Source organism: Ylistrum balloti, unplaced genomic scaffold, assembly GCF_031769215.1.
Source record: "Ylistrum balloti isolate Yb309-2 unplaced genomic scaffold, AGI_CSIRO_Ybal_v1 Utg370398, whole genome shotgun sequence".
Lineage (NCBI taxonomy): Eukaryota > Metazoa > Mollusca > Bivalvia > Pectinida > Pectinidae > Ylistrum > Ylistrum balloti.
The window spans coordinates 495,815-639,993 of record NW_026782274.1 but is presented as its reverse complement, the minus strand read 5'-3'; the positions used below and the strand labels follow the sequence as shown (position 1 = coordinate 639,993).

The 144,179-nt window shown below is 35.0% G+C and overlaps 14 protein-coding genes across 14 annotated transcripts in view; 8 read left to right on the top strand and 6 right to left on the bottom strand.

Moving 5' to 3' along the window:
- LOC132554360 (synaptojanin-2-binding protein-like) overlaps nt 1-6,487 on the top strand; it is a 6,594-nt gene extending 107 nt beyond the window's left edge. Inside the window, exons 2-4 of the mRNA XM_060218665.1 lie at nt 1,052-1,188; nt 1,676-1,789; nt 2,238-6,487. Of these exons, the coding sequence (XP_060074648.1) occupies nt 1,052-1,188; nt 1,676-1,789; nt 2,238-2,384 (398 nt within the window). The 3' untranslated portion in view covers nt 2,385-6,487. The remainder of the gene's footprint in view (nt 1-1,051; nt 1,189-1,675; nt 1,790-2,237) is intronic.
- A 1,343-nt stretch (nt 6,488-7,830) lies between these two features.
- On the bottom strand, nt 7,831-20,096 carry LOC132554377 (uncharacterized protein C19orf47-like). Its single transcript, XM_060218684.1, has 9 exons — nt 20,084-20,096; nt 19,110-19,312; nt 18,072-18,132; nt 17,759-17,890; nt 17,234-17,416; nt 16,577-16,689; nt 15,724-15,916; nt 14,628-14,786; nt 7,831-14,397 (listed from the first exon to the last, which is right to left on the bottom strand). The coding sequence occupies exons 1-9, from the start codon at nt 20,094-20,096 to the stop codon at nt 14,258-14,260; spliced, it is 1,197 nt and encodes a 398-aa protein (XP_060074667.1). The 3' UTR covers nt 7,831-14,257.
- Nucleotides 20,097-20,230: 134 nt separating this feature from the next.
- Nucleotides 20,231-23,487, top strand: LOC132554380 (uncharacterized). The gene is made up of 4 exons (XM_060218687.1): nt 20,231-20,301; nt 20,815-20,915; nt 21,536-21,669; nt 22,265-23,487. The coding sequence occupies exons 1-4, from the start codon at nt 20,265-20,267 to the stop codon at nt 22,410-22,412; spliced, it is 420 nt and encodes a 139-aa protein (XP_060074670.1). The 5' UTR covers nt 20,231-20,264; the 3' UTR covers nt 22,413-23,487.
- Nucleotides 23,488-25,940: 2,453 nt separating this feature from the next.
- On the top strand, nt 25,941-34,129 carry LOC132554368 (RNA polymerase II-associated factor 1 homolog). Its single transcript, XM_060218673.1, has 13 exons — nt 25,941-26,047; nt 26,560-26,652; nt 26,937-27,058; nt 29,056-29,122; nt 29,308-29,409; nt 29,717-29,822; nt 30,364-30,432; nt 30,618-30,721; nt 31,642-31,758; nt 32,002-32,127; nt 32,560-32,662; nt 33,052-33,127; nt 33,547-34,129. The coding sequence occupies exons 1-13, from the start codon at nt 25,983-25,985 to the stop codon at nt 33,843-33,845; spliced, it is 1,449 nt and encodes a 482-aa protein (XP_060074656.1). The 5' UTR covers nt 25,941-25,982; the 3' UTR covers nt 33,846-34,129.
- A 2,505-nt stretch (nt 34,130-36,634) lies between these two features.
- Nucleotides 36,635-46,727, top strand: LOC132554388 (protein STPG4-like). Its single transcript, XM_060218695.1, has 8 exons — nt 36,635-36,781; nt 38,837-38,911; nt 39,170-39,339; nt 39,712-39,793; nt 40,020-40,093; nt 41,343-41,397; nt 41,765-41,872; nt 46,504-46,727. The coding sequence occupies exons 1-8, from the start codon at nt 36,635-36,637 to the stop codon at nt 46,615-46,617; spliced, it is 825 nt and encodes a 274-aa protein (XP_060074678.1). The 3' UTR covers nt 46,618-46,727.
- Nucleotides 46,728-51,800: 5,073 nt separating this feature from the next.
- On the top strand, nt 51,801-65,473 carry LOC132554378 (uncharacterized). Its single transcript, XM_060218685.1, has 9 exons — nt 51,801-52,041; nt 55,742-55,921; nt 56,325-56,386; nt 56,969-57,114; nt 59,409-59,503; nt 60,131-60,176; nt 61,413-63,166; nt 63,555-63,650; nt 64,247-65,473. Exons 1-9 carry the CDS (start codon nt 51,846-51,848, stop codon nt 65,017-65,019), a joined length of 3,348 nt encoding a protein of 1,115 aa, XP_060074668.1. The 5' UTR covers nt 51,801-51,845; the 3' UTR covers nt 65,020-65,473.
- A 3,307-nt stretch (nt 65,474-68,780) lies between these two features.
- LOC132554365 (uncharacterized) lies at nt 68,781-72,753 on the bottom strand. Its single transcript, XM_060218669.1, has 6 exons — nt 72,661-72,753; nt 71,776-72,176; nt 71,026-71,144; nt 69,895-70,052; nt 69,431-69,592; nt 68,781-68,819 (listed from the first exon to the last, which is right to left on the bottom strand). Exons 1-6 carry the CDS (start codon nt 72,751-72,753, stop codon nt 68,781-68,783), a joined length of 972 nt encoding a protein of 323 aa, XP_060074652.1.
- Nucleotides 72,754-74,368: 1,615 nt separating this feature from the next.
- On the top strand, nt 74,369-84,463 carry LOC132554387 (transmembrane protein 260-like). The gene is made up of 19 exons (XM_060218694.1): nt 74,369-74,466; nt 74,755-74,864; nt 75,482-75,513; nt 76,558-76,709; nt 77,029-77,203; nt 77,486-77,599; nt 77,945-78,124; nt 78,512-78,552; nt 78,859-78,942; nt 79,264-79,381; nt 80,474-80,547; nt 80,757-80,850; nt 81,478-81,608; nt 82,034-82,088; nt 82,294-82,445; nt 82,885-83,064; nt 83,376-83,429; nt 83,693-83,780; nt 83,985-84,463. The coding sequence occupies exons 1-19, from the start codon at nt 74,369-74,371 to the stop codon at nt 84,213-84,215; spliced, it is 2,163 nt and encodes a 720-aa protein (XP_060074677.1). The 3' UTR covers nt 84,216-84,463.
- A 6,382-nt stretch (nt 84,464-90,845) lies between these two features.
- Nucleotides 90,846-98,838, bottom strand: LOC132554395 (uncharacterized). The gene is made up of 5 exons (XM_060218702.1): nt 98,686-98,838; nt 95,751-95,884; nt 94,264-94,342; nt 93,263-93,461; nt 90,846-91,645 (listed from the first exon to the last, which is right to left on the bottom strand). The coding sequence occupies exons 1-5, from the start codon at nt 98,836-98,838 to the stop codon at nt 90,846-90,848; spliced, it is 1,365 nt and encodes a 454-aa protein (XP_060074685.1).
- A 1,946-nt stretch (nt 98,839-100,784) lies between these two features.
- LOC132554379 (protein ZNRD2-like) lies at nt 100,785-105,284 on the top strand. The gene is made up of 4 exons (XM_060218686.1): nt 100,785-100,839; nt 101,764-101,903; nt 102,373-102,457; nt 103,107-105,284. Exons 1-4 carry the CDS (start codon nt 100,785-100,787, stop codon nt 103,511-103,513), a joined length of 687 nt encoding a protein of 228 aa, XP_060074669.1. The 3' UTR covers nt 103,514-105,284.
- A 2,441-nt stretch (nt 105,285-107,725) lies between these two features.
- LOC132554358 (linear gramicidin synthase subunit D-like) lies at nt 107,726-112,735 on the bottom strand. Its single transcript, XM_060218663.1, has one exon. It carries the CDS (start codon nt 112,733-112,735, stop codon nt 107,726-107,728), a length of 5,010 nt encoding a protein of 1,669 aa, XP_060074646.1.
- Nucleotides 112,736-120,759: 8,024 nt separating this feature from the next.
- LOC132554386 (cytochrome P450 3A9-like) lies at nt 120,760-125,363 on the bottom strand. Its single transcript, XM_060218692.1, has 6 exons — nt 125,295-125,363; nt 124,112-124,632; nt 123,670-123,838; nt 123,272-123,373; nt 121,592-121,771; nt 120,760-121,104 (listed from the first exon to the last, which is right to left on the bottom strand). The coding sequence occupies exons 1-6, from the start codon at nt 125,361-125,363 to the stop codon at nt 120,760-120,762; spliced, it is 1,386 nt and encodes a 461-aa protein (XP_060074675.1).
- Nucleotides 125,364-135,767: 10,404 nt separating this feature from the next.
- On the top strand, nt 135,768-137,625 carry LOC132554390 (dimethylaniline monooxygenase [N-oxide-forming] 2-like). Its single transcript, XM_060218697.1, has 2 exons — nt 135,768-136,394; nt 136,615-137,625. The coding sequence occupies exons 1-2, from the start codon at nt 135,768-135,770 to the stop codon at nt 137,623-137,625; spliced, it is 1,638 nt and encodes a 545-aa protein (XP_060074680.1).
- A 1,164-nt stretch (nt 137,626-138,789) lies between these two features.
- The window catches only part of LOC132554392 (cytochrome P450 4F12-like), a 9,702-nt gene continuing 4,312 nt past the window's right edge, over nt 138,790-144,179 (bottom strand). The window contains exons 5-12 of the mRNA XM_060218700.1: nt 143,686-143,801; nt 143,360-143,470; nt 141,525-141,660; nt 140,994-141,184; nt 140,622-140,755; nt 139,968-140,032; nt 139,256-139,341; nt 138,790-138,955 (exon numbers count right to left, since the gene is read on the bottom strand). Of these exons, the coding sequence (XP_060074683.1) occupies nt 138,790-138,955; nt 139,256-139,341; nt 139,968-140,032; nt 140,622-140,755; nt 140,994-141,184; nt 141,525-141,660; nt 143,360-143,470; nt 143,686-143,801 (1,005 nt within the window). The remainder of the gene's footprint in view (nt 138,956-139,255; nt 139,342-139,967; nt 140,033-140,621; nt 140,756-140,993; nt 141,185-141,524; nt 141,661-143,359; nt 143,471-143,685; nt 143,802-144,179) is intronic.

Here is a 144,179-nt window from a genome sequence, read left to right as displayed (position 1 = left end):
CGCAATACAAGATTATGTAAACGATGATTGAAAGATTTGTGTCCCAAAGTTTTTGTCTTTCTTTGACACATCACAAAACAAACAACCGGCCGGCTTCCCATGTTGATCGATTCTGTCTGTGAAGTATGAAAGCTCTTTCTATACTAAACCTGTAAAATTCAGTACAGAGCACGAGTTCCGGCAGCCTACCTTTATTACTTTTATGGGACTGTTCTTATAGTGACGAATTGATTTTTTCCGCATGACAAGATAACAATCATTTATTTACTAGTGTATTGAAAATCAGTTTGTAGGAAATCTGATTCCGGCAACCGGGGACGTCCCTGCGGCAACTTAATTAGTCATGTAAATTAGGGTTTCTTACCATAACTGGATATTGTTGTAATGTATATTTTCTGAGTCATTATTAGCAATAATGTCCATGCCAGGTTACAAAAACGCTATAGACTTATAATTATACATGCAAGTCCATATTAGCAACAGGTGTCAACTTAGGGTTTAGAAAATCACGCCGTAAATATTATGTTTTGATATTTACAATTATTTATAGTGTCTTGACATTTAGCCGGCTTTGCTACTGACATTACGACCATTCAGCAATCCACCTTAGCAACAACAACCACAGGAATTGGACTATTTATATGTGTATATATAAATAATGTCGTACTACTAAATTAGCTGGATTCAGGTAAAACAATAGGTATATATTTCATATATGAAACATTCAATTTCTAGCTTTTATATCACTTATAAAACATTCTATTCCTGTGTAACATGTTAAAGTTGTGTGAAGATACAGGTAGAATCTTCAGTTCTGAAGTTAAGGGGCCATGGGCCATGTCTGACTCTCTTTATCACTAGCCCTCCACCAGTGAGTCTACGTTTGACAGTCAATAGGTACTTGATACACATCAGTTTTTTTCGTCAAAATAAATACAGCTTATATTTTAAGCGCCGACCATATGTACGCTATATCTCTCTAATGAACCAGATTTATATAGTTTCTTGTTTAAATGTATCTTTATAATTGTTTTTTATTTACTATCTGTAGGTCTTGGTTTCAACATTCGTGGAGGAGTAGATGCTCCACATATTCAGGGAGATTCTGGGATTTTCGTCACCAAGATTAGAGAAGATGGATCTGCATTTAAAGATGGACAGTTAAAGGAAGGAGACAAAGTGTTAGAGGTAGTATTTAACCCAGGGTCTTAAATATACACACACACACACACACACACACACACACACACACACACATACACACACACACACACACACACAGAACAAGTTAAAGATCATCACATGAACTCTGGAAGAAAAGATACTTTTCATGAAACAACTGTCTTAAGACTATCCATTCCAAAGTAAGATATGTCCAATATTTTACCAAACATGAAGATAGCCTATCAGATTTCTTATGAAATTATATTGGCAGAACCATTATATGTTAAAAAAGAATTTAAACCACATATGCTGTTAGAATATAAAGTAATTTTCCATTTGAAGAATGGGGTAGTGGTTAAAGTTGATGGAGTATATTTTACCAGCTTCTAGCTGTTTGTCAATGTAAATGGTTTAGGAGGATATCTTCACAGCTATTAGTATGTGTTTGAAACCCCAGAGTGTTCCTAAACTGTCTTGAATATTCAATTTGGACATTTTCTATTATTACCAGGTGAATGGATTAGACTTGTCCCAAGTCACACACCAGGAAGCTGTGTCTTGTTTTGTTAATGCGGGAGAAGATGTCAGGATGAAGGTTCAGCAGGGAGCTGAAGCTTTAATCACGGTAAGAACTGATTTAATTTCTATTTGGCTCAATTATGTGTGATAGATTTACACTTCAAACATCTATCTTTACAAAACCCGAAAAAGTAAAATTGCAGGAAATCTTGTCATATTTTGGCATTGGTATTAACTGCATTGTGAAATTTATGGAAGTTATTTCAATTATTGCAAAGAATCTGGTTTGTAACACCTTTTCAATTTGAATTTTGGGTTTTGATATAAGTACTCAGCATTGTCCCACAGACATCGCTGTATCCTTCTTGAAACTCGACAAGTTTTCTACTGGAGGGGAGATGGTAACCCTGTTAAATACTAGCTGCAATATACAGCTCGGCTAGAGAGAACTTGTCTTTAGCTAGATCAGTTGAGCATCAGACTAGTTAGCCAGGGGTCCTGTGTTTGAGTCCTCAGTTACAGTTGTATATTCAACAATATATTTTTTATGACAGAAACGACTAGAAGACTCAATGGCAAAGCAAAGCAAGGGAAAAACTCCAGACGATAAAAGTGGATCGTGGAAACTTCCACTAATGCTCCTCCTTGTTGGTGTAGCTGGTGCAGGCGCCTTCGTGTATTGGAGGAAAGCATTTCGATGATATAAAAACTGTGATACCTTTCAAATGTATTATAAGTTAATGACAGTGGTGTTTAAGTGATAAGACCGTAAGACAATATCCTTTTATGATATATTTCCCATTGGTGGAGAACAGAAAATCTTTTATAAGATGCTTCTGGTTTTGAATAAAATTACCTGAATGTGAAGTAAAATCTCAGTTGTACAGTAATTATATACCTATAAAAGTGTTTGCAAAGATTAAAGTTTGTTACAGAGTACATGGGTAAAATCCACATTATCAGGCATGTAGAGATGATACGCTATGTCTTGTTACAACCAATTGGGGCATATTTAACCCTGGTCACCTTAGTGAAAGTGAATTTTTATGTGATTTGCTGTGCAGCTCAACCATCTGACTTTCCATGTAGTGGTTCAGTACGCATTGCATGTGCAAGTATAATTTTTTCATTTTTTGTTTTATTGTAAGAAAATTGAACAGCTCTGAAATATTTTTTCGCTATTTCAAATACTTGATATATAATATCAGAAAAATGAATTTTAGAAGGAAGTTAGTACTAACCTGTACTCCACCAATGGGGAATAATGCATTGTAAAATGTACAGTTTTGGGCACATGATTATATAATCTTAACAATTCACAACAAGTGTTACCTGTGTGTCTTACATAGTCATATAAGATGTGTATAAAACAACAATGCCTGTCAGAATTTTGTTGGTGCCTTCCATTTCTTATCTTCTGTATTTTAGCAACTAAGTATCTAATATTGATTGGAGCACAATAGGAACATTATTTTTTTTTTGTTTTTTTTTGTTCCACAAAGGTTTGAGAAATGTCAATGATCAAATATACAAAATATTGGGTTGGCAATCGTTTGATGAAACTTAGATTAGAATTTAAATGTTTTCATTTGAAAATTTTTGAAGTATAGAAAAGTACAGTTTTTATTGGCATTTGTTTTCATAGCTCATATTGCTTAAATTAAGGCTTGCTTTTATCTTTTTCTCCGACCTAAAATTAATAATAGTAGTATGAATATTTTCTCAAAATATTTTTTTCTTCAGAACTGTCATCTCATTTGGTGAATCAATATTTTATAAGAAAAAAACTGTTAGTTCTGGTATGGAAAGATTTAAATAAGAACTTTTTAAAAATACAGATTTATAATCAAGTTGTGTTAATTGTGGTTCTAGAACTTGGGGTCTGAATGAGATCTATATATATGTTATTTGAGAATTGTGTTTCGTACAAATAGAATTGAGGATTAAGGGTGCTTCTTTGTAAATCTCCCTTATAATAGGAGATGGATATATACCTTTCCATATTGTTCCAATGGAAAATAATTATGAAATGCAATGTTACCAATATATATATCAATGTGTGCTTGTATTTTGAGATTTTCCTACAGAGAAAAAACTTAAAAACTTCATTTTGGAGACAAATGAAAGTAGGGGAAATGTTTCATCACTAGATTCTATTTTGTTTATCACTAAATTTTGTTTGTGTTGCTGAACGTTATTTTGTTGCTTTCTTTTGCACAGATTAAAGACGGAATGTAAGTGTGTGAGGAAATGGGTACTCAAATGATACTCTTAGCAATGAGAATAATCACTTGGTCACTTTCTATACAGACTTGAGATTTCTCTGTAGTTTCGAATGTTTTGTACCAAGTTATGTGTCAGACAGTGGATAGAAAGTGACTCAAATTAATAGTGAATTTGTTTAATATTGATTAAAAATGTTTATACATTTTTAGATTAAAAGACATTTAAAAGATGCACATCAAAATGGTTAATATAAATTTGTTTGAATTAAAAGGAAGTGATACGTAGTGAAAAAATCTACAGATAATAACCAGATTATCTTAAATTAAGAAAAAATGTTTATGTGAAAACTCTTACAAAATGAATCATATAATTTCTTTGGCTGTGAACATTATTTGGTTTGACCAGATTGTTGAGAGTTGTTTGGTTATAAGTATGGACCTACAGGTCTTATTTTGCTCTCTGATGGTCTTGACAAAGCTTTTTGAGATCTGCATTAACACAGGCAGGTCTGTTGTATCTTATGCCAGAAATGCTACATTTGAAGTGATGACAAACCTGATTGTAGGCAAAGAAATCCACAGTGGTGTTTGGAGATATATTTGCTCTCCATTATGACGTTACCAGGTGACTTTCTTGGATTAGTACTACTAGATAATGTAGAGTATTGTGTGCCATATTTCACAACAAATTGATCTCACCTATTCATTATTCTGGGTAATGAATATATGTGTGCATTTTTTTAATATAAGATGCATAAAAACCATGAAGCACTGTAGCTGTAGGTCATAGTTAATGTGGTACAGGTACAGGCCTGGGACACATTTCAAATGAATAATCTGTACAGGGATTTCACAAGAAAACCATACATTTCTTAATTGAGACCAAAGTTGTTATCTCTTTGTAAAATTGTGATTAACTACAATGTGAATATAAGACGGGATATGTCCAGAGCCTGTCAAATCGTGACAGAATAATGGAGGTTTAACATTGAAGGATGTTATGTGTAATGGACTGGTGTCCACGGCCTGTTGAACTACCATAACCTATGTAATATGTCAAAGTCTACTTAACTTGTGTTGGAGTGAAGTTTCATCGTTTAAAAGCTCAAATGTTTATACATAACAGCAAAAGAGATTTTAATGAATGTTTTCAAATCTTGTTGAAATTTCAGAGAGGTGTACATGTTTTAGCCTGTTCATGAATATAGTGGTAATATGAGGTGATGTAAAATTCCAGTTAAAGAATAAATCAGATTAAGTGAGATTGAATGAGATATTTAGTTAAGGGAATATAACTGAGGTATTATCAGAGCAAATGTGATTTTATGCATACGGTCATTCTGACATGAAATGCAGGCAAGAAATTTCAGCTGTGTATTGAATTTACATGTTTGTCAAAAAAACCTATCTGATATATATTAGTGGAATAGAAGATAGCATGCATTTATACCATACATGTAGCTGTGGTGATACCAACATTTTTTCAGTGTAATGATTTGTAATCCTACATGGGTTTGTGGTGACTGTTTCCTCAACTCGGGAGTGGTGCAGAACTATATTTACAAAAAGACCTTTCATACTCATTTCAACTTTCACTAGATTTTATGTACAGCCTTGATTATTTATGTTGAATGTCTTGACTCGAAAACATATACATACCTGGTAGTCACATTTTCATCATTCCATATCACACACCTTAGTGTAACCTTTTGTCGATCAGAAAAGTATTCTCAACAATAGCTTTGTATGCTGCATTCCCATGTAGCTTTGAATTCAATCATATAGCTTAGGTATTTGACAAGGTCACCAGTGTGCTTATCTAATTTCTTACTTTATATCTTGCTATCCAACATATCCGTATGCAAAATTAAAAAAAAACCAAATCGCTTTTGTTAAAAATTCTAGCAAGCCATCATTGCTTTTAAAATGTGACAGAATTCTGAAAAAAAACCTCTGGATCATTTAAAAAAAAAAAAAAAATATGTATATTTACCACAATGTCTGTAAAAATGTCTGTCTTGATGGAATGTTTGTTTTTTCTGAGGTACTAATTTTGTATGTTTTAAAGTGGTAATTTGTGTTTAGAAAGTATGCATCGAAAACCAGTGTTAACTCCTACACTCTTGTCAGTTGATATTTGTAAGAATGATGAAACCACTAGTTAAGCATGTTTACTTTTAAAGCATTGAGAGTAAAAACTAAAACAGTATTTTAAGTATATGTATGTTTTTCAACTAAAATCGTGTGCAAATACAAATTTACAATATTTCAAATGGGTAAAGTTTGAGTGCTTTGCTTTTTGAAGGAAAGTTTTTATTAACTCTACAGAGTTTGACTGATAGATGTGTCGCACAATTTAAGAGACCCTTCTATACTGAATTTATTTTAGTATGAATACAAAACATGAATTTATGACTTTGATGTATAAATGTGTGTAGTAAATGACACTTTGTAGCGATGAATGTTTTGAATTTTGTCTTCAGTTTGTCTTTGATGTTTTTTTTGTAGTCTGTTTATATGAAATATAACAACAATTTTGTTTTAATATGATTCTGTGTTTAATAAAACCTATCCTGTTACATTACTATTGTTCTAATTATGTAGCATGAATGTTCACAGCTGTGACTAGAATTCTTGAATATCATCTATTTCATATTGAAAACAGAAAATATCTCTAAAAATTATAGACAAGAAAGAGAAGTAATGAGCGTTCATAGCTGAGTAAGGTAATCTTGTGGTAGAAATAATCCCTTCAAGATGATAGCCACAAACTGTTGTTGATGTTAGCGAGATGGTGATCACTGCAAGAGGTGCTGCGTTAGTGAGGCGCACCATCCATCAGGCTGAAATGAAACACTAGGGAAGGAGATTTCTGTACACAATTAAAATGCCAAAAAGCATAGGGCAATAACTTCTGAATCTAACTGCAGGAAAAAAACACTTGATGTTGTGGAGATTATGCCTACAAAATTTGAAAGAACTCAGTTGAAATCAGATTTCCAGACAAAATTAACATCAGGAAAACAAGGGGCAGCAACTCTTCTAAATACAGTAAAATCTAACTGATGTTCAGGATAGCATAACTTGTAAAGTGATAAAGCCTACAAAGGTTAAAGAAATAAGTTGAAACTGAGAGATCTACAGACAAAAGTATATGACAGATACACGGATGATGTTATACTGTAATATGCCCCACCAATGGGTGGTAAGTCAAAATGGCGATAACTTTTTTAATAAACAGGTAATAAGCTACTATGTAGTTATTTGCTGCATTAATGATCATAACTAAAAATTGCACAGAAGCCAATTTCACCTCTGAAGAGAAAACATTCCAGCACCTCTGAAGAGAAGACACTTCAGCTTCTCTTCATACCTTTGAAGAGAAGACACTTCAGCACCTCTGAAGAGAAGACACTTCAGCTTCTCTTCATACCTTTGAAGAGAAGACACTTCAGCACCTCTGAGAAGAGTTGTTGAAGGATGGATTAAAGAAGGTTAATTTGAAAAGTCCATCTTGATAGTGAGCTACAAATGGCAGAAATATGTACCCACATACTAAGATATTTCTATCTTTTTAAGTGTCTTGTACCATTTTTGACCTCGTAAGTGCACTGTGGTCTTAACATATAGGGGTATGCTTTATAAAACTATTTACTGGCAAACATTTCAACATGAAATGAGTTGAAAAAAAACTGTGGTTAAAGAAATCACAATTCAAATTTAAAATGACATTTATTTCAAACATGTATTCCTTTATGGCTGGTATATAAGAGGCCAAGTGCTGAAAGACTGAATATTGTGTAGGCAATTCAGTTCAGTAAGCAATTCTTTAATGGGTGAAGTAAGTGCACCTATCTTCTTTCAAAGAAAAAATGTGAAGTGCATTGAGACAATTTAAACAATGAAAACATAACTAGAGACATCGGAAATAGTTTTTATTTAGAGATTTACTGTACTACACTTTCCACTTTCTCAAAATCATATCACCAATTAGACAAGCACACTATGACATGGGAGGTAAAAATAACACAAATTTCTGATATTCACAAAATAATGTCACTGCAGACTAGAAATTCTTGATGAACAAAATATTGCAGACAATACTTTATTGTTAGCTTAAAAACGACAAAGTAAAAGGGATGTATCGTAAAAAGACTTTCGACTACACCTATGTTGGCAAGTTCTTTCGAATGTAGCCTGAAAAGCAAATGCAAAGTGAGCTGGTAGTAAATTGGATTAAATGTAAAACTTTGGTGCTTGTAAACTAAACACTGACAATGTAACAGAGAAAATATAGAAATCATCTGCAAAGTCTCAATAGTCTTCTCCGGGGGGAAGATCTGCCGATATACTCCAACGGATAAAAAAAAAATCTAACCACATTAGTGTCAAAGCCTTCAGTAATCCAGGAGGCCACTGATCAGCTCATCTATCATTGTAATGATCGTTTAAACAAGATTTCTGTCAAAACTGTATTGTGTAAACATTGTTAAAGCATTTTAAAACATACAAGGAAATAACATCACCATTTTTACTAATTTCCATACAAATTAAGTCTGCAAAATATTGAAAACTTGTTACTTTTAAGAAACGATTTACTTGTAGTGACAAGAAGTGATAGGACTTTATCATCCATTTTGATAACAGAAAACCTAATATTCAACACTTTTGTTCTCTATACAAAATGAAGTGTTCGTGCATCCAACTGTTACAATCACAAAGGTAAACACTTAAATGTCAATAGATGTACAATACATGTACAAAAATATATACTTTGTTAATGCCCAATAAAAGGATCTGTTATCTGACAACTCCTGGTTGTAGTTCTGACAGCTTTCAAGCAGCAATGTTGTAAACATAAATTCCATGCTATCAAAATATGTAGACCATGTTATATACACAGCTGAGCTTCATAAATCCAGTGAAAATAAAATAGTTATATAGCAAATCTAGATGGAAATCCAGGGTCTATATTTACTGTAATTAATTTCCCTCCAGCTGTCACTAATCAAAACCTCTGCAGAACACATTATCTATGTATTGTGAAATGAAATAACATTTATCTCATCTTATATTTCCTTTCCAGTCACCAGAAAGCTGGCTGCTTCAGTTCAGCCACCAATAACCTAGCTACTTCATTATTCTGCCACAACTACCAAACCTGATTGTATAGGCAATTCAGTTCAGTAAGCAATTCTTTAATGGGTGAAGTAAGTGCACCTATCTTCTTTACTGTACTGACCCTTTATCCATTCACTGTGGTTGTCCCAATATACCAGCCACCACTAAACTGGGCGTCCCAATAAACCAGCTACCACTAAACAGGGAATCCCAATAAACCAGATACCACTAAACTGGGAGTCCCAATATACCAGCCACCACTAAACTGGGAATCCCAATAAACCAGCCACCACTAAACTGGGAATCCCAATAAACCAGCCACCACTAAACTGGGAATCCCAATAAACCAGCCACCACTAAACTGGGAATCCCAATATACCAGCCACCACTAAACTGGGAATCCCAATAAACCAGCCACCACTAAACTGGGAATCCCAATAAACCAGCCACCACTAAACTGGGAATCCCAATAAACCAGATACCACTAAACTGAGAATCCCAATAAACCAGATACCACTAAACAGGGAATCCCAATAAACCAGCCACCACTAAACTGGGAATCCCAATAAACCAGCTACCACTAAACAGGGAATCCCAATATACCAGCCACCACTAAACTGGGAATCCCAATAAACCAGCCACCACTAAACTGGGAATCCCAATATAACAGCCACCACTAAACTGGGAATCCCAATATACCAGCCACCACTAAACTGGGAATCCCAATATACCAGCCACCACTAAACTGGGAATCCCAATAAACCAGATACAACTAAACTGAGAATCCCAATAAACCAGCTACCACTAAACAGGGAATCCCAATAAACCAGCCACCACTAAACAGGGAATCCCAATAAACCAGCCACCACTAAACTGGGAATCCCAATAAACCAGCCACCACTAAACAGGGAATCCCAATAAACCAGCCACCACTAAACAGGGAATCCCAATAAACCAGCCACCACTAAACTGGGAATCCCAATATACCAGCCACCACTAAACTGGGAATCCCAATATACCAGCCACCACTAAACTGGGAATCCCAATATAACAGCCACCACTAAACTGGGAATCCCAATATAACAGCCACCACTAAACTGGGAATCCCAATATACCAGCCACCACTAAACTGGGAATCCCAATATACCAGCCACCACTAAACTGGGAATCCCAATATACCAGCCACCACTAAACTGGGAATCCCAATATACCAGCCACCACTAAACTGGGAATCCCAATATACCAGCCACCACTAAACTGGGAATCCCAATATAACAGCCACCACTAAACTGGGAATCCCAATATACCAGCCACCACTAAACTGGGAATCCCAATATACCAGCCACCACTAAACTGGGAATCCCAATATACCAGCCACCACTAAACTGGGAATCCCAATATAACAGCCACCACTAAACTGGGAATCCCAATATACCAGCCACCACTAAACTGGGAATCCCAATATACCAGCCACCACTAAACTGGGAATCCCAATATAACAGCCACCACTAAACTGGGAGTCCCAATATACCAGCCACCACTAAACTGGGAGTCCCAATATACCAGCCACCACTAAACTGGGAATCCCAATATAACAGCTACCACTAAACTGGGAATCCCAATATACCAGCCACCACTAAACTGGGAATCCCAATATAACAGCCACCACTAAACTGGGAATCCCAATAAACCAGCCACCACTAAACTGGGAATCCCAATATACCAGCCACCACTAAACTGGGAATCCCAATATAACAGCCACCACTAAACAGGGAATCCCAATATAACAGCCACCACTAAACTGGGAATCCCAATATAACAGCCACCACTAAACTGGGAATCCCAATATACCAGCCACCACTAAACTGGGAATCCCAATATAACAGCTACCACTAAACTGGGAGTCCCAATATACCAGCCACCACTAAACTGGGAATCCCAATATAACAGCCACCACTAAACTGGGAGTCCAATATAACAGCCACCACTAAACTGGGAGTCCCAATATACCAGCTACCACTAAACTGGGAGTCCAAGTATCCAGTCATCACTAGTTTGGTCATCACAATATACCAGCCACCACTAAACTGGGAATCCCAATATAACAGCCACCACTAAACTGGGAATCCCAATATAACAGCCACCACTAAACTGGGAATCCCAATAAACCAGCTACCACTAAACTGGGAATCCCAATATAACAGCCACCACTAAACTGGGAATCCCAATAAACCAGCTACCACTAAACTGGGAATCCCAATATACCAGCCACCACTAAACTGGGAATCCCAATATAACAGCTACCACTAAACTGGGAATCCCAATATAACAGCCACCACTAAACTGGGAATCCCAATATACCAGCTACCACTAAACTGGGAGTCCAAGTATCCAGTCATCACTAGTTTGGTCATCACAATATACCAGCCACCACTAAACTGGGCATTCCAATATGCAGCCACCACTAAACTGGGCATTCCAATATCTAGATGCCACTTAACTGGGAGTCCCAATATACCAGCCACCACTAAACTGGGAGTCCCAATATACCAGCCACCACTTAACTAGGCGTCCAAGTATCCAGTCATCACTAGTTTGGTCATCCCAATATACCAGCCACCACTAAACTGGGAGTCCCAATATACCAGCCACTACTTAACTAGGCGTCCAAGTATCCAGTCATCACTAGTTTGGTCATCCCAATATACCAGCCACCACTAAACTGGGAGTCCCAATATACCAGCCACTACTTAACTAGGCGTCCAAGTATCCAGTCATCACTAGTTTGATTGTCCCAATATACCAGCCACCACTAAACTGGGAGTCCAAGTATCCAGTCATCACTAGTTTGGTCGTCCCAATATACCAGCCACCACTAAACTGGGCATTCCAATATCTAGATGCCACTTAACTGGGAGTCCCAATATACCAGCCACCACTAAACTGGGTGTCCAAGTATCCAGTCATCACTAATTTGGTTAGCCCTAATATCTAAAATGCCACTTATTTGGTCATCCCAGTATCAACACACCACTAATCTGGTTGCCCACTTTCTTGTCATTCTTTGTCAAGATAGACCTTTTTCCAAGGGAATCATGATAGCTGGATTATTTACTGGGAAGAAAGGTTAATAGCTGGATTATTTATTTCGAACAAAGGTAAGTAGCTGGATTATTTACTGGGAATAAAGGTAAGTAGCTGGATTATTTACCGGGCATAAAGGTAAGTAGCTGGATTATTTACTGAGAATAATGGTAAGTAGCTGGATTATTTACTGGGAATAAAGGTTAATAGCTGGATTATTTACTGAGAATAATGGTAAGTAGCTGGATTATTTACTGAGAATAAAGGTAAGTAGCTGGATTATTTACTGAGAATAAAGGTAAGTAGCTGGATTATTTACTGAGAATAATGGTAAGTAGCTGGATTATTTACCGGGAATAAAGGTAAGTAGCTGGATTATTTACTGGGAATAAAGGTAAGTAGCTGGATTATTTACCGGGAATAAAGGTAAGTAGCTGGATTATTTACCGGGAATAAAGGTAAGTAGCTGGATTATTTACCGGGCATAAAGGTAAGTAACTGGATTGTCTACCAGGCAGTGCTGTTTCTGTAATTTGGGATTTATCTTTCAACATATATGTACCAGTATTTACTTCAACTGAATGAGTCTGAATCAATGACTGGAAAGTACGAAGGCTGCATATCTATAATTATATGACAACCAGGAACACAAAGATGACTGAATTATTTAGTAGGGATGATCTGTTAAGACTGAATAGCTGTACGGTTTCCTGAGAAAGAGATTTGACTGTTTACTGCTAGGAATAAAAGCTACTGACAACTTTGTACTGTTTCCGGGGAATAGAAATGATTATGGAAACTTTAATATCAAATCCAACAACAAACGATAATCAGTTCACAAAGTGTCAGATCTTAAAAATACTTAATATCTCTCTGGCATCAACAGGTTTTCCACTTATAGAAACTGATGATCATGGAATTCTATAACGTAAATATTACATTTACTTCACATTGTATATAAAATATCATTACAACTGATGTTTGTAATCCTCGAGTTAATGCAACTTTCATCCTTCCATACTGTATGATAGTCCTTGTCACAAATTATACCACTAACAATCACACATATATACGTCTAATCCACTATGTTAGTGTGAAATACAATGTATTGAGTATGATGATCTACTTTCATGCTCAAACTTTACCTAACAATGGTACTCCATGACATCTACCTTGATATATATCAAAATCCTAATGAACTTTACCTAATCATACAATCAGTGTAGTACTAAACGACCTTCACCCTCATTCAATTTACCTCCTCATTCTCGTCAAACCTGTCTGACAAGTTGGGTAAAAATCTTAATAGGTCTGCTAAAGGAATCCTATTACAATTGTTCTCCGGTCACATAATAGTTAATTCCATTTCACATAAGCAGAACATAAAACCTGAACTTGCACATAAAACCAGAATATCTAATGGCAATACAGTGAACAAAGTCAACAGCTTTTATCTTTATAATTTAAGAATTGAGCATTACCTTGCTAGCAGTACATCTGTAGGTGAAATGTACAATACCTTTACCTTTATAAGCCAGAAAACTACAAATAATATAGGTACATACATTTATATGTACTTCTTCTGCTCCGTTTTCCATACTTTTTCTGGGAACAAGTACAGAAGTATGCACACTTGTGACCACTTTGATAAAAATAAAAAGAACCACTTGGCAGCATAAAGGTCAAAGTTGACTTTTCAAAGAATAGGTATAAGCCTAACAATTGGTCAGGAATATCTTCTGGGACCAACAAGCTTGCTGTAAGATACTCAAAGGATGAACAGAAGATAGGTGTATTGACATGGCAGTTCTTTGATTTCAAAGATGATCTACTGACTCATAACTCATGTAAACATTACACTGATCAGACACTGACTGGCTCTTTTTTTTTTTACGTAAGATGACCTTGACTTTTATGAACTGGGTGACCCTGATTTTATAAGATGTTATGTATAGATCCTACATCTGTACATTTCATATAGTATGTGTGTTAAGTGATATACATCATACTACCATAGTAAAGAGATCAAAATTCCTAACTGAACCTTTCAACTATGTCAAAGGTCATAAGATCACCTTCTACTTCAAACATGTGTTGCTGAATACTGAAGCACCTATACAACAAATCCACTGGTGTTAGGGTTGTCATGAAGTGGCCTTCTTTCCTAGTCGGCTGAATACACCTGATCCTTTCTTTTCTGCTCCTGTTGCTTTGAGGTTGGTGATCTTAGGAGCAGGCTTTGTACTGGAGGTAACTTTCTGTTCGCCTAGACGTTTCTGAATCCCTGCAATTTCGATAAATATTGACAATGGTATGGCATGGCATTACAAACAACTTTTGTAGCTGAATCGCAAAAAAAAAAAAAAAGAGAGAAAAGAAACCCAAGAAAATAACTGATTATAACAAGAAATACATCTGTATAGAATTTAAAAAAACAATTACAATCACAGCTAATGTACAAGAAAGGACAAAATATTTCTTATTTGAATACTTTACAGCTTTATAACTACCAACCTGATTTCTTTCGGACAGGCTTATCTCCTTCCTCAGATGTCGTACTGGACACAGCACAGCTAACTCCCACCTTCTTACCTAATCGGTCCTGTAGACTCCTTGATGCAACTGCCCCAAAGATTCCCTCAGTTGTGGGAGATTTTACAGCTGTAGGACCAGCTAGGGAGGAAGTAGTATAAATTATTCCAAATCATCAAATACTGGAACTGAAAGACTTACTTTCAAAACAGATACTTTTTCTAGTCTCAAATTATAAATACAGATAAGCAGAGATACTGTGAGGATCTGGTATACTAACACTTGTATGGATTTGAATTATTTGATATTCCAGATTTGTGGTTTTTGATAACACACTTATTATTTTGTAGACACACATTTTAATTATAGCAGCATTCTCTTTCACATAAATGTTTGCCTACCAAGTCAACTTAATATAAGCCATCAATTAAAATTTTTTAAATGCTGTCCCTTACAATGCAATTTGTGCTTCTGACTGGTCAAAAATTACAGAGTATGTAATTATTATATTCATAATACATGTTTGGATTCTGCCTGTTTCAGAGTAACATCATAATATATTTAGAGGTGTTTCAACTAATCAAGAATTTGCTATCTTATGTATTGTTGACCTTTAAATCTCAGATCTGATTACGAATTCCCACCTGAAAACAAAGCCATGCATGAAATCTGAGTTTGCTCTGTACAAGAGAAACTGAATTTCTATTCCTAGCAATAAAGTATCTGACTTTGAAGCCAAGTTTGTCTAAGTAACTATTGGAGTTAAATAGCAGAATCACATTTCCTTTCAACAATTACGAAGAATTTGACCTTTAGATCTGTAATATGTAATGCTGAGACAGAGATCAAATGGAGAGACCTGCATAATTACAATATCCTTTTTTCTTGTCTGGAGAATTAATTTTATAAAGGTTAATTCTGGGAAATACTTCTATACTTTTGGTCACTTTCCATTACTAATAAGTCCTTTACTTCAATATAAAGACGATTAAATCACCAAAAACCAAGATTAATATCATAATACAATATTTATCAAATTCTTGGACCTAACTCAAATCAATTCTCTAAAGATTTGTACCTGTTTTTGTAACGGAGACAGTAGATGTTGTGAGGACAACCTTATTACGTTTAACTGGGGAGGGAGTAGACTTGAGGACTCCAGCGTATCCTAGTGGCTCTCCATCTTCGTCATCGTCCTCCTCATCCATAGATGTTGATGTGGCAGCTCGCTTTACTGCCTTCTTGCCTCCAAGTCGACTGAACACTGAGGACTGCGGTGATAGTATTAACTTATATAGTGTTGAACAAATAATTTTTCAAAAAGTCAAATTGAATATCTGACAGTTGTAAAATAAGGTCGAATTTAAAATCTGACAGTTGTAAAATAAGGTCAAATTAAAAATCTGACAGTTGTAAGATAAGATCAAATTGAAAATCTGACACTTTTAAAATAAGGTCATCTTTCAATGATATAATTGCTTCTATATGTAATTGCTCACATAAAAAACATTTTCTTTTGAATGAAATTGGCTTTTTCACAGAATAAGCTGAATATAGAAAAGGAGGACGAAACGCTACTGACATCTGGCACCTAAGTATAAATACCGGGTTCAGGGATAGCAAGGCTAAACCACAGAAGGACGCAACAGGCCAGTTTAAAACTTAAAGATAAATGCAGAAATTTAGATTTCAAGGCTATAACATCTATCGACCTTGTTTGACCATGAAGATGTTATCTAAATGACAAGTATGACTGACGACATGAGAAAATACTTCTTAAGTACACTGGTAGTGTTTACACCAGAATAAGGGAATCAATAAAGGCATGTAGCAAAAGACAAAAACATGAAATACATAAAAATGCATTACTCAAAAATAACTTTAACACATGTTTTTTCTGTTATCACTATCAGTTTGGTGCAGTTCTTTACCTCAGCACTGGCAGACTTAATGATCATCCCTCCACCTTCTGTAAATGTGGTTGATCTGCCTTTGTTGTCTGCCCCTAGTCTATTGAACACAGAATTTCCCTTGACACTTGACCCTGTTTAAAACAAACATCAATCAGATCACATGACATTTTCTCTTTGTTGACTTTACCGCTGAAAAAAACCCCATATTCATATATTTACTGTAGAAATTATTAGGGTGTTTATTCGACAATAAGCTCATGCCTTGTTGTAAATCCATCAATATCTATCTCAGCAGAATTATCCAGAATCACAAATAAATGTTACTCCATTGTCCTGAGGATAAGTCCATCACTGACTTTGAGGTGATAATGTGTTGACCTTGTAACTATTGCAAGAACTAGGAAATGTCAAATTACATTGCAATGTCTTCATTACCTGGGAAATGTTACGGCCTCTCCTTAAAGGTAAGAATCTAATTACCATTATTATTTAACAGTCAAAGAAAAGATCACTTTATTCAAGAAAATTTTCTCTGAAATCAAAACTGATACAACATGATAATGTTGTTCATATTGAGAATTTAGAGCATATCAACATTTTTTTCTTCATAATTTATGTAATTATACAGCTTTCACTTTTTTTTTAAAATAATGACAAAATTTAGATGAAACTGACCTGATTTCGCTTTTAATATTTTTTGTGTCTTTGCCGTGGTTCCAGCAGGCATAGTAATCTTGTACTTTCCTTCATGTTCAGGGAACACTCGTCGAGATTTTGGCACAGGTACAACTTCCTCAAGTTTTTTAGGGTTCAGCTTAATTTTACTGATATTTCTTGATGTTGGAACTGGAGAGGACCCTGTGTCAAATATCAAAAATTAGCATCATTTCAACATAAAAATTTATCTCCAAGCTTGGAATTATAACAACCATCTTTCAAAGAAATTCTGCTAAAAAAAAACATGTATTTAATAAAGTCTCTTTAAGCAAAGATAGTTTCAGCAAATGTAATTCATTTTGCTCTAAATATATCTTTAGAAATTTTTTCTTGGTATATTTTTTTTTCATTCTTAATTTGACAAATGTATTTTGAATTTAGTGCCTAGATGTTGAACTATTTCCAGTAATCAATAACAATACATGTTCATGTAACTGAGTAGAAGAAGACCCAGGTTTGATAATGAACACATGAAAGACATACTGGCTGATCCTGGTGGTGTTCCAAGCCTTGCTGACAATTCCCTTGATATCTTTGGTACATGTACAACAGGAAGGTTCATTGGGCCTGCATCCGGATCTTTCCCAAGGTAATGATCAACAATCCGACTGGCAGCTGTTACAAACATGAGAATGAAGCAGATTTATGATCAATTAATGTCTATATCATGTAGTCTTTTTTGCTATAGTATGTTATTAATCACAATATGTAATCACAATTCAAACAAACATTTGCAATGAATAATGCGAAGTTTTTGATAAATTTCTTCCTGTAATAGTAGAATTGTATTTTTTACCTGTGGATCTCCTTGGGGTTGGTGAAGGCTGTGAGCCCCTTAATGTTTTCTCCCTTTGCTCCTGAGGAATACAGAAGAAAAAACTGAATTTCATAATGTTTATAGACAGAATGGTATAAGTAAATAAAAACAAATTGCCAAGTTTGATTGTACAGCCTCATCTTGGATATGTAGGAATTGTATAACTTGGAGCTATATGGGTATAAGTTCCTTATTTATGTTAATTCAGATTGTTTGAATATGTGTGACTTTATCCTTTTATTTATTTTAGTTCTCCCTTGTATGAAAGATGTAATACATATTATAGACATAGTCTTTATTTACATATACTTTGTGGTATTAGTGTATTCAGGGGCAACTATGTTCCCCCTCCCAACTTATGTATGTATGTGCTAGTCTGAAGCTCCACCAATTGAGCTAAAGAGAACTTCTCTTTAGCTCATTTGGTTGAGCATCAGACTAGTGAGCCAGGGGTCCTGGGTTCGATTCCTAGTGGAGGCATTGAAATAAATAATGACCGCTGTTACATTCGTGCCAATGTATGGACCCGGAAATAGTACTAGGCATACCCTACCAACATCGCTGTAACATCTGGAAACTTGAGGACAAGTTATTTCCCGGAGGGGAAGTATGTAACCCTGGTAAAATACTAGCCACAATATACCACTCGGCTAGAGAGAACTTCTCTTTAGCTCGATTGGTTGAGCGTCAGACCAGCAAGCCAGGGGTCCCAGGTTCGATTCCTAGCAGAGGCATTGAAATAAATAATGACCTCAGTTACAAGTATAACAGTGACTTTACTGTACATACTATACACCAAGAATTGTATTTCTATCAATAACAAGCACTAATATGGTTTTCACATCACCAATGTACAGCCTACTGTTGTGTAAAGTACATTTTACTAAAACATCTCAGAAATTACAAAAAAAAACCCATTATTATAAGTCAATTTCACATATATCTTCAATTTCAAGTGTATACAAATCATGTTTACCTGTATCTAAATTCAAGTTGTCTGGACAGACATATTTTTACCTGTATGTGTACTGTCTTGGCATGTTTGAGGATGTTGATGACATCGCCCAGGATTGAAATTCCCATACAGTTAAGGTAGTCCTTTGTCAGGTCCTGGAGCATGTCCCGTGTGATTCTGTTGTCTGTAAATGTCACTGCATAGTTGGCAGAGTCTCCAGCTGGTATACCAGCATCCTTAAAGAACTTCATCCAGTATGATGTCTCTGTAAAGGGTAAAAATAAAGCAGTGTCATTTAATACATGCAGCTGACATTTGCCAAAGCATTCTCCACTGATTCTGAAACAAATTCTTCAGGTTGGTGAGTATATATAGAAAAAAAGAAGTTCTAATAACACAAACACAATGGAGTTTTGTACAATGTTTCACTCACTAACACAGTCACATTCAAGAGAAGAATCACCAGTGTGATGTGTATTTAGCACTGATATACACAGTGTGCGAAATGCTAATGAATTGACAAGAATATTATTTTATTATGAATTTCAATTGAATTCTATTTTTTGTCTTGTTTGAAGTCCATCTATTTAAAATAAATGATATCTGATATTTCCATCAACATCATTTCCAACTAGTCAATATCATGTACCATCAACACTAAATTTAACAGATTACCGGGTAGCTAATATCGAGATACAAGTAATGAACGGTGATCAACTCGAACTTAAGAGTTTTGAAAATAAAACAATATAAAAAGCAATATCCTGGTGTTTTCACGGACTTAGATATATCTTAAGTTCGTGTTGATTGGTAATCGGATTGTCAAATCGATCAATTGTCATGATGTGGCTTGCAAGTCCTGGCAAAATAGACAAGTTACTTGTTCACCCTTTTTCAATTTAAATCACTACATGAATCATATTAAGGCACATCAATGTTTAAACTTTTAAAATGTGTTGCTTCATTCTTGTCTTTTTGATCAATAATCATTACACACAACTTGAAAAGTAATCGTAGAATTTTGTGGTCACATTACCTGGGAAAGCCATCTTTGACTGTTACGCCAATGTCAAAACCCGAGGAGTACCAAACGTAAAGGCAAGGTCGATGAAATGTTTCCCGATATGATAATAATAACATGAAAGGTATTCCGAGTGGAAAAATCTTGACATTTCGAACGCTTAATGTAAAGAAAAAAGTAACTTTCTAAACCAGTTATGAATTCTGTTCCAACCTGGGATCAACTCATAAGAGGTACAAAACGATAAACGATATTGTAGATATATTTTACTAAGTTTTGGACGTGTAATGTGATAGATATTCTGTCATTCTGTGAGTAAGGTTCATTGTCTTGTTTTGTTTGATATACAATAATACATTTGTTTTAACACGATCGCGGTAGATCTTTCTAAGCTTGCAGGATCTGTCATCCATACATCTACAACATAAAGCCTAACAAAGACAGTCAAAATTAAAACTGAACCAAACCGTGACAAGATAATTCATCTCTTGAAATATGACTGAATGATATGTTTGTTATGCAGAAAAGTTTACTTGAAGAGACACATAGCAAACAATTACTTTAATCGACATGACATAAATCATTCACTGCTGACATGCTCAGCTGTTTGTGTAAGTCAGAGACATATATAACACGATATAACGTGATATATACGTCTCTGTGTAAGTTGACTAATTCTAAAGGTTAGATGTGCCATGCCCTCTTTGATTCCATATCATACTGTGTATCCGAATGGTTTGTTTCAGATCAGCTGTTGAGGCATAATTTAGTGAGTGGAGTACTCCTCTTGACTAGACATGGTCAACCTGCATATACTTATGGAGAACTTGACATCGACCCTACTGTGGTAAAGACGCATACATCCAACCTGCATGTTTCCATTTTACTCTGTTTTTCAATTAGTGTGACACCCTTTTTTCCAACATATGTTGTAACAAATAGAATGCTTGATAAATCACTTGGTTATGTCCTCTGCAATTTGGAAAGGATCATTCTGGATAATATGTGATGGGATTCCTGTATGAGGTTCAGCAAGGTATTCTTCAGCTTACTTTCTATAGGAGACCAGTCTCAAAATGATCCTGGCTGATGATGAGTTAATAAACCTAGCAACCAAACAAGATAATAGAAACAAGAACAATGTACTGACTGATACACTGTGCCACAATGAAGGGATTGTCCGTGTTAACTTGTATGATAACACTGTTAACATAATTAGATACTTACATTGTGTGTGTTTCTACTGCATAATTGACCCATTTACATCTTCAATGTAGCTACAGGTGTCTATATTACCTTCTGCATTTTGACTATTAAAAAATGAAATTTGAATACTTATATAAAAAAATGAATACATCTTATAAAATCTAAATACTCTTGTTCATGTGACCCATTAGCACTGTAGTCTATATATAATTAGGAATTTTCCAGAGGAACAATATTCACTATAAAACTTTTATTTTGCAGGAGGAATCAAAACATTTTGTTCAGGCATTCCGACAAATACAATCACAACAGGCAACCCAGAATGACACCCTTACCATTCAGTTTAAAAATAGACAGAAAGTCAATTTTACAGTCTACAAAAGGTCTCACTGCAGGTAATAATTTCTGATATTCATACACAACAAATTAAGAAGTTTGCTTCAAGAACAAATAAGATATATGTTTTCATGAATGTTTAAATGAAATGGGCCCATGTCACCTTTTCTGTAGAACATATTTATTTTTTAATCATGTGCTTTTTCTGTCCATCACCTGTTTGTTATTATTGCTTGTAATATCAGCTGTTATCATATTTCAGATACTATTTATTGTGCCACTCAGTACAAGTACAGAAAAGTACATACATTTGTTTGCTTGATATAGTTAAAGTTCTTGTTATCTGAATTTTATATCATGAGCTTATTAAGGAAACAATCAACAGCATCATTTTTATTGTTATTATATACACACAACTAAGCTTGTGTGAGGTTTCTGGAATCTACATGTTCTTTCCTCTACATTTTGATTTTGTCTGGCTATTATGCATTCATTTATAATCAAGTCTTTTCAAATTTTTTATGTAATGCCGTCACCTAATGTATTTGTACCCTTGTACATGACTTTTCATTTTGACCCGTCTGCAAAGAAGTTATGGAACTCTGTTGAAATTGATAACAATGACTCCTGCATTCTTTTTTTTTCTGTTTTCAGTATCTATGCCACATCAGGTGGAAACAGGGATGGTCTTATGATCTGTAACCTTCCCCATGGAGTAATGCTGTGTACATACCATCTTCCCACCCAATCTGGGAAAGTCATCCCTATGGTGGAACACTTTTGTGACATGCTAAGGGCATGAAGACCAACAGAGCACCTACTAAAGTGTTATTGAAGTAGATGGTGTCTGACCGAGGAACACCTGTCTCATCAAACAGTCTACTGGGGAGATAAGCCAGGCAAGAGGCATAGTGGTTGCTTGATATTGGAACCCAAAAGACAACCAAGTAAAAAGCAAAGATAGATGAATTATGCCTGTTTGATGATCACTACGCATTTAAATGCATGTGCCCCACCAAGCAAGACTTCCACAGAGATCATGTTTAGGTCTGTGCACCAAGTTAATCAACTCAATAAAGAAAGATAAATGGAAGGGGAACCATTGTGAGACAGTGAATGCATGGTGCAATCTGAATTGCTGATGGATCACTACAACAGGACCATAAGGCAAAGCATGTTTCACATCGGTATGGAAGAGAGATTGATGATCACAAGGAAAAGCAGCTGTCACAGTGATATGAAAGGGAGATTGATGATAACAAGCAAAGCAGCTTTCACAATGATATGGAGGAGAGATAAATGATCACCAGCAAAGCAGCTGTCACAGTGATATGGAAGAGAGATTGATGATCACAAGGAAAAGCAGCTGTCACAGTGATATGGAAGAGAGATTGATGATCACCAGCAAAGCAGCTGTCACAGTGATTTGGAAGAGAGATTGATGATCACAAGGAAAAGCAGCTGTCACAGTGATATGGAAGAGAGATTGATGATCACCAGCAAAGCAGCTGTCGCCATGATATGAAGTGTGAACGGATGCTGTATGATGGATAATCACCAGGCAATACAGGTGTCACAGATAGAGAAGGGTTAATTGATGCTGGGTATTCGAGGACCATCAAGGAAGACAACTTACAGAAATAAGTGCATCATAATCAAATTAAACATTGTGCAAATTTAAGCCTAACTTTATTAAGTTCTTCAACAATGATGCTAACTACAACACATTTACCAGCCTGTTTAACCTATCTGATGCAGGATCTCTGCAGTCCAGGTCATGTACTTAAGATATCATGGTAATCTGGTGTTTGAGAAATCACTGTATTTCAATATCAATATGTGATCGTAATTGTGAATTAAATAGTTGTGGAAATAGACATCTATGTTTCTTGTTTATGCAGGTTGTTGTGATGTTCGTATATGAGTTTCTTTTCATGTAGGATTTTTTATGCTCCCAGAAGGGAGATTATATAGTCACTGCTTCGTCTATTTCTCCATCTGTGTGTCCGTCTGTCTGTCTGTTTGTCCACACATCTGTCGTAATTTTCTCTGGAGCATAACACAAAAACTAAGTGGTATCAACATAAAACTTTAAAAGAAGATAGATCTCAACAAGGAGAAGTGCACTTCATGGATCTTGCTCAAATTTAATATATAGGTTCCCCTTGATCCCTAGTTATGACTGTTTGATTTTTGGACCGAGCAGAAAAATGAAATGGCCGACAGGCGGCGGTCTTGAATTTGGCAGTTTAAGGTTATTATACCCTCTGCAACAATGTTTGGAGGGGTATATTGGAATCACCCTGTTTGACTGTCTGACTAGCCGACAGTCTGTCTGTCCAGTATATTGTGCCAAGGGTATCTAAAGTACTGAAGCAATATTTCTTAAACTTGGCATGCTACATTCCTTTGAAATTCAGTTGTGCCCTTTCGCATTTCTAAAGCCTATAATTTGACATATAAGATGTTCCAAAACCATTACTTTGGAAACACTTTGAAGGCTTCTGTTTGGTTAAAATTAAGCTATCTGATTCAGTTGAAAATTGCTATAAAACGGTTTAGGGGGATGACAAAAAAACAATGATACTGTTTTCGAAAAAAATTAAAAATTGTTTCCATTTGGTTGCAATGGTGACCAAATGAAGACATCTAGGAGGAATCTTGTTGGCACACCACTCTAAAACTATTGTTGATTGGGGAGCATAGGGTATTAGTTGGCCATCCTGGTGACAGTTCTAGTTATTGCTATTTCTGCAAAGGATTAATGTTCAAATTTCATATCATTTGGAGCAGAAGAGAAGAGAAAAGAAGTAGAAAAATCCAAAGTACAAATAAAGATCAAGGAATGGTGGGCACCTATAACATCTCTTTGTTTTTCTATAAATTTGCTTCTGAAAATTGTGTCAGCTTACTGTATCATGAAAATATCTAACAATATTGTGTATATGATATACCTTGAACTATAATAGAATTAATACTTTAATGAGAAAATATTACATATTAAAGGTTTTGGCTGCAATTTTTTCGTAACACCATATTTCAGATTTAAATGGCACACTGCAAGGGACAAAACACTCATTTATAACACAGAAAATGCAGAGGGGAGATAACTTGCATCAAATACATGTATAAGGTACACAAGAACTTTGAAAGTATATATAAAATATAAGTAAATAACTTGCATTGATGTATCAGATACACTTTGTAAGGGAGATAACTTTTATAATTTTTATATAAGAGAAATAACAAAACATCAACATGTATAATGTTGAACGAGTAGGATAATTTAATCATCAAATGTACTGTGCAAGGGAGATAATCTATACAATGTAAGGGAAATCATTGACATGAATTAAAGACTGAATGTATGACGAAGACAAAATGCAGTTATGGCGTATACCAAAGTAATGGAGATATCTTTCATCAGTGGATTCCTTCCATGTATTTGGGCAAGTTAACTCACATAAATTATGTTATGTGTGGATAGAGTATGCCTTTAGCTTACATAAATCATTTCGATATATTTAAGAAATTTCCTTTTATGTATACTGTGTAAGGGAGATAATTTATCACAGGATTACCGAGTACAGAAGAGGACTTACCCTTGTCAGAAATAAACTAAAAAAAAAGAGGGCTTGCACCTCTAAGTGTCAACAGGTAATTAAAATGAGATAACTTCAACTCGTACATATACAATGTAATCAAGAAAACTTACTAAAAGAGATAATGATACTGTATAAGGGAGATAACTTGCACTCGTCGCAAATATACTATATAATGAAGATAACTCTTATACTCTATGATACACAGTATTAGAAATATAATTCATACTTATCACAGGTAAATATGCACTACTGTAAACAAGATTATTTCAGATAAACGAATGTATATAACGTAAGGAAGATGATTTCAATAATCTTAATTTATTGATGTTAGGGAAATAACTATACTTATAGTTCAAGTACATTGAATGATGTGAAATCAGATAGTGACGTCCCTGAGTACACGAACTGTATAAATTTTAACATTTTGGCATAATAGGTAAAATCAGTGATTTGTTCCTTGCAATATGTGCAAGGAAGATAATTTATACAGAACAACCATTTATTGTATAGCGTAAGGTAGAAAAATATATTTTTCACGGAAATATACAGTAAGGGAGGATGTATAAACTTCTACGTTATTTTCGGTAATTCATTATCTGAAACTTTTTAATCTTTTCTATATTTCCGTCACCTTTACAATACGTTCCGGTTATTAGTTGTACCTCGACGCAGTAACTGTGCGCATGTGCAACATTACTACTTCCGGTCTTCTTTCGGTTTGGGTTCGTGACATGCGATCGCTGCTCACAAAAAACTAGTGGATAAAGATGCCACCAACGGTTCAGAAGCCTTCGCATGACCGAGATCGGAAGAGAGGGTCTGGAGAAAGAAGGTGAATTGTCAAATAATAACGTTTCGTCCATTATCATGATAAACCGGGTGTTGTTCGAGTAGGATTTGCTATGCTGCTTGCGAATTTTATCAGCTTATTGTTATTGCATATGGGCATTCCTTAATGACGATAAAATCAAATTGATCGTTATCTAATTGTATGCTTGTGTAAAGGTTCCATACGATTTTACACACATTGTTTTTGTAACGTGCCCCTGTGTTTTAAATGCATAAACCTATTGCGAATGAATTTACCTCACTATGACATTTCCTATTTCGAAGATGCTGTTTCATGTTCTTGTTTACAGGGAATCGCTTTTATCAAATATTGTCATATGTAATGCTCCTATCGCAGTATATATATGTATACTTCTACGATATATATAATGCCATAATAGGGGTAGGACCATAATTATTTCTTTATTATAAACCGGCTGCTGCCATAGTTCAAAATATCGGTCAATTACATGCTTAGTAAATAGTGAAAAAAGGAAGATTTTTTTTCTATTTCAGATCTGAATTGGTGTGTCGAGTGAAGTACAACAACACATTGCCTGATATTCCGTTTGATCCAAAGTTTATTACATATCCCTTTGAGACTAACAGGTTTGTAGAAAGCTGATTATTTACAGTACCCATGTAAGATACCATACACAAAGGAAGCAGTATCAGTTTGTTTCACAGATCAGAAGATTTTTTTAAGTGAATACAATTTAAGAGGAGTTTGTTATGCTGCCATCAGATTAGTTCTTTGAAAGAAAATAAATTTGGAGCGAAATACAATGTTACTTTTCTAAATGATTCAGTTGAACATTAGTGCAAGTGTTGTATTAGTGAATCACATGTATGGCTGACCTTTTATTTTATTTCTCTGTTTTTAACTTTCACAGGTTTATAAATTACAAACCAACATCACTGGAAAGAACCTACAAGTATGATCTCCTTACAGAGCATGACCTTGGTGTTACTATTGATCTTATCAACCCTGACACGTACAAAATCGACCCAACAGGTTTGTTTACCAGTCAAGATGCTGAATTTCTAACTATATCAAACCATATTATTCGTAAAATTATAGAAAGAGTTGTGACTTAAACAGAAATGTAAATTCCTTCCGCTTAGCTAGTTGGCACAATTTAGACATAGAATTTCTTTCATAACAAAGATTTTATTATATAAATGCATGATCCGATTTTCACTTTCGGTCTCAGTTTTCATTTCAGGTTATATTAAATGTCAGAGATATTTACTGTCACCTGAAAATTAAAACCAATATTGAGGATACTGTAGTAATATTGTTCTCTACCAGTAAGAAAAAGACTTAATTCAGGATACATGCAGTTAGCCATTTACATAGTATGTGACTTAAACAGTCATCCCATAGCAGATGCAAAGTTTGCATTAGATTATTAACATTAATGGTTATGTATCAATAACATTATCAGAAACATGTTTGTTACAAGGTATTATTTCTTATTACTTTTATGTATGTATGAGCTTGTAAATTGCTTGTGTAATCCAGAATTAAGGGTTGTTATGAAAAAAATAGTTTTTCATTTGCAGTGGAGAAAAAAAGAAGCAAGTATCAACCTGTTATTTATGTGTTTCCTGAATTGTTTGTTTGTATATGAATTCAAAACATTTTGTTGACAGTTTTGTTTTCAGCTCAACATTATTAGATTAAAAAAAATAAATTTCTCAGGCCTAATTGAATATAAATATTGTTTGGCTAATTTCATACTTGTATAAATATGTAAAGAGCACTTAGCTATTTGTTAAGGAAATCTAGGCAGAGTCAGCAAGGGAAGGTAATCCTGTCAGCAAGTTAATTCTGTTGACAAAGGAAACCTAGAAATAATAAAATGTTCTACTTGTTCAAAGGTTTATGTTTTCACAATATTATGAACTCACTATATCTTGATCACAAGTTGTTAAATCATAAATCAACTTTGTTCATTGTTCACATAAAGATGGAGGTTAAAACATTTCTCTATAGTAGGGATGAAGTTAAACAATTTGAAAAGCTCAATATTTGAATTTAAAAAAAAATGTAGTTTATTTCAGACTTTAAGCCAATGGTCAAATTAGTCAATATACAGATTAGATTTAAACCTGAAAATCAAATAATGAGAAATGTTCATACAATGAAATATTCAGAAGTCTATATAAACTCACTGACAATGATATCGTGCAGATTTAATTTATGTGTGATGCATGTTGAATTGTAAATCTCATATTTCAATTCTATGACAGTTTTTATTTTTCTGAATTTTCAGAGGAAGATCCGGGTAAATCATGTTCATTGTTTATTGTTAATGTTGGTTATAGTTATAAAAGGAAGTTAAAATAGAAAATTGACATAAAAGATATCACTAGTTTTGTTTTGAAGTTATTGTTACTGATTCTTGGATTTTTGTTCAGATTATCTTTTTATGCAATATTAGAAATCTTTGTCACTTTACATGTGACTGATTTATAATATGTGATGATGTCGTAGTAGAACTTGACTTTTGATTGACGATGTTCAGGCTATTTGTATTTATTCTAATCAGAGTGTAAAATATGATTTGAGAGAATAATGAAGTGTTACGAATGGCCATGAAAACTGCAGATAATGAACACTGGAACACAACTATATTTTGTTGTCTAACATCAAGTAATTTGAACCTTGTTCTTATTGTTCAATAAACTCAACCAAATTTTTAGAAAAGTTATTTCATCAATATTCAATAAACTTACACCTTGACTTTGAGGTCACTTGGCTTAATACAGCTGGTATATAACACATGAAACAATTATAAAATTGCTGTTCTACTTATAGCTGCACATGTCTTATGCATTGTTCTTACTGATTTTAATGAATTGTTTCTCAAAGGCAAAGCAGTACATATCCAAGTTGTGACAAAAACATCAAGTCAACATGGATTCCATTGTATTTATAGTTTTATGAATGTCACTCTTTTGATATTTGATATGGAAATATTAAGACACATTTATTCTGTTTTACAGACTACAAGGACCCAGAAGATGAGCGACTTTTGGAAGAAGATCTGAATACACCTGCTGATTCTAAAAGGTACTGATATTTAAACTTTGTCACCTGTTGCTCTTTGGTAAAATGTTATTCATTACATCCATACAGCACATATATCTAATATCTCCCACCCCTTATCTCTGTTAAGGAAAGGAAATTTTAAAAACCTTTGTGTACAGGGTCATTAAAAGTGACTGGTATCTTGAATTCTGTCTGTCTTATTACAGATCTAGACATCACAATGCGAATGTGTCATGGCTTCGGAAAACAGAATACATCTCCACAGAATACAACAGATTCACACAGAAGTCGGATAACTCTGAACGAAAGTAAGTCTACGTATCACTCATAAAAACCAGTGTTATAGGCCACTTGTTTGATAGAGTTGTATCAAGTCTTAAACTCCTACATAATTTACAACCATTATATGAACATTTCACTTGTAAGTATTTACTGGAAACCATACCTGTAAAAAGTCATTGAGAAGAATACTGGTATTACTGTGCGATTAGACAGGTAACTAACAACTTAAAAAGGTGAGATATCAGTTGACCATTGAACTGACAAATGAGGTGGTCAGCTTACGATTTCCTGAAAAAACTAAGGTGACCTGACCAATGGTTTATCTAATTATAGAGTGGGTTTCAAGATAAAACAGATTATGAAGGATGAAGATGTGTACAAGGACCGAGATAGCCAGATTGCAGCCATTGAGAAAACATTTGCTAAAGCCAAAGAACCGGTATGTGATATCTTTGCTATATAGAAGACTGCAAAAGATAGAATTTGTGTTTACTATGTAAATCTTCATAGGGAGACTTCACTCTGATCCACTTCTGCAATGTCATGAAGTATATTTTTGTGTACAGGTAAAGGTGCTAATTAATGTAAATTGTATTTGATGAAGACAAAATTAATGTAAATGTTGCCACCTTTGTATTACAAAATAGTGATTCTAGAGATAGAAAACAAAGAGTGATAAAATATTGTATAAAACATTAAAATATATGGAGGATTGTTTAAAAGACAAACAACTCAATGCTAATTTTTTACAGTTAGACACAGTAGAACCAAATATAGGACTGGTCTGTGATGACACTGACCTACATTGTGAGGTCTAGGATGGGAGTGAGGAAATTCAAAGTGATCAAAAAAAATCTATGTTTTTTTTTTTTTTTTTGGGTGGGGGGGTTGTGTTCATTAACTCTACAACATATCAGAGAAATTGATTTTTGACACTTTGTGTGGTATATGTTATTACCTTTGATTTGTATTTGTTTCAGATTACAAAACACTACAGTAAACCAGGTGTGGTTCCTGTGGACATTTTACCAATGTACCCAGACTTTATGGTAAGTTAACCTACATCCTTATAGTTTGAGTGAGATTTTACTTCAATTAAAGTAAATGAATATACTAAATAGAGTGTTTGATTTAAAACTTTTAGTGGTTGATATACTTCAGCTGTGTTAATCTACATATGCAACAGGCATAATAATGATTTTGTTATAATCTTGATCTCTCCTCTGTTTTACAGTTATGGAAACATCCCTTTGCACAAGTTATCTTCGACTCTGATCCTGCTCCCAGGGCTGGCTCTGTTCCTGCTCAAACAGAGGAAATGTCTCAAGCCATGATCAGGTGTGTTGAGGAGTTTTCTCCCCTTTATTTGAATGTTACTACTACAGATAAAATCCCTATGCAAATACAAAGAAAATTAATGGAAAAGAGTGATATTCATTTATCTTGCTATAACTGGATTCACTGTTATTACACCCAGCCTTAAAATGGGGTGTTTGATATTAATATTTATCGATTTGGAAATTCTGGATATGCCATGTTGGCTTTTCATGTTATTGTGACAGTGTATGGTGCAACTATTGCATATGGCCAATTTGTCAGTCTGTCAATCTGTCCTTTTGTGTATGGACCATAACTTTGCCAACAAGGTAAGCAAGGATGGTGAAACATAATCACAAGGTGGCAATCAATGTGCAGTGTACCAAATCTGGACCCAACCCCTTAATTGCAGAGTTATTGCCCTTTGCTAATAATTTGTGTCTATCGTATAAGTTAAGCAGGATAATTAAGATAAAACTTGCAGTACATGTTGGCCATTCAAAGACAATATTTTATGCACCAAAGTCAGAGTGTTTTGGGAGCCTTCATCAGTTTCACTGATGCTCTTGGTTTTATCAGCATTGTTGATCATAGTTTAAGGATACCACTGGTTGACTGTCTTCAGCATTCTGTTGATTGATATGTTGAATACAATGTAATAGTTGTTCTGATGTTTTCATCTGTTATATACCAGGTTAAAGTAATTACAATTGTATTACATGGAAGTGAGGAGAATGGATCAGACAATTCTACTTATTTATTTACAGAAAAGACTGTAAAATCCTATATTAATGATATGCCACAGATGTCTGAAAAGTGAAATCCAAAATTTTTAAATTACTAAAGAAATTCATTGTGATTTTATACTCTCATTGAAACAGCTCCAGTATCAATTTTTAAGAGCTAGATTCACTGAAATGCCATGGTGTGTTTGTTCACAGAGGAGCCATAGATGAGAGTGGTGAACAGTTTGTAGCTTACTTCCTACCGACAGAGGAAACCCTTGGAAAACGCAAGCGAGACGCAGAGGAGGGTATTGATTACAATCCTGAGGAAGAGTAAGTTGACTTCTTATTATCAATATAAGTCAGTAGGTAAATCCTAGAGTTATGGTTGTTACACATCAGGCAGTCGTCATCTTTATTACCTATTTTTTTCAGTAGGAGTAAAGGAGTATTTTACAGATCTATTTAGTTCAGGAGTAGACCTAGAAATGATTGCTATAGTGTGGATTTACAGGACATTATAGACAACCTTCTAAAATGTGTATGATATTCTGATTTTTTCATGGCTGTTTACAGGTATGACTATCTGCTGGCCAGACAGTACAACTGGAATGTCAAGAACAAGTTATCACGGGGATATGAGGAAACCTACTTCTTCGTATTCAGGGAGGATGGTGTATACTATGATGAACTGGAAACCAGGTAATTTTAAAATTTGAAGTTATGCCTGTTTTTTGGTGTCCTCTCATCAGAGGTTATTCTTCCCATCTCTTCATCTGGTCTGCTGGTTCACTCCCTTGTACACAGACTATGGAAACCTAGAGTGTAGGTTGCTACAGCAACACAGCAGGTTTACTTCATAAGAGACTTATAATAGATGAAACGAACCAGAAATCCCTTAATCACTTAGGTCCAGAATATCATTCATTTATTTTATTAATAGGTGAGCTCTGTTTACTACAGATATGTAGTATAAGCAGGCATGCATACAAACATACTGGAAACATAATGGCCAGAATTAAGATCTTATCAATTTGTAAGTTTGTAGCATACAGCCTTAAAACTCCATGCCACTATAAGGTAAAGCATTACATTACATACAACAGTATATATTTATATGTAACTTTTGTACAGGGTGAGACTGAGTAAGAGACGTAAGACAGCTGGTACCCAGGTCGCCAAGTCCAGGCTTGTGGTGAAACACAGGGAGCTGGCAGAGAGAGAAGTTGGAGCTCAGGTACAAAAACTGGTTTACATCTGCTTCAATTTGAACATTCAGACTTTCAGTGAAAGCTTTCAATGAGCAAAGAGTTCGTTTTATCTTCAGAATTTATCTAGGCTGGTTAATTGTTTATTTGGGAAAAGGGGTCTCTCAGTATCAGTTTCAAATTTATATGCTTATCATCATGTCCCATAAAGTTGTATTAGCAACATACAAATTTTTTCAGTCTCTGTATGATTGCTTTGATCAATACTCAGTCTTATTCAAATTGCCGTATTCAAATGAAACTTCATAGGAGCAAAAAGTGCATTGGACTTGTCCATTATACATCCATGGCCTTGAACATACAGCAGTCAATCACCATTTATTATGGCAGGATGTTATAGATAATGTTCATTTTGTAGGATGTACGAATGATGATGTTGGAGTTGGCTCAGGAGGATGAGGAAGAAGAGCAACAGGAAGAGATGCAGAACTCAGGTAAGTTTAACCCCTCAATGACTCATAATGGACCCTTTATAAAGGAGTAAAAATGCTTAATTTGAAAGTGTTCTTCCTGGAATTCAGAAAAGATTGTACTTGGAAATTTTATATTTCACAATCATTGCCTAGAAAAGTAATTCCACAAAAAATATACATATATAATAATATCAATACAAAAATGTATAAAAGGCAATATGAAGACAAAGTTTAGATAATTTCAAGACAAAACTGGTGATATATATCCAGTTAGCTTGTTAAAGTGATAATTGTAACTCTATTGTTCCTGTCTTTTTTCTGAGGACAACAGTGATTTAGATTTTAACAGGCAGTGATTTCCCTATCTTTATTTACCTAGTATTCTCTTATGGTTTGTTCACAAAAACCCTTGACAATGGTGTTTCAATGGTTTTTTTCAGGATTAGAAGATTTCCCCAGTGGCAGTGAGGCAGGGGATGCAAGCGGAGCAGAGGATGACAAGGCCAGTAACAGGTCACGAGGTAGCAGTCGCAGTAGGAGTAGGTCATCCAGCCGCAGTCGAAGCCGTAGTTCTAGCCGTAGTAGGAGCCGCAGCCGAAGTCGAAGTCGTAGTGGCTCAAGATCCAGAAGTGGCAGTGAACATAGTGGCAGTGAGAGTGAAAGTGAAGCTGAAAATGTACAAGGAAAGAAGGATGAGGAAGAAATCTTCGGTTCATCTAGCAGTTCTGAAGAAGATTAATGATGTACAGTGGAGATTCCAGAGACTTATCTATGTGAGGGAGGTTTAAGTCAGGTTGGTAACTTTGATAAGTGGGAAGGGTTTTGGGGCGGGGACTTTTTAAGGATGGTTTGGGATGGGTGTTTGAGAAAGCTTAGATTTAGGGAAAGTTTGGGTTGGTCTATATAGGAGGATGTAGGGTAAGGACTAGGTAGGGAAAGTTTGGGATAGGTCTGTATAGAAGGATTTGTGGGAAGGGGCGATTTAGGGAAATTTTGGGGTAGGTCTTTACAGAAAGGATTTGGGGGAGGGGCTATTTAGGGAAAATTTGGGGTAGGTCTTTAGGGGAGGATTTGGGGGAGGGGCTATTAAGGGAAAATTTGGGGTAGGTCTTTAGAGGAGGATTTGGGGGAGGGGCTATGAAGGGAAAATTTGGGGTAGGTCTTTGCAGGAGGATTTGGGGGAGGGACTATTTAGGGCAAATTTGAGGTGGGTCTGTATAGGAGGGTTCTGGGTAGTGACTAGGTAGGGAAAGTTTGGGGTGGAACATATAGTAGGATTCATGGGAGGGGCTTTGTAGGGAATGTTTGATACACAATTAAGGACATTGTTTCCAGTTGTTGTTTTGGAAGTGAGTACCAACTGAAGTTTGTGAAACCAAGACCACACATTGTGTGCACCACCTGTAGTTTTGTATGCTGGGGAGACTTATTTGTGCCTATGTTATATGATGAGAAAGTATAATGATTAAGTGTAATAACAGATCAGTTTCATGTTCAAATTGCAGTGACTTTATCAAAAATAATTTCAGTTTAATTAAAGTCTCTAATCCTGACATATATACCATCCTGTTTGGAATATGCTAATGATTTTGTTTGAAAGATGAATGTGTGCGAGTGTGACACAAGTGTAAATGTTTACCCAGTTTAGGGAATCTCACACCATTCTATCATACACATAATAACTCAATTTAACTCAATTTGATGTTGTATATATAATATCATGAATTCATCAGATTAAAATGCTTCTGAGTTATGTGCTGGGTCGCTGTTTTTTAGCTCACCTGGCCCAAAGGGCCAAATGAGCTTATGCCATAGTGCGGCATCCGTCAACTTTTCATTTAAACAACTTCTTCTGAAATACCGAAAGGCCTAGAATCATTGTGTATGGCTGAAAGGATCCATTGATGAAGCCAAACAAAGTTTGCAAAAAGAAAAGACCTTGACCACTATTCAAGGTCACAGAGGTCAAATGTGTTAAAACCTTTCAACGACTTATTCCAAAATACAAGGAGGCCTAGAATCATTATATTTGGCTGGATAGTGCTTTTGATGAAGCCCAACAAAGTTTGCCAAAAAAATAACCTTGACCCATATTCAAGGTCACATAGGTCAAATGTGTTGAAAACTTTAAGTGACTTCTTTCAACTACTGTTAAAGATTACAGGGGCAGTAAGTGTTTCAAGTCTGTGTTGAAATCAAGATGTTTTATCAAGTTTTTCCTGTATGAAAGACATAGATATTTTTGATCAAACTTACCTGTATAGAAAACAAAGTTTTACCTGTGTGGAGGACAGAAACGATGTGGTCAAAATGTAAACCGAGGAAGTTAAAAGAAAGTTTGGTTGAAAGCGGTTTGAATTTTCATTAGTTTGATGGCTGACAGTAACTTTCTCTTTCTAAGTTGTACTGACTTCCATGGTGCAGTTATTCTCTTCCTCATATTTACCCTTAGAAATTACTACGACTTTCTTTGGGAAGTCTGGTAATTAAGAGACCACTTACAGACCAAATGATTTAAATTTAAGTGTCCCGCAGCATCTCTTCCGATCACGAGTCGGCAATGGAAAATTGGTTTGAGCCAGGTTGATGGTTATAGTCATGACCATATTTCCTGATCGACCTTTTCTTCATCAGCCCATTAGCAAGACCTTTCATTTGGTTATCAGTGCCTCGATTCTCATTTATGGAGGCGTTACATTTCATGGATTCGGCCAAGGTTTGTTTGACGTGTGTTGCTGAAGCAGAATTCATCCGGCCGTTACGTATATAATGTAGCCATATTCAGTTGTTATACCCCGAAATCTTAATTCATTTATATTTTCAACTAGCTTCGCCGATTTTTACTTCTGTTTCTTGTACTGTAGACACAGTAACCTCCATTTTTCGTGAATTTATAACGTTACCTTCTTGCTGGAGACTTGAAATCTCGCTATTAGCAATTCAATATTTATTAATAATCTCTGTTGTAAATTTCATAGGCATCTACAAACGTACGACGTAATGCTACTATCAGACGTGAAACTGGCGTCGAGTGATCAGATGATTCTCGGTAACGAACACGGTTTACCGAAAACGCAATCCATATGAGCATTCTTGTCGATCTTGTAAGCCACCAACAAAATTATCAAATAATCGGTTTGTGTATTTTCAGCAAAAAGGAATATAAATAATGAAATAAATAATCCGCATGAGGAGGTAAGCTTAGTGCCATTTTTACACCTTGTAGTGAAAGTGGGACAATAAATCCGCTTGTTTGTCTATTGATCGAACCGTCCAGACAACACCGGAGTGTCCGTGGTGGGAGACGGAAACACGTGTGGCAAGGCTAATCGGGTCCCTGTGTGTACAAAAGTAATGGACAGATAATTAAAGAAACTACCTCGCCATTTAAATCCCTATTGATCACACTCGGCGTATACCTCAAGAATCACGTGACCAGATCGTCACCAAGGACGCATATTGAGTATTACGTGTACTCGATATGAGGACGTGAATATCAATATATACACAAGGGTATTGGGAACTAAAATGGTCGTCCATAAGGGGTCCACGGCCCTTACCCCGGTACTAGAGAGCCGGGACCGAACCAGCTCAACACTGACGGGACAAAAAAGGGTCTCCGTGAAACTCACGCCAGACAAGGGAACATCGCCTGCATACAAACACCCATGGAAGGTAGGTACCACGGCTATCTTTCTAGCGAGTGCAGAATGGTAAAATAATGATACGGAAATGAATTGATTCCTATTAATCATTGTTTCATTTAATATTTATTGGTGTCTACTTTCTTAGGGGAGACAAGATTCCGTGTAAAAATACATGTACACTTAATGTATATGTATACCGTATTGTAACAGTAATACCAGTGGCCTTTTAAAGTTTGACAGTTGGGTTCCTTGTCTGTGATAATGGGTTTAAATACATTTCTATACAGTTACACGTGTGTATATATACACGAATACATACAGCCTTTTAAATCGTCATGTACTATCGTCGTGTAATTTTTTGAGCTTTCCCAAGTAAATTCGAGACATGAGAGAATGTTATGTATTTTCAAGGTCTTCTATCGCCGTCTCATTTAAAATAAAAATTCATATCGTGCGAGTGTTTCAGTTTTCAGATATCCCGCTAGGGCTGTAAACAGAGTCGATTTAGTCGAGGTATTTTCTGACTGCAGTCAAACAATAGTCGATCTAACTTGTATTATGAGATGGGAGTTTTAAAAAGTCCTTTTTAAGTAAGACAAAACTTTATATTTATTTATGTGAATACACATTGCAGTTCACGGAAGCATGACTCTTTGTTTACCTGTAAACTTCGATATAATTTTACACAAATGGTTACGTTTGTGTTAAGCCAGTCAGAAATAAACTTTTATGAAAGCTTTTCAATACCCGGTACGGACCACTGGGTATAATTTAACGTTACAGCGGAGTGCTAATTCCACTCAATGACTAAGTATAATTTATTCATTAAAATCACATGCCTGTCAACTTAACGGTTTTAATTAGTCAAACAGAAATCTGTAATGTTGACAGGACTTAAGTGATTAAAGTCTGCCCTGTGTAGTAGATAGTATCTACATGTACTTGTTGTAGACATTGAATAATTTAGATATCTTAACCAAACACACTTCACATTTCACCTGGTTGCCCCAATATTTTATCCCACCACTTTCGTCAGTATTCCCTTCTTGTAATCCATCTCTTGGTCCCTTAGTGCCACTTGGCAGTGTCCATCGTCCATTGCCCATTCGTTGTCTGTCTCATTTAAGACAAGGATAAGTTTTTTCCCAATAATTCCTACTGAATTATAACTTGCTTGCAGATTAACGGCTCTCAAGTTTGGTTCATGAGAATTATCTAAACCCACTTTCAAGATCACGGGTGAAGGACTCGAGAGACACTGTTTTTAACACATGAGATAGTTTTCTGTTAATTTCGTTTGTGTTTTTAGGACAATTAAATACTTGGATGAGTGCTGGTGGAGAGGTGCGATGGTCCAAAAGGAAATGGGATGTTTTAAAAATGTTACAATTTCAAACTTTAGTCGCTGTTTAGTTTAATTTTCCGATACAAGAATTCTCTGAGCCTACTTTGTAAACCCATTTCTTACCTGGTTTTTGTTTAACGTCAATATTTAATCTAGATATTTTATTCAAACGTTTATATAAGACATCTACTGAAGTTTCTTAAAAAAAATATTTTAACGCCAATTAAAACAACTGTAGACAGGAGTTAAGGATAGGGCTGAAGTGTATAAATGATGTTTGGATTTACTAATTCTAAATATATATATATATATATATATATATATATATATCTATATAACAAATATTTTCAAAATGCATTCGATCAATGGTTATTGATCGTCATTTTATGACCCCTAATGTTTGCCAATGGCACCAGTATCGCCTGGTGCGTTTAATTAATATGATTTATCAATATATCATTAACAGTCTTTATCTTAGATTTCCGTGTATAATGGTTATCACCACAATTATATAAAATATCGATTTTCATATAAACAAGGGAAAACGGGACGAGATACGGGGAGGGAGGGATGGAGTGCGGAGGTGTGAAACGCGCCGTGCCTATTTCTGCCCTCGGCAAAACAATAAATTTGTTCTCCGGCGATCAAATTTTATTGTTTAATTTACGTTTGGAATGATCGTTTAGCTGTGCACTTGATTTATTATCAAATCATTATACATAAAATATCTTTGTTAAGAACCGGAAGGCACTTAGCGAGGACTACGATGGACCAATTTCTGGCCGAGAGGGATGGTGGCGCACCTACATCCGGGTACGTAAGCGATTAATTTAATTCAATTTTTGTTTTGAAACCTTAACACACCTGATCTATGTAGAAACGGTAAACCAAGCACTTTAGTTGACAGGTAATTGACTTTCGTATTTAAATTAAGCTTTTAAAGTCGCGTTTAAAGCGACACTGGAAGATCAAACATTTTTAGTTGGTCTGAGGTGCCAGATATCTTCATATATGCATTATTTCCCGGTCCCTGTGACTGCAATAAAACATGTTTGGTTGTCATGGTTACAGGAAACACCACTGCCTGGTTCATACGAGACCGAAGACTTTTTAGTAGACTTAGAAAAACGGCCACACACCTACAGATTTAAGTCGGACGGTCGGAAGATCGACGCCCATCCCCACGGGAAGGGAGCGTTACTTCTACCCGGGGCCTACGAGATACAACCTTTCACAAAGAGGTCAGTTGATAAAGTGTAAAATATAGCTGTTGTCCGTTTTTATAAAGGAATTGACTACATTTGTGGTGAAGTGCTAGGTTACCACGGTTAATAGAGGATATCGGAAATCTATTAAGCATTACGAATAAAGGTACTCGGTGAACACGTGATCAATGTGACACAGAAAGACTTCAAATCGTTTGTAGAGTTTTAAATTTAGATACAAATATTTGAAAATGTTTATATTGATATTTTATTTCGAGAGCATTTACATATTTAAAAGATTTATTTTCCTTCAATTTATTAGGTTTATCGCGTTAAATGACATTTTATGTGCTGTGTATTTTATCACTGTGACATGTTAACCAGACCGTCAATCTATTTTCGTTTCAGACTGGAACAACTGCCGGCGACTTACAATTTCAAAGCAATAGACAGAGGACAGCGCGATTTTAATTTCGGACGGAAAGACAAGGTATAGAATAGAAACAAATCGTAGTAGTATTTGTGATAGAAGACAAAGTATATGGTATTTCTTAAATTAAAGAAACAGCATTATGGACGAAACCTCTCTGATAGATGGTCAAAATAATTCTGGACAATACAATATCCAACCTCTATTATTTCAATTATTTTACAGAAAAAAAATTCTGTTTAATTCTATTGTAACGTAATACATTGTTTGTGTATATCTGTTTCAGGACATCAACGTTAGTCCAAATGCCTACGAGATGGACAAATATTTAACAGTAGCAGTAGATAAACAGCCCTCAAAGTAAGTATATATTATCCTTGTGTTGATAAATTTTCCTTATAACATAACCCGAGTGTGTTGATAAATCTTCCTTATAACTTAACCCGAGTGTGTTGATAAACCTTCCTTATAACATAACCCGAGTGTGTTGATAAACCTTCCTTATAACATAACCCGAGTGTGTTGATAAACCTTCCTTATAGATAACCCAAGTGTGTTGATAAACCTTCCTTATAGATAACCCAAGTGTGTTGATAAACCTTCCTTATAACATAACCCGAGTGTGTTGATAAACCTTCCTTATAGATAACCCAAGTGTGTTGATAAACCTTCCTTATAGATAACCCAAGTGTGTTGATAAACCTTCCTTATAGATAACCCAAGTGTGTTGATAAACCTTCCTTATAACATAACCCGAGTGTGTTGATAAACCTTCCTTATAGATAACCCAAGTGTGTTGATAAACCTTCCTTATAACATAACCCGAGTGTGTTGATAAATCTTCCTTATAACATAACCCAAGTGTGTTGATAAATCTTCCTTATAACATAACCCGAGTGTGTTGATAAACCTTCCTTATAACATAACCCAAGTGTGTTGATAAACTTTCCTTATAGATAACCCGAGTGTGTTGATAAATCTTCCTTATAGATAACCCAAGTGTGTTGATAAACCTTCCTTATAACATAACCCGAGTGTGTTGATAAATCTTCCTTATAACATAACCCGAGTGTGTTGATAAACCTTCCTTATAACTTAACACAAGTGTGTTGATAAACCTTCCTTATAGATAACCCAAGTGTATTGATAAATCTTCCTTATGACTTAATCCGAGTGTGTTGATAAACCTTCCTTATAACTTAACCCGAGTGTGTTGATAAACCTTCCTTATAACATAACCCGAGTGTGTTGATAAACATTCCTGATAACATAACCCGAGTGCTTTGATACACACACACACACACACACACACACACACACACATACACATTTTTTTTTACACCAACAACAGATCTTGACCATTACTTTATCACGACGGATACATATGGCTTACTACTATCTCTTATCGTGATAATTTGATTTTTATATTTCAGACGTTTAATTTCTTGAGTGGAAAATCCTTCGATTTTTATGTCACTATTTCAGTCATTCATTTTCTGCGTTTCTTCGTCGTTTTGATCTCGATAAATCGAGATCACTGTACCTCGGGGGTTTCCGGTACTTTTTGTTTCATAACTTCTGTTTAAATGTTTATTATTATTATTTCCAGACATTCTATGTTCAAATCACAAGCGAAACGATTTCCAACGATGCCATTTAAACCGGTGAGTGTTCGGTCAAACTGAATGTGCTATACATAAATTATACCATAGATACTCTACTTAAGTGTTGTAGACTCTATCGAAATTACATCTGGATATTTCGTTCCGCATCATCTTCGGAACGCTCCGTAACTTCATTTCGTATCATATGAAAAAAATGACTTTACAGATTGTAAAATAGGTGGATAACAATATTTTATACAAAAAGACACGGTAAAACAAAACAATTACATATGCTATTTAACTGTATCACACAGCTGTCTCGTAGAGATTGATGTGTATCCGATTGTTGTTGATAGGGAATGGAAATGTTTTGCAGAAGATTTTTTGTATAAAGTTTTAAAGTTTGATTTGACTTTTTTGATGACAGAGAACAGGTCCCGGTCCTGGTAACTATGAATATTCACCAGAGCTGCCACTACATCCGGTGTCGTCCAGCTTCAAGTCAAAAACACCACGATTCTCAAGTTCACACACGGTAGGTAGTCACTTTCGTGGTGATAGACACGTCATTATTACATGTGGTGTGCTAAATACCAGTATATTGAAATCGACATGACATATCAAGTTATTTTCATGTACACAATCAGACACTGCTCAGTGATTGAGGATCATTCATAACATTATTTTCTTGTAATAGTAAATGTTTTTTTCTCACAGAAATGTAAAATTTCACGGAAAACGTTACATATATGTAACCGAAAACACAAAGCTCTTCCTAGAACACGCGTCTCTCGGTGCAGGTATCGCGGTACCGAAAAATAACAAAACAAAAAAACAAACAGACAAAAAAAAAACAAAAAACAAAAAAAAAAAAACGAACAAACAGACAGACAAAAAATGCTTCCCGACACGGAAAGTGAAGTTTGAGTGGTTTCCTGTGAACAGTTCTGATTAGCGTTATTTCGTGTTCCAAACTCACCAAAGGTTTGATTGTCCTTGATAAGTTACGATAAAAAAACTTGTCATTTTATCTTGTTATTGCAATGTACAGTATCTGTGTAATCTGTGTAATCTGTGTAAACAAATATGTTTAGAAAAACTGCCTAAAATCTAACGGCATCGCAAATAAAAAAAAAAATCATGTGTTCAATTGATAAAGACGTTATAACATTTGGTGAGATTGGACACTTATTTGGTGTGGGAACTCTTCTGAAGATTTTCCAGCACGATGAGATGGGCACAGAATTTCCGCCTGTTTTTCACAATACACGTTTAAATCAGCCTTTATTTCTTTATGGAACGGTTGAATATCTTGACACACTTCAGACATTTCATTTTCATTTTAAAAAGGAAGCTTATCTTCCATGAATTTGTTATGCGGTGAATGTCGCCTTCTGTGGATTCTTCAGGAAATGTGTATTGTATCAACACAGTCGTAATTACGAAGATTTAATTAGTTGTTCAGATTTTCATTGAAAATATAAATGAATGAAAAAAAAAAATAAAAATGAACATAACATTTATTGGACAATATTTCTGAATCAAACGATTCATTTGAACTGTTAAGTCTTCGTACTTCACATTTTCATTCCCGGGCGCTTGACAATATTTCACAGTTGATAAATGTTCCAGTATTAAACCAGATATAATGATTTATCTTCTTACTAAATAACCTTGATATTTTCGAATTGAAGTAAGTGGTATAAAGGTCAAACATTTGATAATATGAATATTTTCAAGCGCTCTTGTCTACATTCCATAGCTGTGAATTTTTTTTATTTGTGCCATGCATTTATTTTGCATACACAGCGAAAGGCAAGTTGGATCGATTCAATCGCTTCTGGGAACCGGTTTTTGCTGAATTCCTACTTATAGGGTTAGGGATATCTAACAACTGTGGAGGGGTCAAACCTGCTGTGGTCACTCATGTAGAAGTTACCACTGCCTGACCATTATTTAGACTTTACTAAACCCGCCACTTCCGGTTTAGACAATCCAGACTGGCAGAATTTTTATCTAACATTTTAGTGTCATAGCAGGAGCGTATTAATTGTATTTTCTTATAGTTCGAAAAATTGGTCAGTGGTCACATTCTTATTAGCTAATTATCCTTATCAGTGGTGTAATATCTTTAAGAGGTCATATTCCCTTACAGGACGATAAGTGAATATTAGATCCGAATCTTGTGTTACTTCTAGTAACTTTGACGATGTTCATTTGGGAATGGGACGAAAATGCTAATACTGAGTGTCATATTCATTCGCCTAGATTATGACGTCATCAATTAAATAAAAGTGCCATTTAGTGGTAGATTTATATTTAGTCACGTTTGCGTCATTTTATTCATTATTCCGTGTCGTGGTGACAGCTGAAGTTTGTTTTCCATATGTGCTGTTTGTCAACAAAAATGACGTGGTGTGGGTTGGTGAAAGGCTGTTTAATTAGGCTATTGGGATGAGATGCATCCATTTTCGCGTATGGTATTGTGTACCCCTGCATTATGGGCAAAGAAAATAATATTTGTCTCCATATTGTTTATTGATTGCTTGGTGGTGGTCCAACTTTAATGATGTGAACATTGAATTATAAGGTGAAAAGTAATTATCATTGTTAATACATTAAGAATAAAAAATCTTTGAAACAAATGGATACAGACTCAATATTGGAGAACAAATCGGATATCTGAAGACTATTCATATGCTGCGATCCGGAAACACAGGGACTTGGCACGAATTCCCAACCCACGGTGCATATTATATCAAATCCCTGTGACCGGAAGGCATGAAGACATCCGGTTTCGTAGTCTATAAACCTTCGGGTTGCTTTGAACTGAATTGTTCCGAATGTCACTGTTTTTCTAATTAGGTATTGGGTATTTGCGTAATTGTGCAGGGAGAGATTTGTTTTCGATATGATTCATTGCAACCGATGAAAGAATAAAAAGGTTTCAAGTGATAGAAACGCATTCAGTTTTCATATGTATAAATTTATAGATATTGAGATGTTAAGACGAATCAGATAAGAAGTACTACAATACTACTACCACTTTGGTTTTAAGTCATTATTCGTGTTTATTTCAGTATCTTCGTTTAAGTACCATTAAATATGTACATAATATATATGGATCGGTTGTACTAGCGTTTGAAGTTGTGGCGTCATATCGTCATTAAATGACAAAGATTTTACCATTAAATATATACATTATCTAAATGGGTTAGTTGTACCTGTGTTAGAAGTTGTGACGTCATATCATCGTTATATGTCAAAGATTTCACCTGGAAGTGCTGCCTATGTAAGTCATTTTCGGTATTTTAGTTGCTTATATATCTGTAACACAACCTTAAACTGAATTTTAGAATCATCGAAAGCATGCAGGTCGTTTTCCTAAAAATAGATAATTGTGGTCATGTAGTAACTTTTAAACTAACCAACATGCAGTCTAACATTCAAACTGATATTTAAAAAATATTCATATCGCTCTATGTTTAAAGTTAGCTCAGAATCAAAGCTGTTTTTCTCACTTAGCTGTACAATCTCACAATCAAACTGAATTTTAAAACTCCTTTAAAGCATGCATATTTTACAATTAAGATGTAAACTAATTTTAGTCTCATAGTCACTGAACTAACGTAATTAATCTTTTATCGAAAAGGGACTCGATGTTATCATCGTAACTTGAAAACTATGTATCTGGTTAATGGGTAACAAATGGAATACTGGGGAGGAAAGGAGGGAGTTGATAGTATTCACTGTCAGTCTTATAATGATCACAAAAACATAAACCGAATGAAAAGGTTGAACGCACATGCTGTACAGGCATTTATTTTCGTGGGGGATTTATTTTCATTGAATTCGTAGGTCCTCTTTCAAATTCACGTGTCTACGTAATAATCAGTTTAAGTACATATATAGACTTCATAGCAGTATCAATTCACTAAGTCACGATATTTGTCGAGAAACCACGAAATTGGAGTCCCATGAAAAGATATCATTTTACAAAAGTTATTTACTACTTTGGTAACGATCAAATCAAGAATATCTTACCCGGTGTTCATGTTACAAATTTCAGAATTACATTTCTTATACGCTTGGCTCTCAAAATATTGATCTTGACCAGAGATGTTACATACGTCTCTGTCTTGACGTTGTTTTTTTAGACAACGCAACATCAGAACAATTGAAAGTTTATTATGTGAGATTTTGAAATACCTCGGTACCATTTCAAGGTAGTAAAGACTCTGTTGTTAGCTTTTTCTTAGTATTGAAAAACATAATGTTATTTATATGAATGGTTGTGTGACAGTTCAGCCTGTACCTTTCTACCTTCTGACCAGTATAGGTTTCTGCCTCTCCCTCTCGATTTCTGTCTATCCTTTTTAACAATCCTAATCGGAAAATCTTTCTATATTTCAGTATCGTTTAAAATGCAATAAATACCCTACTTTGTAGAAGCTAGCTCTGTAGTATTATCACTGTACCTGGAATACTGTGTCATATACTCGTTATACATTACACCATGTAGTAAAGTTAGTATCAAATCAAAATACCTTACGTGTTTCACTACCTTTTGTATTACATAAAACAGGTGTTTAATACCATACTTCAGGAGATCAGATTATAGATTTATTCAATCCATCATTTATCATGTATCAGTAAATTCAATTTTTAATCCGATTCATCTTTTGATTACTTTAACTTTTACATTTCAGTGCCGTATTTTTTTCTTCGGAGATATTTAAAAATGTTATCAAAAGATTTTGATTATTTATGTATGAGCATTTCGTTAGATGCCAATAATTCTTACGTACACTTCATCTTAAATGCTAGATAAATTTATTGTTAAAGAAAAATAGATTTTGAAAATATTCGATTATGGAGAAGAAATGATTGTACAAGTATTGTGATGTTTACAGATATTGTTAGCTATTGTTAACAAAACGATAGTTTGGTTAAATATCAAATACCAATTCTAATATTAACTCAATTAAGGCTGTATATATTATTGTATCAAAATGTATTAACATCTATGTTATATTTCGACAAACTGGTTAATTGAAATACCTGGTTTTTCATCGTCATGTCAGAAGTATTACCTCAGAAATGTATCTAACGTTGACCTTTTACCTTATTGAATGACCTTTAAACTTTGCTTTTCTCTGCCAACAGAGAGTACCTGGACCTGGAACATATGCCAAAACACATCAGTACCCAATGAACAAGAACATCTCGAATATGGGAAGACAACACGGACTTTTCTTTACAAGTGCCTTCCAGGCCTAAAAAAGGGCCAGGGTCATCGTTCGAACTCTGACCTGATTTCCATCTTAGAAATCAAGCTGTTATTATCTTGATACTGTATATCTCCTCTTCATCCTGTTACCAATCTCTGTCAGGCTGTGAGAGATTGCTTTGTAACATGTTATCATGGTTAGGAAAACTTGCCTTGGTAGGAAGCTGTTTTGGAAGCGTCCACACTTTTGATCTCTTTGATAACTATAAAAGGAACCACATATTAGCATCATCGGACTTGTTGCTGATCAATTTTTATTCTGGAAACTTTGAACTGGAAAGATGCATGACTTGAGACTATACGTACCAACGGATCGCTATCGACCTCTTTTTTTTTATCTGTGATAACATTCCCAATTTTTTTCTATACACTCAGAATACTGTTCCAAAGTTTTATCCCAAGATTTATCTGTGATAACATTCCCAATTTTTTTCTATACACTCAGAATACTGTTCCAAAGTTTTATCCCAAGATTTATCTGTGATAACATTCCCAATTTTTTTCTATACACTCAGAATACTGTTCCAAAGTTTTATCCCAAGATTTATCTGTGATAACATTCCCAATTTTTTTCTATACACTCAGAATACTGTTCCAAAGTTTTATCCCAAGATTTATCTGTGATAACATTCCCAATTTTTTTCTATACACTCAGAATACTGTTCCATAGTTTTATCCCAAGATTTATCTGTGATAACATTCCCAATTTTTTTCTATACACTCAGAATACTGTTCCAAAGTTTTATCCCAAGATTTATCTGTGATAACATTCCCAATTTTTTTCTATACACTCAGAATACTGTTCCAAAGTTTTATCCCAAGATTTATCTGTGATAACATTCCCAATTTTTTTCTATACACTCAGAATACTGTTCCAAAGTTTTATCCCAAGATTTATCTGTGATAACATTCCCAATTTTTTTCTATACACTCAGAATACTGTTCCAAAGTTTTATCCCAAGATTTATCTGTGATAACATTCCCAATTTTTTTCTATACACTCAGAATACTGTTCCAAAGTTTTATCCCAAGATTTATCTGTGATAACATTCCCAATTTTTTTCTATACACTCAGAATACTGTTCCAAAGTTTTATCCCAAGATTTATCTGTGATAACATTCCCAATTTTTTTATATACACTCAGAATACTGTTCCAAAGTTTTATCCCAAGATTTATCTGTGATAACATTCCCAATTTTTTTCTATACACTCAGAATACTGTTCCAAAGTTTTATCCCAAGATTTATCTGTGATAACATTCCCAATTTTTTTCTATACACTCAGAATACTGTTCCAAAGTTTTATCCCAAGATTTATCTGTGATAACATTCCCAATTTTTTTCTATACACTCAGAATACTGTTCCAAAGTTTTATCCCAAGATTTATCTGTGATAACATTCCCAATTTTTTTCTATACACTCAGAATACTGTTCCAAAGTTTTATCCCAAGATTTATCTGTGATAACATTCCCAATTTTTTTCTATACACTCAGAATACTGTTCCATTTTATCCCAAGATTTATCTGTGATAACATTCCCAATTTTTTTCTATACACTCAGAATACTGTTCCAAAGTTTTATCCCAAGATTTATCTGTGATAACATTCCCAATTTTTTTCTATACACTCAGAATACTGTTCCAAAGTTTTATCCCAAGATTTATCTGTGATAACATTCCCAATTTTTTTCTATACACTCAGAATACTGTTCCAAAGTTTTATCCCAAGATTTATCTGTGATAACATTCCCAATTTTTTTCTATACACTCAGAATACTGTTCCAAAGTTTTATCCCAAGATTTATCTGTGATAACATTCCCAATTTTTTTCTATACACTCAGAATACTGTTCCAAAGTTTTATCCCAAGATTTATCTGTGAAAGATTTATCTGTGATAACATTCCCAATTTTTTTCTATACACTCAGAATACTGTTCCAAAGTTTTATCCCAAGATTTATCTGTGATAACATTCCCAATTTTTTTCTATACACTCAGAATACTGTTCCAAAGTTTTATCCCAAGATTTATCTGTGATAACATTCCCAATTTTTTTCTATACACTCAGAATACTGTTCCAAAGTTTTATCCCAAGATTTATCTGTGATAACATTCCCAATTTTTTTCTATACACTCAGAATACTGTTCCAAAGTTTTATCCCAAGATTTATCTGTGATAACATTCCCAATTTTTTTATATACACTCAGAATACTATTCCAAAGTTTTATCCCAAGATTTATCTGTGATAACATTCCCAATTTTTTTCTATACACTCAGAATACTGTTCCAAAGTTTTATCCCAAGATTTATCTGTGATAACATTCCCAATTTTTTTCTATACACTCAGAATACTGTTCCAAAGTTTTATCGCAAGATTTATCTGTGATAACATTCCCAATTATTTTCTATACACTCAGAATACTGTTCCAAAGTTTTATCCCAAGATTTTGCTACGACTATAGCCGTTACTAAAAGATGTCAGAAGTAGAATGCTTTATAATATACAACAGTCGCGTGCTCTAAAGTATATTACCTTAAGAAGCACATTAGATAAAACGATTACACGTAAGGAATGGTTTGAATGAGGCGGATGGACTTGCACAGATTTCCGCAGCGAGAGTGGAAAAGTCCAATCTTAGATACAATTCTCACTTAAAGACGTCATTCTGACGAGATAACGTCATTGATGTGTTATTAATCCACAAATAGTGATAGAGTTTAATATGTAATGCGGGATGATAAAAAAACCAAAAATAAAAAAAACGGGACGGTGAGGCCACAATATTTATTCTACAATTAACAGCATTCTAGTCCTATTTATAGCACAAGTTTTCTAATACAAAAGATAACCAGTCTCTATCAGAGTTGTCGTTCCTACATTATATAGGATCCGGAATGCACTCTGGGAGAGATTGACAGGTAGTAGGTAGCATTTTGTCACGTGGTTAATGGACAGTTTTTTTTTTAAATTCAAAAGTTCCAGTTGAAGTTCCTCTCGTGATATTTTTTTCAAATATAATGTAAAAGGAATTTCATACTGAAATTATTTCCAGGTGTTGAAAGAATTTTATTCGTTCATATTGCATTTTCTACGTCAAGGGAGATAAATCAGGTACGTTTATCCGGGATCAGTGTGTACATTTAGAGGTGTCTGGATACATTATATCCTGGGGAAACGATACACTCAGGAAAAAAGGTCATAAATAAGTTGTTGTGATAATATCAAGGGTAGCGTATATTTGTTACGTATCAGTATTATGTTGTTCGAACTATTATATTTATTAATTTATAGGATTCACATGCACCATTATATCATTGTTTTGTGTGCTCAAGTATGACTACATACATGTCCTGTTTATCAGAGATAAACTATTTTTATCGTCTACTGTGTTTGTTTATGATTTAATTTTCATTTTGTCGTTACTAAGTCGGCGAGGAACTCTGCTTTGACCTAACAGGATTTTTATGTTCTCACATGTACATGGTTTTATCATTCCGTCATATTTCTTTCACTCTCTGAAGTATACAAATATCGAACTGTAATGAGGTATAGTTGTAAAATAATGATAGGCAGTTCAAGCTCTGACCTTATTATGGTCGATTACATATTTTGTTTCCATAGTTACTGTCATTTACAAACAACTCGGAAGAATTTTGATAGGGAATTTCACAAAAATGGTTAAACCAATACTTGAAAGCCGAAAACTTCAGATTTCAGATTATTTACCTTGCAATCTGAATTTTCACAACGAGGTTGTCTTTCAGTTTTTTGGACGGTTAGGGTCCGTGGTAGGACTGTGTACGATGGAAGGGGGATAACTGTACATAACTTACATGCTTGTGATTTTTTTAGATATTACCCGTGATACAGGTCTGTAGTTTTCTGTCCGAAGTTTATCCTTCTTTCTGGATAAATGAATAACTTAATTATCCAACTTTATGGATAAATTTAACAGAAACTCTTCTGAATTAATTGAAGATGAAACTTGATACTTTTCGGGTTTCTCTTAGTATGAAATTCAGTAAACAACTTTGAATTATAATGATACAAACCTTGATATGATGGAAGTTTTCCTATCAGTTCATTGGCAAAAGAAGTAATGTTAAAATTGTTGGCTATATTAATGTTGATGCGACAGTTAAATGATACTCGTCTGGAGGGCAATTGGTATTTCGCGTCTGGAGAACTTTTGAGGATTCTCGGCTAGAGACGTTTTGATGGTACTCATCTGAAAGACTATTGATGTACTCGTCTAGAGAAGTTTTGATGGTACTCGTCTGGAGGACTGTCTATGATAAAAAGGTGAGGGGAATAAGCGACCCGCGCTCGGATCGACGTTCAAACGATAACTGTGGAAAGAAATGGATCGAAACGCATATTCCAGTTCAGGATGATTGCTATGTTTCGATTACCACAATATCACTTGATATGTTTCGTACCGTGGTGAATACTAGACAGACTTCCATTCTCACCATTTTAGGACAACAATGAAATAATGATGAGAACAGCTTGACATTGTCAGAAACATATATACGTCTCAGACATTGTGAAGTGTGATGACTGCACATTGGGAAATACAGCATTGACTTTCGTAAACAATATTATTTGACATCAAAATAACAGATATATACAAGAGATTCCAACATCATGTGATCTTTACTTGCTCAGGAGAAGTGTTCCTGTCTTCTCTCTGTTTCCGCTGTGTTTTACTCTTTCTTGATACTTTATCGAATATTTCTCGTAAGAAACATTTATAAAAAAATATTTTACTATCAAATCTAACATGGCCGCATGTCAGCCATTTGCTTTCTGATCAGTCCAAAAATCAAATGGACACAACTAGAGACCAAGGGAAGCTACAGAAAAGATCCTCATGAGATACTTAGATGGTTAGTCATTTTGCTTTTTGTTCTTTTTATATTTCCTTTCATAATTCCAAAATCAAAAGAGAACAAGACAAGATCTAATAGGAAATTTGAGAAAAGCGTGTATGGATACTGAGTACTAATATAATATGATTAGATATATACATTTTTTGTATTCCGGATACAATATCTCAAAAAGACTAATTTTATATTAAGTTCTTCCGGCGAGTCTCGATTTCACATCGGGGGAAATACAACTTCCGTTAAATCCATGAACGAAAAGGAAGAGGAGTTGTTTACAATTATAATTTAGTAGTTGGTACTTGTCGTACTCGAATCGAAATATGACGACATGAAGAAAAGGTCTGTCAGTGGCAATGAGACGTCACCAACAATTCGCCGTAAGACTAGGGCAAGCACCAGTTCTAAACAGACACATCATGTTGAACACGAAAAAGAGAAAATCCTGCACAAACGTCACAAAGTTCGACTCGCCGATATACAGGAATCTCCAACTAAGAAGTCACCTGAGATAAATTCGAAGAATAGTAAGATATTGATAAAAGTCTGTCGAAAGCTTGGAATTTATTGTAAATGATTCTAATTGTCTAATAATAATTAAATTGTATCGGCACCAACAGTTAACTCTTTCAAAAATAGATTAGATGAACTCTGGGCAAATCAAGAACTGGTATATAATTATAAAGCAGAAATTCTGTAGTTCCTGGATCTGACGTCTCAAATGACAATAATTATAAACATTATCATTGTATCACTGAGACCGGTATAGAAGATCGTAACGATCCTGCACTGGTAATAAACTAAACTAAATTGCAATATCGGGGATTCTTGATGACGTATGTTGCTATGTTCTCAGTGGTTCTGCATTCATTTTACTGTTGTGTATCGGTTGATTGGCAATTATCAATACAATTCGTATTGATTTGACTAGAATATTTATTAAACTGGAATAGATCCTTCAATAGGGAACACCAGGACTCAGCTGAGCTTCGGGAATTTTGGCTAATGTATGGTGTCAATTAACAATAACATTAAAAATCTAGTATGCCCATTCTGAGACCTTATAAAATTTGGAGTATCGGTATAGATACATTTTACTCAGAATTTTGCAACAGAACCTATGTGCAGAAAACACTTCTGGGACTTCCCACTTCAGTTTAACAACAGACAGTGCTGGTGCACTTAATTATTAATTTTTGCTTGGCATGCGTTATCTTTTGGGCTTCCTTGTTAGGTGGCTCAAGTAATATTGGCCATCTAAAACAAGAACAAGATAGTAATGTTTTGTATCTCCATCTCCATATTCTACATCAAATACATAATATTATCAGATATCTCTCTGTGGATAGAATACCATGGCCCTCTATTGTAATACTCCAGTTTCAATACCTTAATAGTAGCAGGTCAGTGTAAAATTAGTCTTTGTCTGATGGATCATTCTTCTTTGGCTCTGTTGATTCAACTCTTGGTGAGGTGCTCCTAAACTGAAGTACATGTATCTGCATTTAAAATACTGAATCAAAAGTTAAATTCAACTTCTGAAGAATTGTGTATAGTCCACATTATCATCCTAGATGAGATTTGGACCTAAGCTGTTTTTAAGTGGCCACCATACAATATGCCTGTAATTTTGAAAATCACATTACTCCTGATAGAAAAGTTGTATCAATAAATATAATGCTAATAATGACATGTAGCTGGTCCACAAATTCTCCTTACTGTTTGGATGTATGGGCAGTAAAGATGGCTGTCAAAGTCACTATCTTGAAAATCTCTATATCTTCTTCCCAAGCAAATTGTTGCATTAAGACAGAACTTTTATCACCTAATGTTGTGAAAATGTCTTGTGAAATCAGAAAAAAAACAAGGAAAAAAATATATAGTCATGTAGCAATATGAAAAGTCTTGACACCAGTAAATCACCAGTTGCATCTGAAACTATTTTGTTTTTTTTCCCCATCTAATTTGTCCTCGGAAATTTGTATGATTTACAAGTCATATATGCATGCATTTTGTTGGAAGCAATGTTTGGTCAGTTTTATCCATGGGGAGTGGTTTTATTTGCAATAAAATATGGTATTGACTACAGAGCATTTAACTTTAGTCTATGTAATGGTACTTATGTACTTAAAGTGTACACTGAGAGTAATTTTATATTTAGATATAATGTTCAGAATGCCGTAAAAATAATAATAACGAAAACCCTGTCAAAATCCGTCGCCCCAGTGTCGAGTTATTAAAGCTCAAAGTTGTCGATTTTCACCTGTCCGCCCAGACCTAATCAGCCGAATCGTCATTTCCGCGGAATCGAGGCTCTTCTACTCGTGACGTCATAAGTTCAACAGAAATGGCAGTCAACATAACTGACAGTGACAACGACACCGCAACTGAGAGCGATTTAAACATGAGTTTTGAGGAGTTTGATTATGGTGTGGATGATATTTCTGAAGACGGAATCCAGCCCTACCGATTTGAACTGGAATTACATGACGATGTATCCAGTGAAGAGGAAAATGACCCTTCGAAAAGAGACGATCGCTTGGGCAACATAGATTGGCACGTACTTCACTGGGTCTTAAAAGTAGTCGTGAAAGTAGTCGAACAGTGAATCGTCGTTTCAAAGAAACAAAATAAAATTAGGTTTGGTTTTGGACTAATTTTACTATCTTCAAGTCTCGATCAACAATTTCTGACGTCGGGAAATCGCGTTTGTGCAAGACTATGCATACATTCACGAGGTGTCGGGAATTTTCGTACCGAAGAAGTTTCGTCCGAGGGGAATTTTCTTTCCAGGGAATTTTCGTAGCACTATGGATATATATAGATAGGGTGTCAACAACCAATTATAACACCCTCCGCTGTGTTGACAATAAAAATTTGATGTTTTAGAAGTTTATACAATTATTTGACTGGTTTTTACCCTAGCACTGGTACGCGTCTGTTGTTAGCCGACAGGCGTGTCGCCTCACAGATGTCACAGTTGTTTTTTCCAGCCACAGAGGTGCTAATTACCTAACCTGGCACAGGTGTGATTATGAGTTTAGATGACATCTCTACACTGTGAACTGTGTTTACAAATCAAGATTGGTGATCTTATTGTTATTTTTACGATCGCAAAATGGCTAACTAAACAACATCGTCTGCTGGAAGATCTAAAAACCAAGTAAACCTTATACAAACAACATACACACATAACCTATTCTATAAATTCTAATAATTCTATTCTATACTATATAGTAGTAGTATGAAAATTCTCGGGATGAAAATTCCCATGACCCATTCATGACTAGGCCTTCTCCGTGTATTAGGCATTCACGATTACAAAGGAATAATATTCCAACGACCGCCCAAGTCATAGGCTAGCCTATCAATTTAAAATGTTTAGTTGTAGAATTAATAACAAAATATCAACCTAACAAATATACTTTTATTTAATCAACAATCAGTTTTATTTATCGACGTCATGCATCGACACCCCATCTGTGTTAGTGTTAGGACAACCATACACACCGCTTCCCTCCTCGATAGGAAGCCATTTTAGCGGATTTAAGTGCTAATTCACCGACCCCTCGTTCACTACCTTAGATATTGCGAAGATGTGAAGTACTTTCACGTAAATAAACAAAGAAATTACCACGGAAAATCCCAAAATAGATCACAATCACATGTAGCACAGTAAAGACAATATGGCTGCATCAACAAAAGCGTTGAACTTATGATGTCACAGGTTTGGGTGCCCAAAAACGAGGTCAACGCCTCTCAGCCAAAGGTGTGTTTTTCAGAAAAGTCGCAATTTCTCAGTAACGGAACATTCCATGGCATTCGCGTTTTCGGCATAGTGTATTTTATGTGAAAAACTATTTTGCAAGGTCAACATAGCTGACCTCTCAGGGTACACTTTAATTACATGAGAAAATGTTTTTCTCATAATGAATTAAAGTTATTTGGGCTACTTCTCCCAATGAAATAAAGTCACTAGGACTACTTCTCCCAATGAAATAAAGTCACTAGGACTACTTCTCCCAATGAAATAAAGTCACTAGGACTACTTCTCCCAATGAAATAAAGTCACTAGGACTACTTCTCCCAATGAAATAAAGTCACTAGGACTACTTCTCATATTGAAATAAATTAATAAATTAATGGTTTTGAATGAAGAGTTATTGGTTTCCTTAATTCTATGTTTGTAAAACATACCATGTGTCATAATTTCATTCCTATTTTCAGGACAGGACACTTTGAAATCAGATGCAAGATTTGAAACACCGAAGTCCAAAAAGAGTTCTTACTTACTTGATAACACTCCATTTAAAGATGACTTGCTGTTGGCATCACAAGGTTATGATGCTCAGTGTGATGTGAGATGGGATTGCACATCACCAGATGCACTCAGATATATAAGGAAAAGTAAGTTTCAGATACAGAGTTTAAAGGCTCTGATTAGGCAAACTAACATGTTTAGTTCCCAGGCTTTGAGTAGCTTCCAAAGCTATTTTTGTGCCTACCCAAAACTCTTTTTGACAAATTTCAAGAGATCAAAACACTTATAATGTCACAATCACCCCCCTCCCTCTACACGTATTTGATCTTTTAAAAAAACTGCCAAGTATTTAAAAAATACTTACCCACAGTGTGTACTTACCCTTTTGTTTTCAAATATGTAAGAGGAGCAGCATGTTACTTTGTTTGGTTAAACAACACCTGTATTATTGTATAAAGACTGCTAACAGAAGAGTAACTGACAGAAAAACGATATTGCAGAGTTGAGTGTAATTTCAAGGTTTAATGTAAAAAAAATTGTTTCTTACAGACAGACAACGCCATCATTCCAGTGATGTTGCAGGCATTGTCCAGCTTCTTATACCAGAGGAGGTAAATATCCTTGTTTGTGTTTTTATCAGAGAATAAACATGTATATTAGAACATCAACAGAATACTGAAATTTCAACAAAATCATTATTCAAACTCAAAACTGATTTAATGACAGAAAATTATGATCAAAGAAAATTATGATCAAACGACATACTAAATGGAAACCCTTGCAAAGATACAAGGATATCAGGTGTTCTAGAGAGATAAGGGTCTGCTTTATTGATGATATGTAAAATTATATCAATCAAAGTGATGTCAACTTCTCAAATGAGGAAAAGATGCATAACATCTCACCCACTGCTACCCAGATCATTGGAACTTCACTCAAATGCTTGTATTATAGGTAGGGCTGTCATGAACCCTGACCCATACTCGGTTACCTGCAAGTTTTAGTAACGTGATCACCACAACTTACATAGTAGTATAGACATTATCAACTCTGTAAAACCTCTCCATACTGGAAACAAGGCCTTGAATATCAAATCAGCTGTGACATGTAAACAAAATATGTTGGGGATGCAGAGTAAGTAAATGAGGACTATCTATATATAACATGTTAAAGTTATAGTTTGTTACTTTCAGTCTCGGGAGGAGGATGCAGCTCCGTCCACAAACACTCCACCCCTTCTTGGATTGTGGATGAATTCGTCAAACCGACCTACACATGCAAGCAAAGAAGATAAATCCAGTGACAGGGCACTCGCTGCACACTCTAGCAAGCTTGTTCGGTAAGGTTGATACCTAGAGTATTCAACTTGATCAAAACATCTGCTGAAATAAGGATATTCCCATTGGTGTTAAAAGAGAAATTGAATGTTGTCAAAAAAATCTACATTTCATCCCATTCTGGATTTAAGTTTCCAGAGTTATCCAGTTTGGTTTGCAGCTAATGCATTAAAAATATAGCCTTTTTACCAGATTCTCCAATGAGAAGTGTTTCAGATCAGTGTCTGCTGGCACAAGGATCGCTCAAGTCTTTATCTTATCTTTCAAGAGTTTGATACTCTTTCATTAAAGTGAGTTTAAGGATGAGGGTATGAAAAGATGTGTAGATTTGTTCATGGAACATATTTGTTATGCAAGTTATGTGTGAAAATATCTTATAGATAAAGACAGCTTTCTTATTGAAGACACAAGAAGCTGTTTGATATATATATACTAAACAAAAAAAGAAAGGTAACACTACTTTATTCTGTGATTAATTAATTAACCCCTTCATAAATCCTTACCAATCATGTACGAATAAAGTAATTGATCAATTCTGATAAAACTGCAGTCATGGTTTATTATAAAGCTTTGCGTTCAGTTGATTTTATTCGACTGTAAAGGACGTTGGGGTCAATTTCAAAGGTAACACCATTAGTAACGGGTATGGCCACTGTTTGCGAAGTAAACAGCATTGCAGCGCCGTCGCATGGAACTCGTAAACCGGCAGATAATTCAAGGAGAGATGTTGTTCCATTCAGCGATGAAGGCATTGGCCAGCTCCTGCAAGTTTGACAGCTGATTTTGACGTTCTCTCACGCGTCGCCCAAGAAAGTCCCAGACATGCTCAATCGGTGACAAATCAGGTGATTTAGATGGCCAATCTAACACCTGTACCTTATTCTGCTGCAAGAAAGTTCTGCTGACATGACTGGTGTGCGCTGGGGCGTTATCCTATTAAAAAAAATGATGCCAACGCCATGGTGTCTTAAGAATGGCAGAACCACTGGTCTTAAAATTTCATCCCGATATTGATGCCATTTAACACAACAAGCCTGGTACGAGTCCCCCCACAAATACCACCCCAAACCATTACACTTCCGCCGCTAGAGCGGTCCCGTTCTGCAACGCAGCAGTTCGCAAAACGCTCCCCTCGTCGCCTCCACACTCTGCGCCTTCCGTCACCGTGTTGCAGACAAAACCTGGACTCATCTGAAAACAGAACATTGTTCCATTGTCGTAAGGCCCAACAACGGTGAACACGGGTCCAGTTACGCCGATTTTTACGGTGATGTTGCAACAAATTGGGTCCATAGTGCGACGCAGCGCTTTCAATTGGTAGGCTCTCAACCTGTTGCGGACTGTTTGGGGAGACACATGAATCGATTGCGCAAGTGTATCAATCGTATACGACGGTCATCCCTGGCGGATGTTGACCCAGTTTGGTTTAAACGACTTACCAACTGGCAAATCGTCTTAACACTGCAACCAAAATGCTGTGCAACTCGACGGCGAGACTCCCCAGCCTGGATCATGCCTACAGCCTTTCTCTCTGTACTTGTGACAGCCGGGGCATAATGATAAAGTTAATAGATAGCAAGATTCGGTGATTTCTAAGTCCTAAGGATCTAAGGAACAGTTGTCAGTTTGAATGTTTATGAAATTCAAGTGAAGATACAAGTCGCAGAAAACCTCGTGCAGCTCTTTCGCTAATACAGACTTTCACGCTTGAATGATTATGGTAACCCCCTTGGATTTTGTAATGTAAAACATTACCAATTTCTAATATTGCACAAACGTCATTTTGTTTTCACTCATTTACAGGTATTCGCCAAGGAAACATGTTAACCTTCCTTTTTTTGTTGAGTATATATATATACACAAGTGTTCATGTTCAAAACGAAGTGATTTGCTTACCTTCATATTAAAATATAAGATTTTGCACCAAAAAACAAGAAAGTAACAGGATGTTAATTATATATAAAATGTTTAATTTCCCTATTTTAATGGGACAATTAATCAAGGTTAAACAAGTGATATTTGACATGGGACTTTGTGTAGATTAATTACCTGAAGTGCACTTTCCATGTTTTTCTATGAAGATCATCTTGTATTAATCAGCATTGATTAAATTAATATACTTGTATGACAGTTCTGTAATGTAAGTACATACCACATTTATTACTGAAATTGAGACTGAGCAGGAAAATACAATGATTACATTTCTCATACTTAGATTAGTTTACAACAGATGTAGGGCTTTGTTAGTTTACCTGAAGTATTGATAAAACTTTGATGTATCCATATTTATCTCCAGATTCAGGAAAAAGGAGAAATCCCATTCAAATACTGGGCGGGATACAAAGATACCATCAGAATGGTTGGAAAAACTGAAGCTGGCTGTAGAAAGATGTAAGCAAGATATATACAGAGTACATACTACCTGAGTAAGGATGGTAGACTATGTAGTCTAAATGTAGAATTTCTACCAGAGATTGTTTAAGACCAGTCAAAGGGTGATGGTAATACTTTTAAATTTATACCTGAGGGTACTGGGTTATTTTGTTCTCTTTTCTTACCATTGAATTTTCCCTACAGAGAATCTTATTTCCTTCTCTTTAACATAGATTATTCCATGAAAGATAATTCCTGTTTTCAAATAATGAAATGTGAGAAGTGAATAGACTCGTCCATTAAATCTTTAGTTATCACTTTTTCTATCCTGCTGATAGTTTGTTGTGTTGATATGATGGAAGATCTTGAATAAGGCTTGCATGTTACATAGAATTAGTGATATGTAATACTAGGTGTATGAGTGACACACACATGCTATCTCAATGCTAGCTTGATTTTATTCCCTACTGGATATGAGAAATTAAAGGTTACCTGCCCAAGCACATACTGGATTTCCCCCCAGTGCTTCCATTTTGTCCAGCGACAGTGATTAATAGAAATTAGTAATACTAATTATTGTAAAATATATAATATTTACATTGTATATGACAAGCTGTGTTTAATCAATTGATGTTTGTTGTGCAGGTGATGAGGATTCTACCATATCAACAGAAGAGACTGAAATTGATAAGTATGATATCAGCATTTTTTCAAACTTCAGTATAATTTCTTTTAAAGCAAATAGTTTTATACATTTTTCATTAAAGCTGATAAGCTTTGATGACTTCTTTTAATGCATAAATTTAGTTTCTGTTTCTTGATTGGGGCAGTAAAAATTTCCTTCAAATTAATTACAATTAAGAACTGTCAATAAGTTTAACCGAAAAGAACGTGTGTATCTGTGTTACTGAAGGATTAGGAGAATTGTATGTATTGACTTATTGAAATTGCATGAGTTCTATTGCTGGACACTTGGAGAGATCAATGAAATAAAGGCTTTCACTGGTCCATACATTCTGTAATGAATCAAAGTCTACATAGCTGGTCATTAGCCAGTTAAAAGTCTTTAGGTCACCTATTTGTCAAGTGACATACTGCAATTGTCTTTTGTCCATTGTCACTTGAAGTTTGTCATGCATCTGTAAACATTTGATATTTTAGACATTCCTTCACAAAGCCCTGAACCAATTTTGATCAAATTTTGCAGAAACATTTGATGGCCAAAGGTCAACCACAATTACGAATTATATGGTCCCAATCCCCCCAAGAGCCTGAGAATGGGGTCAAATAGACTAAAACTTTAAGAACATTTTTCTCAGAACTCATACCAGTATGGTAGAATTAAATACTTTTTATAGATGAAAAAGTTATAAGGTGGGAAATAAAATTGAATTTCATGAACCCAGAGTCTCGAATTTTCCTCTGGGGAGGTGTATATATTCCTTACAATGAATGTTGTCATAGGTAGCATAACACTTATCCTCGCAGCACTCATGGAGCTTCACTCTGTAAAGAATTTTGAGGAGACATAACAAACTTATAAAAGACCATTGTATCCAGGACTAGTTCATATTTTAGGATTCTAGATTCAAGGTCACTGTTGCTATTTTAGAAAATCTTTGTCTCTACATCTTCATTTCTTGATTTTCATCATTGAGATGATTTCTACAACAGGTATTACAACAAAAAGAGCAGATTTTGTAGAACTCAGGTGACTATTTAAACTTGTGGATCCCTTACATGAAACAACTAAGACTTCAGATAAACAAATATGTTGCCTGGTTGGGTCAAGGAAAGAAATATTTCTCCTGGGGACAATGTGCACTTATGCAGGACCATAAAGTCAAAGTAAGGATGACCATGTTGAAAAATAGCTCTCAAAATTTGTCTTTGACATGAAATGACATTCCATGGATTCTATTTACAGGTGTACTAAAAAGGATGCAAGTTCAGGTTTAGATCAATCAAAGGACTTGTTTGCGGATGCTGATGCCACTGCTTCTGGTGTTAAGAGGGGGAACACTTCCCCAGGTTGTCAGAATGCTAGAGTAGTTGACAGTGAGGACGGTGATCACAATTCTGATCTGAATTGGAGTGATGATGAAATGTTCCAAGATGACTCTTTACTGATGAAGGCTACACAGGACCCGGTCATAGAGACAAAGGGGACTCTATCAGACAAAAGGGGCAACAAACGCAAGTCTCGCGAAACGGAGGAATCTCAGTGTAAGATAAGCAAGGTGTGCTTAGATTCCCGTCAAGAGCTTCACAGAAACCCAATTGATAATAGAAAACAAAGAGCAGGAGTGATTCCTAACAAAATGCTACAAGGGAGTAAGGGGAAATCACCGTCACCATTCCGGAAAGTGAAGAGTTTTAATGACATTGATCTCATGCAAACAAAACATGCCCACGATCTGAGCCATAATAAGAGTCGTAAATGTCTGTCACTTTGGAACTCTGACAATGTGACAAAAACACAATCTGTTCCAAGTGTATCCACTTCAAATCTGATGAGCAGGATTACAGTCACTCAGGGTAAAAGCGTTTCTTGCAATCAAGCTTCTAAACCTACAAACATGTTGGCAACTGATAAAAAACAATATCCAGTTCAAGGTGATCCTCAAGTGGACACAAGAACATCTGTTGATTCAAGTAGTGGTTTAAAAGTTATGAAGCATGTGTCTTCAACCACTACAAAGAGATTTCATGTTACTGGTGGCAGCAATTCTTCTTCCACTACCAACAGAGTTTCCACACTTCAGTCAGGACTTGGTGATGCATGCTGCTCAGGACCAAACAAAGTCTCTGGGAAAGGGAATTCTGCTCCTGTGTATACAACAAGCCAAAATCTGAAGTGTCAAGTCAACATATCTAGTAGAACATATATTGTTGCTAAATCTCAAAATACAAATTCCTGTGTTGTGAATAATCATGAAAATACTGGAGTCTCTAATCAGAACTCTGCTGTTAGTAAAAGTGAATCCAATAAAAGCTCTGGATTACAGTGCACAGACTCAGCTGTTACAATCACTTCCACGACCTCAACTTGTAGACGTCGCTCCAGTGGAATGTTTGACACCAGTTTGTCTGATGATCTCCTGTGCCAGCTGGCAGAACCAGATGAGCTTTTAGACAGCCAGGCTAGTCCAACACCTAAAAACAGTGGACATAATAAAAAATCTCTGAGTATAGGCACTTTGCCACACCAAGGGAAAGTGCTGCCAGGAGCACCACTGCAGGGAGTTTGTGTGGCAAAATCGTGTGATAGCCCAAAGTCAAGTACATTGTTAACCAAGGACTGTGATAGACTCAAATCTGATGCATTGTTACCCGAGTGTTCGAAAGACTGTATGACAATAGAATCAAAGACTGTGCCACAAAGTTCTAATGTCATTGGAACTGGAGGTGCTAATCAGAAGTCTTCTCATTTGAAACAGTCTGGTGTCAGCTGTGGCAGTAAGCCAGTCTTTGTTCAAAGTAGTGCTAACACTGTGATATCTTCAAGTCAAGTCTCATCCACACAGAGGAGTAAATTCAAATTTAAATCCAAATCTGCAAACAGTGGAATGGTTGTGACATCAGCATCTACTCTTACTTCAAAAATGTCCTCAGATCAGCCCAGGTCTACCAGTCCACACATGACTAACAAAGTCACTGCTGTTGCTTCAAAGTCATCAGGTAAAATACTTTTCCATTGTAGTATAAACTAAATCCAAACACTAGTGTTGATGTAAAAAGTCAATGCAATACAATAACTCTTAGCTTAGGATTTTCTGACTATTTAAATTATAGAGAAAGTTCTGGGTTTTTTTTTCTTCTTTTCTATGAGTTGATTGGAGCAGGTAACAAGTCTACTATTTAAATCAGTGCAACAACTACACAAGTACTATGACATACAGATAAAACAGATGGATATAGAGTCAGGGGTCATCAATCCAGCCATTACTGACCGGTCATTACCTTTACACAGTCAAAATTGTTCCCGTAACCATCTAATCTTACACTGGTGTATGATGGGCTCTGCATTAATTTATGAAGTGTATAATTGATGTGTCTGTATCTTTAGGTCCATCTCCGGTAGACAACAGTGAAGATCTATTTACCTCTGATGAGGACGAACTGTCTGAACAGCAGATCTTGGCCATGTTGGACACAGTGGAGAGTAAGTGATACATATATTATGAGAAAGTTTTCATATAAATTTCTGAAATGAAAAAGTCTTGAAATTGTGGCATAAATCTCTCAAGGAAATATAGATATATTTTAAATGTAAAATCCTCTTTGTATAAATTTGAAAAAATTCAAACCCAGGACTGGGTTTCATTTTGGTGCATATAAATACACTTGTAGTGTAATAAACTAGGGTGTCTTTGGTGTATATGATTATCATATGTTGCTGATAAATACAAATAAATAAATTTCAGTCTGACTTGGCTGTATTTTTGTAGGTTTTGAAACAAGTAGTTGATCTTGAAAAATCGCTAGGGGAATAAATTCAATATATGCTGTATATCATGCTGCTAAAACTGAAAAAATAACCTGTTCAAAGTTGATAACTACTTCAGGTCAGGATATCCTTCATAACCTTACTGATGATTCAGATACCACTTTAGCTGTTGGTTAATGGTTTTAGCACAAGAGTTTAATAAATGCATTAAATCTATGAATGATGTTGTTGAGGTTGCTTCTCATCAATGCATATCAATTTTGTACCAAAATCTTGCAAAATATAAATTATAATCACTTTCCTATTTCCAGTGGAAGCTTCACAGATGCCTCCAGTACCACAAAGTCAGCAGTGTCAAAAGACAAGTCCAAGTGCTTTCACTAGCAAATGCTCTATAAATGAAATTGAGCAGAAAAAGGATGCAGCAAAAGCCAAACTACAAAAGAAAAATGTCACAGCTGTGTCTCCAGAAAGTATGTTAGTGAATGAAAATTCCATCAAATTAAGTCCAACAAAATATATGCAAGAAGAAATTGAAAGGAAAAAACAAGCTGCCCTAGAAAAAAGACGAATTAAAAGTAAGGAAACTTTATCTGAAAGTTCAAGCGTGACCAAGAAATATAAACAAGATTGTGTGATCAGAAAACCACAGAATATTGTCGCAGAAAGTGCCAGTGCAGTACAGGTTAACTCTACTGGAAGCCCTGTAAAGTATCAGCAGGATGATATAGAAAGAAAGCGCCAGGCCGCTGTGGAAAGACTTAAACTTAGGGAAGAAAAGAATAAATGCGTAACTGGTGGTGTTTCAAGTGATAGAAATAGTGTTAGTCCTGGAAAATGTACACCAGATGAAATAGAGCGAAAAAAACTGGCAGCATTGGAAAGAAAAAAACATTTGTCAGGGGAGGTAACCAAGCCCCGTCATCAGTCAGATTCTAGTCCAGGCTTCTCCAGCAGTCAAAGTGCAGAGAGTAGTCCCTTTAAATGCACACCAGAGGAAATTGAGAAAAAGAAATTAGCTGCTTTAGCAAAATTAAAGATAAAGAAAAACTTATGTAGCCAGTTGTCTGGTAAAGGGAATTAGTCAAGGAGACATACATACAAATACAATAGCAACCCGAAGATAAATATATATTATATACCAGGTAGTATTGGGGTATACCATGTACACAGTCAGTAAAATTGTATGACTTTGAATGTTTGTTAAAAGAAGGAAAAAATTTACAAGTTAAGGCTTCAAACTGAATTTATAAATATAAACAGGTGAAAATGGTAATAATCTCACTTCAAAAATAAAGGTGAAGAACTCCTTTCTTACTTTTTTGTGTGAGATGACTAGTGATTTAAGAAAATCTTGTATTCCAATTATGATACATGGAAAGTCTGTCTATTGTTTTGTCTTGATATTTATCTATAGGGACATATAATAACATTTTATAATGTGGTCATTACTGTACTATAGATTTTCTGGATCAGTCTTTTTAAGACTATGAGGATCAAAGTTGTTTAAGATTTGAAATGTTTATAAATTTACTCAAAATGGAAATAATATTTAAGAAGTATTTCAATCTAAATTACTTTCCTCACTAACATTTGTTAAAGAAATGTATACTGTACATTTCAGAATTGGATAAATCTGTTGAAGTTCTAAACAAAATTCTTTGAGATGATTAATTGACAGATCAGGATGCATATTAGATGTATATTGTAGATCATATATTGACATTCCAAATGTCAACAAGATTGGAGTTCACCAATAGTCTTCTGTGTACCAAGTACTTGAGAAGAAATAAGTGTTATATTGTGTACTTCCTGGCATCAAACAATTGATCATTGTTCAGAAAATTTACTGCAGGCAGTATTATTTACATACCTTAATAGCTTAGATTTATGCACGGTTTTAAGTTGTGAAAGTCAGTACTTATTATTTATTATTTTCGAAACCAGAGTGTTAAGTTGACAAGTCAACCTTGAGTGTAACCAATTATTTTTTTCCAGCTGTATTTTTCCTGTCATTTATTTTTTAATCGGTAAATCAATTTACTTGATATTGACTTTCTTGTTGATGGTTTTCTAACTTGTTTTTGTCTGAGTAAGTAATTATTAAAGATCCTGGAGCAAAACTGATGCTTTTCAGAAATGTTTTTTTTAAATAATTGGAACAGTTTCTTGACTGAAATACATGACAGTGACGGCATGTTTTGTTGAATCTATCATAGAGAAAAATGATAATTTCCTGGCAATGAATTAATAAAAAAGAATGAGAAAGTATTTGTTTTATTTTATTTTCATTCATTAGGAAATTCAAAGCAAGCACTTCTTAGTAATGTTAATGTACATCTTTTGGTGGAAATCATACTTTAATTGCCTTTTGTGATTGTGTTTCTGTATATTGTTTCTATGATATTCGCTACCAATTTCAGTGTACAAATCTGTTCAAATCAGAAAGGCATTAAAAATTTGATTGTACTAAAATATCTGCATTTCCAATATCAACAGGCCAAATTTGAAACTTTGAAGTGGTAATTAAGACAATTTAGATTGTCTGTTTGAGAGGGCTTACAGTGAGGTTTACTACTTTTTATATATAAAAATACCCAGGTCAATATAATTTTTTCCTCCATAAGATTACTGTATCTTCAGCAAAATACCAGAATGCAACATTAGTTCTGTGTAGCAGTAAAAATGCCTAATTCATTGTGAAAAGGATGTTTAATTTCATATTAAGTTTAGTGGTGTTTAGTACAATTCTACACAGCAAAATAAAATTACATTACCTACTGTGAACAAAAGCCATTTTACAATTGTTCCAGAATTACATAAACATGTACAAACTTGGTAAATGGTAAATGGAGAGGTAAGGGTCCAAAAGAAGACAATGAAAAATACATGTACCAACTCTCTAGTGTCTTTATCTCTTTATTTATTAATACTTGAACATGTTTTAACTATACATGAACGAGTGAAATGATGGGAAGGACCTACTATCACATATTCTGATTTAAAACAATGTTTTGTTATACTAGCAGCTACTTTTTGTGGTCATGAACAAACAATACGGGCCATTGATGTGTATTTGGTACTCGGATAATGGGAAGAACACATTTAAAACATTTTAACTAATTTTATGGAAAATTGGCAAAGTATTGATAAATCTCTGTCAAAACTCAAATTAGGTTGCTTTCCTGTTAGCAGTTGAACAGTTGGACATGCGAAACCTGCAATTATAATGTTATGTACAGATCAGGACTGAAGCTGGAGTACGGAATATTTCTGCAGTTAGAAGGGCCCAGCCATACATGTCTGAACCTAACTTGCTTAATATCATTAATTTTCAGAATTTTAGCATAAAGCAGGGTTGGTGAATGCAAATATATAAGGAAATATCATGCTATTATCTTATATTTGGCAGAAAATTCTGAAACAGTGCATTATGAGCTTTACATATATCAGTTCCAACATCCTGCACAGGAGCGTTCCTTTATCATGGAATTTTTACATGCTGTCTGAACTGCTTTAACAGAGTTATGAAAAAAAGATCTTAATAAAAATAACAATATATCTATTAAATAACCCATTGTATCTGCTATTGTATGATAATTATAAACTGAAATCAAATCAAATTTGTTTACATAAATATTGTAATAAAATATATTGTAGGGGATTGGTGTAATAGGGGTAATGGAATCCATTAATATGCATGACTCTCTTCATAATTTTCACAATTTGTACTCTGTTGGGATTAGAATTAAACAGATATGTCAATGTCACTTACATAGTATATCTCTGAGGGAGAATTGGTCTCAGTATCAACAAAGCTTCAAACAATGTTTTAGTCTAGATATTGCATAAACCTGACACAATCAAATTTGTCATGCTGGTAGGAGATCTACTTTCTGACCCTGATAAAGTGTAATAAACAAACTAGAAAATGTCTGTAAGACATGAATGCCCCCCCCCCCCCCCCCCCCCCCCCCCCCCCCATGTGAAATAATAGTGAAAGGTCCGAAAGAGATGATTTTAATTTGTATGCAAATATGTACAACTTAAGTTTCATACTTAAATTGACAAGTTGATTTAACTAAATGAATTTGGAATTTTGTTCTCTGGAAAAAATGAGGGAGTATATTAGTTCCTTATGCCTTAAAACCCACAAGTACCAAATTATGTAGAAATAAGATGATGTTCCTCTTTTTAGAGTTATCTCCCCCTGGTGGCCATCTTTATTTAGAATGCCGAGAAATTCAACACTGCATGAGGGCTTTCCATACTTGATATTTGTATGAAGTTTCATGAAAATTGTCTTCCGAATGAAGTTGTTAGGTGGTATATACTGATTTAGGACGGGACGCGACGGGATGGGACGGACGGACATGGGCAACGCTATATGCCCCTGGCCATAAATGGCGGGGGCATGAAAATAACATTTTTCAAAATTCTATACCAGCAATCAGATTCTGTTCTTAAATTTTAAGTTTTTAAATAGCCCATGACTTTATAACAATTTAACATAACTATGTAGTGAGTAAAACCTATCTTGTAAACAATTTTGGTCTCGATATTTTAACAATTGTAAAAAAACTATTAATTGTAAAAGTTTAATCACAGACGTAGCAATATATACATCAAGTTCTTCTTTTCAATTGTACAACTGGTGACAATTTGATGCTAAACAGAACACTGTTGTAACTTGTACATGATGAAAGTCAATACAGTCTTCCTTGTTAACTCCACAGTCAAAATATCCAACTGCAAACTGTTCATGTATATATTCATATATTCTTGAAGATTTCCACTTGGCCAATCTTTGCTCACCACTAGAACTAATCACAATTTAGCTGTTGTCTAGAAATATTTAACATTTTGTTTAGTCTTTCTCTGGCTCTGCAACATAAAAAATGAGGTGTTTTCTACGTGTAATAAGATGACATCGCCAAGATTTACATACCTTATTACAACTCTTAGAGAAAAGAACTTCCTGATAAACAGTATACTGTTAAAACTACTGATCCCATGAATACTGAAATATATATTAGTATGAAAAATACCAAAATATTACTGCAGTATACAGATTTACCATGTTTGTGTATATAAAGAAATGTCAGTGTATACAGAGCACAAAGATTCTACATATATATTTACTAATATGAGGCTTTTGTCAAATTGTATACATTGAAATATTTCCAGTGTTTTTACCATGAAAAACCAATGCAAAAATTTAATAATGTAAATTCTCAAAAATAATTTATGGGTTTTGCACTAAGAAAAGTATCTTTAAATTAAGGAAGTTTTGACTATAGGCTGTTTTATACAGTAATAATTTCTTGAAGATTCTTGAAAATATGCTTCACTTCATGTGCAATTAAAAATCTTTTGAATGTAATACAGTCTTGTGAGTAAGCCATCAAATCCGCACAGAAATGCATTTAAAAGCCATCACTTATCTTCAAGGTTTTGGGACCTGAATATCCTAGCTGTGACATTAAAAAACGTACCCGCCTGAGACCAATAGATTGCTTATTGAAAGACTCCTTTCTTTTTTGTCTCCTTTGTCGATCTCTCTCTTTTTTTTGTTTCTTGTAGACTAGAGATTCTTCGTAACATACAGGTTTTGCATGTCTGCACTTTCTTTTTGTAATCAGCTTATCTGGACTGTTCTGAAATGAGAGATAAAATGAAAAGCTATGTTTATGTGTCTAAATAATAAAGGACAGTACAGACATATATATTGTAAAATTTTCGAGGCAGTTGAATGTTGAAGGCCCTTTAAAAGCAGTGAAAAACCATCTTCAGTGACAGCCATACTGCCAAAGGGATTATCTGATCTGCTTGGTCCAAATCTCTGTGTGAAACAAGTTTAGACCTGTTTATTAGATTGTAGTATGTAACCCTGTTTTTTTTTACTCTATCTACTCGGTCAATAGGCTTCTTTATATATAAAAATGATACTTTAACTAACTTTCTGTTCTTGTGGAACTTGTGCTATTGAGTTTATGTTGCTTGAATAGTCTTCTGCGATATCCAAAAGATAATCAGCCACATTAAGGTCGCTCAGCGTCACATCTGTATATCTGTGTAGCTCTTTATCCATTGACTCTACAGGTTTGGTATCATCATCTGAAACAACATAAACACATTTGTAATTAATTAATGTTGATGATCTTGATTGATTTGATGTCTAATTGACTTTCATTTTTCTTTACTTTATATAGAATTGCAAGCAATCTCAGTAGTAGGTAAAATCATAAGGGTACTAAAAAATTCCTATTGTGTTTGATATTATCCTTTCCAAATAAAAAAGATGTGACAAGTATACCACATAAACAATGTCAGAGTAGTAATTCGTGAATGTCTTCAATGCTTCTCAAATGAAGAATTCAAAATGGCTGCTGGTAGCCATCTTAAAAATCAAATAAAACTCAAAATGTGAGGTGTACAATTATGACCTACACTTAATATATTCATGACATTTTAAGGAGATGGCTAAAGTAGTTCTTCAGGTAGTAATAAACTTAAATTTTTGCATGACAGATGGGAAGGCTAACAGATGGCTGAAACATGTTGAATCATGCTTTAAAAAATCTGTCTAATGATAGCAGACTGGAAATAGGTCGATGAAATCCCAAAACCTGTCGAATGAAAATGTCATAGTCACAAACCCAGCTATCTTAACTTTACATGTCTTGCAGAAATTGGTAAAAAACTGGAAAGGAGTCTTTTGTTTAGATTTAAAATTTTAAAGGCTGATAGCCATTCCAAAAATTGTCAAATCATGATACCTTAGAGGAAAACACAACATTGGTAGTAAAAAAAAATCAAAGAGATTAAAGTTAATTGAAAACTGAAGCAGGAGATCTCTGGACAAATTATGGAAATGAAAAAGGCAATAACTATTCCTAATGTAGCTGAATCAATCCGCTGTTCAGAAAATTACATGTAATTGTTATGGATTTTCGGTCTTACCAAATTCAAAGAAATTAATTGAAGACTTGAAACAGGAGATCTCTGTATTAAAAAAATTACCATGCACTTCCAGTATACATGTAGTATGTAAATTTCAAAACTTTAGACAGATGTACAAAAATCTTACCAATTATCTGAAGAATATCAAGAGGAAAGATATCTTGACTTTCAGTTTTTGACTCAAATACATTTAATGGATCATTTAACAGGGGTGTGAGAGGTATATCCATGTTCTGCATAGATGGCCTGAAAAAATAGAGATCATTGTTGCTTGTTAGTCATATACACCTTATCACACCTATTAAACTTGAGGTAAAATATTCATAGAAAAAATTATGAACATGTATGAATTGTAACAGATTTTCAATTCAATGTCTACACATGTTTTTGTTGTAGTTTTTGGAAAAAAATCAAAATCTTTTCAATTTCCTTGGTGAACTGTATTCTAAACTTGTATGAAGTTTCTGAAGTCATTGATGATAACATAAATCCCGATTCTAGTGCATCATCTTGAAATTCAGTTTAGCTCAAATTTGTCATATACTTTCCCCAAAAAGCATCAAAGTAACTTTATTAAAGTTATTTGGTTGATTTCTATATTAAGTAAATTTGACCTACATCTGGAATGCATGCCCTCAAAGTTCAACTTGAAGTTGGAATTTGATACAATGGAAATCCAAGGACTGTTTCACAGAAGTCCACTAAGGACTTAAATTGTGCTGAGGAAGATGCAAACATTGTAAAAGCTGAATAAAAATTCTGATGCATCATGATTGTAAAAAGCCTTAGCTATACATGTTGGTTGGGAAAAACAATATTTCCTGTCACATTAAACAAGTGATCTGTTTTGAAATATACTTTACCTAGTATTACCTACCAATTTACATTTCTATTCACGAAGCTTGGTGTCTGATTTGGCATTTGCTTTGATAGGTTGATGCCGATTTTTGGAGTTGAAGGTTGACTGTAGCTCATGTTAATCAACTTGATATTCTTTAATCTGGGTGTTTGTAGTAATGATCGAGTGTATTTTCTGAAACCGGGACCGTCTGTTCCTGATGTGTTCAATGCACATATAAAAGGTTCAAAATGCCTTACTGGGGATTGATGCTTTTGAACAGGTGATGATCCAGTTGGTGAAGCTGGCTTTTTGAAAGTTTGGCAAAGAGGTGTTCTTGGCACAAATGTAGCTATTTTCTGGGAAGTTTGCTTTGTTTGGAAATCTAGTTGTCTCATTATTTGTGCACGTTTCCTTTTCATCTCCTGTTCATATATTTCCTGAATAGATATAAAGTTCTTTGTTTGGTGTACAGTACAATCACAACTTTGAATTATTTGTCAAAAGGTAAAAATTATAAAATAACAATAAATTGGAAAGGCACCATCATTTTGTTTATACACAGTTCAAAATGAACATTTTATTTATTACCATTGAAGTATCTGATGGTTATCCAAAATTGTATTGATATAAGTAGATCTATGACACAACTTATTTCTTTTGTCTAAAAAAGAAAACATTGTCATTGCATGCGTCATTTCTTAAAATACTTAAACTCATAGATAATTGATTGTAAAATAAGTAATCTATGTAGGGAACAATATGTACCCTTCTCAACCCCACCTGAACTGCCATTTGTCATTCATGCAGTTTGTATCCTATCGTCCTCATCCTACTATCCTACAGTTATATCCAAAACTTGGGAAGACCAAATTGTCAACTGCAATTGACTTCTCATTGAAATATTTCTACTATTGTTATTACCTGGAAAGCATTATCGATATCCTTCCCTGTGAATGTTTCCAATTCGTTATTAGAAAGAGTATTTAAGTAATACTTAGGTGGATGAGTCTTCATCGTCAACAAATGACAACTTGCCAACTTGGTGCGTCGTCTGCAAACGCAGAATGCACTTCCGGTTACAAAAGAAACGATTGCGCGAATATTTAAATACTTTTAGAAAAAGTGGCGTGGATTCCATATTTAAAGCAATGAATTATCTAAATAATCCTTAACTAAAACATTTTAAAATGTGCATGCTCGCTTAGATCAGTAAAGATATTTGTTTTCTTCTGCAGACGAATGTCAATCTTTGTACATTTTAACAAGTGCGTAATCTCCGGCGTTGGTTTTATTGTTACTGGCCTTAGTGTGACTTCCGTTTCCAGCAAACTGAGGTACTTTTGCTTTTGGTTTCGATGTTGTTGTCTCTGTTTTCGGGCTATCGGTCGTGTTAGGTGTCGTAATCTTGCAATGACAAAGATTTTTTCTTAAATCTTTCTGACTTCTTAGAAAGCTTCACCAATTGTGACTGCCTTTTGTAGCAAATTCCGTTGCGTGTTACTTACCGTAGACAGTGTCACTCTGTCAGTTTTGTTCATCTTTAAGATGGTTTTATTTCTTGATATCAACAAAAGTGAGAAATCTATAATGGAAATACATATGTATGTGTGTTGAGAAATACCATTAGAGATTGATTTTTAAAGAGTACCTATTACGAAGTGTTGTACATTTGAAGTCTATATATCTTCTTCCTGTATTGAGTCGATCTCTTTTATATAGAGATAAATTATATAGACGAACCTTTTTGGTTGTTTCATAACATTTGCTCCAAATAAAGATGGCGGAAATCGTTTGGTATACCTTGGTTTAAACAACATAAGCTATGGTAAAAATGATTATGCTCGCCAGATTTTTATAATGGTATTCGTAAATATATAATACGATTTAGGCTGATAATGGTATTATAATGAAGCGGCTAATTAATGAGTGAATATAGAGCATTTTGTAAGCTAAATACAAATTTATGACAGATCCTATCTGATGTAAGTCGATGAATCCATACACAGTCTTGTTGTGATGATTATGATCAACTACATGATAATCACATCATTTAGATAAATACACTTCTATAAATATTTTATATATATGTATAAAAGTTTCCTTTGTACTGTCGCGGAATTTTTGGAATATTAATATTCCAAACATCATGCCCTATCTATCTCTGTTGGAAAATCAAAGTTAGTGTGGATGTGTTTGTAAATAAATCATAAAAATGAGGCAATTGAAAAAAAAGAAAAAAAAACAAGAATAAGATTATTGGATGTCACAGATTCATTTGGCTTACAAAGGTTATCCCAACTTTGAGAAGTGTCCAACTTACACATAAATCTTTTAATCTTGGCAAATCTAGATCAAAGAGAACTTCTGTTAAATTGCATGATTATAAGATACATCTCTTTCATTTTATCTTATAACAATTTGATATTTTGTTAGCACGATTTCTATGAATATCTCAGATAGGTTTGAAAACCTATGGGTAATTTGAAATTTGAAATACTTGCATATTCCCCCCATCCCCCTCCCCCAACCCCCCAACCACCCCCCCCCAAAAAAAAAAAAAATAATTGCACCAGATAATAAAAGTTTTTACAAATATTTCACCACAGAAGAGAAATATAAGAAGTTATAAATGAAAGCTCAAAAACAGAAGAATGCCAAACAACAGAAAAGGAATACTAGCAGTACCAATGTACAGAATGGAAAGGATGACAAACATTCAGAGAACAGGTATTTCTTAGCAGCAATGCATGAATATACATCACAAGTTCTATTCATGAGATTGTCAAAGTTGTATGACTTGCTTAATATTTATGTAGTTACAGAATCATGACATCTTTTATCAGTTTTCAAAGATTATTCTCCTAGAAATGACCTAAGGTTCATGGCTATATATTTCGCATATATATAAATTTTTTGTTGTCGTTTAGTATAGAGTGATTGAATTGTCAAGCGAGGATAGGAAAGAATGATCTATCCAAAATTACAACATATTCCTGGACAAAAATTATGTTTCAGGAGTGACTTGAGAAAGGCATACGACTTGGAACTTAGTCTGATCCTTGGACTAGTGACATTTAGTGTTTATTATACAACCCTGTATCCATCCCTGCCTGGAGGAGACTCGGGTAGGTTTCTGCTGTAAACATGACTATTTTTGTGGGAAGTTAATTTAGAGATTTCAATTGGCAAATTGTATGCACTAAGATTTTTTTTTGCTGTCAACGTACCTTCCCACCAGGTTTAATGTATATTTCAATATGTATGCAATATGTCAAAAATTATACATCACAAAATCATACACATGGGTGAAAGTTATGCAGCCAAGTGACTTTCATGTATCTCCCACACGTAATCCCTCGCACACAGTGATGCTATCACCATATAATTCTCAACAAAGGTTTAATTAAGGGAAAGAAATTATTCAAAGCAAAATGCATTGGAAAGATTTTGAAGATATAATGATACAAATTACCTTTTTTCTAGAAATTATTAACTGAATATTTTTTCAAAAGGAAAATAATCTATATTCATTGTGGTTGTGTATGGATGTGAATTCATCCTCTATAAAATGTTTTTAAATTGGTATATATAGATTTTATTTATTTAAGTATAATGTATTGTCTAAACTGAAATTATCTCTCTAAATCATATTTACATTCAAATCTTATTCAATTATTTTTCATAATTAAAATTTTGAAAATATTTGTCTGAACATTGCAACAAGCTTGTTTTATTTCTACAGGAGAACTTATTGCTGCTGCACAAGAACTTGGGGTAGGTACTTGACGGGCAGTTTATTAAATTTATGTATGTTTATTTTTTATTTGATTGGGGTTTTTTTTGTTTATTTATAGGAAATTGACAGAATTACTTCAACTGTGTGTAGTTTTTTTCAAATGCTTGTCTATTAGAGTGACAGGTCTGTATGATTGAATATTTAGAATTTTTTCAGTAACTAGGAATTACAATCAAAGAAATGTTACGATATACAGTAGAAGTGACTGTAGTTCTATATTTCTGTATTATTGTTTTGTGTTTTTATTTTTTCACTTACACTCATGCCAGTGAAAACAGTTATTTGGTTGCTCATTATAGTAGTTCGAAATGGGTATAAATCAACAATTTAACTAGCAGTCTTTATAGTTTTCTTATACATGTCATCGATTTGAAATTTTGTAAATTTATGTGATTCATGAAAGTTTAAGCTGTAACAAGTAATGAATATTTATTTGTCATCTTGGTAAAAAATGTAGCCATTTTATCAACTTAACAAGGAATAATTTCTCTGAAGGCTAGTAAAGCAAATTTCCTGAGTGTAATCAGTGGTCAGACCTTTAGAAAATAACAAAGCAAGCAAACAGGAAAAAATCATACTTATAGCAATACAAGCGCTTGTAGTTGTAACTCTGATTATAAGGGGGACATTGATGGCATCTCAGTTAAGAATGTCAGGATCTTTGATCATAATTGCTGATATTTTAAGTCTTCTGGGTGTAAAGTAGACCCTTGATAATCTAGATGCTGATGGCCTGCAGAACTCACAAATGGTAAAACAGTGTCACAAATGGAAATGTTGGGAAGCAAATTTCCCTAATGTAAATTGTCCCATTCTAACTCCACAAATAAGTTTTGGGAACAAAATTGGCTTTTCATATTAATATTCCTGCAATAGTGTCTTCTTTTCCCCCCTTCTCCTATGGCACAGATGAGCATCATGCTGCTAGACATATTTTATATATTGTTTTAACCATCTGGCTGCCCTCTCTTTACCCTGCTGGCCAGTAGTATATAACATATTTTGGTATACATCTTGTACAGGTTGCCCATCCTCCTGGCTACCCTCTCTTTACCTTGCTTGCCTGGATGGCAATACATCTGGTACCTGGCAGCAGTGTGGCATGGCGCGTTAATCTACAGACCTCCATGTTTGGAGGGGTAGCCATTGTGTTTCTAGCACTCACCATTCTAAGGTACAATTATTTTCAGGTTTGGAATCATCAATTATTATATGAAACAGGGAAAATTTCCTGCTTTTTTAACAGAATATGGGTATTTGATGCAAATTTTGAATTTTTTCCATAGTAATTATCAAACAATAAGCCAATATCATTACCAATTATATTATATAAATTTTACTCTGTCAAAAAATAATTAAAGACAGGGCCTTTGATTTCATACAATGATCCATACTGTACAATAAATGGCTAATGAATAAAGGGTATTTTGAGGAGGATGGTTGAAATACTGTCATGAGGTTGAAATACTAAAATGATAAAATCATGCTTGGAGGTTGACCAGTCGCCCATCAGCAGCTGTGTTAGCAGTGGGAATGTGGGGATGGTGCAAGCTGACATGGGCATGGTCCATCACAGCCGAAGTCTTCGCCCTAAACAACATGTTTGTGGCCCTGCTCATGTTCATCGCTCTGCAGTTTGAGGATGCTGATAACGAAAAGAAGATCAAGGTAGTGTGTTGTTTCTGTATTGTAAAATGTTGTCAGTATATTTTGTTTAAAATTGAGATTAGAAATCTTCATCCAGAATTGAGAAGACATATGAAAGTAGGAAAAGGCAATACTGTCAGAATGCAGTATGTTAAGAGGTGGGAGTCGATAGGATATCAGACTACAAAAAGATTTGATTAGATGTGATATCAAACTACTAACAGTCCTGACTAGACAGGTTCTAGGATTACTGAGATGTCAGATAAGACAGGAGTCACTGTAATCTTTTGTACTTAATTTCAGATGTCGTTTTTGGGATCTTTTGTATGCGCACTTTCCCTGTGTAACCAGCATACCATGGTCGTCTATGTGTTTTGTATGGCAGTGTGGGTCCTTTACATTCTTTACAAAAAACAGGTAAAATACTTTGTTTTATTGTCATTGTCATCCAAGATGATGCATACTAATCATGGAGATTTTTCTCTTCACACTTACTGATATACACCTGGTATGTAGACATTCGGGTTAGATATTGGATGTTTCAGTCATCACATAGATTACATGGAATTATGTTCAGAGCCACTGCAAAGTCTCAATTGTGACCAGAATTTACACTTACAAATGCAGAATTTGTATTCAGAGCCTCAGCAAAGTCTCAGTTCTGACCAGAATTTTGCCTGCTGTCAGGATGATTGCCACCATGTTTATATACAACTTTTTAACAGGAACACCTTCAGGAGGCTATCTTTGATAATTTTTCAGATTTTGACGTTTACTGTCTTGTTGAGGATTGGCCTGTCCTTCCTGGCAGGACTTCTGCCATATATATATCTGCCTCTGTCCAGCTGGTCTTTACAGTCAAATTGGACATGGGGTGACCAGAGGTCTGTGGCTGGACTGCTTACACACCTTCTGAGGAGGGAATATGGCACATTTGATCTGGTAAGCAGACTGAAGTATCGTGACATGTAACTTTGTTATGACATCCAATTTAGTATTTGATAGTAAAGTGATGCTTATATCGGACATGATATTAACAGTAGTCAACACTGTAAACAACATTTGAGTGTGGAAGCAAGATAAAACATTGTGGAAGGTTGATATATAAAGTCTGGATTTCTTTATTGAGTTCATCTAGGTAAATAGATGAAAAGGAGAACTTTTAACACTTGACAGATGATTAAGAATGGGGCTTTAAGAACAATTTTAACAAGCAAAAATCAAATTTAGCTATTTTTTCTTTAAAATGCTCATGTAAAATGTTTTTTTTATTGACCACACTGTTCAAACTTTTTGGATTCAGAACCAGCACTATATCTGTGTTTACAGGGTAAAGAAGAGATGGGACAAGGGTTGCTTTTTGGTCTAAGGTAAGACGATGACAGGAAAAATTTGTTTACATTGTTGTGTTTCTAAGGATGAACAGACATTACGTATTTAAAAGAAAAGTCAAAGATGTAAACCACAAATTATATGTAACATGTGACATGCCTCTTGCATGTTGTTTTGTGAGGATGTCTGCAACTACTGCAAGGAGATTCTGCCTCAAAATAGGTCTGACTGTTGATAGGGCACTAACCCCAGCAAATGTATATCTCATTACCTGAAGATTGTGTTTTGACCAAATGTGTTTATTCTCGACCAGAACTGACCACATACATTTATTTTTTTACCAGGGCATACCTTGACCACATTCTGAGTGACCTGACAATAGTTATATGTGTCCTTTTCCTCCTGGGACTAGTCACCATTACTTATAGGTAATCATAGTATTCAACAGCCAGTCAAAACAATTGATACTTCCTCTGTTCATAAACTGTGCTTGAAAGTTCTCACAGTTAACATGTCACAGTGGTCTATTGTGGACTATTGCAAGGGATTTATTCTATTATGTAATTCAGAATTTTTCACCAGAGAATTATAATTACATATAATATACATGTTAAAGATGTAAATTGATTTTTTTTTCATTTAATAAGAAAAATAATGGCTTTCATCAAAATATATTTAGAAACAATTACCAGATATACTGATGTGATTCCACTTAATGAGTCTTGTAGTACACGATTCTGTCACTTCAGGCACCTAAAAACCAGAGACAGAGCTCTGACTGTATTCTTCATCATGATGACCATATACATGTTGTTTTTCTCCTGGAGAGCAAACCTTGATCTAAAAAACCCTTTATACTTAGGGGTGGTAAGTCTGTAAAATATATACCAATACTTATGATATGATTACCAGGGAGTTGTAAGTCCAAAAAGTATACATTTAGAGGTTATTATGTGACTATTTTGATATCACACCCCTTATAAGCTCAAGAGTCCTGATGAGTCAGGATACAAGGGCTGATTAGGGGTGTGATATCAAAATGGTCATATAGTAGTCACATTTTTTTTTCTTTCAACTCACCCAACTGGACAATTTTTGTCGCAAGTTCTTCTAAAATTGCCTCGCCATTATTAGTCCTCGTTGGCCATGCCTAGCTCTTTAGCTCTGCAGACAACACTAAAGAGAAAACCAATCCAGAAACGGCATCATCCAGAAAAATTGAGTGGGATTCTAAATTATTTTTCATTAGAAAAACAAAATGCTTTTCTTTCAGGCCAACAATATTTATGTTCAAATCAGAAGCTGCAAAATATACAAATTTTAGAGGGGGTATGAAATCATTTTCTAGGGGGTGTGATATCATGTTCAAGGGAGCTTGATATCACTTCACGTGGTGTGATATCACTTCACGTGGTGTGATATCACTTCACGTGGTGTGATTTCACCTGGGCTGATATCAACTTGTGGAAACTTCAGACTTATCACACATACAAAAACGCTGTTATCAGTAGGAAACATGATAACAATAATATCTATATCCAGGGGTTGTATGTCCTGAATGTATATATTGATACTGATGATATCTAGTCATTTTATAAATATGTACTTCTAAGTTTTGTGAGGTGAATTTGGCCTCATCCAATGGTGAATTAATGCATTACATATTAGATAAATATCTACATCTTTCTTGGATATAAACGATATAAACAGTTGTAATTAACAGAGCCTGGCTATGGTGTATTTGACTTAATGTTCACCTCAATCACTTGATTCATATTTCTCTCTTTCTAATTGACCATCATGTTATCAGTAAATTTTCTGCTTTTAAAATATTCAATAAACATAGTTGCACATAGAATTATTATTTAGAAATCCATAGCTCACTGGTCATATTTCGTATGTCATAGCTTTGAAAACTAGGAATAACTTTTTAAAAACAGTTCTATATTTTCATCACAGGTGGAAAGATTCTGGATGCAGAGTGATCTGATTGTCATAACTATTGCAGCAGTAGCATACAGTGATGTCATTAAGTATGTTATATCTATGCAATAATAGATTATTGTTTCTTTACCTCCTATTAACAAACTGGCAGTATACATACAGTACTTACTCATATTAAAATAAAAATATGAACTTTTTTTTTTAAAATTGTTTAACAACAAAAATATAATTATAGACATATTCACCTTTCCTAGTGAAGCGCATTGAAAAGTATATATGGTTTATTTTTTTGCTTCAGCTACTTTTTCTGGTTTACAAAGATGAACAAAGCCTTCTTTGAGAACACAAGACCAGACTTACTTGTAGCTCTTCTGTTGTCTGTTTTCCAGTTGGTAAGTCAAACTGCTTAGGATATTGTCCTTGTGGATTGTTTTGGTGTATTTTTTATAAATATGTAGAGCAACATAATTAAAATATCACAGAAGAACATATACTTCAACCTTCCAATCTAGATACCTTCTATCCAGAGCTTAAAGAAAAAATAGAAATATTAATTTACTAAATTAAGGATGTTTGATTTTTCTGCGAAAATAAAATATTATTTATTGTATATTCTATACTGTTTTTACATATAGCAAACCACAAATAAACTAATTTTATGAAAGCATGTTTGATATCAGGCAACAAATCTAAAGATGTGAAATACTTATTGTCAATCACTACAACATAGTGTCATTTTCCAGTTAGTGGAAACTAGGACCGATTTCAGTGTTTTGATTCATGAATATGAGTTCTGATTCTGATCAATGTTGACTTATCTCCTGTGTACAGTACTTCACTTATTGTCAATATGCTTAATATCATATTCTGCTTAATGTAATGTTGTCTTTTAACAATAAATCACAGTGCTTAATCTCAGCTCATATAAAATTTATGCAATGATGATAAGTTTGAAGTTCATGATGCATTTATTAATACTTTTTATGGATAACGAAACTGTTTATATATCATCACTATAGCAACGTCATTATCATGTGAGTGACCAAAGTGGGAACTGGGTCATTCATGAGTTTGGAGAAGATATCCTGACGAACATGCCTCCAAATGCCATTATACTTACCAAGGGGGACTTGCCTTCAAATACTTTCAGGTAGATCATGTGTTGATGGACCACTTAATATTCCGACAAAGCATTGATGTAGGCTAAACATGTGTCATGATGATTTAGAATGGTTGTCGGGGTGATGTAGTAAGTGATCACACATCATATATAGAGAAAATGTTTCAGCAATATAAGTAATGACAAAATTAAGCAATAAAATAAAACTGATTTATATGTACCTGCACTATAGCAGATGAAAAATTCAGGCTCTTGTAATGTAATCCAGTGATATACCAGTGGAGGTGATCTGATGTGTATCATTTCATCTAAGATTATGATCAGAATATATATAGAAGCACATATGCTGGTGTGCAGAATAGATTGAAGTGTGAAACTAAGCTCTTTTTTTGGGTATGTATGATGTCTCATCTTTAACCTTTAATATAATTGTTTCTTTTCTTTTTCCTTTCCAGATATTTACGTTTGTGTGAAAACATAAGGCATGACATTCAAATATTTGATCAGGAGGTAATATGTTTTTATAATTTGGAAGTTAATTTTAATTCAAATATAAAAAATTTGATAAAAAAAATGTGATCTTCCCCCATAGATAATATGACAATCTAGTTCACAGTAACTCATTGCTAAGATTATCTCCTTAACTCATTACTTCCTGCTTTAGACAAAAGTTTCAGTATATGAGAGTTTATATTCCTTGACTTATCCTTTACAGATCTTGACTTACGAATGGTCAGTTCCCATGCTAGGATGGACAATGCCTGGGATCACATTTCCTGGGGACATGTTTCATTTGACCAACAGCAGGAGAAAGGATGGCAGAATTTCTTTTACATTCCAGAGATTTCTTGATGTCAATTACAATCAGTAGGTATCAGAGTCAATGTACTTATGTAAGTTATATCAAAATGTTCCCCATTCAGTGCTTATTTTCAGTTCATTCAATACTAATGTAAATCACTTAGATTTCTTGAATTTACCTCTTCAGACATTACTGTATACCGTGAAATGTTTATCCTCATTAATTATTCACCTTTTTGTCTGTGGAGTGGGACAGTGAATTTAAGATTGAAGCGAAAATTTGTTACATTTATAAAACACCTTTATATAAGCCTCAATGGGCAAAATGAGCATCAAAGGAATTCATGTATAATAAGACTGGAGTGAAAATAACTTGGAGGGAGAATTTACCATTATGCAGTATCTCTTCAGTCATATTCCCAAATTCATGATTTGACAAATGCTGTGTATGTTAATATGTTTCTACTCATTTCTGATGAAGTTTTTGTATTTCTCCCCTCTGTAGAGCCCCAATATTCGCCTGTATTGGAGTCCAGGACCACGAGACCTCCTGGCAAGCTGGTTACACTTTGGTACCCTATGGTGTGTGCAGTAAGCTTGTGAGGAAAGGGGCAACATTTGACCTGGCAGCACACATCACATCTGCTAGGAAAATCGCACAGAACTGGACTCACCCACCTGGCGGGTATGAAAATTATTTATGAGAATACCATAATTTGAGCACTTTCTTATGTACATTGAGTAAGGTGAGACTTATGACTTGTATTTGATTATGTCCTTTTGGATCCCTGAACCTTGTATGAGAAAGTAAATTTTTATTCAGTGTTGAAATGGTGGTTTTGATCTTAGTTCTGTGGTTTAAATCAATATTTTCATTAAGATATTTCTTTTTAACTTTTAATGGAGAATTATGATTTTGAAATTTTCACGGTAGTCAATAATCTCAGATTAAACAAAAGTCAGATTTGAAGTAAATTTGAATATTTTATTTTGCAGATTTTTGGAAACCTCTTGGGAACGTGTGGCAACTGATGAGATGTGGAATGCCAAGTAAGTCTGCTGTGTGATATGGTAGAAATAGAAATAAATAGATGCTAAGTGTGGGAGACTGAGATGTTCTAACTTCGAGGGTAAGTAATTCAGTTTCCTGTGTTCACCTTGTCCATTAAACTTCATGATGTTGCTGGAATCTCTAAAACAGGTCTTAATACACAGGTTTTTGGATAGTAAAAAGTTCAACAGTCACTTTGCACAGATTTTGGAAATGTATAAATCTGTTTGAGGTTGTGATACTCAGATATCTCTCATTACAGAATCAGCACGGCATATTTCCTTTATGACAGATCCCAGGCCTTAGATAATGAAAAAGAAAGAAATGAAGCACTCCTTTCCTCCTACCAGGTAAAATAAATACACTGGTGTTTATTCGTTTTTTTTTTGTGGAATATCCAACTCAAAGTCTAATTTGACACATGACCAGACAGAACCACTCTGTAACTGGAAAGGTATAATAGACCTAAATGTAAACATTGTATTAGTCTGAGTAGAAGTATCTCAAAAAAGTGAAAAGTTTTCATGTGTAATTTTCATTTTTCTGCCTCACAGTTGTACACAGAAGCCATGGATAACAGCCCTGGTTTCCCAGCCTACTGGCACAAGAACTATGCTCTGGCCTGTGAAAAAATGCTACATATATCCCATGACTACAATAAAAGGGACCTAACCCGTAAAGTTGTTCATCACTTTGAGACGTTCCTGAAACGTGACCCCAATGATTCAGACAAACAAGCCATTCTACAAATCATTGAAATGCTCAAGCAGAGACTTCATTCTTGACAAGGGTAGATAATTAATACTAGCATAATAATTTGTTTTGTCATAATATATACAGTGTGTTAAACATATCCATATTTACATATTTCTGTTTTATTTGGGTAATCCTTATATATACAAATAATTGTCTTTTTCTGCCACCATTATTTATACTGAACCAGATATTTCTGTATTTACAAACATCTTTGTATTTAATGGTACATCGTGTAAATATAAAAGTTATGTTTTGTTCTATTTAAGTAGTGTTTTAGTGTGTTGACATCATCAGGTAATGTTTTTTTTATGATTAACATGTTAAAAAAATTGTTCTGTTACCACCATTAGATACTTGAAACAAGTGTCATTTCTGTTAATCCTTTGTAATTGGCAGCTTTCAAAGTCTTTGAGATTTTTTAGTTTAACCAAACGAATATCATGGAGACTGTGATGTAAAATGAATTTTAAAATGAGCCTCTGCTATGATGTGTGATGTTCCATACATTGGATTTGAAAATTTCATTGGTGATCCTCGACTTCTTTTATCTGTTTGATAATTGACAAAGTGTGATTAAGTGGGAAAACTGGAACTTTGCCAGATATTAATAGAGGTTACACAATGAATGGTTGTGGTATTTGATATTGCTTTCCTTTGAGTGAGTTATTTTTTTTAGAAGTTATGCAAAAACAGGCTTTAGCAAGTGTTTTTGAAGTTTTTAAAATAAGAGTGAGAGAAATACCATACATAACAACCATGAGTTTGTGTGATGTGTTGCTACCACAATGGAAATGCTATCCCAAGGTTAAATTAACCTGTTTTGTACCCATGTTTTGTTAAGCATCAGTTAGGCTGAAATGATATGAAGGGTGAAATGTTATGACCTTTAGTGAAATGCTGCTAATTGTACATGGAGATGTAAGTGATGAATTACAACTAGAAATAAATTGGTGTATTATTTTCATTATTAAGAGAGAAAAAAGGATAGAAATCCATGTAAAGTCAAATTATTACAAAAAGAATTGTGAACCACTTATTGTGTTTTCTAACTTCCATAAGAGTGTGAAGTGCCCTTTCAATAAAGTTCATCCTGTCAGCCAAAGTATGCTGAAGTGTTAAACCATGTGTGGTATATCATGTTTTTACAACAGTTTGGATTATTTTTTGATACCCTGGAAGCTGAATGATACCTACTGAGGTATAGAAACAAGGTTCTGTCCCTGAACCATGCTCCACTCTAGTCATTATTACCTCAACCTAAAAATCTTCTGAAACTTCAGACGTGGGTCATAATACTAACAATTTTTCAGCATGACTCACACCATTGAATGTAGACTTGTGAAAATGTTACAAAAATGTGGACGTGAGGAAGAGATATTCTGTAAATAAAAAATAGCATGAAGTTTCAAGAGTTGGAATGTACATTTCTGCAATATTTAATCTCATTTTTAGATTTTTATTCGCAAACTATTGATTCATACTTAATGCCTATGTGCCTTATTATAAAATGACAGACTGATGTACAGTCGAAATTTGTTATTTCAAAGTCGGCAGGACCATTAGAAAACTTCGAGTTATCCATGTATTTGATTTAAGTGAGATAAAATGTTCAGTGAAAAGTCTGTGTGGAACAGAAGAAATACTTGGAGTTGTAGGAGTTTGAGATAGCGAAGTTAAACTGTATTTGTCAAATTCCTTGACATGAACCAAATTGTATATTTATTTGCTCCATCTCCATTTAAAAATTTGCACAAATTTTGTTTTCTCAGGATATTAATGAAATTCTGTAGTTATTTTTTGTTTTCATACAATTAATTTTTGTACTGTTGGAAACATTTTGGGAATTATACATCATACATATTTCGCTGGAAACATGACGGCAAGTAAATCAATAGATATGTAGTCGTTTATGACTGTATTTATGATTATGTGTGTAGCTTGAACTTTGAGTGTTATTTTTACTGAACTGTGGCACAATAATCAAACATAATTATCAGTATCTGTATTTATTGTTGCATTTATTTTTCTAAATTGTTGATATTACAAACTAAGTTAAGGTCTCAAACATTTACATACCTGTAAAGTCAGAACAGGTCAATTTTACATGTGATGATAAATACAGAATAGACCTGTTTGTGGTAAAACCACTAAGGTTCAATCGTGCCATGTAGAAGAAAACGGACAGTAATGCAGGTTATGTTAAAAGTGTTGTACATGTTAAAAGAGGCAAGTCCAAACACTAGTTTACTTCCAATAAAGAGTTCTAATGTCATCAATAGCTGTGACATTTGAAAGATTTCTATTACAGTTCTATGACAGCTAGTATACTCAATTTATTCCTCGTAAAAGAGGAAACTACAAACTATCCAATGTGCTACTGTGACATTTGTGCACTTCTGTAGTACCGGTAACAATATAAAAAAACTGCCATGTATTTTCTTTGTATTAAAGTCAATATAAATCTTCGTGGTAAATCTCTACACTAAAATTCTATTGAAAAAAAGCTGGAACCTCAACTTGAAGTATCATATAAACAACAAACACATGTCGTCTGGTGTAAATGTCATGTTGTCTAATGTTATTGTCATGTCCTTTTTGACATAGAAGTAGCAGAAATATCATGTTAACTGTGTGCCATACTTCAATATAACTTAAGGCTTGGAATAAATTAAAGACTACCACATGCATTAACCAGGCAATCTTTGTTTTTCTTTTCATAAAATGAGGAATATGGTAAATAGAAGAAAACTTTAATCAGTAGGACATCTTAAACCTGTCCAGAGGACGTTCTTCGTGGTCTTCAGAACATCTTTTCTGTCTCCAGGATATCTTATCCAACCTCCAGATATCCTTCCTTGTCTCAATGAAATATTTTCTGGTCTCTACGACATCTTACACTGACTCAAGGCCATTTTAGCCTGGTCACTTTGACCTCAATTTAGGTCTCAAGGACATCTTCCCTGCTCTCTGAAGAACACCTTAACTAGTTTTTAGGACAGGCTTGCTGCTATCAAAGTCATTTTACCCATTCTCCAGGACATAATTCCAGGTCCTGAGAACAACTTCGCCAATCTCAAGGACACCTTGCCAGTCTCCAGGACATCCTTCTAGGTCCCGAGAACATCTTGATCAATCTAAAGGACAACTTTCCCAATCTTCATGACAGGTTGCCTCATCTCTAGGACAACATTCCAAGTCCTGACAACATCTTAATCAATCTTAAGGACACATTGCCCAGTCTTCAGGACATCATTCCAGGTCCCGAGAACATCTTAATTAATTTAAGGACACCTTGCCCACTCTCCAGGACATTATTTCAGATCCTGACAACATCTTCATTAATCTAAAGGACACATTCCAGTCTCTAGGACACATTACCCAGTCTCCAGGACACCATTCCAGGTCCTGAGAACATCTTATTTAGTCTAAAGGATGCCATGACTAGTCTCCAGGACAAGTTGCCCAGTCTCCAGGACATCATTCCAGGTCCTGAGAACATCTTAATCAATCTTAAGGACACCTTGCCCAGTCTCCAGGACATCATTCCAGGTCCTGAGAACATCTTAATCAATCTTAAGGACACCTTGCCCAGTCTCCAGGACATCATTCCAGGTCCTGAGAACATTTTAATCAATCTTAAGGACACCTTGCCCAGTCTTTAGGTCTCAAGGACATCTTAAGCAATCATATTTGTTTGGATGTGTTATTTATTCCCAATGTGTCAACATGATCTGAATTTAAGTGATGTTTAGTTGGATGCGATGAAGAGAAATACATGAACACAAGAAAAATCTTTATATATAAAAACAACAAATAACTTGATTTTGAGGATAATATATTTCCATCAATGAGAACATAGTTTTTCATGTTGGATTAGGCAAGTTAAAGCACATATAGAGACCTGTCACCTGACATTTGACTTGAACAAGGATGTTACCTGGTATATGGATATAAAACATCTGTAGATATCACAGGGACAAATTCTAACCCACTATCCATATATCAAAATGTATGTGTTTTACAATACATGTATCATATATATATGAATTATTACATATATACGGACAGTAGGTTGGGAATTCATGCCAAGTCTCTGTGGTATAGATTTTTATTTTTCATAATGTTCAGACAGTGATACACAAATAAATTTACAGAGGATAAATCTCTGATGATCTACATAACATATGTACAATATGAAACTCATAGATTTACTTTGAATTAAAGTTTATGGCAAAACATATATGCTGGTCAAGATAACCTGAAATTGCTCATAATGTTTTGAAACAAAAAGATCTGTGTATTAAAACTGAAATGTAGTTTGTGAACACAAAAATGTCAACAATGTGTAACCTGCACCAAAACAAATCAAGAGGAATCTGTTGTACAGTGGCTACCCACAACCTATGTGGAAACAAAATTAATGATGAGAAATAAAATTAATTCCACACCAAACTAATACATTCTTGTATCAAAACACAATAAATTAGGTGTATAAAAGTTACAGAGCAAATCAGCTTACAAAAGTAAAACATGTCGTGATAATGAAGCAGTTGAAGTGTTACATACATGATTGAAATGTGAGAAGGCAGTCCCCTGGACAAGACTGAAACATCGGACAAAAAAAACAAACAAAATGAAACAAAACTTCTTGCAAATTGATATAAGGAAGGATAACTAAAATTAAAGCAATGCAAGTTTCAGAAATCAGTTAAAAATGAGATTTGCAAGAGAATGTCAACATTATATTGTTACCACACCATGGCATTTAATGATATTCCAATTATTTTAATCCATTTAGATTCTTGGACCAAATGTTAGATTCTTTCAATTTCACACTGTTAAAGGTGAATCGCAGTAAACCCTTGATTTTGTTAATGATTGTACACGTTTTTTATACTTCTATTTATGTTTCTATACTATCCCAACATTCAGTCATTTTGTAATGTCCAGCATGACCACCTCTTTGGTTCGGGACACCCCTCTCAAATTAAATGATAACAACATTAACATGGAAATGAGGCAGTTTGTTTTGTAAACACAAACACATGATGGCAGACAGAAATGACATAGACAGCAGTGACACAGTAAGTAAAATTCTGTTTTTCAACATCGAGAATTGCTATGGGTTAAGTAAATATTATTTGATACCTGTAAGTCAATTCAGAATTACAAAATAAGTGACATCAATTGCCAACATTGTCTCATTGATTCCATATATATATACATATATATATGAAGCTAAAATTTACATGTCCAGACTGTTGATCAACAGATAAGGAGTTCCTTTCTATAATTATAAATTGAAATCTTTATGTGCATATTTCAGTGAAAAACATCTCATAGTTCATGAGGTGATACACTTGATATTTATATATATGCAATAATAATAATAGAAAAAATTGTTTTCCTGTGATGTCACTTTAAACCTGTGTTAATTTGCAGTAAAAAATCATTGATGTTTATAACAGTAAATAAAAACATTTACAAGCTAATATCAAACTGTATCAGATTATCTGTAGACTACCATCAGCTCATTCTATGCCTTAAGGATGAGTTACAGTATGCAATACCAGAAATAATTAAAGAAATTTAAGCCTTTAAAAGGAACTGATGTTTATCAAATTTGCCTTAGACTTATTCATTATAAAAACACTTTATTTTGTTTTCATTTACAAGATTCAGTCAACTTTTGGCTTTTCCACACACTATTTTATCTATCAGTATGACTTTGAGACCAACGTGCCATCACCATCGACTGATTCCGGTATTGGCTGAAATTAAATGAACTTCTACAGTATAGTTTATATATCAACAGTTACCTCCGTTGAATGATATATTGTACAACACACTGTTTGGCTTTGTATTGGTTACAAATCAGGGACATTTCATTATCAAATGTGTACTGTACCAAAGCCAACAAACATTTACCAAAGGTTTATGTGAGAAAAAAGTTAAATACACAGGATGGAATGAAAGAAGGAGGAAAAGATGAGAAATTTTGTAATAAAAAATTACAGGAAAAAATAAGATAAAGCTGAGAGGCATAAAGGAAAGAAGAAAGACCAGATTCATATTCAGAATACTGAACAAATTTGATCACTTGGTCAGATGGGAATGTAATCTGGACACGTAAAGTGTACTTAGAGTATACACGCCCACACCAAGTACAAAAACTCTATATGGCACTGGGAGCACCACCAACAAGGTACATCACTCCTACCCCACCTCCACCAAAATCTTAACAACTCTAGGAAAGAAACTGTTATAATCTAGACAAGCAAAGTAGAAAAAGGTTTATCAATGATAAAGGAGTACTATTGAAGTACTGTATGACGTACTTTCATTCTGAAATATAGAAGTAAGCACCATTTATATAACTGCAGTACAGCCAGTTATGTATAACAGTGTGTATATATAAACACATGAACACACATGAGCATAGCACTAGGTTTCATATTCTTTTGAGTACATTACTAATATACAATGGTTATCTATTATCCAAGACTTTTTGAAATTAACAAGTCCTGTAAAATATGATTTTACCTTTGGAATTATGTTAATCAATTTAAAAAGCAAGAATTCACTCAAGTTCAAGTTCTTTCCAGCAGTACTTCACTTTCATCATGAAAATCCTTGTGCTTTTTTTGCTCTGTCCTTGTCTATATGTCCTCGCTCAGGTCCACCATGGAGATGTCCGGTTCCGAGATATCGAGGAAACAGCAGCTATCATCACCCATCCAGATGACATCATCATCGACCTCCTCAAGAATCTGTACATCGTCATCGATTTCAATCAGTCGGAACTGCTTATTGTCGTCATCCTTTAACTGTTTTTCCACCTGAACACATCTTCGTTGAGATTTATGCAGTAGTTCCGATGGTGAGTTTACATCTGTTTTTCCAACTTTATTGCTATCACTTGGTGAGAAGATATTCAATTTCTGAAAATCAGCTGGGGAGTTCATGTGCATTTTCATGGCAGAAGGGGAATCTACAGACATTTTATGTTTAGCACGAGGTGATAGGCAGAATAAACGTCCACCATTAATGCCTTGAGATTCCTGATCAGCTGATCCAGAGCTTGGTGTTGGGGTGTAGCAATTCATTTTCCTGAACTTGTCAGTAAAATCTAGAGGTTCATTGACGTTTGGATCTACATTCTCATTACCAACCTCTTCGTCTGCTCCTTGTTGTTTAACATTTGATTTGGAATCATTTGTATCTATGTTTTGAGATTTCTGCCTGGAGGTGTTGATAGAGTTCCAGGCCTCGTCTGTTATGCCCAGCTCCTGAAGTGTGTAGCGAGGGCGGTACTTTATAACTACTCCTTCAAAATGGTGCTGGCCTACTTTGTACCTCACCATTGTTTTCCTTCTGTTGTGGTCTTGGCTTACATGATATAGACTTCGGCCTTCTCGGGTTGAAACACCAACATTTCCTGAAACATACAGAAAATACACTTTCATTTATGAGAAATTCTGATAGAACAGGCCAACACTCTACTGGTGTTTGATTTTTCACTAAACAGATGAGAGGACTGTGGTCAACTAATAAAATAATGAAAGGAATTACCTACATAATTGTCAGTAAATCTTTATTGTTATCATCTGCTGTAAATTCCAAAATTTTTCATCAATATATGGCCTTGAGATCCAAATTTCATTAAGAACTCTTTCTGGAAACTTGTCAGGTAAAGTCCCCACTCAATACACCTTTCCGCTTAAAAGAATAAGCAATAACAGGTTTTTAAGTATATTAAGATGGCAGTTACGGTGGTGGTCTAGAATGCGACTTGACACATGCATATGAATGTTTAAGCCTAAGTGGAAAAAAGTCCTATCTGAGTCAGAGTTTCTGTTCAGAAAATAAAAAGATAATTTTTTTTTTGTCAGAATGTGGCCAGTTTGAATTAAGGTATGACCATAGAGAGTGGGCCCAACACAATGGCCATAGCCACCATCGTAAATGTCATATGGATCCATTTTGACCAAAAGTTGACCCTGTCCTAAACACTCATGAAGTCCCTGTCTCTGTATCCGAATTTATTTAAGAGTGGTAGTGGTTACTATTACTACTAATACTTACAGTAATTTTAAAGATGGCTGTCGTAGCAGCCATCTTGAATGTCACATTGGTCTGAATTTTGGTTAGCACAAACTATATACATATTTTCTTGTTGGAGCTCTGTCTCTATGGTAACAGAAAGTATTTTCTTTTTCTTTATACTTGTATTGCTTTCTGTAAATTCTTTCAAATGATTCTACATTACTGTAGCTATGCTGTTGCAAGAAATTCTGATGAGAAAAAAAATGTTTTAAACAGAACTGTTAATCTATCTGTGTAAAACTTTTTGCATTGCAAAGGTAGCTTTCAGTTATGGCCTTCATGTCACACAAGTCTAATTTCCCATTTGGATGATCAGTGAAAGTCCTGTCTCAATGCAATAAGAAACAATAAAAGATTCTCAAGATGGAGGCCACTGTCATGTTTCAATCTTAATTTAGCTGAAATAGCAATATCAAATTTTTAACGATGACAGCAATCATAGCCATCTGGAATGAGGTACAAGTTTTGATTTCTATGTACTATATGCAATGCATATGTTGAGGCCCTATCTTCATTTCTTGCTATGACAGACCATTCAGGAGAAAATGTTATTTCAAAATAATACCCAATAACTTCAATTTAGTATGGGTCTCTATAAGGAACACCTGTAGACTACACACAACTACTCATAACATGTTATATACAACTTTCTGTATAGAAATATTGATAATGATAACTAATGGTCATAATGTTTTAGGTATCTGTCAATCAAACATATTAAGTGATTAGTATAGAGTAGATACCAGGAAAAAAGCCTGGCCAGATATATATGGTATTTGTATACTGTAAATGAACTTGATTTAACACAATCAAATTTTAGCTCATCTTTTGTCACATTAGCAAATCATGTTTTAGCACAATATAAAACTAAAATGAATCAATAACACTACAATGTGTACATGTACAGGACAAGTGTTTGTCATCACGAGAGGCTGATATAAACTTATTGACTGATTAGTCAATGACCTACCATGTTTCTTCGATGACTGACATAAGCTTGGGCATGAAGACAGCTCTGCTGATCTGGCTTCTAAGAATGTGGTTCCACAGGTGGTAAATGTACCAACTGCCTTTGCTTCTATACACTGCATGCTAATGGTACCCTGCAAGTTATCAGCTTCACTCTCTGTTGTGGACTTATCACCACTCTTCTGTCTCTTTTTTTGAGGCTACACAAAGATAAAAACATAAATCAAAAGATTCATCACAAGCAATACAGATCCCCTCAAGAATCGAGCGTGTTTGATGAGAAATGGATAGACAAGTGCATGAAGCTCGACAAAAATCTCCAAATTAAAGTAACCTTTAGACAGCTGACAAAGATTTAATTAAAATAATAACAATGACTTGACTTTTGTGGTCCTTTATTAGTTTGAAATGATATTTGATTAACACTGGAAAAATTACCTCTTATGGTTAGAAACCAAAGTGAATGCCAAGTCCAACCAATTAAAAGATATGTCACACTGATCTACCAATCACCAAGCAATTTAGTATTACTTAGGATAAATGTTATGTCAAGTTTCAAAACAATGTACACAGTCCCAGAGAAAAATTAATTTCATGTTTTAAAAAGATGTAGATATGAACTATCAACACTGTAACTCAAACTTTTCCATGATATTACAGCCTACATAAATGTGTGAATTTTGATCAAAATCCCTTGAAGAATGCAGCTGCTAAAAAGCTAACTTATGTCCCCTTAAACTTTAAATAAAATAAAATAAAAAAATTGTTTTCACAATCTGAGATAACATCAATAAAGCCAAACCACATGAAAACATTCATGTAGAATATACAAACTGAACAGCATATGTAGGCCCCTGAAGAAACAGGCCCGAGAACTTTCATAAATTGTTGACGATCAGGTAGTATTCTGTAATTGTTGTAATTTTGACGAATTAACACATGAAATGTAGAGTATATAAAGGCACACAGGTCTTCAATATTCTATACTATGAAATAACTTACTGAATGACTTTCATCCATCCTGGGTAGTGTAAAGAGCAGCTCCCGAATCACATGTTGGTGTTTGTATCCCTTTACCCGACTTAAATAATAAACAATGAAACAAGTTAACAGCATCAAAACCAGCTTATGACAACAAGAGGCCCCTGAATTCTACCAATGCTGTCGTTGTTCTTTAACTTTATCACAGAAATAATCTTGTTAACAAAGTAAGATAACACACAATGTGCATGTAATACAAGTGTAAACTGGGCGTAACATTAACTACCATCCCATGCATGATACTAACCAGATTTAAGTTAAAAGAAATTACCCCTAAAACTGCTGTTTCCCAATACAATTTAAACTACAGAAAACTGTACCTCCTCCCTTATAGACAATGCAAGAGCCCTGGGTCATCAAATCCACATTTTTTGGTAAATCACTTTAAAAACCTCTCATGCATGGAGACTTTGATTCTACCATATTTGGGTATAGAGAAGATGTTTTTGAAACTTGAGCCAATCTAACCCTTTTTGGCCAAGTTCATCAGTCCCTGGGTATCAGCCAGGGAAATGTCTGCCATAACAATACCATCAATCTGTTATCCTAACTAATTTAGAATTATTTGTAACAAAATGTAAACAATTTTTTCTAAAAAATTATATAACTATCATAAACTTATATTCCTCCCAAAGATGGGAAATGCGAGACCCTTAGGTCATGAAATTTACAATTTTGGTAAAGTACCTCTAGACATTTCAATCCAGTCAGTACATGTATTTGATTCTACCATATAACTCAGGATTGTGAGTTTTGAAATTTTAGTAAATTTTATCTCTTTTGGCCGCATAGATCAGCCCACGGGGATCACCTGGCATCAACATGTACATACCATCAAACTATCCTCCTATACAAATAACTCTAACAAAGTTTGAAATATTTCGAATGGAAAATAAACAAATCATGCTCCAAAATGTAGTTTTCTTAAATTAACTTTTAACTGTAAACTGTACCCCTCTTCCAATGGGGTCAGGGAATTTACAATTTTGTATGGTGAAATTTACCCCCATCCCCAAGGGGAAATGTGAGACCCTGAGTATTGAAATTTTCAATTTTGGTAAAGAAACTTATGAGCCTTCCATCCTTGAAAAGTATTTGATTCTTCCATATTTGGATGTTGAGAAGGAAGATTTTTGAAATTTAAGTAAATATGACCCTTTTTGGCCCCACTCATCAGCCCCTTGGGGTCAGTCAGAGTCAATATGTGCATAACATCAAACTGTCTTCCTATAGGCCTACTAACAAGTCTGAGTTTAATCTATTCCCAAAGGACAATAAACAAATTATGCTCAAAAATTTCATTATGAAAACTTTATTTAACTTTACCCCACCCCAAGGTAAAATGTGAGAGGGATCCATTCAGTACTTCTAAAGATATAGCGATACCAACAATGCTTTATGAACGGACCATGGATCAAGGTAATTACTGCATCAAACAGGACACTTACAACACCTCTTTCTTGTGTGGAGGAAAAGGTTTCATCCAAATCTGCTGCCCATCAACACACAGCTTCAGGTACATAGGGAAGTCGTATGTGTTGTTAATGCACCCATGGATACTGAAAGGTGTCACAGGGTACCTCTGTAAGTCAAAAAACACTTTTTATGCAAAATGTTTCATAAAAATAATTTAGTTTTCATTAATTACCATTATTTGAACTTGTCCCTGTAAACGAGACTACTCAATGAATTACAGTATTAAGAGTGATGCATGGCAATTGGCCTGGTGACAGAGATTCAACATCATTCACCTTTGAAATTGGCGTATATCAATTAAACCTAATCTAAACCTTCGCATGAAATTACTCCTGGATTAAGTCTATTTTCTTGGGAGATTTTAATCAATATTTTAAGGCTATCCGACACTCAAATTTGACCGAACATTTTTGCTAGGTATACAATAAATTCTACAAGTATCACAGGATGATGTATACCAGATCCCTTCCCCATAAACATGAAAACAAAATTAATACCATAGTGTGTTATTATAACGGCTACCAAGCTTGAACATTAGTTGAAATATGAGAGAGAGAAAAGTTAAAGAGGAATGATTTCCAGATTTTGTTGAGGCAAAATGTAACATTTTATATTTTATCACATATTAAGCTTTAAAGAGATATAAAAAAAACAAAAGAGACATTGCATTTCGTGTGATGAGGGAGCAGACAAGTACAGACAAGCAGACAAGCAGGTCAAGATGAGCATGCTCAAGGCAAAGGAAGACTGGATTACTGATCAGTGCAACGACATTGAACGGAACCTTGAAGCAAACAATGCCAAGAAGGCCTACCAAGTGGTGAAGAACCTCACCAGCTGCAAGCAAGGACTGCCTAGCACCATTCTCGACAAATACGGGAAGTGTCTGACCGAGTCTAAAGACATCTTGAACAGGTGGACAGAGTACACCGCATATCTATACTCATACCGCGCAACAGGCGATACAGAGAAGCTCAACATCCCTCTGACAACAGACACAGACAGCTTCCCCATCCTCAGAGAAGAAGTGGAGGAAGCAGTGAAGTCCCTGAAGAAAGGAAAATCAGCATTCATTGATAACATCCCAGGAGAACTAGTGCATGCAGGGGGTGAGGCCATGATCTATGCGCTACATGCCAGAAGATCTGGGAGACGGGAGAGTGGCCAACACAATGGACCCAGTCTTTAATGATCACCCTACCCAAGAAAGGCAACCTACAACAGTGCAATAACTACCACACCATCAGCCTGAAATGTCATCCTAGCAAAGTGATGCTCAGGATCATATTGAATAGGCTAAGACCCCAGGCTGAAGAAATTATAGCTGAAGAGCAGGCAGGATTCAGGGCAGGACCCAGCACAACTGAGCAGATCTTCAACCTCAGGATTCTGTGTGAGAGATACCTTCAACACCAACAAGAACTCTACCACGTATTTGTAGACTTCAAGAAGGCATTCAACAGAATGTGGCATGCGGCACTCTGGGCGACCACGAACTACTACAACATCAACGCTAACATCATCCGCGTCATACAGAAGCTATACAACAAAACCAGCAGTGCGGTTTACCTCAACGGGGACATCGGAGACATGTTCCAAACCACAGTTGGAGTGAGACAAGGATGTTTGCTCTCGCTGACAATCTTCAATGTTTTCCTTGAGAGAATTATGACAGATGTACTTGAAGACCACCCAGGAACAGTCAGCATTGGTGGCAGAACAATCACAAACCTGCGTTTTGCTGCTGATGTAGATGGACTCAAAGGCTCAGAACAAGAACTGGAGAACATGGTCAGGCAACAAGACAGATCCTCCACAGCTTACGGCATGGAAATCAGTGCAAACAATACAAAACTGACGACAAATAGCAACCATGGAATCCAAACTGACATCACTGACGGAGAAAAGCTTGAAACCGTGAAGAAATTCCAATACCTTGGAGCAATAATTTCAGATGAGGGGTCCAAGCCTGAAGTACTAGCCAGAGTTGCAATGCCAGCTGCAACACTAGCTAAGTTGAACATCATCTGGAAGGACAAGGCAATCAAGTACAGCTCAAAGATAAGACTCATGCGTTCCCTTGTCAACTCAGTTTTCCTGTATGCTTGTGAAACATGGACCCTGACAGCAGAATTAGAGAGGAGAATTCAGGCCTCAGAAATGAGCTGCTTTAGAAGACTGCTTGGCATCTCCTACAAAGACCACATAACCAATGAGGAAGTCAAAAACTGAATAAGGCAAGCCATTGATCCCTATGAAGATCTTCTCACCACAACCAAGAGATGCAAACCAAAATTGTTCGGCTATGTAACAAGAGGAGAGAGGCTTGCCAAGACAGTGCTCCAGGGAACAGTCAGAGGAGGAAGAAAGAGAGGAAGACAGAAGAAGAGATGGGAAGACAATATCACAGAATGGACAGGATTGAAGCTGAGCGAGGCGGTCAAACGTGCGAAGGGCAGGGAAGGATGGAGAGGACTGGTCGGCAGGTCATCTGTCATATTTGATAGATTTCGTGTAACATCTGTGTAATAAAGGTCATCATTTATGTCAATGCCACTGCTAATTTTCCAAATTGGCGTCATATCCCAGACATAACAAGTCTATCACTGCGTACTCCACCGCGTGAGAATATCACCTGGTTAATGGATACGAGCAGAGACGTATATATCATTATATATGTCTCTGATACGAGAAAACATTTCCACAGACAGGTAAACTGGTGAATGGCTGAAAAACCTTCTTTTTTTAATCAAGCATTTTTTTCTGTTTTGAACACGTGCTATTTATAATCATGGAAAAGACCAAGGACGTAATTGGGAACTTTCATCAAGTCCCTGTGGTACCGTTCGAGCGCATGCCATCACGAGCCTAGAGCTCGTTACGCACGATTATTTGGGCAAAATTCACCTGTGTGTTTCCTTCGGCATCCTGCTCCTCAATGCAATACGACGACTCTGTATGAAGGTCAGATTCAATGTAGAACTCAGAACCGATGGTGTACTCTTTCAGAGGATGTCCATTTACAAAAACATTAAAATAAAACAATTCGCATTTCGGCATTTTGAACTGTTCAGTTTTCGCGGACCGCTTCTGATTGGTGTATTAACCAGAGTTCCCTCCCCTTCACTTCCGGGAAGCCTTGCACATGTCCATGATTTTTTGTAGTTTAACACGAATTTTCTAGTCATTTCATTTTATTCTATTGTTAAAAACACAGGTTACGACAGATTGTTAAAGGGAGCAAAAATCACATCGTTATGATTAAATCGCTTTTGAAGTGTGTTATAAAAAAAAGTTAACTGTATTACCTAGTGTTGTTCCGATTAATCGATTTAATCAGGGACATATATACGTCCCTGATTTAATCGAGTATCACTTGTTTGAGATGTTTGATCATTTAATCGATTAAGAAATCTGTAGTCGATCATCGTGATGTATGAAAAGAGATTATTTCAACATTGAAATTATTTTAAACATTAATAGAATTATCTTTTAAAAAAAGACATTTGTTTATATTAAAAAGTATTCTGTGCAATAAACGAATAACAAGCACACAAAAAGATGGTGTAGGTACAACAGTTTTAGTAATTACGTGAATTACTGTTAAAACATAACACAAAATACATATTTAGACTTGAATAATATCCCAAAACAGACAATTAAAAATTAATCGATTTTAATCGATCATCGATCGGTTACACAATGTTGATGATCGATCAGGAAATTTCAGCCGATTCCCAACACTAGTATTACCACAATGAGTGTAATGTGTGCATGTGTCATGATGATGACGATGATGAGGAGGAGGATGATGATGAATGTATACCAGTATACATGAAGTGCATGCTTACATTGTGATGATGTTAATTGACAAGCGTAGATGATGCGGAAGATGAAGTTAAGGATGTTTGTGTCTACCATGTATGTAGTATGATGTAAATCGGTGTGAATGTCATAATAGTATTTTTATTTGTGATTTCTGAACGTGAATGTGAGGATGGCTGATGCGTTCTTTTGTATATTTATGATGTATATATTGAACAAATATATGAAAAAATATATGAAATGACCGCGAAAACAAGTTTTGATTTTCAGAAATTTACCGCCAAATGTCACAAATTTATCTTCCAAGTATTTTCAACTTTACATTTTAAGATTTTATTTTTTACACCGTAATGATGACCAATGATGTGTTCAACGTGAACAAAACACAATGTAATCTAATTAGTTTCATTCACAATGTGATTAATTAAATTAATTAATTTACCAGATGATTTTAACAAGTAAAATGGACGGTTTGTCTGGAGATATACTATAAGTTCAAATTCATCTTTCATGCATAACTTCCTGATTTTACAGGTATCCCGGGCATCGTTCAATGTCGGCTTTACCTCTTCAACCCCGTAGGCCGCGAACTTTGTAGTCTTAATCAACCCACGGTGTGAAAGCAAACTGAATTCTGATTTAAGAAACTGAAATACATGTACATTAACCGTATTTCGATACATTGATTCTGGACCATATTTATATGGATTGTTTACATATGCATTGTCAAAAAAGAATGTTTTTTTTTTATAAGATTTATGATGCATTTTTTCTTCAAATGAATAGTTCGCTTATTTTGACACCTATCCCCTCCCCCAAGTTTCGAGACCAATCAATCTCGAGTGTAAATCTCTAATTGACATTACCCACCAAATGTTTTTTCCTTAATCGTTTATTTTCTGAATAGTTTTACGCAGACTACTGCCATAGACCTAGATCTCGTATTCTTAGACTGAAAAAATAACGAGGGTTTGTTATTCAAGGGTTGAAATACATTTGTAAATAAATGTTGAAATAACAGTTTCCTGGTATACTGATCATGATGGAAATGGACAAAAGAATAAGTAAAACTGCAGCGACTCTTTTTCGTGTGAGGATGGTGGCTTTTGGAGTTTAAAAAAACCCCAAACTCTGCCTTATTTCCCGTCCAGACTCCGTTTTGCGTTTACTATATAACATCAATGGCGGCGACCATGAATAACAACGTGGATGAGGCTCTTTTGACAGAAGAAATGGGTAGGTCTGACGATTGTTTAAATTCCTTACATTTATTTGTGTTTGATGTTTGTACGAATGTCTATGCCAGCTCTTTACATATTTTTACAATTTGGTGTTAAAGAACTGAGTTTTGATTGTCGGTTTCACTTTTAACCAAATGTATGATACAGTTGCATGTAACAAGCTAATGTACTGGATGTGTTTGCCTGTAAGAGATAGTTATTTATATAACATTTATATATCTATATATTTATATTCATCTAAGTCCTTGGCATAACATCGAAATGTTTTGATCATATCTATGGCAAACAGTCCTAGCTTTGTGTTAAAGTGACCTCTTAAAACGGAAAAAAGTAACTTGGTTGTTCCATGTAACTCAACTATCTGTACAGAGCTAATGAGTTTTTATGATGTATGATATTCTCATTATAAAGTACAAATTCATGATGTAAAACTATCTTAACTTATTACATGTATACAATCATTACAGTTTTTGTTATATTAAAAAATGAGGTTTTAATGACTTATAATTCAGAAACATATATATGTCTCTGTTATAATTATACTAAAATATTAAGTAAAAAAAATTTAAAATCCTGTTGAGTTAAGAGGATACATATGCAAAATTTGAATGTGGTCCATTTCTTAGAGATATGGTAGGCTCTAAAAAACTTGAAGGAGTCCCACAGGAAAAGTTTGAGTTCCTAAAATGTTGGTGTACTGATTTTGATCTTTACCAGACCCAGGCACCTCTAAAATTAGTAATAATTCTTACCCTGAAGATTCAACTCTGTTGCATTAACTTACATGATGAAATCTAGATTCTCATGACTGTCTTTAGAATTTTCCTTAACTTTCATGATCAGTGATTAACGGAAGTTTCATGTCTTTTATATCATTCTACATTAAATGTAAGACTCTATGCACTTAATTTCACTTTAGAAGAATGGCAACCACCAAGCGAAGCAGAGATGAAAATAATTGCTGCTCGTAGAGAAAGGTCAGACAAAATCAGCAAAATCATGGGCGACTACCTTCTGAAAGGTTACAAGATGCTGGGAATCGTCTGTGATGAATGTTCCGTAAGTATACCTATATACCTATGTAATATATAAATTTTCGAATTAAACATCAGTCGGTAGGAGCTGAGAAATAATAGATTTCTTAGGAAGTTAGAGAATCATCACAAGAGTCTAGATGTAATATTAATCCATGTCGGGAAAGGAAACTAAAGTCCTGAAATTCTAAAAATAGTCCCAGTAGTGTATAGGAAGAAAGTTATCTCTGTAGTCTGTCTTAAAAAATCAGTATCATTTATTGGAAATGGTGTAATGATTTTTATGTTTTACATCATAAATTATGTATTAAACTTCCCTTGAATATCAATAAACTGTGACAACATCCTTTAAAATCTTAACATAAACCAGAAACTGGCTAAGACAAAGCACAATATTTACTCAAAATTTATCTCAACTTTCAAAAATGCTTGATTATGTATATATCCACATCTGTCCTGTTTTGAGAGGGGTTTAATCGTTTTATTTGTTGTAGACTATTCTGATGGAGACAAAAGCCGGGGAAAAATACTGCATAACATGTAAGGAATTAGATACAGACACAGACAAAGACAATCCAGGTATGTAATCATTCCTTGTCACTGTAACTTTTGAAAGGATAGTTACGTTAACTGATTTTCTCAGCATGTTTTATTTCTTTAGTGGTCCAAAAAATGTGTGTGTTTCACGATCATAATCAATCTGATTATATGTTTTGTTGTTCACATGACTGTTGATTGGTATGAATTATAAAAAAAAACAGTAACATCAGGTGCATGGATTTGTCACCATTTCATGACACTCAGATAAATTTAGGGACCCATTATGTCAATTTTTGAATTCATCGTTCATCAATATTAGAATAAATAACATTCAGGGTTAATACAGGCTGATAAAAGGAAGATACAATTAGTGTGAAGTTTTAATTTACATAATGCGTAAAAAGTTTTTGTGTTATGTAGGTGTTTTACACATTTAAATCCCGATCACAAAAACATACACCGCTGTATTGCTTTATAAAGAAGATGTTGAATTTTTGTTTTGAATTATTTCGTTTGAATAAAGGTATACATATGTAGATATTTATTTATGCTGCCAGTTAAATGTTCTGGTGTGGGCTTGCAGGAAGTAACAAGATATGTACCTTTCCAACATTGAATTTATCATTAGTGTATGATTATACAACTTGATCTTGTAACTTTCTAATTTTCACTGATTTCCTCATTGCAGTCACAAATCCAACTGCAGCTCGATCTCAAGTTTTTGAAGGTAGTCGTTCAACACTGGAGAGCTCCTCTGCTGAAGATCATTCAGTCAGTGGAAGGAATCACTCCTCCCTAACATCAATTCCATCAACATTTGGCCAGCCAACTGCACCACCGTCCACAACAAGGGCAGAGATACATCATGTAGATATACCCCCAATCCATCAGGGTACACTTTCTTCCTCCTCCCACAGTATCCCAGCCACAGGGGCAATTGATCAAATCCAAGGAGATGCAGTGGACAGTCTGTGTGGCAAACTTCAGTGGGCATCAGAACAATTGAAGACTGAGACAAACCTCCAAAGATGTACACAACTTTGTGAACTGATTAAAGCAAGCGCTGATGCCATTCGTAGCCTCAAGGATTTATGATTTGTGTGATTACACATTATGTTATTAAGTATGATGTGTAATGTCATATTGAAGCCTGATGGATTCTGTCTTGTGGATGACAAATTTGTTTACTGTGGAAAAAATCTGTCTCGGGAGAAGAAAATTATGCTTTTATAACTATAAATCCAAAGCAATGATTGCATGACTTAATGAAGATAAGCGTTATAGGGGTAGCTCTTCAAAGAAATCTTTAAAACAGATTTGGATAAAACATACCGCTTTAATGATGTAGTTTATCAGCAGATAAAACTTTGAGAACCTCACATTTGTATTAAGGAAGTATAGAATTTATCTAATCATTTTTCCTTGTCTTTAGTAAACCTCTTAACCATTTTACTCATTTTTTTGTAGATTAAGAAAAAGTCATTGCCATTTAAGACAGGAAATTTTTCAACAGGTCCTTTATAACTTTAGTTGCCAAAGACAATTGTATTTAATGTTATTTCGTGTTATCTATTTCACTGAGACATCATTTTATTTATAAGTTATAACAAAGAAATGATTAAACAACACATGATGATAATTCAAGGAAAAATAAGAATGATATTTATTTCAAAAACTGTATTACAATATATATTCATATACATATCATAGGTATATAGCATAACAGAACAGGCCTGTTATAGGATCAGAATTATTCTCAAATGAAAAGTCTTTTTAACAGGTTATAGTGATAGTGACAAAAACATTTCTACTGCATAGAAAGGTTTGCATCATTTCTGTGGGAAGGATCACAAGGAAAAGCAATATAAACCTAGAAACTTCTATGGTCATGTGTACAAAATGGATCAACACATCTAGATATGCTGGTGTGGTACTAAATATGTGCACAAATAAAGTAATGAAGGTGTCAATTTTATGTTTCATATTCTAGATGAATAATTTTTCAACGTGTAGAAGTTTCTCTTTGGTTTGATTTTTATTCCTTGTACAATAATGCTTTCCTTATATTAAAATAAAATGCTTGATAGTTTAATGTCAGAAGTAAAATTATTTGTATCAAGGTGACAGGCCTCTGTACTTCAGCATGTTTTGATTGGCTGAGAGGACAAACTCCTTCGGTGCTTCATACCCTCACAGAAATTAGTCTGTGCAATAAGAAGGTCACACTTGCTATTGTAATAATCTGATTTTTAATTGGATTTCTATTCTTTATTTACTTTGATGGTAAAAACCAAATTATTTCTAGTAATGAGTTAAAATATCTCCATGTATTTCTGAAATTGTCAGTTTTGCATATTAATGATGTAAACAAAACACACATGCTACAGAACATATCAATTTAACTATGGAATGAAGTAAAAAGAAGTCACAAAAACTTGAAGTTGTTATTTATGATATTTCTTTTACTCTCTCTAGTTATTTTCAAAAAATACAAAAACAGTTTCAAAAGCCAGTGTTTTTTTTTTGTAACTTCTGAAATATGACTTGAGTGAAAGAAATACCATATACATATACCAAAGAGTTTTTCAAAAATATGTTCATTAAAAGATCCCAGGATAACTTTGTATATTTCCACATCCTGCTGTAAAATTGTTTTCTTTAAATTTGTGGGCACTCCAATTCTAGGATTAAGGTTGATATTGATTTAAGTTGATTTGGTGAGCAAGATTTACCCAGGAAATCAAGTACAAAGAAAATGTATAGTTTTGGAAAACCACAAAATTCCACTGTATGAAAAAATTGTTTTTACAGCTTGTTGTTTGTGAACATTCTTTATTAACAATAAATAAGAATTGTGAATTTTGGAGAGCTGTCTCTTTTTAAAGTTTTTGTCATGCTACACTCCTTTAGGCCATCCTCAAATTTTATTTGCTGAGGAAACATGGGGTTTACAAACAAATTAACAAACTGGTGAGAGACATATTTATACTTAATGGTGAGAGATTATAAATGTCTAAAACATAATGAAGACATTTTAGCATTGTTAATCCCACAGTTGATGTATTTCCATCTCTTGTGCATCTGTCCACATGAATCCAATTTTCTCCTGGTCAAATCACTGGCTCATTGCACAGAAGTGATATTCAATCCTTAAGTTAACACTTTAGATACCTTCACATTATACCTTAAAAGTCTTCATCAGGAACAACATTTTCTATCTATAGTTACGATAAGAAATTTTACAATCATGTTTATTACTATAAATCACTTATATTTTGCGTGGTATTTATTTCAGTGTTAATATGTGAGGAGAGTCAATCATGAATTCAAAACTACTGTGATTATTTGTGCGAATCTTTTGATGACATCGTTGTCATTTCGATGTTAACTTACTTTTACTTCTGTTTACACTTCCATTGAATTTATGTGTTTATAATTATAATAGCACAAACATATTTTCTAGTCATATATTCCTTTCAAATTCAGACATGTTTAGAACTCCACGTATTACTGTCTGTAGAACTGCACAAAATGGTCAAGCACGTTTGCTATTAGGTGAAATTGTTAATCCCTTATGCAATTTTTGTGTTGGAAACGTGTAAAAATATTTACAATGAGACATGCATAAGATTTGTTTTATTAACTCATAAAATAAACAGTTGCAAAACCTTCAAAGTCGTTACTGCTTGAACGACTGCTGTGTAAAAGTGTAGCACTGCATCATAAGTCTGGCATATAGGAGTCCTGTTATCTTACCCTGAAAACAACTCAATTCATTCTGCAACATGAAATAATGTAGAAGTTTCACATACAATTCAGCATGTGCATGTAAACAACAGGTATAGTCATGTCACTCTCTTAAGTAAAATGGTCACCAATATGAAGATATCGGGTGCCGATATGGGAGTTTCCTAGAGTTTCTGTCTCCAATAATTCATAATTGTCTTTTCTGGATCAATGCCTGCGAAATAAAGTATTGGTCAATATGTCTGCAGAGGTGAGTTCATAAAATGAAGTTTGCACGAAATCTAAGTGATTCACAGTACTAAGACTTCATATAAATAGTTCACTGTTTTAATGTTTGAAAAAAAATGGCTGATATTTTAGTTACAAAATGTTTCAATAATAAATAGAGAGTCAACTCAATTAATGGATAATTTAGTATCTTATAGAGATCCCTAAAACTTCCATGGCAAGCCATTTTAACATTTAATTAAGGTGAAATATGCATTTGATTTATTTCACTTCAGTGAAATTCATTTTGCCTTAAAGCAACCAAACTTCTTTTCGCATTATGTTGTATTTCACTTCAGTGAAAATCTTTTTCGCTTGAAAAAGTGAAATTAAACAAAAAGTTTGGTGGCAGAAATCCTACTCAATAGATTTGGACTAGCCCATTTGTTAATAAATCATTTGGTGTTTACTATCTCTTTCAGAGCCCGAATATGTAATGGCAATTAAAAAAATCTTTCTTGACACAAGTAAAAAAAAAATGGAATTAAGAATCATTTTCATTTCAGTGAAAAACACACAATGGAAATAAAATCCATTTCACTAATGAAAAAACACATAATGGAAAAAAAATATTTTTCCCTTAAGGGAAATAAAATGAGATACAACGAATAGTTTCTACCAATAACAGTATAAGTCATATAATGCAGTAAGCATATAAATTGATCTGTCAATTAATAAAAAGAGATGGATAAGAAACATCCAGATTGCAATGACCATATCTACCTGAAGGTGAAAGTAATTTCACTTAAGTGAAAATTATTTAACATTATGTCTACACAACATATTTTTTCACTTAGGTGAAATTCTTTTTACTTTGAGTTAAATTGTTTGCATTGTGTTAATTTTCAATGAAGTGAAAAATATTCCCTGAAGAGGAAATAGGGTTAAATGATAAAACGGCTTGTCAAAGATACCTTGATTGTTATCTTGCAACACTGTCTTAAGTTATACGATGTGAAAAATATGAGTCTGGGACTCTTGAGAATACTACTACCTGAAATATCCCCCTTCCTCCCATTGTAACCACAATCGTTATGTCCGATTATGATTACACCTTTCTGTGATGATAATCCACTCAGAAATGGACTAATGTCTTTGGAATGAATATAGTGGATTTCAGCAAAAATATTGTTACACATTTAAGACACTGTATAATTTTCTAAACCTCCTTACAGAAAGTGTCATGTGACACGAGTATTGGACAAGAGACTTTACTACAGGATGAAGAGGTTTAACCGAAAAGAAGAACTGCACAATAATGAGTTTTGATTAGAAAATGTTTGCGTGCTTCCTCTATTTGGTATTTAGACCAAAATATGTTTTGTACAAGCACAAGAGGTCTTTTGAAGGTTTCAATAGTTCCTTTGTGCGGTCGCTGGTAAGTCTGTCTGTGTTTGAAGTGTCAAATACTGGCCAGTGAGGCGCCTTGTCCCAAAACTCGGAATGGAAAAACGGTGTAAACGGGATAAGGACCTTGCTGTCGTCAGATGCATTTCGGAGTTCTTGGCGCCATTGTTCAAGAGGAAGAGACTTCAGACCCATTCCTTTGAAAATGTCCTTAAAAGGAATTGTCTGAGAATTGAACAGATGATAAACATGTTCATGATGGTTACTGTCGTTGCAAATCTGCAGAGAGATTTCCACCATTGCCTTGGCTACATAGTCCACTGGTGTGAGATCGTAGGGAAAGTCCATGTCGGGAAACGACCCTAATTGCGTCATACCGATTAAGGTAGACGCGAAAAGGTCGTTCCTTGGACCAGCGCCGTCAAAAGAGCATCCAGATATTCTTGCTGGTCGGAATATAGCTCCGCCAGGGAGGTACTCGAGTGCTTGCACGACCAATTTTTCACTTGCCCATTTGCTTTTTCCATAGCCCCCTTCTAAGGTGCAAGGGTCATCCCAGAACTCGGTCTCATAACACATTCGATTGGTTGGTGGTGTGCTGGAAGGGCTGTTGGGGAAGAGGAAAACGCTCAACGATGACGTTGAAAATATATATTTCTGAGTGCCTGTTACAGCGAATTTGATGAATTCCTTGGTACTGTCGACATTTGCAACCTTGTGGTCATCATAATCAGTGTTGAAATTCATCTTGGCTGCATTCATGAATACAACATCGATGACGTTGCAAAGTGCCGTGTAAATGTCTGGCGCTATACCGAGATTTTCCTGTGATAGGTCGGATATCACTACCGCGATTCTACTCCCATATTCTACTTTCCATAAGTTGTACTTTCTGAGATTTTCAACTATTCTACCGAATCCCCTTGCCTCTGTAGATTCTCGAACCATACAACACACATGAGCGTTTGTTTGTTCAAGAAGTTCAGACAGGAGATACGCCCCCAGGAATCCGGTCACGCCTGACATTAGAGCGTTCCTTGGGTATTTCATGGAACATTTCTGTACAAACGCCGAGAAGTGACTGAACTTAATAGAGCCACGCCTAGCATGTTGAGGTATGATCGATGGATCTAGAATAGAATCCTGCACTATTACCTGACGAAGATCACGCAGATCATTTGAATTGTTTTGATTAGATCTTCGGAGCATATCTTTCTTTCTTCTGATGACGTCGCAGAATTCCTCTATCGTATCTGCCATACCTAGGTCTGTAAACGACAACTGGATATGGAGCTTGTCTTCTAACGTACGCTGTAGGAGCACCAACTGCAAAGAGTTGCCGCCGAGTTCACTGAAAGATGTCTGGCGGTGAAATTCATGTATTATCGATTCGTTAAGTTTGAGAACTGTACACCAAAGTTGAGCTATAGCAAGTTGCGTTTCGTTTAGATGACTGCCTCCACCAAATCTTGATTGTTCATGTACAGATTCGTCTTTTTCAAGACGTTTTCTGTCTATTTTGCCATTCAGTGTCATTGGGAAGTCAGCTACCTCAATTTTCTTAATGAACGTCGGTATCATGTATTTTGGAAGAGCTTTCGTCAAGTACTCCCGTAATTCCGACAAGTACACGAAAGAAGGTGCCACATACGCCGCTATACTAATCTCATTCGAGTCTGTACATCTATGTGCTACAACGACAGCAAGTTCCACCTTTGTATGTTGAATCAGAACTTGCTCAATTTCACTAAGGTCAACTCGTTGGCCCCTGATCTTTATCATGTCATCCAACCTCCCGATGTAAGTGATATTGCCATCATTTGATTGAAACGCGTGATCGCCTGTTTTGTATAACAGGCAAAGCTGATCTGTCATTGGATTCTGGACAAATCGTTCCAAGTTGTGCTCCGCTGCGTGACCGATGTATCCCTTGGATACACCAATACCTCCTACGTAGATCTCGCCAACAACATCAGGAGGAACTGGTTTCATGAAGTTGTCAAAAAGATATACACTCATGCCAGGTATGGCCATGCCAATTGGTAAGTCTTGAGTGTTGTCGACGTGGACATCGGACGATTTGAATTCATAACATGTTGCACAAACAGTTGTTTCAGTCGGGCCGTATGCGTTGAAGAATCTTATTGTCTTGTTGTCGACCGTCCATTTGAGGGCAGTTCCTAGCGAACAGGCTTCTCCAGCGGTAACAACCTTTTCTAGTTTGGGTAGGTCGTTTGGACTGTATATGTTGAGGGCGGATGGGGGCAGTGTGATTGTATTCACATCCAGCATGTTTAACGTACGGATGAATTCCTGGCCTAAACGTTCTTCGTCGGAAAGAGTAACGAGAGTTGCACCAGAAAATAGGGCTGTGAATATTTCAGATACCGTCGCGTCGAATCCAATGGAGGCGAATTGGGCAATCACATCACCATCGTGAAGACTCCAGAGCTCTATCTGCGCTTTAGCGAGATTGACGACACCGGAGTGGCTTACTTGAACTCCCTTAGGTCTACCAGTGGAACCTGACGTATACATCACGTAACAAAGTTCCTCATCTAATATCTGACTCGTCATTTTTGAAGTAAAGCCATTGTTCTGGAGAATCTTAAAGTCATCAGCATCGCATTCTCCATTTTTTGTCCTTCCACATTCCTCATGTCCATTCAGAATTCTGCCAGTCTGGACGCCGCCTTTTTTTGCCTTTCCATCAATGATATGGACAAAGTCATTTTCATTTCCTTTCACCTTGTTCTCATTTTTCGCAAATCGAACAAGTATTACTTCATTACGATCTATCTGCACAGCATCTGCTCCTACCTGTGTCAATGAAAATCCCTTAGATTTCAGGTTTTCATAAACTGAGGCGGTAGTCAACATACTATGGACTTTTGCATCTCGCAGAGTGAAAGTCATCCTTTCTTCAGGGTAATCTATGGGAAGTGGCAGAAATGCACGATTGGTTTTCAAAACGCCGATGACGGAGACTACATATTCCATTGAATTTGGAAAATGAAGTCCAATGATTCTTTCATCTTCATATGTGGCATCAAGAAGGCATGAAACCTTCATTGCTAACTCGTTACACTGGTTGTAGGTGTATGATGTAGCTGATGACCGCAGAGCTATGTTATTTGGACTAGACCTACACTGTTCTTCGAAAACGTCATAAACGCTTTTGGTTGACGGCTTGAAAGGAAGAGGCTGTAGATAAAGTTGTTTAAGTTCCTCGTCTGAGACTAGATGAGTCTCGTGCAAAGGCTGATTCAGGTCACTAGTAGTGAGAAATGTTGGGAAGTGCTGAAGAACATCACTGATATATTGGAAATCTTGACCGATCTTTTCCTTGTACATCAAATGCATCTCATCTCCGTCGTCATTAAACAGTAGCAATATGTTGCAGTCATGAAGAACGTGCTGTGCAACACCGGTAGCTGACGCATGACTAGGAATTTGGCCTATCGCTATGTTATGGTGAGGTGTTCTCTTTTGTCCACGGAGTTCAGGGTACCTGTAAAACGCATCTACTAAGAACGATTGTGCCTCTCTGTAAGTTTTTATCATTTCGTAAAGGTCATGCAAGACAACATGTGTTTTCTGCTGTAGATCGACGGTGAATACTCCTGGACAGATGTCAGAGTAAAGTCCTCTTGCCATTTCGGGTACAGTCGACTTGTTTGCCAGGATACCGAGAGAGACATTCGAGTTACAAGTCATTCGTCCGATGAATGCAACAAATGCTGACATAAGAAGTTCACAAGTATGTGTATGGAAGCTGTGTCCATTCATGTTTGGGACGGGTAGCGGAATAACGATCGACTTGACGTTGATTGCTGTAGAAACATCTATGATACCTGCAACCACATTCATTCTTTGTCGGAAAAATGTCGTTGGATCATAAATCTTTAACTTTCTTCTCCAAAATGTCTCCTTCTTTCTTATTTGTGTCAGATTTTCCGTGTCTACCGCAAAATTACTTGAAAGCTTTTCACCAACCGATATCCCAAGATCGCTGTATTCTGATGGCGACAGATGGGATCCATCCAATTTTGTAATTGACAGCAAAACCGAGTTTCCCTGCGTTTTGACAACCAAAGTATCGTCAACTATTTCTGTGATAGTTCCATGTTTAACATGTTCGTCAAAACTGCAATTAGATTCTTCGACATTTGTGACGAGCACAAAATCGCCTGTTGATGTCATAACTTTGGGGCTTCCAAGTGCATTGTCATGAGTTCCGAACTCCAGTCCCCTTCCAAGATTGCAGATATTTGTACAGGACGTCTGGAAATTAAGGACTCCAATGTTTGGCGGTATGGCATGCAACCCGTAATACGACCTTCCAGAAACCGGTTGTGTCGTTCGGTTAATGCAGTCCTGTTTAACATCCTTGATCAGAATTTGGAATGCTGATTTGGCTGCTTCTTGGCATTTCATATTTAATGTGAATGCAGAATCGTCAGGATCAATTTTAACTGCTCTTGTCTGGAGAATATCTCCAGTGTCGATACCCGTCTCGATTACGTGCCAGGAAATACCATGGTTCGATTCGCCATTGATGATGGCCCAGCTGGTTGCGTGGATTCCAGCATATCTGGGAAGTGGTGAATCATGGTAGTTGATTGACAGTTTTCTGGGTATTTGTAATACAGAATCTGTCAAAACTCTAGGATTAGATATACTAAAAAGATAGTCAATTGGAATATCTCTCAGGGCATGTTCGATATCTGTTCCTCTTTTCCACTGAAGTATTTTCTTCTCTTCGCAGAAGGTTTTGACTACAGGTGTATCTGTGAAGACGGCTGAAATAGTGAAGCTGGCATCTGTCAAATATTCTAGGCAAGACAGAAGCAGATTACCTTCTCCAATGACAGCGCTAGGAATTGACCGATCGGAATCTAGCGCGGCGATATAGCTCGTGCATGACGTAATGTCAGGGATATCAATCACAGGCATTCTGGCTGTAAACCTGTAATAAATGAAAGTTCAACAGTGTTGACAGTATCTATCACTATATTGTTGATGTTTTCGATTCCTTTTTGGAAATGAAATGAACACCTAAGAAAAATATCAGATGTGGTATTTAAGCTTGATAGTCTCCACAGACAAAATCATATATATGTTCTGTAGACTTAAACCTGAAAAATTCTTAACATGGCGACAATATTTTACGCATTAAATATATTTCAAAGGTTATTGGATTCAGAATATATACATTTACCTGAAATTTACAAAAGACATCGTTGTGTAAAAGGCACACATTTAGCACAATTTAATACAAATTGAAAATCAGACACTGTAGTGAATTATAACAGCTGTTAAGTCCTTTTTTCTGGTAGCAGTACACAGTTTTTGTGCATTAGATTACCCCATTATAAAAGTTTAAATTAGAAGTCTTGGTGTGGTCTTTATATTTTTGCTTTGTGATGGAGATTACGATTTGGGCAGTCTCGAATCTGTGTCTAAACACCAAAAATTACCTTTACAGACAGTTAAATTTTTAGTAGTCATGTTGTAAAGCCATACTAAGTTGGGATTTCAAAAGTTTTGTATTATGTTTACAATGTAGTTAAAATAATCTTTACTCTGAAAAAAATATTTCTTTCTATGATATATTACAAGAAACATTGTAACTCGGGTGACCGTGTATGTAATAGGTAGTCGATGAACTATTGAAAGTATCCACGTAACAGTATTTCTTTTCTTGAAATACCATGAAAATTGTATGAATATCTAATTTCACAGCAACTAGTTTGTAAATCCATTGACGTCATGTTGTGTCATTTAATCTCAGGCGTAAATTTACATCAGCATTCTCAATTGGACATAAAACGTAATAAAACTAAAACGCTAAGGATTTAACAATATGCGAAAATGTCATAATGCTATAAATCAAAATTGTTTGATGTATGAAGGAGAAAGAACAGGACATTCATGTAGTTACACAAACCGATAACTTGAATATTTACTTTTGTTTTCCTTTATAATTTCCTCATTTGTTCACCTATCCCACATTTGTTCACACTACTGACCCGCCCTTTAGTCATGGTATTATTTGCTGTTTCCAAGAACAAGTTGCTAACGTATGAGTATACATGTATTGAAACGCATCTGCGATGGAGCACAACCTATGATATCCTTGAGGGTGTGTTATTAGATGTTTTTATGAACAAATGCTGGCAGATTCTTTACATTGACATTCTCTTGATTGCGGTGTATATGATCAGTTTGCAGCATGGAGAAATAAAACGAACAACTATACAACACCTAGCTACTTACTACTGATGAGGCCTCTGAGCCATAGATGAACTAAGACACAGTTGTCAATGATATGCAATGCGCGAAGACATTGATTTTCTAAAAGAGATGTTTTTTGCATGCCTGCGAAGCTGTAAACAGTGCAATAATCGGACGTGTGCAATAATACGACCTCCAGAAAGAAAGAAATACACTAGGCCAATTGTCTATTATAAGTTTTTTTTAACGTGGTGTGCAGGTCACGGAAATCTCGAAGATTGAAAATCTACCAGTTGCAATTTTAAAAATTGTACAAAAGACACAAAAAATGAATACAAAATAATGATTAAAACAGGTGGAAAGTTGTTCGCGAAGGTATATATTCTACATCAATTTTGATGATGAAAACTTTTCCCGATTTCATACATTTTCATTTCTGACGAACGCACAAAAAACACCATACATACTTTTGTCACTGGCTTAATCTTTAAGGAAAATATTGAGTTAAATTTTTAAAATTCCGATCTAGAATTTAAAAGATATAGATAACTGGTAAATATTTTGTTTAAGATCATCAATAAAAAGAGCATATGCTTGTGATTGTTGTTATGCAAAATCAATTTGATGAATTATTATTGTTAAAAAAACGTGAAAAATCCTAACCCACTCCTTAATGGCAGCACTTAATAATAAAACACAAGTACATGCTTACTTACCGTTATTTGTGTGTAAACAAAATTGCATTTTTTTTCTCCAAAATTTTAGGTTTGTGGGTGACACTAGTCTAATTACTGCATGTTGTTCGATGTCTACCTTTATCTACTTCTGAAAGATTTGCCTTATATTCGGAGGCTTCATAATCCCCTTTGACCTTTCAGAACCGAATAGGCCAGTTAGTACAAACTACTGGACATGAAGATGACCACGACTTGACCATAATCGAAATTCTAGGTTTAGAGAGAACTGTAATGCGCTGAGATAGTGACGCTATTAGTGAAACAACAAGGAGATACAGTTGACAAATTCGTATTCAAATTCAAATCGATGACAAGTGGGCGAAGCATAAAGAATAAATCAATAAAAAAATCAATAAATAAGTATATAAATAAATAGATAAATAAATAAATACAAACTTTAATAGTTTTTTTTCAAGACGGAACATTATTGTTTCTCAAAGTATCCAAACTCATAGCTCATAGGAGCATTACTTAATGTTTCTTGCAATATAAATAGAAAATGTCAATTTCCATTCAAATCTAAGGCAGATATTTTCGTTCTCGTGTTATTAAGCGCCATAAGTAAGAAAACAGGATTTGATTAACAAGATGTTTCCTCTTGAATAACATCCAATACAACCAAGTAAGTAATTACTTAATAACCATAAAGTGCACAACAATACTTCGCTGTATTCTTTTCATGGTTTACATTTGTCCACATATGATGAAATTTTGCATGTACACTACCGCAATTTCTTTTACTTTAAGCCTTTTACTTTCTCTTCACTCAAGCATAAGCATATACACCCAATGTTGAACTCCTTCGGGCTACTAGAATTGTTTATACACAACATAATAAAAAATCATATTATTGTTTTCATATGTATGTATCATTTATGTATTTTATGTGTTTTGTTCATAAAACAAACAATGTCAACGTTAACAATACTTTATAGATGTGATCTTTGAACTATGATAAAAACAAAAAAAGGTATGTACCATTTATTTGAATAAAATGACAACAGACTTACTGCAGAATTTGCTCACTGGGACACTGTATTACAGACGGAAAAATACTGATGCATGTTTTGTTTTAATATGATTACATTGGATTTATCCAATGTTTATTTGACCAGAAGACAATAGTGCACCTGTATACGTATATAAAGATAAGGTTTTTCTTTGTATATTGTGATGACAGTTAAGCGTTAAATTGTGGAGCTACCATGTTCATTTTTTTTAAATTGATGAATATGATAAATACATGTACTTAACACTTTTTTTAATTATCAGAGATTTGAAATTTATTAAATTTACCAAACTATGAGGCTAGTGCACCTCATTATCTAGATTTTGACATTTCTTTCAATCATTTTGGATTTTCCTCTGTTGCCTCATAGGTTTAAAATCTAGGTCCTTAGCATCATTGATGAATCCTAGGAGAGCGAAACAGCTGTATGATGCAGTTTATTTCATCGTTTGGCTCTAGGATATCATCTTAAAATTTGTATTAAAATGTGCTATTTACTTGTGCATTTTTTGTTCAATCTTCATGTTCGATTCTCGTTAGCATGCCTGATGGTCCGATGTTGTTTAACTAACTCTTATTTGAGAACATTACATTGGATTGACCATAATTTACATGGCAAGTGTCGTCAATAAAGTACGGAAACTTTCTCTGTCAAAGCCGGTGTCAGACTTTCTTTCCTTGATATTTTACCCCCAGTTCATTGATGTTAAAATTATGTTAAGACTCTATTGGTATGTTGGTATTTTCTTTACTGGTGTACATAAATCTTTTACGTCGTTATCACTGAAATTTTCTCTTTTTGACACAATCATATACTACCATTGAATCGTGAGTATGCTGTTTGTCATTGTTCAATTTTGTTTGTGGGTAGATAAACAACTAACAGTATTATATTACTTTTATTATAGTGTTATATTCCTGTTTTTAATTAGACACAAGGCGGAGTTTTGTTCTTCTCTTGCATCAAAGATAATATCAATTTCAATATGTCAGCGAAACAATTTACTTTTTAATCTCACTTCTTGATCTATTACAATCGATTCATTATTAATAAGAATTGTTTTTTTTTCGTGTAGTGTTAATTTTTTTTCAGTAATTTGTAACAGGATTAAGATTATTTTTTTTTTGTTTTATTACTTAACAAGTGAAAATAAAATGAGCTTAATATATCTGCTAAGATAATGGAGGCCAATTAGACAGTACTTATCAGACAAGGTAAGTACTATATATGCAGGTAAGAATCCATTTATAGCTTTGAGAACGTGATGTACTGAGGGCTACACTGAACAAACAGACTTGTATAGGGAGCACTGATTCACACGTACCAACATAAGGCGAAGTACTTAGGTCGAGGAGAACTTCACTATCTCTCAGGAGAAGTGCTCCCTAATCACAATATACTGCGTGTAAGGTTAGGTAAGATCGTGATAATGGAGATCTAGATATTGTACAATCTAGTTTCCTTACTTAATATTGAACATAAAGTACCAGCTTATAATATACTGTGTGTGAAAGAAGAGGAGAGAGAGGGGCATTTTGTTTTGATTTTTTTCATCACATTGAAGTTGACATGCATGACACCACTGGCTTCATCACGAACAAGCTTCCTTTTTCCAGCCTTCTACAGAAGAAAACATTAAGTACTTTTGTATATACAATTATACATTTCAAGTCATCTATTCATGATCACAATAATTATGTACTGACTTGGATCCTTACATAAACAATCCTTTATCAAAACAGCTTTCGTTTGGATAGCATATGACCTGGCTCAATTTATAACTGACATCTAAATGATCTTAAAACACAAATATATCACAACTAATTGGTATGATAAGTGTGATAATTCCCAACGCTTGTTTCTGTGTGTTTTTTAATCATCAATACCCGATTCCTCATTTTGAGATCATGAAATAAATTACGATACACGTGACGAATGTAAAGGTTCTTACCCTTCTAGAACACATTGTCTGATACTCTTTGCATTTTGTTCCCTGGGCAAATATCTAAACATTAATTCTTATTTTCTTTATTTTGAGTTATCCTCAGTATTTATTTACATGTCGTTTTGTTTATAACCGCGACACTGGTCACCAAGTTCGTGGTAAACAAAGGACAGCAGGTCAAGTTAATATAGTTTGGAAGCACCGCAGTCACTAGGTGGTCACGTAACAGAAACTGGCCTTTAGGTATACCTGTAAGATCTCATTAATCATTTGAACTATTGACCTTAGTATGAGCAGATATGTCACGTTATTCAAGCTTCAACTGTAAGTCTACTTTGAATTTTGTTTGTATCATATTTGCGTATATCCCAAATTATATAAACGAATTTTGCACATAAAAACATCAGAATGAAAATGTATTTTTCATTCGAAAATCCATTTTGAATCACTCAATGTTTCTCTAATTGAATAAATGTGATTTATGTTAGTTACAAAATTTTGAATGAAAGTGTGTTATGCACAGAAAATATGTATTTAAATGAAAGTTGAGAGCTCTTGTTGATCACAGAATGCCACATAAATAGGCAATCTCAGTTTTTACTATCATTGAAGTGTCATTCAAGGTTTTCTTTTACATATAAAATAGATTAATGGGTTATATATTCTCATACATTCATTGATAATATTTTATAATCAAATGATGGGTGGATGCCAAGAAAGTAGCCCCTCCCACCCATTCCCACCCTTCCACCCCCATTACTTATTCTCCATCCTTTAAACAATGCAAACTATACCTTATTAGAACATATCATGATAAATGTGTATTTACGCACAAGAGAAAGTATATCTTTTACATAATCTAGCAGTTATAAAACTGGGTCACCGTGACCTACTATGAGTTTTTTTCAATCGATTTTATGATCTACAGCTTTCGTATTGCCTGATGCAAGATGAAGATTACAAAAATATTACGTATTTCGTTAAAATATGAAAAATTATGAATGTTACCCTACTCCATCTCCCCCTCCCCAATTAACACCTTTTGGTCAAACCTGATCCACAAATGTAAACTTACCAGGTGGTCCAAATCGACACTCACCTCTTAGGAAGAAGTGATATGAATAATTATTAGCTTGAACAAAAGAGTTTTATAAAATACACCCATTAAAATATTAATCTGAATTCAATACAAAGTCAATAATTTGTCTTATAAATAATAGAACCATTAAAATGTTTCGACCTTTCAGGACTTTCAATGATACCAAGACTCACAAGTGTGGAAATTTAAAGGGAAGCCGGGACATCAATATATCACCGAAAATAAAATCAATACTTTTCCGTGAATTCCAAGGAAGCTCCAGCAGATAAGTTGGAACCCCTACGCTTCGAATTTAATCATGGCGAAGAGGACTGGGAGAATGAAAAAGCTTTATCAGAGCTACGCAACCTGATGTCTTAGATTCAGCAGATTGTGTGTGGATACATGGCAACTTTCTTGTAGCCAAGGAATAAAGGCACCATGTACTTGTTTCAACATGTTTGATTTAATGAAATTTTTTTATTACAAGCACTCTCGATACTGCTGTGTTTGATAACTGGAACAATGTTATTAGAGTAAGTCCTTTAATTGAATGTTAATTGACTAATTATTTGTTCAGTTTTAATCTTTTGATATGAACCTCTGAATGTTCGAATTCAACTGCTACAGTTATTCAATCCCAATTACTTGAACTTACATAAGAATACAACAACATTTCTTACTTTCTTTTAGACATAAATATATACATGTGTCTTTGTAATAAATAAATATCTAACTATTGTATCTAATTGTTTATATATGTACATATGCCTTTGTTATGATAAATATCTGACTATTGTATCTAATTGTTTATATATGTACATATGCCTTTGTTATGATAAATATCTGACTATTGTATCTAATTGTTTATATATGTACATATGCCTTTGTTATGATAAATATCTGACTATTGTATCTAATTGTTTGTCCACTGGAAATTACATGCTGATTTTCTTTGAATCTTACTTTAGAGGTCGGTTAATGTTAAAATTGTATATGACACTAGTGACAATTAGAACCTGAGAAGGAAGCTTGGAAAATCGTCGATGCTCAATGAATTTGGTAAGTTTTGGATATCGAATTCAAAGAAGCATCAAAGAAGCTTTCATCTTCTTGCCATTGATATTAGGATCCAGAAGGGGTACACAATGCGTCTTAACGATTGTATTGATAATTTATATATTGGATGTGTACATTTTAAACTGTTGATAAAAATCAAGACCTGTCATGCAATATAGCTTCTTACCTCAGGGAATGCCGTCCATCTGCAGACCTCAATACTTAACAATTTAAAAGAAAAATTTTAAAAAGCCTATTCTGAATAAAACTACGTCACAGAATCCTTAAATGATGCAAGGGGTCAAAAATCTAGGAAACCCTGAAGTGAAATTACGCAATCGTGGGTTTAAGAAACATGATCTAAAAATATTATCTACTTAAAAGAACATAAAAGAAATACCATTAAATCGTCATTTAGACATAATTTAGAATAAATCTAGTTAAGTATCAATTTTTAAAACCATTTTGGTCCATTTATGTAGCCTAATGACTTTCCACTTTCCATTACTAAGGAAATATGACTTTTTATTTTCAAATTCATATTTCATTGTTTAAACAAGACAACAATACAGAACACGGACTCAGTTATGTTACAATATGTAAACAAATGATTTATTAATCTTAAAATGTGAATAACATATCTCAGAATAGCATTTTATGTATGTTTCAGCCGTAAGAAATGGTAAAGATATAAAGCAGATGGTAAATGGTAATTAAACATGTAGAACTGCTGCAAACATTTTGTTAACTGGGAGGATAAGGTTGTTTAGATCACCCTATAAATTCAGAAAGTTTGTCAAATGGTTCTGTTCCAAAATGATGAGAACCAAAACTGAAGAAAGCAACGACACTGTATGTAGGACACGTCTCAAGTTGTAATGTCAATTGAATGTAAACATCGCTTCCATACTAGGTCAAGTGATATTAAATGGTTTGGTACGTGGAACAGCCATGAACAACATGTCTTTGTCCGGATGAACTACGGCATGTGTCCAGTCTACCACAAACCGAAGGTCAGGAGTCTCCTCTGTTGGCCTGAAATCAAATTTATTGAGCAAAATCGCAATAGCCAATCGGATCTCGAGCCACGCTAGGTGCTGACCAATACAAACTCGCGATCCGGCACCGAATGGAATGTATAAATTTGAACTATGATTTTTGGAAGTGCTTTCGTAAAAGCGAAAAGGTACGAAGTCATGCGGATGGTCCCACGCGTATGGTGATCTATGAATCCCCCAGGTAAATACCAGCAGGTCGCTCTGCAATCGACAAAAAAGCCAATATTAGTATACTGTTTACATTCCAAGGAACTGATGTTAGTCATTTTTGGCATTGAATAAAATATTGAACAGGATTACCTAGGTCCTGATATCCATGATAAATTAGCCGTGCTTCGAACATTTGCTAAATTATCCAAACATACAAAATAACATATGCATTATTTTTTAGAAAGACGTTGTGACCGTTATGAATGGGAAAATTGACAACAGACATTAAACGTAGAGTTGTAATGGTAACTATACATTGTTATTGTCACTTGACTATATCTAAACTATAACGACAACATGAATGCAACACTATGATAAGATGTTTAAATATGACCTGAGTGATTGCCATAACAACCTAATTGTTAAGAAAATCGTATAAGTAGTTACTATGGTAACGTAACCATAATTCATGTAGATGTATTTCACTATGGTAACATAACTAGGTGTTCAAATAACACGACTGTAACGTTTAACTTACATGTTCCTGCAGATCAATCTTGCCTATAGTCACGGGGCCGTGGTTCTGTCTACTGATGAAAGGCGCAATAGGATACAATCGGAGTACCTCCTTCATAACGCTATCTATCTTCGGCAAAGGGAAGTTCGGGTCTTTCCGTAAACTGTCTATATTTTCATCAGCTTCAGCCTGGAGTTCCATCTAATTGTACATAAACGTATTTTGTGAGTTTGTTTCCAACGTTCCAAACAAACAAATAAAGCGAACATTATCATTTACATCATCTGAAGAATGTTCTAAACTAGAAGTGTGATATTATAAAAACAGACATATAGTATATCACGTGACCTACTATGAAGAACTAGATGTGTCGGAAAAACACAAAAGTTTCTGCAGGGAACGAAGGAGATGTTTATATTTTGTAAGTGTTATCGACTTTGTTAAGGTTGTAAAGGATGTATAAAGGTCTAGAGGCCAAATTGATCAAATTCAATTTTAAAAGCAAAAATGCAGAATATATATATGTAACGGGAGATAATCCACCCTTCATCAATCATTATTATTTTTTTACTCCATAATAGGCATTCTTTGTTATTTTCGAGGCAATATGTTTTCCTCTTTTATTAAAAGGTAGTAGAATGACAACTAAATGATAGAAAATTAAGGGGAAATGTTAGATTTTCATTTAATTTTACGATCTTAAAACTGCACTGCAACCAAAAAGTGAAAATTTTGAAAATGATTTATTTGATCGTGTACTAATCTTTTAAAAAGACTTTATGCTTTCATATGAACATTTTCATGATTAAAAAGTGGGTCGTTGTGCCTTATAATTTTGCAGTTTTATCCTATTAGTCTTTTTCCAAAAGATAAAGCTGTTTTCGAGTGCCAAAAAAATGATTAACCAAGTCGAAATCCACGAATTCAAACTCTTAATGTTATAGTAATAATTCATGCAAAAAATGCATTGTTAACACTTTGGGTAAACTAAAAATTCCCATTGCAAGGTTCTCCAGGTTTAAATCAAGCTTATTAAAGTTAGTAAATAATAATTATCATTTTAAAATCAGAAGCAGACTTGCATGATTATGTAACAATAGTTGTGTGTATACTAATCGTTACATCCTCGTACATTGCCGTATTACAGTTCAATATCTGTATCCGAAGTGATGAACATAAACGAAATTATGACGGAGTAATGAAATGAAGGACAAGTGAACACTTTGTATCGTTAATCATGGAATGACGGGATATATCGATAGACAGGTAAAATAGAACAGGTAAGACAGGATGATTATCTGGATGTGAGGATACCTCGATAGACAGGTAAAATATACCGGGTGAGACAGGGTAGCTATCTGGATGTGGGGATACCTCGATAAACAGGTAAAATATAACAGGTAAGACAAGATAGTTATCTGGATGTGAGGATACCTCGATAAACAGGTAAAATATACCGGGTGAGACAGGGTAGCTATCTGGATGTGGGGATACCTCGATAGACAGGTAAGATATACCAACTAAGAGAGGATGGTTATCTGGATGTGAGGATACCTCGATAGACAGGTAAAATATAAGAGACAAAAATTACCTGGATATGCGGATACTTTGATAAACAAATATAACAGGTAAGACAGGATGGCTATCTGGATGTGATGATACCTCGATAAACAAACATTACAGGTAAGAGACAAAGATTACCTGGATGTGAGGATACTTGGTAAGAAGGTAAAATATAACCGGCAAGGTAGATGCTGTGGTTTCTGTGCCAGCCATCAGAAACAGTTTCATGTTGTCTTTGGCCTGAAACAACAGTATATCCCGACATTACACGGAACACCGGGAATTTAAACGTTTTTATAAAAACCGCGAGTTATCAAAACTCAGAAAGTCAATTTACCTTATAACTCTTTTTTTTAAAACAACTTAATTAATTTGAATCGTAAATGATAAAAAAATATATTCAATATATGATTCTTTAGAATTCATGTTATTACATACATATTTAAAATCAATAACTTCAAATCATTAATTTGTAGATAAGACTGCTAGTATTTTTATAAGCACAATGTTAATAGATATTTCGATATAATATGTACCTGTTCGAAGCCACAAGCCTCGTAAAGCTGGAAAACCAGCCTCTTGTCCTCCGTCTGATCATCCTTGTTGAGTGCGTTCTCTAAGATCTGTGACGTCAGACGGTCCAGGTTCTCGGTTGCCCGTATGAACTCACTGCTGTTAGTAGTTATTTCGGCTAGAGCGTAACACCTCCAGAAAACATATACAAAATAAGTCACATAATAAACAAAGTCAAAAAATAAAATTTCCGTCCTTTCTCCATCATATTAACATTACAACAAAACCACATTTAAAAAGACTTTTATCACTGCTTCAAGAGTAAAACCAAAATGTAGGATATTGTTTCCTTTAAAAATAGTTAATGAACTAGCCGTTAAGAAAGGAGGGTATCTTAAAACTACTTATATACGGTTAGATATCTCCAGTAAACAACGTCGACGTTTGAGCTCCTTGTTCACCTACCTGTGCAGAATGGTCATCATTGAATCAAGCAGACGATCTTGATGACCTTTTAGTCCTCCAAGGTCAAGATGCAATAGCACGTGACCGACTACGTCCAGAGCGAGTCTTAAGCTGAACTGGGTAATATTCACTGGTCTTGACTTGCTACTGACCTCTTGCATATTTCGACACAAAAGGTCAAGGTCACGGATCATTACATGACCTCTTTCATCTATAGAAGTTTTACGAAAAATAGAAGCTATAGCACGTCTTGTTTCTGGACTTTTTTGAGAAGATCCTAAAAACGTATCTTTGAGTGGAGAATCTTCTAAGTAGTTGTCTGCTCCTTTGTCTAGTTTATGAATGGCAGTTTGTGCTAGTTTCTCATCAAACAGATATATTTTCTTTTCATATTTGAACAGACCAAATTTATGATAAAATTGACAAAGGTATTCTAGCTTTTTCAGTTTGTCGTCTCCGAACAGTTGGTTTAAAAGCAGATTGACAATGGCGCCAGTCTCTGGTACTGTTGTACTGCAGCACTGCAACAAATGAAAGTATGGTTAATTACACTCTGTGATTATGGTTTTTATGTTTCACTCCAGTATTTTACAATTTGATATAACCTTTGTTTAAGAAGATAATGATTTTTCCTGTACCTGAATTGAAATTTACATTGCGGTAACCATGTACTGCTATCTCGATGTCTTACTTCTAGATGTCTTACTGATATAAAATGTCACGTTCCCAAAAACAGAACAATGTAAATAAATACGGAACCAAGAGGCAGATTAACAAGCATCAATACATGTCCAGCTTCCCGAATATTTCCTGACGAGATCGTTATAAAGACATTTAAACCTTCCCATCATTTTCATCAATTTGCAAATCTGGAAACCCTGTGTTGTGCATTTGTCTGTCAGTTGTCTATATCATGCACGAAAGTCATGATGTAGAAAATAAACTCTTGAATATCAAACAAATATTGTTTTTTGTGCCCAGCATTAGAGTCGTCATTTCAAATCCCTCAAGCAATTTCTTACCATGTGATACCCAAAAGTGTAATGTGGGACTTGCGCATGTGTGCATGTATTTCTCAGGTTTTTTTAAACATAAAAATTAGCATAAGATGCTGAGAAATCATATCTAATTGAATCATTTCAGAATGTTTAGACATCTTAAACGAAAAGTTAGTAATACTCACCATATAATTGACATATTTCAGAAAGTACAACACACCGTGGATGATGATACTGACACCAGTTGACGCCATCTTGTTGGTCCGAATCTCCAGAAGTAAACAAGCAAATGAAAGAGTCTTAATTACCTTGGCACAGAACAACTTTAGAACGAATATTTTCTGATTGATATGTGTTGGACTGGACAGATCGAGCCGCTGTTACACTCACTAAACAGCTCAACGTTAATACTGAAAATAAGTATTTCAAAGTATCGCCTATTGAATAATATGGATATCTTTGCATACGTGTTCACGTTTGTATACATGTAGTGTTATCTGGTATACCACACGTTCTCTGTATTTTTTCTCAGTAGATCGAAATTGTATTAACAGTATTTTTTAATTAAAATCTTTTCAATTTAATTTAGATTTAACCTAGTTTTTAAAACATGACTGTCTATATTACTATATTTAGTTGTTTTCGAAAACAATCACAAATGCTGATGGACTCACCTGTAACAAAATGTTTATCGAAGGTCAGTCTGACTGGTCACTCTGGACGGATTATGTAGTTACAAGTGAGATAAAGACTCCCTAATCTTACATGTGCGATAACAGCTGGCGTTAACCTATTCCGTGTACCACACACGTGTATGTGCCCCTTTCTTACAAACTGTATTCAACATGGCGGATGACTTGGATCTCCGTACCGACGCTATTACAAGCTACGATGGTATATTCAAAAGTATCCATGACCCAGAAATCCGGAATGACTTTCACAAGGCGAGAAAGCTGCTGTCATCAGGAAATTGGGATGCCGGGAAGAAGCTTCTATGTGATGCTTTGAGTAAGACCACTGAGAGTCACCTCGACAACAAATGTCTCTCACTCATCATAAGCGAGGTTAGAAGATATGAAGAAAAGAAAATGCCACCTGGTACATCTCCAGAGAGAGTTATACCATGGGAAAATATCGTGGAAAGAGACTTGAGGCGTATTAACGAGCCATTTCATCACCTACCACAAAGTGTATTTTTCCTTGATGTGGGAAAACCTGGTGTTCCGGGTTCGTGGAGATTGGTCGGAAGAAAGATTTTGTCAGATTATTGGATTGCCGGGAAGATACCGGAACTCCACTGCAGCTTGGTGACAGCTGATATGATTCTGGGCTTGTTTTACGATGAGCGCATTACTGAGAAGGAGGTACAGGTCAGTTATTATCCCTTAGGTAATTCCGAGAAACTTAAACTGTTTGAGGATATCATGACTAGGGACTCATCCAAAGTCGAAATTATCTATCCCTTCCCACTCCTTAGGGAGTCCTCCAGAAAGGAGCTGTGTTCCCCAGCGGAGGGATGGAAGGTTGACGATACCTATGATGCAATGCTCAGCCATGGAGAGGAACGGATAAGACAGTATACTGTTCAGTTCTTGGGTGGTGTTGCCATGACAATGGGAAGGTTGTACGACCCCGCCTGTTCTACCGGGGTGTTTCTCTCTTCGTTACAGAAAGCATTTCCAGAAAGTTACACTTTCGGTCAAGATCTTAGTCAACAAATGGCTGATTTTGCTAGAGAACGAGTCGATGAAGTGCACTGTGGAAATGCAATGGATCCAAAGATACCAACCGGAACTGCTGATGTGTGCTTCAATCGTTTCTTGAATTCTGAAGTCGTCACTTCCACCGAGGCTGAAGTCCTTTTGGATGCATTACTACCAACTGTTCGAGAGAACGGGTTCATGGTTACGTTTGGTCACACTCCAGTTCTTCTGTCATCATCTAACTTCAGGCGATTGCAGAAGTTTAGTCTAGTGCAATCTGTAGGTGTCGCCACTGACAACTCCGGGATATTTCAGTATTACGTCATTAAACGCAAGGTTTAATTGGTAACGCTGGCTTGGTGACTGTTTCTCTCAAACAAATGTCCACAGGACGATTTTTATTGAATAAATCTCATAAATTTCTTTTGCGTTTTTTTATATATGAATCTGTAAACAACTGCTTTGTTTACTCGCTTTAAGTGTTTACGTTACTGTTTTTATCCTGAAATGAATTCCACATTCCTTGAAATCGTTCCTTTCATTTTGACAGGTTCATGTAGGATTAAAACACATCTGGAAACTGAATTGAAGATGTTCCACTTAATTTAGGGTGTTTGTTACCGTTTTTGGTGCATGCGTATCAGTGCCCTTTGAAAAACACAGATATAAAATGATTTCTTACATATTCAATTTCTACTCAAGTTTGACTTAATGAAGCAACCAAATTTATCCCATTTCATTTGTCGATGAATTTGACCGGATTAACATTGATCTTGGCGTATTAAAACACCCTTTACATGTTTTGTAAGGGGAGAGATTCCTTATAAATGTTTAATGCTAAACTTTAAATAAAAGTAATCAAATTTGCTTCATATTTGCAGAATATGAATTGATAACGATGAATAATATATAAAGTAATTATTGAATAAATCTAAATATGACATTATGGTAAATTGTATCAGAAAAGATTTGTTTTCCACGCTTTGAAAATATTTGTTTTAGACCTAGCAAATGCTGTCGTCTGCTACAATTTTTAACCTCCCATAGCCTGCAAATGAAAATCTTCAACAAGACCAAGATCATCCACAGAGCTAACAAAACACGCTACATGACCATTTAAGAATGGCTGCCTCCCAATTTGAAGCGGAAGACGAACATAAAACCAGTATAGACATTATTCTTTGCGGGAGAATTTTGTTAATTCAAAAATCCGTTAAACTTGCACAATTTCTAGTAACTTCAGACTTGGATTTGTTCAGAATATTGAAAACAAACCGTTCAACTGAAATAAAAGAATTTAATTTTGCTTTTGTCAATTTCATGATTCGATGAATCGAGTGGCTCCTCACAGATCATTATATGTGTCTCGTAAGAAACTCATCACCCCAGGAATTCGAGAAAAAAGCAAGATTCAATGTTTTGATAAACGTTAAATATACATATTTAGTGGTAAGATTATTCTATCACTTTCGAGCTAGATACATTGCCTAATATTATGATCGTTGTAATTATAGCTTTTGTCTGCCGTCCCTATATCAATTATTGCGTCTGCCTTCGTTCATCATTAGACTTATTTGTTTACAATTGATATTGCGCTAAAATAGCGTTTACATCTAAAGAGAGATTGATGAATTCGATCAGTTAAAAAATGTCACGTCAGTTTAGGACATCGGCTGAATTTTTTAGAACAGCAAGGAAGGAAGAATTCCATAAGGATAGCAAAGAAAGAGAGACTGTCAAAGAATGTGTAGGGGAAATTGTGGCATTTGTCCGAGACTCGGTGAAGATGGATATACAACCTAGTGATGTAGCACATAGACTCGGACACTTCAAAGGACAGACCACGGACGATCATATGTTAATTCACAAACAAGAGGAAGAAGGCAGCGACATTGAAGAACAGAAGGAATTTGAGAGGAAAGAGACAGGTAGTTTTTGAGAACTTATCACAGCGTAATCAGGCGACACTCAAGCAGGCATAAAGACTGAAAAGTGTGAAGCATACCTACAGCACAGATGGGGAATTATTTGTGGTTCTGGCCAACGAAAGAAGAACGGGATTTGGCCCGAATCCGAACTTTGACATTTAGACACGTTATTGTACCGCCAGAAAGGGACTATCTCAGGCTCGACAATCAGACATTTATCATAGTTTTTACATTTAATCCAAAGTTTGTCTGTTTGGCTACGTGTTTCATGTGTTTGTACGTATAGTCTCAGTAATATGGAAGGTATCAGTGTACTCCTGTAAGTGAGATCATACGTATAGAGATTCTAGTCTACCCTCTACATATACAGATAGGATTTACATAACGTATATTTAACCACTTATAACATGGATATATGATGTGTATATGTATTTATGTTAAATCAATCTGATACATTTCTGGACTCTAGGCTTCTTTTTTCATATTATTATAAAGTCCGGATTTCCTGTAGTGATTCATTTCAAATGTTGCTATAGTACTTCCGGTTTGCTGCTCATTTCCGCTTAGTCCGAGCAAACAGTTTTAGTAGATTTGGCAGAAAATAAGTTAAATATTCCGTGAGTTAACAGTCTTTTAGTACTCTAACCTTATTGATATGATTTTGTTTCTTTCTATGTGATATGTTTTCCTCTCATATTTCCTCTTTTCTAGTTCTGGGTTAGATGGTGGAGGTATGTAGACAAGTGGCTTAAAGCACCGTAATTTTAAGTAGCTAGTAATTGAAGGTATAACTGTTCTCTCCGCCAATCGGCAGGGTCTTGGGAGTATCGTTAATGTTTTCTCTTACTTCAAGTTTTAAAAAATCTGTAGCTATGATTTACAAGACACGCATTCCATGGAAGGAAACCAAACATATCAGAAATCAGTGGGGTTACGATGGTTGTTTCAGCTCTTTTAGATCTAATTCTTGAGAGGTAGTTATTTTGATAAATGATAATTTCGAAATTAAGATTAAAAAGGGAAAAGAGGGGATAATTCAGGAAATGTCTTAGCTCTAGATACTGGAAGGATGTAATATAACACTTATCACAGATTCTAACTTAGTATTGGATCCAGATTTAGATTATGACAGAAGCTACAAAAATGCGAATAACCTGAAGGCAAGAGAGAAAATATTAGAAATTATGGAAAGTTTTTCATTGGTAGATATTTATTGAGAGTTCATCCTGACAGGAGAAGACATAGTTGGAGAAAAAAAATCCATTAAAGCAAGCAAGATTAGATTTTTGTCTTATTTCACAAAATTTATCATCAAACTCCAGTATTGAGCCAGTTCAAAGGTCTGATCACTCATTTCCAACTCTCCACTTGAAATTTAATGAATTTAAATGGGGGAGTGGACTATGGAAATTCAAACCATCCTTATTGTATGCAGAATGAAGAGGAATGCTTTCAAGTAACACCATTTTAGAGATGAAAATACAATATTGTCTTTTAATATATAGTCTTCAAGATATAGATTATATTCCAAATGCAAATGTCATTGATGATCAGCTATTTTTGGAAACCATAGCATACTCATCACACAGAAAGAAACAGTTATTAAAAAAGATTAAAGGTAGCTCTGTAAGATCTCGGGCAAGATAGCAAGAGGAAGGAGAAAAGACTACAAAATACTTTCTCAGATTAGAAGGTAAAAATTTTACGTCAAAAATTATTCCAAAATTAGACTGATGATAGGGGCTCACTGATGCAGCAAAATTAGCGGGGAAAAACTATGGACAAAGAAGCAAATACATTGAAAAGCATGAAAAATAAACAAAAGCCCTGGTACAGATAGTTTCAGTGTGGAATTCTGTTAGATTCTTTTGGAGACAATTAGGTGGAATGGGGAGGAAGTGTGGGGGGGGGGGGAGGGGTCATCATAAGGTCAATCAATTTTAGTTATGAGACAGGCAAGTTATCAATAACACACAGACAAGAGGTCAGAATTTGTGTTTCTGAGGGAGATAAGCCAAGACAGTTCCTAAAAAGTTGGCGCCCAATTATATTGTTGAATATCATATACAAAATTGCATCAGGAACAATAGCTAGCAGAATAAGGAAAATTTCAGATGTTTTAATTGGTGAGGATCAATCAGGTTTTATTTCGGGTCACTACATTGGTGAGAATACGAGATTAGTGTATGATATAATTTTATATGTTGAAAATATGAATATTCCGGGTATGTTTTTGATAGATTTTGAGAAAGCATTTGATTCTGTTTCTTGGAAATCTATTGATGAAGGTTTTAAATATTTCAATTTCGCATCTGACAGAAGAAATTGGATAAAGATGCTTCATAATAATGTTAGTGCAGTTGTAAATCAAGATGGAACCTTGTCTCCATTCATCAATATTAGAGGAGGCTGTTGTCAAGGCGATCAATTTGCTCCATATATTTGTATTCTATTTGTAGAAATTTTGGCCATTAGACTTAAAAATAATAAGGAAATAAATGGGGATAGATATCGGTAACACTCTAATTCTAATCTTTCAAAATGCTGATGACACCTCCCTTATATAGATTGTTCAGAAATGTCATTGAGAGAAGCAATTGTAGAATTAAATGCTTTCGCAAAAATCTCTGGCGTGAAATTGAATATTGACAAAACACAGGTGGTTTGGATCCGGAGTAAAAAATAAAGTGAGGACACTTTGTTACCATAGTTGAAATTCCAGTGGGGAAAAGTTAAGTTAACACTTCAGTTCAATTTAGTGTTAATTTACTTAAAATTCCAAAATTAAACTATATTAAGAAATTAATTAAATCAAAATCTAATGTCAAAATATGGAGAAGGAGGTCACTTACTCCTGTGGGAAAAATTCATCTCAATAAGTCTTTAATGATATCCCAATTTAATCATTTATTTATTGCATTGCCAAACCCTGATGATAATTTCATTGTTAAACTGAATTCAACTCTTTTTCACTTTCTGTGGTATGGTAAAACTGATAAAGTAAAGAGAGATATTGTTACTCAGAATTATTGTGATGGAGGGCTGAAAATAGTAAGGGCATTTATTGATTCTTTGAAACTGGGATGGGTAAGAAGATTGTTTCAGAAAACAGCTAAATGGCAAGTAATTCCTGAATCTTGCACAGATCTGAATTTGTTATCTACCAGGGAGAAGGAGTATATTAAAAAATGTCATAATTGTGTAAAAATAAACTTTGGAAGGATGTTTCTGCAGCCTGGATAAGATTAAATGACAGGGTTAGGACAGAAATTATAAGAAGTAATATTTGGGAAACCTCTCTATGGTTCAATGAGGATTGGTGGAAGGAAAACAGTTATATTCAATCAAGCATGGTTTAATAGAGGGGTGACTATGGTAAAAGACATACAAAAAGATTTTGATTCTTGCACTTTTTATAGATGTCAAGAATTTAGTCAACTGATGATGATGATGATGATGATGGAGTGGATGGATGGATGAATGAATTAATGTATGTGGCATTCACATGTATTCTGTTTATGTCAAAAAGCTTTAAAAAACCAAATATTGCAAAAATATCGCCGACAAGGATTTCTAGCTTTCAACAACTTATAAAAGCATGTAATACGTTACCGAATCAAAATTCCAGAACTGAACTTGGAAATAAGTCTGAGAGATGTCGACGGTCACGTGAATGGCGGTATTAATATTGTATATTACGTGTAAGATTCCAGTACTTGTACATTGGTGGGGTGGATCATTAGTGTTTTATCCCTCTGGTGTAAAATAAATCTGAACGTTGATTTACATAAATGATCAAAAATGAGATCACGACATTCTTTCCCTAATTCGGCACGACTGAATTATTTCCATATCGCTAGTACATGTATTTGAAAATAAGATCACGAGTACGTGCATTTGACAATGAGATATTAACAACGATTGCAATAAGTCAACATGTTTAAATTGAATTGATGTGAAACAAATAAATAGGTGATGAATAAACAAATAAAATTGAATGAATTGGGTCGGGTTGGGAAGGTAGATGAGAATCGAACTGTGCTAAAATGTTAGAGTAAGATCAAGTGGTTTCACAGTTAAGTACTCAAATCACCACAATAACATAATAGTTCAGGACTGCATTAAGATAAAACAAGGGACAAACACCCTCATACTTACGTAACCAGGGCTGACCTACAATAAGTACACCACAGGTCGCGTTCTCAGGAGATATGGTGACAAGTGGATCTGGTAACAAGTAGATATGGCATGCTTCTCGGTAGGGATTTTTTTCTGAAGTCTGATAAATGGTTTATATCAATTTAAATATTAAAAAAATATGAAGTCATATATTCTGTTCTCTTCAGTACGGGTCGAATCATCTAATTAGGCATAAGATTTGAACCTTGTATAACATTACAAATTATACTCACAAAATATAGCTCGCACACGAACAATTTTGTCATAATTCCTTTCCATTTTCGGTGAAATCATATGATCAATACGTAAATAAATAACATTAAAGGCCCGTGGAGAAAAGAGGAGGGGGGGGGGGGAGGAATAAACAATAAAAAATGAGACGGTCCTTTAATCTTTTGAGTGAGTTGGCGATGAACAATTCTGCTTTTTTTTTATTCCTTGCTCAACACACGTGCTCTAAAACGACTAAATATATTAGTAAACTGAAAGGAAAAGAAGCGGTAAACAATATACTGATACTGAAGACCAAAAGGAAAGCGTAGTAGAAATGAAGAATATATAAAAAGAGGCAGTGTAGAAAATCTTACTTTGTTCAATACCGATAATTCAAATTCAAAGCTGAAAACGCCAACACTCACAACGTTCCGTTCTATCGAATTTGAATTATGATTCTGTTGATTTGTCTGTATTTTCTTTTAGTGTTTCACTTCACTTCAGATGAATTTTGTCTCCCATGCATCAAGTGATCTTAGAGACAACTCATTCGGGGCAGTGTCAATATAAAACGGTTAATTCAGGATCGAAAGCAATGATTCATTTTGAAATTAACAAATGCCATACCAAAATATTCTTCATCAACCCTAAGCATACAGAGAATTCTGTTCATCTGTTCATCCGTAGCAACAGTACTTTTGACACGTATCTATGACCTAAATTGAGGTACCAAAATTCCACATTTTTAAACTAAACGACAGTATGGTTGAACTGTCCAGGTGTTTAATAATCTTTTCTTAAGAATGTTTATTACAAAAAATAGTAAACACATTATTAAAAATGAGAGAGTGCAGAGAGAGGGAATTATTCGGTACCAACTGCTAACTTAAACTATTGCATAGCTTTTGCTGATCAGCCATTTAACTCGTTGTTTCCGAAATACTGGATTTATTTTCAAAACAAATTGATTAAGATATTGTTTAAACAAAGTTGTGAAGTTTGAAAGACTACACACACAGTGAAGTGTTAATATCAAAGCGCGGCACATGGAAGTTCGTTACATATCCGTCTGTTTCACAGGTACAAAATCTCATGACCTTCACCTTATGTAATTATGGTTATCTAAGTAGTGACGATATAACCCCGTGTGCACGAGAACGTATATCGCTGTACGTCGTTACACCAACAGACGCTTGCCAGCATCCAGATTCAGTCGAAAAAGGTACCAGTTTGTTTGATCCATGAAATCACTTCATTTTTATATCGTTTGATAATATTTGTAAATGTTATTATTTAATGTCAGATATAACCTTTTAAAATCTAGTATGCTACCATAAAATACAGACATTAGTAACCCTGAAATTCTTGTGGTATTTCTACAGAAATCGATATTTTCCTTTCGAGTTGTCCAAACAGTCTCGTTGATAGGAACGAGATATGATAACTTTTGGGTCGTGTTCTGTTCAAGAACTACAAAGTCCTGTTTCACTGTCATCCATTCTTAATAAAATCACGGTGAACTTCTCAACATTTTCACCTATTTCAGTATATAAAAATCACAATCACTATACTCATATTTGAGGTGATCAGCGTATTTTGCTAACCAATATATTTTTTTTCAATGTATAAGAAAGACCAGCCCGTGAAGAGTATATTTTACAACGTAACAATTCAAGCTTTGCCAATGTCCAGCAAGATGGAAATACAAAAAAATAAATAATAAAAAGAATTAAAAAGATGCAAACGTCGATTTAAAGACATCATTGATATCTTTATGTATCTAATTCTAAGTAACTTTCTCCATATCTACATCATCGCACTCATTCAGTTAATTTTTCGCCATAATCCATCGTCATTTATTTATCTATGTATCTGTTTTTCTATTTATCTATGTATCATTTACTGTATTTATCTATGTGTTATTTATTTATTTATTGTATACTCCTATTGTAGATCTAAGGAATAACGTTGATAGTAATATGAGTATTGTGTACCTAGACATCGCGGAAATACAACACTTTGACACTTGTGATGTATCCGTGGAAAATGACATCAGATTTTTCGTTACATTACCTAACCTTTGAGCTTTATAATAAGAGAACGTTGGTGGCTAGGGACGGGGTGACCATAGATTGACCCTGGTATAAATACATCTACGATGCTAAATTACTGAATACTTCCTGTGAGTTTTTAAATATATTCTTATATGCTTTTCAAAGATGAGGAATCATAAGAATTATTACATAATGAGAAATATTATATTTTGTTTCAGTGTTCAATAATGATATAGATAATTACTTACTTAATTAATTAACTACTACTATGCTTGTATATGTTTCCTTTCTCTCTTTTTTTAATTTTTCGAAATTGATTTTTTTATAAATCGCCATTTCCGATGCTATGAAGATCCTGTTTCACAAGCTAGTAATTCACTAGATTTGCACCTTAAAAACCAGAAAAATCTTTTTGATCTTTTTAGAAGACTTGTAAAAGCTTGTATAAGATGTTAAGACAATGTTTAGCTTTCCAAACACGTTTTTAACGCCCCTAAAACAAAAATTAGTATATTGATATTTTTAGTTAACGCCGTTGACGTGACAGTTTACATATTACCTGTAAGCATTTTTTATCTCAGATGGCAAAAACAGTGCTGGTAATAGGGGCGGGTGTGGCCGGACTGGCTGCGGTCAAACAATGTCTGGACGAGGGAATGGAACCAATATGCTTTGAGAAGGATACGGACATTGGGGGACTCTGGAATTACCACAACTGGTCTAAAGATGGCGACCCAAGCCTTTACAACTCATGTAGTATTAACACTAGTAAAGAAATGACCTGTTACAGTGACTTTCCGATCCCCAAAGAGTTCCCAAACTTCATGGGACACAAACACTTTAAGAAATACCTCCAACTCTATGCAGAAAATTTTGGCCTGATGAACTACATAACTTTCAGCCACATTGTTGAGGACGTTAAAAAGGCAGACGATTTCGACGACACCGGAAGTTGGGTGACGTCAGTGAAGAATTTAAGCACTGGCAAATCACGGAATGTGAAGACTGATTTTGTTATTGTGTGTAACGGACACCTCAGTATTCCGAATGTGCCGACATTCTCTGGTCTAGATAAATTCAAAGGCAAGGTCATACACACTCACGATTACAAGGACTTCCATGGGTTCGAAGGGAAGAGAATATTGGTGATCGGCATTGGTAATTCCGGCTCCGATGTCGCCTGCGAGTTGAGTCGTCATGCTGAACACGTAAGCATAAGAGTACAATGATCTTGTTTTGACCATTAAGGGGACAAGTTTATCACAATATGTTTTGAAGTCCTTAAATTTGAAAATGGGCACGATGAAAATATAATCATTTACTTGGTCTGCATGTGGCTAAGCTAAACTATTGTATCTGTCATTTCACGCCCAGTCAGAAAACTTTCCGGTCTAATCAGTGAAATTCTTTCAATAATTCTATTTGCAGGTATATGTAGCAAGCCGACGAGGGACATATGTAATCTCGAGAGCTGCAGAGTACGGCGTCCCGTTTGATCATCTCGCCATCAACAGATTTTCCCAGAGCCTGCCTTGGAGTCTCATGCGACCCGTTTTCTTCCACCGTATAAATCGTCGCTATAAACATTCCAACTACGGCCTGTCGCCAAACTACTGCTTTGACGCGGGTGTTGTCACTATTAGCGACGACCTTCCGAACAGAATCCTACTAGGCACTATTAATGTGAAGTGCAATGTGAAGGAGTTCACAACAGATGGCGCTATATTCGACGACGGCTCAGTTCTTAAGAACATCGATGTTGTCATCCTTGCTACGGGATTCAACTTTGATTTTCCTTTTCTTGATGATGGAATCATCAAAATTGAAGGACATTATCCTTATCTGTACGAACTGATGTTTCCAACTGATTTGAACCCATGCACCCTCGGTGTTGTCGGCTTAGTCCAACCGTTTGGCTCGCTTCCGCCAGTTTTAGAAATGCAAGCAAGATGTATCACCAGGGTGTTTGCTGGAAAATCTAAGTTACCTAGCGCATCCAAACGTCTTGCCCATGTAGAAAAACGCAAAGATTTTATCAAAGCGAAATATGTCGACTCTCCCAGGTATAGTCTGCAGGTTTACTTCATTCAGTACCTCGACCGACTTAGTGCAATGATCGGATGTAAACCGGACCTCTGGAAACACTTCTTCTCTGATCCGAAACTTTGGTATAAACTGTATTTTGGGCCAGCTACCCCAGTACAATGGCGCCTGGACGGTCCCGGCTCTTGGGAAGGTGCCAAGAACGCGATCGAAAGGGTGGAGGAACATACATATCTGCCTATGAAATCGCGACAGTCAGGGGAAGGAGAGAGGGACGGACTTTACGACGGCTGGATTCTTCTCTTCAAGAAAATATGTTTCTTAGTCCTTCTTTTCTACGTCTTCAGATACGTGATTGCTAATGGCTACGTCACTAATCTTGTAAAATTCTCGTAGTCGTATGTGTTTCAGAAACAAAGTGACAAATTGTATCATATGAACCATGTATTTGATTATGATGCAAGACTCCTAACTTTCCACAAAGTGATCCAGTATCCAAAGCATAGAGTGACACGGACTTCAGAAAATAAGCCTCCAGTTGCGTTAGAAGACCCGTAATATATCGACAGTAAATTGATTCAATGTCAGATTCTACCATTTGTATATGCAGATGGCTTATATTTTGTAAACCTTCATTTTCAATCAGCTGTATCTCTGCATTTACTTAAAAATAAAATTTCTTTTGATTACTTGTCCGACTGACTTTATCATACATATTACATATTTGCCCGTTAAATGATATACGTGCTTGCCCCTCCCATCTCAACTAGGTAATCGCAGGTGTATATGAATAATTTGCTATATCCCCATACTCCTGCAAACGGTAGGTTTGTTATATTCCCATCACTGCAAATGTAGGTCTGCTATATCTCCACCCCTGCAAACATAGGTTTGCTATATCTCCACCCACTGCAATGGCGCAGCCGTTGTTGGAATACACTTGCCACATATATTTTGCTGTATTCGGCAGTGACGGAAAACAGCTGTTATTTAGCACGTGCGGTAATTCAACAGAATTACTATCTGAATTTACTTAGATTTTACGTTTAAAATATAAATAGTTGTTGAAATAAGCGATTTTACATGTTGTACTGATTTATTGATTTATGAAAATTCATAAAATCGCTATTATATCCGATGAACTTTGGAATTGTTTCCGCGCGGAGCAATTATTTGGACGTTCGTCATCAGGCAAAGTTCAGCGTAACTGTAAAGTCAGGTAAACACAGAGTTAACAAAACTGTTGAAGTTTGATGGTCTGATTTTCAATCAGTGTTACAGGATAAATAAAATAAATGGTCAGTTGTAGAGGCTCGCCACTTTTGTCTCGCTTCAAAATACAGCTTATATTTTAAGACACTGGCCATGTATTCTCTATACACTTGTAACATATAACGAAACAGCTCACATATGGTATTGATATAATTTTATTGTACGGTAAAGCTTTATTGTAAGTGTTAACGTTACTATCCCATCTAATTTCAAAAATAGAGTGACACTTCAGTTCAATATTGCACTTTTACGTCTTTTGTGCAATTTCAGTTTCATTTATATCGCTGATCACAATGCTTTAATATTAAGATAAAGTCCATTTTTACTTCTAAGGATGAGCATGGCTTCCGGTTCCGCTGGCCGAGTGGGGTCTAGGGTCAACCGGAAGTTACGTAATACCGTTGGAACGACAACCTTCAACTGGGTCGTTGCGAAAGCCTGTCCTATACAGTTTCTGAAATAATAAAATATTAGTTTAAGTTTCCTCGAAATTTCTTGGATGTATCAGATATCTTTAATATTTTCAATATTTAAGTTTAGGACAACTGGTAAACCGCGCCGATTCAGTTTTTAATTTTCCTTGTAATATGCCGGTATTACCAGGATAACGGTACGGTATCAATATAATCGGATCTCAAGTTTATAAGCATAGAATTCATACAGATATGTACATAATTTATTCAGGTCTGATCTGCATACAAATAAGTGAAATCTTAGCTCAGATTAATAAGGACATTGGGGGTATCAATATTACCTAGGGCCCATTGAAAAAGGGATGAAATTCCCGGAGCCGGCATTGGTTTTCTTGTTCTCTTCGGAAAATCTGTATGGGTCAAATTCCTGTACGAATAATCATAAGTGACCATAGGTCATTTAGGGAACAAATCAAAACAACTAAAAAATACGGACATGTCCACAGAATCTGAATTCAAATTTAAACTCCTATGAAAGATTGCACTAGAGAAACAAGTCAATAGCGCCTTCTGATACAAATTTATATTAAGATACAGCAGGGCCAAACAATAAATGAAACATCATATAGCTGTTTCGTTCTTATAGGTCTCGTCAATGATGCTAAGGACCTAAAGTGTGAAGCATAAGAGTAAAACTAAGACAAAATATGAACAAACGTAAGAAACTTATTTAAGGGCAAGACGACAATTTGTTTCCGAAGAAGAAGCGTTTTCTGCTTCATTGATCAAATAAGATATATCTAAAATATGTTCATTAATGTCATTGTCAGGTCACGTTGTCCTGGTGAGGTGACCTATGTAAATCAACTACACAAGTCTTGTGAAGAACCATAAACAGACTGACTTCATACACTCATACATCTAAATATTTACATAACATCCAGATTACATAGGGGCGTTTTTCATGTTTGAAATATCAAAAAGAAAAGTTCATTCATACCCTTACAGTACTACACGAACTTCAGGTAAATCAATACTAATATAACAACGTACTTCAGGATTGTCCCAAACATCCGGGTTCCTGTGTAGAGCAAACAATGACACTGCCATTCTCATACCTGAAAGGAGAAACAATTATCAATATTGTCGTTGACTATTCGAATATAACATTCAGGAATATGCAGAGCTCTCCTGTCCGTGCAGCATCCCAAAATGCCATTTAAGCAGCTTAAATTATTCTTCATTGTCAATGAATATCGTGTAAAAGCTGAGGTCTTAGAACTGGACGGCTAAGGGCTATGGTGTATATGTCGGTTCATCTTCCTCAACATAGCTTGACTGTTTAAGACCACCATTCTACTGAAAAGTCAAACCTTCGCGAGCTTAAGATTTTGCAGGCTCTCTCTCTCTCTCTCTCTCTCTCTCTCTCTCTCTCTCTCTCTCTCTCTCTCTCAATATCTCTTTATTTCGTAGTTAACTAGTACTAAAGAATTCCACGTGCACTAAACATATTGTGAATTTTAAACTGTCCATTAATTTGTGGATTTGTAGTACCCACTAAAGTTAACCTTCTACAATTCTATAGTATGTTGATTCAGTGTACATTTCTTTTTAATTGTTAAGTGGATGCCGTCCTCGCATGACGTCAGCTGTCGCGAAAATAACAAACCTAAACATAGTAGCAGTCGATCACGTGTTATGTCTCACCTGTTGGTATATTGCGGCCATCAGGTAAGGTAATGTCCTTTTCAGCACACCTGGACACATTTGGCACAGGTGGAAATAACCTCTGACTTTCTTTGATACAGCTAAAGGTGAAGGACACTTTGTGAATGTCGTCCCTACCACGAAAATTAAACCACGTTATAATGTGAGGAAGAATCTTTGTTATTATTTATGTTGTTAATCTCAAAACTTAATTTAGAAGTACACGGATCGCTTAGTCTATTTTATAAATTCAATGATAAACTGTTCTTTCTTAATGTAGACATGTTGCCGATCATCAGTCGAGCTATCTTATGAATCCTGACAACAGTAAGACATAAGTATTGTTGTAGTAGACAGATAAACCTGACCTACCACGTGAGCTCGGACTTGTCCCCCCATTCCCGCTCCACCTCCTCCCGACACAGGTCCTGATACTCGGGATGTAGGGCCAGGTTATAAAGACACCAGGACAATGTACTGGCTGTGGAATCATGACCCGCAAACATAAATGTGTCCACCTCGTCCTGAATCTCCTGGTCACTCAGTCCTTGGCCGTCCGAGTCCTGCAACGGGAGTACAAATACATTCATATTAAGATGTGATGACAGAATGATGGCACTTATGTCTTGTGTCCAACTTTCAATAGTTTCATTTGAATGTAGAGAGGGAGGCGATTTCGAGAAATAAATAGCGCTATTGCGTATCACGTGAACGGCTATCATCGCGCACAGAAAAAATGCAAGCTTAATATAGCTTAGGAATCATTGTCATTCCTTTATGTCAGTAGATTTGCAAACAAACAACATCAGTATAACAGTACTGCCATGTTTTTCCTCACGATTACTTTGTTACTTGTTCCCAAGCCTTTGCTCATCGATTCAGAATATATGTTTACATAGGTACCTTTGCCGTGAGTAAAATGTCCAGAAAGTCGACGTTTCTTGATCCGGATTTCTCTGTCTCTAACAATTTTCTCCTCTGTTCTATCAACATATTCGAGTGTCCGTGTATTGTATCGCAAGCGTATTTAAATTTACGTCTGCAACAAAGAATCGGAACGCATTATCATATTAGATAACACTTGCTCAGTATTAACAATGCAAGTCAGAAGAGTCCTTAAATTATATCTTTCAATAAAGGCGCGCTATATTTAGGAATGTTCACATTTCCTTTGCAACCACTCCTCGTAATGTATGCTGCAAAATCAAACCATATATTATTTCATGAAGCACGCAGTATTCATTTCTTGGAGCGTCTTACAACCAGGAGGCAAAAATGTTTTAGGCAAATAATGGTACAAGAATATGACGATATTTTGACGATAGATATAAAAAAAAAAGCCTCCATTTCTTTGTTTTCAGAATAGGGTATATTTCTCCATGCCAATTGCTGATAAGGCTGGTTTGAGGATGGACTAATATTAAACACTATAGAAACATCTTAACATCTTGAGCCATCGAACAATATGTATGTGTGGTATACATTTACCCGTTTTCAGACATAGAGTATATGAAGTTTATATTGATCCAGTCTCGGACTATTGTTAAGTGATGGTTACCCGTTTTCAGACAAGGAGTACGAAGTTTATATTGATCCTGTCTCGGACTATAGTTAAGTGATGGTTACCCGTTTTCAGACATAGAGCATATGAAGTTTATATTGATCCAGTCTCGGACTATTGTTAAGTGACGGTTACCCGTTTTCAGACATAGAGCATATGAAGTTTATATTGATCCAGTCTCGGACTATTGTTAAGTGACGTTTACCCGTTTTCAGACATAGAGCATATGAAGTTTATATTGATCCAGTCTCGGACTATTGTTAAGTGACGTTTACCCGTTTTCAGACATAGAGCATATGAAGTTTATATTGATCCAGTCTCGGACTATTGTTAAGTGATGTTTACCCGTTTTCAGACATGGAGCATATGAAGTTTATATTGATCCAGTCTCGGACTATTGTTAAGTGATGTTTACCCGTTTTCAGACATAGAGTATATGAAGTTTATATTGATCCAGTCTCGGACTATTGTTAAGTGATGTTTACCCGTTTTCAGACATAGAGTATATGAAGTTTATATTGATCCAGTCTCGGACTATTGTTAAGTGATGTTTACCCGTTTTCAGACATAGAGCATATGAAGTTTATATTGATCCTGTCTCGGACTATAGTTAAGTGATGTTTACCCGTTTTCAGACAAGGAGTTTATGAAGTTTATATTGATCCAGTCTCGGACTATTGTTAAGTGATGTTTACCCGTTTTCAGACAAGGAGTACGAAGTTTATATTGATCCTGTCTCGGACTATAGTTAAGTGATGGTTACCCGTTTTCAGACATAGAGCATATGAAGTTTATATTGATCCAGTCTCGGACTATTGTTAAGTGATGTTTACCCGTTTTCAGACAAGGAGTACGAAGTTTATATTGATCCTGTCTCGGACTATTGTTAAGTGATGGTTACCCGTTTTCAGACAAGGAGTTTATGAAGTTTATATTGATCCAGTCTCGGACTATTGTTAAGTGATAGTTACCCGTTTTCAGACAAGGAGTACGAAGTTTATATTGATCCAGTCTCGGACTATAGTTAAGTGATGTTTACCCGTTTTCAGACAAGGAGTTTATGAAGTTTATATTGATCCAGTCTCGGACTATTGTTAAGTGATGTTTACCCGTTTTCAGACAAGGAGTACGAAGTTTATATTGATCCAGTCTCGGACTATTGTTAAGTGATGGTTACCCGTTTTCAGACATAGAGTATATGAAGCCGTAGTGATGAAGCGGATTCATGATCCTCTTGATGATGAGGTCAGAGACGTCATACACACACTGGATGTACGCGGGGCGCACCCTGGTGGAGAAAAGACAACCCATAACATATTAGTTATTGATAGAGGGACGAAAATGTAATTTATTTCCTCTTGAAGTCCATGTGCATTTATTCATGAGGATTATCTTCGGACCAAACAATGTCGGTAAATTATCAATTTGTACGAAAAAGCAATCTAATATGAAAACTAAGAACGAGACACCATCAACTGTGGTTTTGTTACAAATAAAGCATACGTTTCCAGCTGACAGTTGCTATGGTGACCAAACAAACACTTCATCATACTGTCCATTGTTAATAGACTCATGTGATGAAACATCTCCTCGCATCCAGGATTTTCCCGCCATTTTTTCTGTAATTTTAAGAACACATCTTTGTTAAACAGTGCTGTGAAGCCTAACTATTATGTTACACATTCGCTAAGTGCAGAAAATTCAATACTTTGAATATATTACAAATGAATCACTGGCAAAATATAAGTTCGTCTTGTAAACATTAAGAACTGGTTACCATAGTTACTAATCGATTTTGTGATCTTTAAAATTCGTAAAGACGATAACTCCATTTTCTGGTATTCATAAACAACGCAGAAGCCTTTCTATATTACCAGTTTGGAGGTTGTCACTAATGGTGGACTTTTAGATCTCGAGGTTTGCCGTATCGTGCATGCCACGCTTTAATGCATTCGAATAGTGGCACGGATCAGAATATACACACGTACTTTGTATAA

Coding starts and splice junctions, on each gene's coding strand:
- LOC132554378 (XM_060218685.1), top strand. CDS start 51,846: ATGAAGAAAAGGTCTGTCAGTGGCAATGAGACGTCACCAACAATTCGC. Junction 52,042..55,741: donor TGAGATAAATTCGAAGAATA/GTAAGATATTGA, acceptor TCCTATTTTCAG/GACAGGACACTTTGAAATCA. Junction 59,504..60,130: donor GAAGCTGGCTGTAGAAAGAT/GTAAGCAAGATA, acceptor TTTGTTGTGCAG/GTGATGAGGATTCTACCATA.
- LOC132554377 (XM_060218684.1), bottom strand. Junction 17,891..18,071: donor AACCCCAAGGAGATCCACAG/GTAAAAAATACA, acceptor TGTTTGTAACAG/CTGCCAGTCGGATTGTTGAT. Junction 15,917..16,576: donor TTAAGTCTGCCAGTGCTGAG/GTAAAGAACTGC, acceptor CTATCACCGCAG/TCCTCAGTGTTCAGTCGACT.
- LOC132554368 (XM_060218673.1), top strand. CDS start 25,983: ATGCCACCAACGGTTCAGAAGCCTTCGCATGACCGAGATCGGAAGAGA. Junction 26,048..26,559: donor AGAGGGTCTGGAGAAAGAAG/GTGAATTGTCAA, acceptor TTTCTATTTCAG/ATCTGAATTGGTGTGTCGAG. Junction 32,663..33,051: donor AGAGAGAAGTTGGAGCTCAG/GTACAAAAACTG, acceptor TTCATTTTGTAG/GATGTACGAATGATGATGTT.
- LOC132554387 (XM_060218694.1), top strand. CDS start 74,369: ATGAAAGCTCAAAAACAGAAGAATGCCAAACAACAGAAAAGGAATACT. Junction 77,204..77,485: donor ATAACGAAAAGAAGATCAAG/GTAGTGTGTTGT, acceptor ACTTAATTTCAG/ATGTCGTTTTTGGGATCTTT. Junction 83,781..83,984: donor CACTCCTTTCCTCCTACCAG/GTAAAATAAATA, acceptor TCTGCCTCACAG/TTGTACACAGAAGCCATGGA.
- LOC132554358 (XM_060218663.1), bottom strand. CDS start 112,735: ATGCCTGTGATTGATATCCCTGACATTACGTCATGCACGAGCTATATC.
- LOC132554388 (XM_060218695.1), top strand. CDS start 36,635: ATGGTCGTCCATAAGGGGTCCACGGCCCTTACCCCGGTACTAGAGAGC. Junction 36,782..38,836: donor CATACAAACACCCATGGAAG/GTAGGTACCACG, acceptor ATCTTTGTTAAG/AACCGGAAGGCACTTAGCGA. Junction 41,873..46,503: donor GATTCTCAAGTTCACACACG/GTAGGTAGTCAC, acceptor CTCTGCCAACAG/AGAGTACCTGGACCTGGAAC.
- LOC132554390 (XM_060218697.1), top strand. CDS start 135,768: ATGGCAAAAACAGTGCTGGTAATAGGGGCGGGTGTGGCCGGACTGGCT. Junction 136,395..136,614: donor TGAGTCGTCATGCTGAACAC/GTAAGCATAAGA, acceptor TTCTATTTGCAG/GTATATGTAGCAAGCCGACG.
- LOC132554365 (XM_060218669.1), bottom strand. CDS start 72,753: ATGAAGACTCATCCACCTAAGTATTACTTAAATACTCTTTCTAATAAC. Junction 70,053..71,025: donor TGATATTCTTCAGATAATTG/GTAAGATTTTTG, acceptor ATGTTGTTTCAG/ATGATGATACCAAACCTGTA. Junction 68,820..69,430: donor AATCTATTGGTCTCAGGCGG/GTACGTTTTTTA, acceptor TTTATGTTGCAG/AGCCAGAGAAAGACTAAACA.
- LOC132554395 (XM_060218702.1), bottom strand. CDS start 98,838: ATGCCGAAATGCGAATTGTTTTATTTTAATGTTTTTGTAAATGGACAT. Junction 95,885..98,685: donor ATGCCGAAGGAAACACACAG/GTGAATTTTGCC, acceptor TTTGACTTACAG/AGGTACCCTGTGACACCTTT. Junction 91,646..93,262: donor TCAGTCATCGAAGAAACATG/GTAGGTCATTGA, acceptor CATAAATGAAAG/TGTATTTTCTGTATGTTTCA.
- LOC132554380 (XM_060218687.1), top strand. CDS start 20,265: ATGAATTCTGTTCCAACCTGGGATCAACTCATAAGAG. Junction 20,302..20,814: donor CTGGGATCAACTCATAAGAG/GTACAAAACGAT, acceptor GGTTTGTTTCAG/ATCAGCTGTTGAGGCATAAT. Junction 20,916..21,535: donor TTGACATCGACCCTACTGTG/GTAAAGACGCAT, acceptor TTTATTTTGCAG/GAGGAATCAAAACATTTTGT.
- LOC132554379 (XM_060218686.1), top strand. CDS start 100,785: ATGGCGGCGACCATGAATAACAACGTGGATGAGGCTCTTTTGACAGAA. Junction 101,904..102,372: donor TCGTCTGTGATGAATGTTCC/GTAAGTATACCT, acceptor TATTTGTTGTAG/ACTATTCTGATGGAGACAAA. Junction 102,458..103,106: donor CACAGACAAAGACAATCCAG/GTATGTAATCAT, acceptor TCCTCATTGCAG/TCACAAATCCAACTGCAGCT.
- LOC132554386 (XM_060218692.1), bottom strand. CDS start 125,363: ATGGCGTCAACTGGTGTCAGTATCATCATCCACGGTGTGTTGTACTTT. Junction 123,839..124,111: donor ATGATGACCATTCTGCACAG/GTAGGTGAACAA, acceptor TGTTTTCTGGAG/GTGTTACGCTCTAGCCGAAA. Junction 121,105..121,591: donor AGATTGATCTGCAGGAACAT/GTAAGTTAAACG, acceptor TGTCGATTGCAG/AGCGACCTGCTGGTATTTAC.